This window comes from Onychostruthus taczanowskii, unplaced genomic scaffold (genome assembly GCF_017590055.1).
Source record: "Onychostruthus taczanowskii isolate IOZ18803 unplaced genomic scaffold, ASM1759005v1 scaffold32, whole genome shotgun sequence".
Taxonomy (NCBI): domain Eukaryota; kingdom Metazoa; phylum Chordata; class Aves; order Passeriformes; family Passeridae; genus Onychostruthus; species Onychostruthus taczanowskii.
Genome location: NW_024500572.1, coordinates 7665016 through 7806116, shown reverse-complemented (window position 1 = coordinate 7806116; position 141101 = coordinate 7665016). Strand labels below are relative to the sequence as shown.

The window sequence follows — 141101 nt, the reverse complement described above, 5'->3', positions numbered from 1 at the left end:
ACGCTGCACAACCACTTCCAGATGTCCAGTGAGTGGGGGGCCTGCAGGGGGCGGGGCAAATCCAGACCCGGGGGGGAGAAAAACAGTCTACAAAGAGGAGGGACCGATAAGGATGGGATAGATAACGACATCTTCGTGAAAGCTGGAGAATACGTGTTGGCTCATGTAGTGTGGTAGATGCTGAAATGTCAGGCAAAAACCACGTTTGAACAGACTCGAGCTGTTTGAATAAAACACACAATGTGCTCACTGCCAAATGTCTAGAGTCATGAAATATTGCCTAGGCAAAAGCAAAAATTAAAAATTATAGGGAAAAGACCTGGTGCCAAATTCCAAGATTCAAAAGACAGATATTGGCAAGTATTCCTGAGTAACAAAAGTGTTAATCCAACAACACCATAGCTGATGTTGGAAAGACACAGTATTGTAGAGGGTATAGCAGACTCCAATTTTAAGTTCTTTTGCATGATACCAGAGTGAGGGAAATCAGTCAAAACTGCATAAGTACAAGATGATTTCATGGTGAGCCATACTCACTGCAATATAGGTCACATAGAACAGTCTTGTTTTCCCCAACACCTCAAATCTAAAACAGTAAATACAAAGCATTTTTTTTGTATTTTCACTGGGAATTCCGAGCGCTGCCTCCCGCTGCACAAAGCACAGAGCAGCCAGCCTGGCTCTGAGAGCTGTGTTCTGCCTGCACTGACAGAGTGCACATGTGCACTTCATTTCCAGTCCATGATGTTATCTGGGAAGGCTTTAAATTTAGCACCCTGTATGATGAGACATTTAAGCAGTGAAATCAGCCTATCTTGCACTTGCTTAAAAAAGACACAGGCTTCTTAAACAATATCTATCTATGCATGTTGAACATACACAGAAATACTCTTAGATTTAATAAGTGCCTGCTCTGTTGTGGAGTGAGCACCTACAAATTAGTTTGCTAATATTTAAGCACAAAAAAACCCAATGTCCTTTGCATTTTGTCCAAATAGTTTCTCCTTCTTAAATGTAAGAATATAAATTGGTATACTCAGGCTTATTGTTCTTCAAGAGAAGATACCTGGTATATCTTCTGGTGATATCTGGTATATCTTTCTGTTATTTTCATCCTGTAATGAAATATTTCGTATTTTAGTAATTGAATTGAAAACAGAAGATCGGAGCAAATTTCTGGATGCACTCATTTCTCTCTTGTCTTAAAGGTAAGACACTATAAGGATTACTTTAAAAATTATTACAAATCAAGTAACCTGCCACTATCTGTAGAATATTTTTTAAAAATATGGCAACTTTTAGTGAAAATATAAATCGAAGCTAAGAGTTTCTTACAAAGACAAATATTTTGCTTTGGAGGAGGAACCAGACAATGTGAAAGCTAAATTTTTTCATCCTTAAGAAATTTATTTAAGTTTCATCATCCATGAGCTTCTCTGTCATTTTTCCTAACTTTTTGTGTTTTTTTAACTTACGGTGGAAAAGGAGCATCAGTTTGTGTTGTGAGAGAAATGGCAATGTTAGCTAATTGTAGCTGATCCTCTGTTACTGACATTTAATTCTGATGGCTTGCTTGAGCTCAGGATGGAATTTTGGCCACAGCAGTGCCACTGGCTTTGATGTTAATGTAGAATTTGCATTTTTCTTTCCCAGTGTTAGGGTTGTAGCCTAGGTTGGTGTGTAGTTTCTACCTGGAAGAAGGATGGGGATATAAGAATTTATTTGTAGTTGTCAAGTAGCTGCACACTGGTTCAAAGCTGCTCCTTAGACAGCAGAGACATGCATGGCTCACAGGATTTCTACATCCATTTGTTTCCTTCTTTACCCTTTGACTACTGATTGTTTTGTCTTCTGCTCTTGTTATGCAGTGGTGCCTTTTGGCTCCTTGTGCTGGAAGCTGAGGATGAAACCCTCTGAAATGGTTTTGGATGTTCCAAAGTTCATGGTGCTGCAGTTTTGGTGTATCTTAGCTACTGGTACAGGCCTGGACTGGTGTTTTTATGCCTTTTGGGAGGTCAAAAGGATTTTGATCTCAGCACAGAGATATGGAACACTTCTCTTTCTAAACATCCCACCCTGGTAATGGCAAAAGCTGTCACCTGGTATTTGTACATTGGATTTCTATTTATCAAGCCTGCTTTTATTAGTAGATGTACTCTTGTGATGTTCAGTTGTTGACTGATAACAAAAAATAGGTTTTGAAGTCCCATATTTATATTACTGTTCAATTGTACTTTTAAAATTGTCTTGAATGTTTTTTATTTTTTAAACAAGCTATTTGAAACTCTCTTTGAAGTTCTAGAATGCTGAAAATGTTTTTTAGTATTATCAGAATGAAGTCTTGTAGTTTAACTGAAAGACTTGTTTTGTGAGAGGAGTTTTTAGATTTCAGGGTTTTTAAAATCCAAATACTGAGTAACTGCCAAATAGCAAATGAAAAATCCAGGGAATGCCAGTATCAATAAAGCCTTTTTAACCATGCATTGGGATACTATATTGACTTGACTCTGGGAATAATTTTCCTGGAAGAAGGCTGAAGTGCTATGATAATTCTGTGTAGAGTGTAGCACTGTAAATATTGACAGAGTAGCTTATCCTGTTCCATGGCAGATTTCATTTTACTTTGGTCATATGAAATGGCTCCTTGGCCTTACCCTGCTGAGCTTTGGTGGCTGTGTATATGTGTACATGTGGAATGCTCTTCTACTTGAAGTGTTTGCTTGAATTCACAGTGACTTCAATGTTTTCATGTGTATCATTACATCGTTCTTTGTACATATTTTAATACAGATTAATTTAATATTAAATGTGATTTAAATGTAGCCAACAGAAACCTAATTAAACTATATTTTTATTCAAAAAATAAGTTGGTTTGGGTTTCTAAGGACTTTTTTTTTTTATATGTTTTCACCTTATCTGCATACAATCCCTGTGCCAAGCTGGCGTGGTCAAAAATTTGTGCTTCCTAAAATAAAGCAATGCTGCCTTTTGGTTTTGCATGCTTACTAGGTAGTATTGGCAATAAGTTATATTGCCCCTTGCCAGCACATTTTGGGTTTTACACAGCATGCAGAAATTCTGTCACTTTTCTGAACTATCTTGCTGGACTTTAGGTCTCTGGAAATGGAAAAATAGAAGTTTGTGCTATCTTTTGAACAAATAGTGCCAGGCCAATTAACATGTAAATGGTACAAGTCTCTATGACAGTGAAGTGCACTTTTAAATATTTTCACTTTATCTTTCAGCTGCAAACTGCTGAGTAAATTAAATTAAATCAGATAAATGTAGGAAATGAATTTATCACAAAATAATCACTGCCATTTCCACAGTATTTAATGACTAACTAGTTCAGCCCTATCATATATTTAAGACTTCTTTTACTAGGTCACTGTCATGTTTTGAAAAATGGACAATTTTTCAGGCACAAGCACCCTCTAGCTTCATCACGTTGTGTCACACTGGGAGGATGAGAAGTGGGAGCTAGTTTTTATGCTGGAATGTGTTGGTAATTGTTTCCTGCCAGGTTCTTCAACCAAACGTGTGTAACATAAACTTTCCTTGTCCCTTGTCTCTCCTTTATTGTTTTTCTTTGTTGGTTGGTTGGTTTTGCTGGTTTTTAAGGTTCAGTTTTTCCCAAGATTTGCTAGAAGTGCCCAGAATGCTTTTGCAAATTTTAGAATTGGTCAGCTGTTGAACTGATTCCCAGGTCATCCAAATGTGGCTATAAATCAGTCAGAAGTGTGGAATGCTGTGTAAAAAGAAAGTTATTTAATCTACATGGACACCTGAAGAAGTCTCTGCCAATAGAGAAAAATGTTGCATGTCAGCATTTTACAATGTGGGCAATAGGATCCGAGGCTCCTTACTGTAATTTATTTTAGGCTACAGAATTTGTTGAATTAATGTGTTAATACTACCTGGAGAATAATTGTATGAGGAGATTGTGGAGTGTTTTCATTCAGCAGCAGTAACTTGGTTTGAGTGGCCCATTGAAATTTGTGTAGGTTGGGTAAAATGGTCAGTTGACATCTCTGCCTGAAGAGATAATTATGCTTTTGACTGATTATCCCTAACAGAAATTGTGGCTCTAATGGCTCATCTTAAAATAAATAGAGCACTGAGAAATCAACCTGGCCTCTGAAATATGCAGTCATATTCCACCTAGCCATGTCTGAATGCAAATAGAAACATTCCCTAAGGATTATATTGAAGCTGCAGTAACTCTTCCAGTGTTTGCTTGCTGTAATAGCAGCCTCCTAATCAGTTCTTTAAATATTTCTGCTGCTGCTAATCTGAGAACAATAGCAGTATGAAACAAATCCTTTAAAATGTTTTCATTTTTCTTTAACAAAATAAAATGTTGAAAATCCTTAAATCCAAAGTACTGAAGCAGCTGAACAAGCTGATTTATGCCATTCCTGCTCAGTGATTCATGGCTGGGTTTTTTTTGGGGTCATAAATTTGAACATAATTGAAATTGCACAGTAAGGACCTGATTTGATTGGAATTGAAGTGAATCAATGAAAGAATGATGAAAGAATTGTGGTGACTTAATAGACTTGTACTTACCAGTGTCAAGGTTGCATAGTGGGTAAGAATTAATTCTTTCCTCCTTTCCTATTTCTCTTTAGGGAAAAAAAATATAAAATTAAGGAATGTTACAGCTTCCTTGTATGAAAAACCTGCACAGTCTGTGCTGTTTGACTGTGGCAGTAACAGCCACAGGGGGAGGCCAGTGGGCTTTGGTCAGTTCTTGGCCCCTCTAATGTCAGAAGCAGGTGGGAAGGGTAGAGAAACAAAGCAGCTGCATTTGCTGTTTCCTTCCAGATACAAACAAGTGCTGTCCCAGTCCCTGTGCTCAAGGCCATCCTGAGCCAGGTGTGGTTTCTGTGTGTTTGGTCACTGTCAGTGGTTATCTGGGAGTCTGCATTCACTTCCTCCCAGATCCTTCCAAAATTCTAGCCTGTGCAGTATTTTGTGGTGAGTAGATCTGCAGCACAGCTAGATATTGTGTGAAAAACTACAACCCTATGGAACAGTGTAATAGTGCTGGTTGCTCTTATTAATAGAGGCTAAAATCCCTACAATGATTTCTAAGCAAATTATTTTGCAAATATTTATTGTTTTTACTTGCTCTTGTAAAACCTTTTGTAATAAAGAACAGAAAATATTCCTGGGTTGAATATTGGGAGATATTAGGAGGTTTTGCCTTGATCTACAGGAGTATGTATGTTTAGCATCAGACTTTTATGCTTTGGTACTGAGATGAAAATACAGTTGGTCCTACACCAACAGGAGCTCCAGTTCATGACCCTTATCAAATTTAGCTACAGTATCTGCTCTTCCTTCCCACTCTGCCCTGTGACTACTCTCTTAGAGCCTACTGCTCTTCTTCTATGGCAGAAGCAATAAATCAGAGGTATTTCAGACTGATGGTTTTAGCTGCTCTATCAGCAATTTGAGTTTATATTAGTGCATAGCCATCATCACTTGTAAACCTGGCAGGATCTGAGACAGCCATTGCAGTCTTAAAATGCTGAATAGTTTGCAGGAGAGCTGTTTGATTGTTTGGTTAAATCCCACGTACTCTAGAGAACTCAGGTAGGAAAAGTACCTTAGAATTGTCACATTTAACGGTCTTTAATGCTTTAGTTTCACTTTTTCCACTCCTGTTTTCAGGACAACATTTCCAGTGCTCACTTGTCCAGAAATAGAGGAGAAATAAAACTTTACATCACTCCAATCATTAGTCTGGAGTACCCCAGTTGTAAAGTCCAGAAGAGGAAGTTTTAAAATCAGTCTCTTTTGTACAGGAGCTCTTTGAAGATGGTTTTGTTGTGTTGAATTGGCCTCTCAGGGTGTGCTGACTTGTAAAGAGGGGAGCAGTACAGAGCAGTACTTATTAAAAGGGAAATGTAGTAATCACAAGTGAGGAGGAATCAAAACATAAAACACCAGGACTGTTCTCACAGCAATAAACAGCATCATTTGTTGATTTTATGTGTACGTCTGTCAATCAATGGTTTTGATTCCCTCATAGAAGGAATATTCTTGAAAACATTCCTCTGAAATTTCCTCTGTGAGTAAGTCTGGCTTGAGAGAAAGAAAGCAGTGAAATGTTTGTTTCTTTAAATGGAAAAATTGAAATCCCTCTTGGCACTCATGTACCATTGTTGGCTTCAAGGTGGTACTAAAAGTTCCCTTGGAGCAGATTCAAGAGCTGAAAAATATGCTGCCCAGGGTGGAGCTCAAAAATGCCACCTTTATGTACAAGCATTTGGGTTATAAACACACACTTAGCAGGAAATATTGCAGAACATTCACTAGGGAAAGAAAATCGTGGGAGCTTTTTCTTTCAGGCTGGATGCCATTCTTTTAAAGCATTTGAGTTTTGATTTTTGTCATTCAGAAGGTGGCAGAATTAGAGAAGAAACACAAAGGTCAAACATGTTGAAAATAGGCAAGAGATCCCTAACTTCATGGTACCTGAGCTCATGCCATCCCTGGCTCTGACAGAGCAGGGGATGTGGGTTTCCCAGTCACTGCTGCTGTGTGATAGAATAATTTTGGCTCCCTCTGCCCCCTCAAGGCAGTTGTGGCTGCTGGGTTTTTATCCTGGCATGTGTTACCTTGACTTGCTGTCTGCTCCCGTGGTGTGCATCTGGGCAAGACACTGAGATCTCAACAACCAGAGATAAAGACTTGTCTGGCAATTTGATATCACAGCAAGCATTCAGCAGAGTTGCTGATGCATGCTACTCTCAATGAGCTGAAGGCTCACAAGTCATTCTTAAATCAGAATTAGAACAAATCCCATAAGAATTTATGGGCAAGCCTAATCTTATCTCATGAACTAAACTGAGGTAAAATGTATCCACAAGCTGTATCACAACATAGTTCCTTCCAGTGCTGGATCTGGGTTTATTTTAGTAAGAGAATGGGTGAGTTTTTTTAACCTTGGTTCAACAATATCCTTCTCTGAAGTCTTTGCCACTTGCTTAAGAGCTGTAGATGACTTCTGTGGGTATTCCTTCATGTTTATGACTAGGTTGCCTGTGTTAGGCAAGTACCATGACAGTCTTTTCAAAACCAGTTTTAATTTAGATGATTCCTATCTGGCCCTTACAAAAGAGATGATACTCCCTTACAACAAAAGGGTGCTGTCTTTTATAGCACTTAGAGTCACCTCTTAATGCTGCAGCTTGTCTGTTTCCAGTCCCTTTGGTGTTGGTGTCTCTTTCCACTGTTTAGCTCAGTGGAATTTACTTTCATTTAATCATTCATTTGCAGCATGTCAGTGGAAAATCGGAGGTACCTGCCATTGGATTGGAAAGAATTCACAGGGACAGTCAGCTCTTAGTATGTTTTTATTTGCTGAAAGGAGTCACCAATGGGCTCTCAGAATAAATATGCCATTAATAATGATCTACTGTCTGATCTGAAAGGCTATCTGGATCAGTAGCCTAGAAAGAAGGGGCATGTAAAATGGTGTTTTCTTTAAAAACTGCTGTGGTCAGTGAAGTAATTCAGGAATCAAATAGCAAGAATACAGCATGCCCTGGATCAAGCATGTCTGAGATTACCTTCTTGGGCCCTGGCTAAGTTCCTCACCTGAGACCATGCACTGACCAAAATGTCCCCATCCCTAGGTACAGGATGACATTCATCTTTTAAAAAATTAGCATTATAATTTTTTTTCCCTGAGGCAGCTGTTCTTCCTTCAGGGAAGTCTCTTTTGACTGGAAAGGGCTTTGCTACATCATATGGAAGCTGTTAAAATTAATAAATAAAATTTAAAAAAAAAAGGGTCCTCTCCAAACTGTTCTGGACTTTTCCAGTGGTAACTGTTAAGTTCAAAGAAGCTCAAAAGTCTTTGGCTACATCACTTGTGAGGGGGCAGACTGTCTTGGGAGCTTTTTTTCACAGGATCTCAAATTTGAAAAGCTGTTGCCCTACAATGGAAACAAGATCTCAACAGCTGCAGAACTAGTGCTGTAATATAATTCTGCAACCTGATCCTTTAGCTGAGAACTCTGGTGTTTCATGGTACCATTTGGTATGTGTCACACTGCTCAAATAATTGCTTTCTAAACAGAGCCAGGGCTTGTTTAGTGTTTAATTTTCACTGTCCATGCTTGCCTCAATTACACAGCCACTGCTTACTAACTTAAATCAATATCCAGTTTTCAGTTATATCCAGATTTCTAGAAATCCTATTTTGTCTATAAGTGAGAGTTCAGGTCTATCTAGTATCAGACCAGATTACCACCCAACACTGTTTGTGGTATTTTCCTTGGGAAGTTTAAGATGTTGTCTGTCATCTCAAGCTTTACTTTCTCACTGGCCAAAATCTTCATGGCTGAAAACATTTTCTACTTTAAAAATATAAAAGCTGGTGTGCTCTTCATTATTTATAGCTCTTGTCAGTAACATGCATTACCCTCCAGGGTTAATGGCTCTGCAAGTGTGTGCTATCAGAACAGCACCATTTCTGGACTGTGTAAAAGTTACATTTTGAAGAATTAAGTACAACCCTTTAAAGACCTGTATGCACTCGTGGAATTTCCCAGACACGTCTGTTCTAGGGAGGGAAATACTGTTCCCCTAAAACATTCTAAGGAAAAGCCAAACCACCCTGCAGTTTTTCCTCTCTGTCTGCCTGCTTTCTCCCCTTGTGAGATTTTTCTGCTTCTGTGTAATCTGCCTCTAACGTTAAGCAAAACTGCCTCCCATTCTTCCTACCAAAGGACTGAATCTCCCTCCAGTGTTTAGGTTTCTTTATCCTGTTATTGGGCTGCAGTTTGTTCACACCCACAAAAACAGCATACATGGGTGGTGGATTTGGTTACCTGCTTTGCAAATCCACTGTGTGCTGTTTCATGAACATGAAGAAGGGGAAGAGTATTGTTGTTTCAGCTGGTTCCACTTGCTGTGCAGCCATGTGAGTAGATTAGCTGATATCAGTGTTAAGGACAGAGCAGTTAAAACAATAACTTAATGAACATATCCTTTTTATGAGACTTTTTCCTTGGAAAAGCTACTGAATTCTGACTCATTTTTCTGACTCATACTGAATTGCTGGCTCCTGTTGTAGAATATCCTCTTAGAAAAGTGCCTGAGCAAAGCATGCTGTGTCAAAGGGACAGAGCTTTCCAACTGCTGCATACAAAACTGAGAAGGGGACCTGAAAAGGACTGAAAATGACAGGGTGAAGTACAAAAATAGAAAATAAAGAACTAAGAGGAAAAGAGAGGCTGAGTAACAATAGAGGGTAAGCAGTAAATCCGGTTTGCCTTTCTAGCTCAGGAAGGTGTCTTGGAATCTGTGTTTCAGGGCACCCACTGGGTGGTCACCAGAGCTCTTTGAGTGTGTGAAATGAAATGGAAAACAATAGCTCAGCAGCAATTGCTTTTTTCCCTCTGATGAGGTGTTCCTTGAATTGCCAGCACGACTCCTGCTTGATTTAGCAGTGAATACAGCCAGGCATTTCCTGAAACGACAGCACTACATGGCACTATTAGCAATGCTAAGTGAAAGGTTCTGCTGGGAATAGCAGGGAAAGGGAATAGGATACAGGAGTGTGTCCCACTAAACTGTCTGTGCAACAAAAGGGAGGATGAAATGTAGCACAGCTGCACAGGGGTCATCTAGCCAGTCTGAAAGCCCTCATTTCATTCTACAAATAGGTGATAGGAGCCAACAAGATCTGTTTGAAAGAGATATACCTTTTTGGAATGGTTAGTAGTTAAAGCCAGCTTTGTTGTCTTACTAAGCTGTCTTTATTTAAACTAATATTATCTAATAAACTCTCAACTATCTCAATTCTCATGGGGAATTTTTGCCAAATGTAGATATTGTTTGTGTTCTGGGCCCATATCCCATTCTGACAAGTCTCTGTGTATGTACATATCTGCTTACTCATCTGTTCCATTATCTCCAAATAACCAATAAATTATTCCTTTCAGAAAGGGTATCTTCTCTGAGCCTTTCAAAGATACAAATACAGTGTATGGCTCCAAGAGTACTGCACTGACTTGGCAGAAACTATTCAAGAATCACTGCTGCCCCTCCTCCTCCCTGATTACAGCCCTTAGGAAAGAAATGTGATGACTCCTCATTTTTTTGTTATTCGCCACATATTTGTGATCTTTTCTTTCATTACACTTTGTATTTCCTCTTTGCCTCAGCTTCTTCCTTCATTAGGATGGATGTTAGAGAGCACCTCATGCAAATGGACAGGGAGACCCAAAAAGACATTACTGTGACAGATTAATTAGTTATTAGCTAAGCAGTATTTAGTCTCATCTCATCTCATGCCTTTACATTTAGTCACTTGTGCTGGTTTTTATCCAGTGTCCAATCACTCATTAGTTCTCTCATTTGTTTTTAGAACAAAAAAATCTTGTACATTGCTGAGATCAGTTTCAAACCCTCACACTGTCCAGGACATTCACCTCCTTACCTACACATATGTTCTGTGCATTATTTTCCAGTCTGTTAATAAATCCTTTCTTATTGTAGTTTCAACTTGGGTACAATCTGAAACTAAGTTAATTATAGTTCTACATTTACATTTTAAGTTAACTGAACTCTTTAGTTTTTGCTTCTGCCCTGGATCTGTTCATTTCCAGGCTCTCATTCCTGTTAACTGTTTATCAGTGTGCAGTGTCTGTGCTCTCACTGTCACCTCAGACACCCAGTTTGGTGCCTACAGCAGTGAGGTCTTACCCCACTTTGCTCATCATAAAGCACTAACATTATGTCTTTCCTTTTTCTTCCTCTGAGCTAAGACCCTTGTGTTTGATTCAGACTTCCTTGCAAGGTCACAAAGTGAAGTTTCACAGCAGTTTAAGAGCTCCTGCATCCTGCCTGCCCATGTTACTAGGCCAGGACAAACCTAAGACCTTTTGGTTCAGGAAAATAATTGCAGTTTGCCCTTTCCTTCACAATCTGAATTCCTGTGTAGCAACAGGTGTTAAAACTGAAATTCTCAATTTCTTATTGTGACATGAGTCAGATTTCAGTAACTCTATTAAGGGGAAAAAATTTGGTCTTAAATTTATCTCCCCTTCCCAGCCTGTCTTTGAAGTGGGCTTGTTTTCAACACACCAGCGGAGTTCAGTACTTGCACTGCAGTCTGCCAGAGGCCATTTCTGCAAGTCTGTGAATATATTTTGCAGACAGAAAGAATAAAAAAATCTCCAACCTTGTGAGAGAGGCAGGAGAAAAAGAGATTGCTCTTCCCACCACCCATGATCAGCCTTTAGGACAGATGTCAGTAATGGCTTCAGTGTGAAATGAGCCCATACAGCATCCAGGTATGAAGTCAGGATTGCTGTAATGAACTCAAAGTGCAGGTTCTAAAGAATGTAATCAGCTCTGCAGGAATCTGGGCAGGATGCCATGGATAATAGCTTTTCTTTTAGGAGGGACTCTATAATGATGATATGGATGTCTTAAATAGTTGTGGTCATTAATAACCCCAGGTAGACAAGAAGTCTCTTTTAATATTATCCAAACAACAGCATTTTACCCCTAGAGTCTCAGTCTGATATTGGCTTCAGGAATATCCACTATCTATAGTTGCAGAATAACTGCTTTAATGATGTCTTTGTTTAGTTTCTTCCTAATGGAATTCCCACCCAATGGAACTCTCTCTTTCTCCAAACTGCTGCCCAATCCACATTGTTACAGTAGACAGAGATTATATTTATGAGGAAACTAGTTCCATATGTCTGAAGAGGGACATAATCATGTAATACCTTTCTGAAAAACTGAAACTCTTCTTCCATGACACAAGCTGTAGGAGTAAAATTTTATAAAATTGACAAGTATTTGGGTGCATAGATATTCTCAGCTGTTCAGACAAGAAAATAAGGGGAAAACGGGACAGCCTAAAAATAATTTAAGGGTTCAAGAGCATAATGGAATTCAAGTAGATGTTAAATTTTTAAAACTTGCCTTGCATGTCAACATTTTGAAATGTCAACAGTATAACAAAAATAAAGTAGATGTAAACAGTGAAATGTATTATGTTGCTTAGATCTTGGCAGTCACTTCCAATGAAATAATAGCAGGAAATTATAGAGGAAAAAAATGGTGAAATCATTCTGTAGTCATTGGGTATTCATGTGAGTCTTCTGTGTCGAGATAACACTTGGGTTTATTTGTATTATAGAATGAAAGATTGCTGTTATAATTGGAAACTGTTAAAGGTTTTGTAGCTCAGGCTAAAGGTTATCCAGGCTGCTGCAGCAGATATCCTAATTCTAACAAAAGATATACAATAAGGACAGAACATTATAACTGAAAGAGTAATCTAAAAATACACATAGTGCAAGAATTCTGCCGTGCTAGGCACTTGTTAGAGCTGATAAGAATTGGTGATTGTTGGTTTTTGTCCCAATTCTTCAAATATGTGAAGGTATATTGAAACTGAATCCTACCATTTTGAGATTTCACATATGTTCTTGTCAAGCAGTGCCTGTTTTTCTTTCCTGAGTGATCTTTTGTGCCTGAGTGTAAATTCTCTTAAGGTTTAACCTTCTGTGGAAGTGTTCTGATAACAAACACAGTTAATGCTAATGAGCTATGTATGAGTGTAATAGAGGGGAATCGATTCAGCTCAGGATGTGTTTGAGAGTGGGAACAGAGCCCAGAGGTACCCACATTTGGTTAGATTAATTGTCAGAGTACCTGGCATGGGATCAGGAGGAATGCCACTCAGAGCTCTGTCAGCCAACCTGCTTCACTGAATCTTTAGGAACATACACAGCTGAAATCCAGCATGCATTTAACATTGCAAACTGGTTTTGCTACCAGATTGAAATTGTTGTTGTGGGATCTGGTTTCATGCATCTCCTAGCTTTTAGTGCATTTGTTCAACCCATAAAAATCTTCTGCTTATCTTAAAAAACCCCAAAATGTTCCACAGCTGGCACAACTGGTGCTAAAGACCTAAAATGTGCACATGTGTAACTTACCTCCTGCAGGACATAGCCAGCAATGAGAGATGCAGAGGATGATACAACTGGCACAGAGTTCACAGCTTGCTTACTGGATCAGAGTCATTTTGAGAGGGTTATCTGTTGTTTGCCTGGAAAAATCAGCTATTTTAAACATTTACTTTTGTTCTCTACTGTAAATAAACATGAGCAGGCTTAATCTCATCTGTTTTGTTTGTGTACACCAGAGCACCTCCCTGGGCCATGCAAACTCTTTGCCTGGCTGGTGCAGCCTGCAGGATCCACCAGATCCTCCAGGAACATCCCTGGATTTGAAGCTGAGGTGTAGTAAGGAATGGATCCACTGCTATTGCTGTACATAATAGCACTGAGGCACTTCATCATGCCTGAACTAAAGCTATTTTTTCCAAAAGAAAAGGAGTAATTTGTGTGGATGTGATATCAGCTGGGCTTCAGGAACACCTTGTACCTGCTATGAATACCCTGCCAGCTGTTGCCAGGGCTTTAGTCAATGTGAGTAGCTTTTGCCATTCAAGATGCTCTAAGGATCAGAGTAAAAGATGCAGCTTATTTTATTTTCTGCCTGATTTTCTAGATGGTCAAACTCCTTCTGTACTGGGTATTGGAGGTGGTCTTGTTGTTTACTCTCCATTATTAATGTAATGAGATTTGTGTGTCTTGTTGAAAATGCTGTGGCTTGTGGAGTGAGGTGTTTCCCTTTTTATTTTCCTTTTGTAGCCTGAGTCCAAAACAGCTGGATAGTAGTCTCAAGGCTCATTCTTCTTTTGCCTTAATCAGTGCTGGATGTAGAGTACCCCATGCTGTATGATTCTATTGTTCTCAAGTCAAAAAGCTAAGGCCAGTAGTTCAGTTAATGCACCAGTTAATTCTTGTCAGGATGGCTGACATCCAGACTCATTCATATATTCATTTCCTGTATCACTTTTAAAGCAAACTCTAATGCTGATGAGTATTTTCACATTTTAAGTGGTAAAGTTTATGTGATTTGATCCCCCATTATCCTGAGCTTGATTTGGATACGGTGACCAGCAACCCAAACCACAGGTGGAGTTTCAGAGAGGCAAAGCTCTCCCTCAGGGCAGTAGATGAGTGGCCAGGGTGCAGCTGGGCTCACGCATGAGGAGAAGGCTGGCAGGAGCCTGGGAGATGCCTTCAGCACAACACTTGTATTTCCATGCTGAGTCCTGCTACTCCTTACCTTTCTCTGTCCAGTTTTGGGTTGGATCCACACAGTGAGCTTTGGAAAGAGGGGAAAGCTCAGTGTTGCAAACAAAATCCCAAAATGGCACAGACAAAGCACACTGCTGAATTGATTCATGATGTCTCAATCTGCTTAAGAAGAAGGTGAAGCAAGTCTTGTGTATCCAAGCAACTGTAAAGCCTTCAGTGTTGCCATGGGAGGTTTTATCAGTGATGCAGTGGTTGAAGTTCTCCTTTTCTTCTAATTGAGGGTAGTAGTAGGTAGAAGAAGGAGATTTCTAGACAGAGCCTATTGCTGCAGAGAGTCAGCAAGGAACAGTCTGGAGCAGTGGCACACACACACACAAACAAAGGTCTAATCAAAATAAAAATGGTAGAAGTCAGTCATGTCCAAAATACAAATATAAGAAACTCCTGAGGCTTTGCTTGTGGAATGATTTGTTTTATCACAATCAGGCTACAGGTAAAACAAACGCAGTATTTGACGTGAAAAGAGAATTCACCTGCTCTCACCCAATTAATCTAATACAGCAGGAATATTTGTTATGTCTTACCAAGCAGACTTACAAAAGAAAATCCTCAAACATGTGTGCTTAATTAATGATTTTCTTCTTCAGTGCACACACAAAAAAGGGATGCATTGTGGGTACCATCTGACGCTGAATACTGCCTTAATATATTGTTCAATATATGTATGAATATGGCACTTACATGTGGCATATGGCCCCTGACAGGCAGGACTATTTAACATTACAGATATATAGATGAGTTGGAGGAGAACTGCTTTTGGGGTTTGAAAGATGGCCAAGGAAAAAGAACAAATTCCTTGCATAATATTTGATCAGAGAATAGATTTTAAATAAAAATCTGAAGTTACACTGCTTTCTCACTTCAAGGGTAAACTGTTTTGTATGTTTCAAAGAGCAGATGCCCAACAAACATCTTTGTACAGGAAAAGGAAATATTTCCTTAAACATCCTGCAGCAAACGTGACTGATTGAGCTTCCTTTTCCCTCTGCCTGGTGCATTTCCCTTCTTTGCACAGACAGGATCTAACCAGATTTGCAGGGTATGAACTGCAGGTTACTTTCAAATTCATAACTATGAAATGGTTCGTTTAGCAGGACAAAGGCCAAGCCCAGACACCCTCTTTCCAGCTCAGCATGTGCATAGCAATGGGAGGGTGGCAAGGAGCTTTTGTTAATCTCAACCGAGCTGGCAAGCATGCTGCAAAATGAAGGCTTTGAAGATGTTTTTTCTTCATTTTTAAAGCAACAGTTTGTTAGAACAAAGCTTAAAAATCTTGAAAAAAAATCTACAAAATATTGAATGTCCTCCCTGGCAGTAATATAACTTAAGCAAATTTCTCCACTAGCAATTAGTCTGTGTAGTTTAATTTGCCAGTCTTTGTTGGGCTTGGGTTTTTAGGGGTTTTTTTAGGTTCTGTTCTGCTGCATCTGTGAAAATGTTTTTCCCTAGATTGAATGCACTTTTGAAAAAAAAAGAAATGGTTGGCAGAAACAATTAGGGTATCAGGTCAGGCTGGGGCTGATCCAAGCAGCAGGATTTTTTTTCCTTTTAGTTTAAACGTGTAGAAATTGAAAGCTTTAAAAGCTTCATGCTCAGAGCTGTTCCCAAAATAGCTGGGACTCACACTCCACTTCCTAATGTGCTCACATCACAAGACCAGCTGCTGCTGCTTGCTCTCTTTTGTCTGAGACTTCAGTGGAGAGCTGAGATGCTGCTTGCTCTGCTCTGCAAGGGAGCAGCCCTTCCTTCTTCCACAGAGGTGACCCAGCTCTCCTACCCAAAGGTAGCCCAGGTAATTTCCCTCAGGGCACCAATATCACACCCCACCTTCCTGAGCCCAAAAAATCCAGTGGCTTTCACAAAACACAGTGACCCTGTTCAGGGATTGGTTTACATGTTTTTATTTTTATGCGAAATCATAAATACAAAATAAAAATAGTAAACAAGTGCTATAGATTTATCTCTTCATTGGGATGAGGTTCAGGCCTGATCCTGAGCACTTCCAAGGTTTTAATTTCAGGACTAGGTCTTTGTTCTTAGAAAACAAATCATGGAAGAAACCAACTTAGACTTTTACCCCGAAGCCAGTGACATCAGTAACAGCATTCTCTCAGGTTATCTTTCAAAGCACAGCAACAACTAAGGGTACTGAAGGATGAGAATAAATATATTTTTTAAAATGGGCTCCACTTTCTGCAAGTATTGTTGGGTGCTGCCCCTCTGATCTCAGCCACGAGTTACAGTTTTGGTAGGATGATGCTGTGTTTAGTAGCACATGCACAGTTAGCACTGGCTTCTTCCAAGAGACATTTCTGTGTAATTTTTTCTGATTTTGGTTATAAGAGGATCCAGCCCTGCCTCGATACAAGAAATTTGGCTTGTTGAAATTCCCTTTTAAGGCATGGGTTTCCCCTCCCTCTCCCAAAGACACCAGTTTTGATTTGAAATGCTAGTAATGCATTGTCCAGAAATATTTCATCTTTTGGTCAGACCCCAAATTCTGCAGCACTCTGAAGGCTCTACTTTTCAGAGATGTGCAGACATTTTTGTCAGTGGAGTTTAGTTCTTTAACTTGAGACAAAAGAGAGTGAGGTCCAGGATTTGGGCTAATATCTGTGCACTCGTTTGCTAGACTCCAGAGTGCTGAGTGAGGGTGAGTGACAAATACAGTTAGATGTTACAATTTAAAATAAAGTAGTCATGAAATAAAGTCACCAAACCATATAACAAACCAACTTTGGTAGGTTTCTTGCAAAATATATGCATTTAAATACATTTACAGTTATACAAGGTTACATTGTTTTCAAAAAGTTGCAATAATGAAATACAGAATATTTCACTCTTGTACCAAAACTACATATCACATCATAAAAACAATATTACAGATTTTGTTTAAATGGAGACAGTATTAGAACTGCACCTCTTTATAGAGCACAAGTAGCTGTAGACATATTGCTCTGCTTTTGTATTCTCTGATGAGCTCAGACCCTGCTATTTATGTGTTTAAAAAACAAAAGCTGTTATCTTCAAAAGGTGCTCAATATTCAACATCAAAATTTGTGGGGCTTTAGTCTCTCATTCTAGTTTATGCATTGCTGATACCTCCAGGGTTTTAAGTTTGCTAAGGCAAGAACAGAGTCAATGTAAATCTGTCAGACCCACAGTTATGGTTTGTCAATAAGTTTGGTGTTACCAGAAAGCTGTAAGAGTTAATGCTCAGGTCAGGTGTGCACTGTATTGCTACATGATTGTAAGGACCTATGAGGTTGTAGGGTTGATCTCTGAGGAATATAAACAGCACATTTCCTCCCTAACTCTTGGCAGAAATCTCCTTATGGCAGTGCAGATGCTGCCACAGTCAGTAGCATAATCCTGTGTGGATTTACAAGTAATTAGATTGGAGGAGTATCGCACCATCCCCTTAAGCCCATTCCTTAACAAAGTTTGTCTCTGCAGTGTAAAATGAAAAAGTGTAAGCTAATATTTCAGGCTGTGGTGAAGTTCAGGAGGTGTTGACCTCAGGAAAATTAGTTCTGTTGCCCAAACCATCTTCCTTCCAGTCTGCAGAGTGTTACTAGGGCATTGCAGAGGAGCTGAGAGCTGTGACACTCATGACTTCACAACTTATCGTCTGGCGTAAAGTCTCAGTCAAGATATTTTTGGTAAAATTCTTCTAGCAATTTTTTGCTTGATTTGGTAAATGAAGGAAAGCACATGTTAACAAAACCATGGTGGGGAGCCAACCAAGCTCACGTCCAACTGAGCACACATTTCAAAACTGGCAGCAAGCAGAGCTTGGCAAGAAGGTCACAAAGACATCATTCCCCCCAGCCATCAGTATCTGGGCTGATTTTTATGTTTCCAATCTCCTGTAGTGCAGATGAGAGGCCCTGCTGGAGCCAGGACATACAGTGATCTCCTAGATTTCTTAACCTAGACCTTGAATAATTCTGGCAATGAGTTCATATTCAAGTAAAAACAGAGCATAAGCTGAAGAAGAGATGAAGAACCTCAAGAGACAACCTAGCGTTATCTGATTTGTACTCCACTAAAGGACAGCAACTACCTGCAATCTCTTTCGAGGTTTCAAATACACACAGACCAATACTCTTCACTGAGGGACTGAAACAACTGAAGAAAGTCAAAGAACTTTCTCCAAAGAGTTACTGCTTGTGGGATTAAGGACCAAGGTTAGTGTCACGCTTTGGACAGGATCCCTATTTTAATTGCCCAAATAGATCAAACCCCCCTTGTCAGTCCGAGCGGGAACTGCCCGATGCAGCCTTTCGGGAGAGATGACGAAGACGGGAAGCTGCTCCTCGGCTCTGGTACGCACCTGACGGCCGGTCCCAGCAGCCAGGCGGTGCCCCGAGGCACCGGCAGCGACAGCGGGCGGCAAAGTACTCACAAGTGTCACGGTAACGCCGGGGCACGGACGGGGCCTGCGGCGAGAGCCAGGCGGGCTGGCGGCGGCGCCGAAGCCCGGACGGGGCGAACCCGTAAGGGCCGCCGTGACTCGCCGGAGCTCCTCGGTTCTCCCGGCCGCCCTGGGCCGCGGAGACGCTGGTTCGCCTGCTCGGGGCGGCCGCGGAGGGCTTTGCTCGGCCGGCAGCGCCGTCGGTCAGTACCGGGAGCCGGCGGCGGCGAGCGCGGCGCTGCCCGCAGCGGAGCGGCAGGACCCGCCGGGGAGCCGGGCTGGAGGGCAGCGGGGCGCTGCCCTGCCTAGGGCCGCCGCTTCACGGGGGTCCCCGTTAAGAAAAGCCTCCAGGCAGGGGAGCGCTGGAGCTCCCCGCAGACGCTCCCGGCCCGCAGCCGTCTGTCCGTGCCCCGCGGGGCCGCGGAGCGGGCCAGCCCCGCTCAGACGTAATTCTTCTTGTCGTACTCGCCGTTGGACGTGGGCCGCCGCGGCGCCGAGTACTTGACGGGGAAGGAGGTCTCGTCGCGCTGGGAGCAGGAGCAGCAGCAGATGAGGCAGCCCCCGAAGAGCAGCAGGGCCGTGGCAGCCCAGCCGATGTAGAGCGCGGCCCCCATCTCCCGCTTCTGGGACGACGGCACGGTGGGGTCGTAGAAATCGCTGATGACGATGTTGGCGAACCAGCAGAGCGGGATGAGGACCAGGACCCCACAGAGGATGTAGATGGCCCCGCCGGCGATTACGATGCGAGATTTCATCTTGCCGGGCCGGATGCAGTTGGTGCACTGCGCGCCCACCACGGTCACCATCAGCGCCACCAGCCCCAGCAGTGCCACGATGACGGTGAGCGCCCGGCCCGCCTGCACCTCGGGCGGCAGCGCCAGGATGGAGTCGTACACCTTGCACTGCATCTGCCCCGTGCTCTGCACCACGCAGTTCATCCACAGCCCTTCCCAGATGGTCTGCGCCACCACGATGTTCACGTCGATGAAGGCCGACACCTGCCACATGGGCAACCCGCAGGCCAGGATCACCCCCACCCAGCCCAGGATGCCCAGTCCCAGCCCCAAGATTTCCACCGCCGCCGAAGTCATGCTGCTGCCACCGCTGTCCCACGGGCTCCGCAGGAAGGAAGGCGCGACGGGTCTGCTCCGCTGCCCCGGGCGGCTGCCGAGCCGGCTCTGCGCGCCGCGGCCGCGGGCAGTGCTATATGAGGAGCCGCGGGGCGCCCGCCCTCCGCCCCCGTCCCGCCTGGCCCGGCCCTGCCCTGCCGGGCAGCAGCACCGCCCGCCGCGGGCCGGGGCCGGGGGGGTGTCCGGCCCTCCCTCCTGCTCGGGGGTCCCCACCGGAGCCGGGAAATTTGGCTCTGCTCTCCCCGGCACCCTGCTCCGGGAGGAGCTCGCAGGGACGTTGCCCGTTCCCAGTTAAGCGTGGGGCGGGAGGCATCTCGTCTCGGATTTCGGCTGCTCAAATTCCTTTTAGTGCCGTTATCTGTGAATTTCCTATTTACTGATAAAGTCCGCAGCCAGACCTTCGGAGTGGTCTCGCCAATACAGGCACCCAGCAGTGTGAAAGTCCTGGGTATCGGAGCCTGATTGATAATTTTTCGCAAGACTAAGCACTGATGGACAGGCACAGCTCTCCCCTGCACACTGTGTCAGTCAAATGTTAAAAAAACGGCGTCAAACGTTTAGGAGCCACCCAGAAAATAGAAGAGCCTTGGATATGAGATCTGCATGTCACCTGTCAGTACCAGTAGACAGATTCTTAGATAGGTCCAGGAAAAATAACTGCTCTTAGCTTACAGCAGGCATGAGACTGTTTGCTCTGATTCTAGAGCCAAGAGCAAGGTATACAATTTAAACATGTTTTCACAAAGTTTCCAAACTTGACTTTATTGTTTTAATTGTTCCAGTACTGTTGAATCTTTATGATAGGTTAAGGAGTTAAATGCCCATCAAAATCAAATGTCCATCAAAAGTCAAAATCGCTGCATTTGCAAGGGGTTTTATCATCAGGCTGGGCAAATGTAATTGCTACAGTGTCTTCATGGACCACTGGTGTCCTGGTTTGTTCTTGCAAAGTAGTCTCGGTGCAGCCCCTGCAGCCAGCAGCAGGTCTCAGCCCCCCAAGGCTGGCAGGTACAGGGAATGTTTGTGGTGTGAATGCCGCAGTTACAGCAGCTGGAGAAAGAGGACAGACCTCATCAGCTGCCTCACAGAACTCACAAGGGGCTGTGCCCCAGTGGCTTTGCACTGGATGTCTTGAGAAAGGCTTTTTGATTGCAGTAGGTTTAAATGTTTTAGACAAAATTGAAAGTCATATTCACTGTGACTTTTGAATTGGTCTGACTAGATTTAGTTTCAGTTAGCCCAAAGTGTCCTTCCAGTGTAGAGGAGATTGCAGAGTTGAAAAGAACACATTTCCTGCCCCTGGATAAACGGTTTTCTCTGTTGTACAAAAATGCACAGCACATCTTGTGGCATGCAGATGTTTGTGATCCAAATCTTAAGACTGATATGAATGCAGCATGAATGGAAAAGTGCACATGTGAGGAAAAAGCAGCAGAAGAAAGAATAAGGAAAGGTTAAAGGAATCACATGGATTGACAGCTGAGGATGTGACGGCTGAAGTAACAAGGAGCAATGCCCTGCGCACATCCTGACAGGTGACTTCAGCAGAGGACCCCAGTGTAGTAATAGGAGGATGACAACAAGGTCACAGCACACTGAATAAGGCCTTTCACTTCCTTTTTTTAATAACCAGAAGATGAACTTTAGCCACAAAATACCCAAACAGCCACAAGACACCAAAAAAAAAGAAATACAAGAATATCAGGAGCGTGTGGACCATCATGGAGTTGGACATGTGGACACATGATGACTGCAGCCTTTTGATTATCTCTGCCTGAGGAGCTGTAAACAATTCTAGCATGGAAAATGTCTTCCTAACAAAGACTGCCTGGTAAACTGAGCTCAGAGGATTTATCTCCTCTTCCAGTTGTATATAAAATACATACAGTTTACTTCAATTATTCAAAACTGCAAATTCCAGTGTGCAAGTCCAGGAGGAATGTGTGACTGGGGCTGTGCAGTTTGTCAAACTGGGGCTGCTTACAATCACTCAGAAGAGTCCCTGGTGTCAGGGAGAGGAGAATGTGCAAAAAACCCATCCACAGAGACAGAGATATCTCAGAGGTGAACAGGAAGAAACGCAGATCACAGTCTGAAACTGAATAACATCTGTATTTATGATGATAATAATGATTATATAGAAAACAGCACAGAAGAACAATTAAGAAAGGGGGGAGAAATGCCAGTTATCTTAGCCCATAAGCACAGGAAAGCCCCACCCTTGCCACTTGCCCGGGAGCACGGAACTCTGAGTTTCCTCCGATACACGGCCTGTGTGTGCTCCTGTGCTGGCTGGGAGGCACTCAAGGGGCCAGTGCAGTTGCCTGGCTCTTTGGGCTGAGAAGGCAAACCAGCCCATGACTTGTTTTACCTCTGCAAGCCTCACCCCACCTTCCTTTGCTACCTGTAACCCAGCAACAGATTCCTACAAATCACTTAATCCAAGGCAATTATTTCTCTGGGGAAATTCATGCTTCATAATCACAGGGCAACAGAACCTTTCTGCTTAGAGGCAATTCCATTCCTGGTATTTCACTTTTGTCTGTTTCTTTTCATTACCCCAGATATTAGCTTTTATCCTGGTTACTGGCAACAACCTCCATTTTTAATTACTTTATTCCTTGATCCTAAAAGTTTGTTGCACAGGCTACCTTTAATGAGACCACTGGTGCAAGGTGCTCAGAGGTTTGCTTACTTGACTTACTGCTACCTTGACTGACACAGCTGCTGGGGAGCCTGAGGACACCATCAGCTTCAGCATGGCGTGGCTTCTGATGGTGTTAGTGTCAAAACACTGGAAATGAAACTCCCAGAAATGAAAAGGTTCTACTTTTTTAAAAGGAAATACAAATCAGCATGATGTTTTATTTGGGTTGTTAAGTAAAGAAAATCCCTCCTTGTAAGTTAAACCCTTGTTGGAAAGGTCTGAATTCCTTTTAACTGAAAGGCATGATGCACTTACAGCAAAGTAGCTCTTTAACAAATGACCATTCCTGACATTACATCTATTTCTGCTTCAGCTATGTATTAATTAAATTATTCTAAGGGGATACTTAGGGGGGCTTTACAGCCTGTGAAAATGGGCGGAAGTGGTATTCAGGCTGAGAACAATTGCACAGGAGCCATACTATAGCAAGAGGGGCTCTGGGATTAGAGGTGATTGTGTTTTTGCTCCTTTCCTGACAATCAGGACAAACACCAGACACAGAGTTACTGGGAGGGCTGCTAATGGGGGGTCCAGGCTCTCACCAGCATTGCTTGTCCTGGTGCATGAACCCTGTCCCATGGCACAGACCTGCTGTGCCCAGCCCCTCCAGCCTTGCCAGGGCTTTGCTCAGCCCCAAGGCCTCCCACCAGCAATGTTTGGATAGATTTGCCTTTGGGGACCTGAAATGTAGTGTGCAGAACACACTTTGTTTATAATTTATGGAGTACCCCTTACCTAAGTGCTTCTGCTCTTTCTAATCCCTATAATATTAAGCATCTGGAAGACAGAGGGGAAAATGACATTTGGGATCAATCTTATGCACAAACCTTGTATTGTTTGTGTGAATAAGATGGAGTATGAGTCAAAAGATTAATTAAAAGCTCAATGATCTCGAGACAGCTTACCATAACTTTTGGATCAGACATAAGCAAAGGTGAAGAATTAGGAATCCTATTAGAGATTGATTTTGTGCCATATTTTGTATTCTAATTAGTGCTGAAATAAAGGCAGGGAGATTTACAAACACAGAGGGGTTAGGCAAAGGCTGTTCTTTATTTAGAAAGCCTGAGGTTTCTCAGAGAAGATTATTTCTTTCTGAATTTTCCTTTAAAGTGCCAAAGAATTTCCCAACAGAAGAGATTCCATACTAGGATAGGGTTCCTGGAAGTTCTTGTGTGTCAGCAGTGCCAACATGTCTTCAGTGTAACACATCACAAGACTGGCACATAGGAAATGAGTTCTTGTCAAATGAGCAGGTTATTACAAAATGAAAGTGCTCAATTTCACCACAGGATTTATTTCAGGATCATTTATTTCAGAAACAAACTGAAGTGGTTAACATGAAATTGTCACTTCTTCTCTTAGATCATCTTTTGAGCAAAAACAAAACCAGACCAGAATTTTGCAAGAACAAGTAGTGTTCTCAGTGGCTGGTACTAATGATGTACAATCCAACACTTTTTTTAGTTCAAGTGTTGCTGCTGCCCCTCAGGATTGAGAAATGGATGCCCTGTTCCCTCCCAGTGGTGATGTGACTAGACTCAGGTAAAAGAAAGGAAGGAAATGGTATATGTAGCTGGGAAAACACTGAAAGAAGTTATAAATGGCTTCCAGCCTTCATTATTTGCTGGTGCAGATTCCTTTCCAGACACACTGGCCCTAGCCCTGGATCAGTCTCTACTCTTTACACTCACACTCTGCCCTGGTGCAGCCAGGACTACACACGGTGGGAATGCTGAGACAGTGTTACACGTCCTTTCCTCACTGAATGAGGAAAACAATAGTGGTAAATCGTCATTAGGACTAAGTTCCACATCCCCCATCCTGAATTTCTTTGCACATAAACTTCTGGAGCAGCATTTGAAACTTCCCAGTGTTGGAATTGATTTTCATGTCTCTGTTAAAGCATGCCCTGCAGAGAACATTTCCAGTCAGCACAGTCAGGACCAGCTGGGCTGCACTGGTGAGCTGCTGAGCACCCGACCCTTCAGCACCTTCTTTTCTGGATTTAGCTTTGCAGAGAACACTGTGGTGTCACTAGACAGCCAAAACCCCAAGTTAATGGTGTTCCAGGGCAGTAAATATGGGCAATGAAGGCCCTTTCCCAAAGTTTAAAATGTCATGTAGATGAGTTTGATTATCCCACTCATCAGAAGATCACACTGAATATGTGCTTAGGCCATGCCACTTTAAATAGTTCTCTTTAATGCTATGGACAGACCTTGAGAACATAACATATTAAAGCTTGGATAGGCAGGATGGGGGGGAAGCTATAGGAAATCCACATTGTTTCATGCCTAATGGTCCATTCTACATCATGTTTCCTTCAGGACAACTATAGTTTAATTTTGTCCTTTTCCAGAGTTAGCCTCCTTCCACAGATTGTGGTGTACCAGGATCCTGGTAGATCTCTTTCCCATGTAATTCTTGGGAAATCAGATGAGATGTCACTTTGTAAAGAGCAGCGTCAGCCAGGACAAATGCCATTGTTTTAAATATACATTGCAGATGTTGAAAGTAATTAACAAACACATGACCATGAAGTTACTGAAAACTATTCAGGGTTAGTGATGGGAAATATACTACATTTATCTCGTGTCTGAAGAAATGTGCATTGCTGAGAAGATGTGGGGGGTTTGGGACACCTCTTCTCGGCAGTGCAGCCCCATCACACCTCGGACAAGCTTTGCTTTCGGGAATAACGCACATCTGTTTGGTCAATCCCAAATTCCTTCTTAAAAGGGAACTTTGTTTCCAGTAAGAGGAAAGGATGACTGTTATTGGTGGAAAGATGCAAAATGTCTCCTATACTGGAGAATATTTGTAGGCTTTTCTTATTGCTTCTTCATTGCCATAAGTAGCATCTTGAAAAACAGATCTTGTATGTGCTGGTAAATGCAAAAAAAACATTTCTGTTCCTCTGAGACTACTATAAATCAAATATAATCTTCATTTCCTGTAGTGTGTCACTGAAAATGAGGCTTGGGCATTTTTTGCAGCAAGGGAAAATACTTATCTGTTGCAGATTTTCTTGTAAAGCCGCTTGTGTCTGTAAATCCTGGTGCATGCACAGATAGTGGCTTCCTGTTCCTACCCTGCCCAGCCTCCAGCTCTGAGCTGTAGGTCTCAGAAGGGCTCATCAGTGACACCAGCTTTCCATGGACCTGACAGTTCTGATTCCTGATGCAGCATGTCTTCAAAAATCAGGAAATTTGAGATGTAATGGTTCATCCCATTGGTGACTCCATAGATAAAGCCCTACAAAAAAGAGTATTTTGATCAAATCAATGGGAACTTCACCCTTAAATTTCTGTCTTTCAGCACACCCAAATCCTACAAATTACCCCAGGAAATATCTAAATTACTTGATCTGACATTCCCACTAGCTACATTAAAAGTTTTTTTTTTTCTCTCCTAATCCTTTAAAAGAGGATGTCACCCACAGTGTGCAGCAGATTTACTTCTAAAAGGTTTGGATCTGGAGCCAAGTACTGTAACTTGGGAAAGCAGACACAAATACTTTGAATCAAACACAAACTGAAATCTTATGGAAATTAAACGGATTTATGTATATGATTAAGTTGTTTAATCAGCCCTTGGGCAATTTTATCTGCAGAGAGATTTGGGAGAGATCAAGATGCTCAGTGTCTTACAAGAGTCAATATATCCATGAGTTGATGATTTTATAGTGCAGCCATTAATTATAGCAATCACACTGAATTTTAGGCTCAAACCCAAATGTTCATCTATGCAAGGAAAAGACTTCACTGAAATAAAATTAAGTTAAAAGGGATCTCACAACTGAAAAACAAAAACTGTTTTATGTAGCATATCTTAAGGAAAATAATGCTGAGGAATGTGGAGTGGGTTTATCTATTAAAACTCAATTTAGGTTTCAGTTTATGGCTGTATTTATTTTATTATAATCAGTATCAAAATTTTCTCTGGTAAGAACTGGAACAAAAGACACATGATGTCTTTTGCTGAATGCATGAGGTATTTCTGACTTACTAAGATGTGACTCTACACAAAGTTAAGATTTGAATTCAAGGAAGCACTTTTGTGCTTTTGATAATGTAAACCCTGATGTATCAGGAACTTTAAGAAAAAGCATTGGAACTTCCAAGGGAAAAACTAAACAAAATTCTTTCAAAAATAGTAATTCTGGGAATGAGTGATTCACAGTCAGGCTGCTGTTCACAGCGTGAACATTTCTAGACTATTTTACAAGTGTTCCTCAGTACAAGCACTTCTTCTGTTTGCACCTCTGCTAATATTGGTGTGAGAAATAAAAACCATGCAGCATGTGTTTAGGGGGGCTGCATTTGCTGTAGGTGTCTGCAGTGCAGCATTTCTCAGTCACACACCCCAAACAATTCCACTTCTGTTGCCTGGCATTCCTGGGAACTGCACTTTCATAATGAGTCTCATAACAGGTTTCAAAGGTAACAAAAGTACATTTTCATCAAGTGAGTAATGCCCTGTAGCACTCATTGTCACGGGATGCTCTTTAATGCCAGAAGCTGGGATGGGTTCAAAAAGCAAAAAGAAAAATTCATGGAAGAGAGAACCATCAAGATAAAACTTCTGGCTCAGGAAGCTGCTGAGCTGCAGATGGCTGGGATCTGGGAGGATACACAGGCACAGTGCTGCTTTTATCTTTTCCCAAGCATCTGCTCCTGGGCACTGCAGAGGGAGGGCACTGGCTAGGACTGACCTCTGCCCTTACCCCAGGTGCCCTGCCTTACATCCCTTTCTGGCCTAATGGGACTTCTTTGGAAGGGTTGTGGCTTCCCTGAACATTTTGTGTGACAATTGGTCAGTGGTCCAATTCAGCCATGACTTGGGAAAATTATTGCATCAATAGCAAAGGATTTGAAACTTCTGGAGACTCTTTCACCCCTTGCAGTAAATCCTACCAAAGGAAAGGAGTGACACTCATGGGAAAGCACTAACTTCCACCTGTGTTGATGGCAGTCTGTAGTTTGGCATTGTCTGGGCCAATTTTTTATAATTTCTTCAAATACTAAGCAGTTGTTTGTAATAGCAGTGCATGTGTGCAAAATCTTGTGTCCACCACAGTGTTCTAATTTAGTGAAAGAAAAACTGCCACAGCTGTTTCTCTGGTGATAGTACAAAACATCTATATTGAAATCCATGGAATAATATAAAACAAAACCTTAATGTCTAAGGAAGACTGAAATGCCATCTTTTAACTCCTCCAGGAAGGAAGTGTGAATCAGAACTTTGAGTTATAACATTACATTTTGTCCTAGGAAATGGATCTTGCCTGTGCTTTCACTGGCTTTTATCTTGTTCTTACTCAGATCCCATCAATGCTCAGTTGATAATATGAGCACAATGTGAATTGCAGATAATGCCAGTCTGCCTTCAGCACCATTTGTTTCATTTCCAGATTTTCCTGTTGCAAGCTGCAACCCTGTTTGCTTAATGGATGGCAATACAGACATGACAGAAATGTGTTTCTTGGTATTCAGAATTTTAAGTCAAAAGATTTGTTGCTAGGTCACATACACAAGCTGCCCTCTCAAAATATGTGGCTAGATGTCCAGGAACCTTCCTGAACGGAGTTCTTGCAGCTGGAAGTTGCAAGGAAAAAAAAGCCTTTCCAGTACTTCTGCTAAAATGTATTTTAGTTTTGACAGTGTTGCATTTAGAGTTTGGGCAGTGTAACACTGTTTCCCCATGAGAAAGTGATCTGTGTCTGTAATCTAACAGTAGGTATCGCTGACACTCCTGCTGGAGTCCCTGACACCTCCCGGAGCTCGCAGGGCAATCCCACCCGGGCAATCCCACCTGGGCAATCCCACCCGGGCAGTCCCACCCGGGCAGTCCCACCCGGGCAGTCCCACCAGGGCAGTCCCACCAGGGCAGTCCCACCCGGGCAATCCCACCCGGGCAATCCCACCAGGGCAATCCCACCAGGGCAATCCCACCCTGGTAGTCCCACCCTGGTAGTCCCACCCTGGCAATCCCACCGGGCAATCCCACCCGGCCCTGCCGCGGTCACAGCGACCGAGGCTCGCACGGAACAGGCAGAGGGAAAGCCTGACTGGAGGGAACAGTGTAACTAAACAAATACCGGCGATTTTTTGTACAATGTTCGGGAGAGGAATTTGCTTCTTGTGTGAATGAGCACGTGCAAACCAGCCAGGCTGGTGCTACATACTGCAATACAGTCAAACAGCACAAAGTTTAAGCTGGGTTTCCCCCCGGCTATCACACCAGCCATGTTTACCACTGAGGAGTACCGCTAAAACCCGCTATAAGTGGAGCAGTCCCAAAACTCAACGATGTTTGGGTGGCAAACAGAAACCAAACCATTCCGTGTAGATGTGGCACTTTGGAACACGGTTCGGCGGTGGCCCCGGCCCGCGGGCCGCCATAGCCGCGCCCGGCGGGGCGGGCGGGGGACGCTCTGTGCAGCTGGAAGTTGCAAGGGGAGCCTCCTCTCGCTGCTCCCGGAGCCGCCTCTCGCTGCTGTCTCCGGCAGGGCGCGGACCATAGAGTGGCGCGGGGTAGGCGGGCGCTCCGCCGCGGTGGCTGGTGGGATGCGGGCGGGCTGTGGGGCGGAGCGGCGGATCGCGGCCTGGCGGCGGGAGCGGCCGCGGCCTCAGGTGAGCGCGGGGAAGGGGCCGCGTCCCCCGCGGCGGCGCCTCCGCCGCCACAGCGCTGCAGGGCCTCCCCGTGCAGGGCACAGCCTCGCCCCCCGCCGCCGTTTGCGGGGAGGGGTGTGCAGCCGGTGTGTGGGGACGGGAGAGGTGTAGCCTGGGCAGGAGCCCCGGGACGCCGTGGTGGGGCCGTTTCGCGCACAGCTTGATTTGTTTTTAAATCAAAGCAGGGATTAATTTGAGATGCGGACAGGGCCGCGCTGCTGGGGTAGCCGGCGATGCGAGGAGGGGATGGAGCAGGAAGTGCTGTCCCCACTAGGCATTCCTCGGATGCTTTTGAAATTGCGGCACCCACCGTGGCTGCCGGGAGCCGGGGATGCGGCTGGGGAGCACGGAGCGTCGAGAACACCGAACCCCTGCTTTGCTTTTTTTTGTCGTTAATTACTGTTCTTAGGTCAGAGACTTCATGGTATCGTGAGACTTAAGCATGATTTGGAAGTGGTTTAAATACAAACGTACCAGTTTGCTGTGCGTTGGCAGTATGTACACAATTATACTTGAGTTCTGAGGGTGTGAGGCAGAGCTGCCTATTTCCTGATGAGTGATCGTGGCTAATATGTTTATCTTTTTAATTTAAAGAAGCCCCTGTTTTTCACAATTATAGCTCGGTTTAACAGTGCTTTTTGACACAGTAACTCGGCAAAAATACTGTCAAACGCTGCTTGTATGGAAACATCATCCCTAAAACTGATCATTGACGGAATGGTATCACTGCCTCCTTTGTGCATTTCAAGTAGCTGTTCTCATTGATAAAACACTGTGAAAGGAAGTTGTTTAGAGTCATGTGTTAGCGTTGAAATGGAGCTTTAAATAAAATATTTAAGATTAGAGCTTTAGGTTCATGTGTTGCTTTTTCTTGATCTTTTAAGCATAGTGCTGATACAGGTGGTTGAACTCTTGCTTAGTCCTTGTTCCTTTTGCTGTGCATATGTGTGCTGTTGAGTCACAGGCATGTCTCAAATTTTGATGCATTCCCAGTAGTAATCCCTGTACAGTTTCCTTGATTCAGGTACAATACCAGAAGGAAGTCTGTAGAACTTATGAGCTCTGAACATCAGTTCCAAGCCAGAGCAGTGGCTCACACTTAGCGTGGTCTGTCTGCAAAAGTCACACCTGGGTTGTTGCATTTTCTGTAAATTCCATGTTTGGTGGAAGTGATACAGTCATTTTCCTGAATAAGAGTAAAGCGGAATTCTTAGTGTGTAAAAGAGAATTCCTTCAACTGATAATACCTATTTCTAATGAGGAAAAATGAAGTCACTTGGGATTGTTCATCTGGAGGAGGTTTCTCACAGTAGACGTGAGGACATGCCAGGAACAAAGCATGGCACACAGAACAGGCTGTGCTGGATACATTTGTTAGAACTCAGTGATTCACAGAATCATGCACTTTTTCTATTATTGTTGATGTGACTCAGATTTGATATTTCTTCCTTGGGTTTTGTAGTTCTTTTAGTCAGAAACCACAAATACTGCTGTTTTACTGAGATATCTTGAGATATCTGTCTGCTTTAAGTCTGAAAAGTGACTTCAGAATGCTGATGCTGTTGAGACCATTTCCAGCACTGGGAAACCTGTTTAAGTCTTTACTCCTGTCTGTGGCTATTAAATACTGCCAAAAAGTATCTGAGTTATATAGCCACTGGTGGAAGGAAGAAGCCTCATTTGAGAAGTCAGGAGGGCTGTTCTGCTTGTGGAGATGGCTGTAAGGTCACTCTGAAGTGATTATTTGAAAATGTTGTCTGATATCCTTATATGGACACTCTTTGTACATGTTTGTAGTGCTTTCTTTGTGCTGGTTCCTATTGAGAAGCTCCCAGTCTGCCTGTTCCTCACAGTTTACTTCTTGCATCCTGACAGGAACAAAGGAAATGACCCATTTTCCTTCCTCTCTCTTTCTCTCTCACCGGAATACTGCTCTTAGCACAGGACAGTGGGATGGCACGTTCCAGCTGCAGCTGAACTCAGTGGCACTTTGCTCCTTTACACTGCCAGCATCAAATTGTTCAGGATAGGAATTTGTAGGAATCCAAAATGACACTTTGTTGTGTTATCTGCTGTTCAAAACCAGATTTGAACATTCCTATGGTGTAGCGCAGTGTCCCTTTATTTCTGCTTGGCCTGCTAATTAGAGCCCAGCATTATTTACAGATAAAGTTTCATGGCTTTTTGTAATTTGTTGCAAATGTATCTTATGTAGTCCTTTCTCCTTGAACTGTTTTGTATGTGCTGTTTTGCATATCTCATACTGATTGAAAGAGTACTTTGAAAATCTAAAGAAAACAGAACAGATACACTTCTTCCTCTGGTTTGCCTTAGTTGTGGGGATTTTTTATATATTTTGTTCTGGACAATTGATAAGAAATTAGCTGCTACAATTTCCAGGTGTGTGAACTCCCTAGAGTGTTGTCAGAGACTCAGCTTCACCTTGGTTTGGTGTTGGAGTCAGCTGTGTGCAGACAGAGCTGTGGGTTTCGGGATTGCTCCAGCGCCAAGCTCTCACTTGTGAGCAGTGCTGAGAGTGCTGTGCTTGTTTGGTGCTGTGAGAAGATTTAACGTGTGGCATTTTCTTCATTCTGAGCTTTTGATTTGTACTGCATGGTAGAGCTTTGGGAAGGCAGCACATGGTCATGGGAAGTTTGGTGGAATGATTTTCGAGGAAACCTCATGAGGGCAGTATTAGGAATTGCAAAATGTCAAGGCTGAGCAACTGAGCTCCCAAATGAACCCTGGCACCTTAAGTGTTGTGGAACAGCAGGTGTTTCTGTGGGGTTTTTTGTTGTTGTTGAGGTAACTTTTAGCTAGCACATTTCTATTCCAACAAGAGACATTCGGAAATTACTAACTGGAAGTATGAGCTGCAGTCATGATGTGATCAGAGCAGCTGGGCTGCTGCTTTGGCTACAGCAACTTTTCAGTCAGAGTAAGACACAAGGTGATGTGGTTTGCCTTGTAGGAAACAGGTTTTGTAAGCTGTACTTGTGGAACAGATAATTTTATGAAAAAAGTTCTGTATGTGATAACAGACTAACTTTGAAGCTGAATGTGTCATAATCAGTTGATGGCAATTTTGACTCTTGTGCTTTTTAATCAAGTAACTTGAGTAATGCTCCAATGGATGTGACTATATGGTCAGTTTAAAGTAGAAGAAGGGAATTTGCCATACATACTGAAACCTGAATCATTCCCCTGTGTCTCCTTTATCTATGGACAGAGGGCCTGGGTGGCTTCTCCTCCGTGAGAAATGGGTCAGGTATATCTACACTGGCACTCAGTAACTACGAGCTTTTCTAAACTCTTGAACTATGTTACTAATTTTATTGACAAGGTGACAACAGAGGTTTCCAAACTTAGAAACAAGATGTCAACAGAGCAACCAGTTACTTCTTTCAGTGGGGTTGTGAGTGTCTTTAAGGATCTGTGACAATGATTGGCTGGAGGCTGGAATGAGTATTTGCATACTGGTCACAGGAAAAGAAGTTCTGGTTTTCAAAACCATTCTGAAGGGATGCTTTCCAGGATGTTTTGAGGAATACACAGTTAGAGGCTGACAGATCATTAGAATGAGGACCTCCCTGTTTTCCATGGCAAAGGATGCACTGGGCTTTCGTTAGTAAGCAAATGAGCTGGGTATGGGGGAAAAGTAGTTAAAGGAGAGAAAAAACCAACTTTCCTTGCTTATAAGGTAGGTGGTACCTGCACAGCTGCCAGGATTTTAAATGCCTGCTGCAGGGCAAATGAAATAGCATGGGAGCTGAAGATCTGTTTTCTTTAGAACTCCAAGCAGCAATTATGCTAACTTCAACTTTTCCTTCAGCCCAGAGCCTGGACTCTGCCAGGATTTGACTGTCAAACTGCCAGTGTCAGAAACTGGACTGTATCCTGCTAAAATGACTCCTGCTACCCAACAGGAAGGTCTGAACACACAGGTGCCTGCATAGGTCACTTCCCTACTTTTCCAGGCCAAGAGCTGCATTGTCAACAAACCAAGCTGTGAAGTGCTCCTGCCGCTTCTGTGTTTCCTGTCTCTACTCTGGAGCTGCTCTAAATGAAAGGGCTTTGCTTTTGCCCTGATAACTAATCTATAGCACAGCTAACATCCTTGAGTAAAGAGATAAGGGCTTGCCAAAGTCCAGCTGTTCTGGGTGTCTGAAAGTAGAGAACAAATCTCTTTTGATAGTCCTTCACACTGCCATGAATTTTGTGTCCAAAAATTCATGGGTTAGCCAAGTGTAGTGTCCTATTCAGCAACAGCACTTTGAAGCCACTGAAAATAATGTTATGTTCTGATCCTTACCTGGGAATCATGTAGGTGTCCTGTTCTCATGAGAATCTTTGGATGTGGTAGTAATTCTCAAATGTAATGTTTGGACAACATTTGCGTTACATTTGCTATCTGTGAACCATCCTTCTACAAAGACAGGATGGATGAAAGTTTGTTATGATACTAAATTTTAATATTTTGCATTTTAAAACAATTTTTCTGTTTTGAAATTTTTAAGTATTTAAAGTAAGTACTCCTGTGATTTATTTCAGAAGGAAGGCATTTTGATTATGGCTTGTTTGTTCTGGTAATCCTTGAGTATGTGACATTTCATGCTACTAGAATAGAATGTGATTATTACATGCAGCTGATCAGTTCAAAATTGAAAGTAATGTCATCTTCAAGTCAGCTAACATGGCACTATGGCTTTTTTTCTTCCAGTGTCTGAAACTTGAAGTGAAGAAACATGTCTCAGTCAGGTGAAAAAGTAAAGGTAAAGAGATGGTTGCATAGCCAATATTTTGTCTAGAATCCTTTCAACTTCTGAAAACATTTGTAGTTTTACTGAAATGCTAAAATTGTGAATAAATTATACCTTATTGCTTCAGATGTGTTTCTTAAAAGGAACTGCTTAGTAGAAACAGAGATTGTATGTGATCCTAGTGATAGACTTTCTGGTGTTCACCAGACATTCAGTCTCTGCTTGCAAAGTTAAAATTGTACCTTCACCTAAGGAAATTTCTTGTGACAAACCTTCATTCCTAATGTTTTTACCCAAACCTTCATTCCTAATGTTTTTGCCCACCTGGATGGGCTTTAAAAGGGTTGTTAGCAAATAAGTAATTACCTCCTAAATGATTTCCCTTGTATCCCCCCACACCACTGGAAGTGTATGGCATTGTAAAAAACCTGTTCTCATCATAAGCTCATCTGTGAAGAAGACATCTGGTTCCACGTAGCCCACAGGTCCCTAAATCAGGTGGCTGCAGTTCTTATTTAGGCTCCTATCAGGTTTTCAGTCAGTGGGTAACAGATGTTGGAGCAGACTCCCCTGTTTATAGCCCAAATCTCTTTGATAAGTTTTTCAGACATGTTTCTTTTTCCTGCTTTTGTGTTAGAAGTCAAAGATTGTGAAGATAGGTGAACAACTTAAGCAGCAAAAGATACAATCACACAGAGATGTATCTCAGTAATCCCCCCCTTAGTACAATGTTCTTGTTTTTTACCTGTAAGCATATGCATTATTTTTATAGAAGATAGTAGCAGCAGATACCAAATTTTAACAGAATTTTTTATATTGGGCTGTATTTATTTCTTAAGATTAATAATAGTGTGCAAGCTTGCACTTGCAGATTTTGATTTTGATTTTATCCAAGGGGAGACTTTTGTTTGTGTAGCTCAAGGTACTTATCTGATTTCTATTTATATCAGCCTGCTTGGTAAATGAGCCTTTTTAAGGTCTGCTTTGCTATTGCAGCAAAAATGGTTTCATTCTCTATTCTTCCTTGTGCTTTATGTACCCCTGCACTTTATTGTGTAGAATCAAGTAAACTATTTTTCAACTTTTTAGGGGGAAAGGGATCTCATTTATATTCAACCTTTGTTTTCTTGTCAGTTTTCCGACTCGGCAGGCTATGTGGGATTTGCTAATCTGCCCAACCAGGTTCACAGGAAATCTGTCAAGAAGGGCTTTGAATTCACACTCATGGTGGTTGGTAAGTGAGCACTTTAAGTATTTTTGACTGTTATACAACAACATTTCTTTCACATAGATGTGTACATCTTCCTACTTAGCAATTTACTGTTCTGCAGTAGAAAAAGCTTTGAATCTCTATACACTTTCTAATTCCATCTGTTACTGTTTTGTCATGTTTAGTGGGAGGGAGTATTTATAGTGATTAAAGATGATGACTTGGAGCCAACAGGACATTTTGGCATTCCTGATTCATCGTCAGATGACAGGGGTACTTGTTTAGTCTTTCTTTCACTCATTTCCCCAGTGAAGGCATGAATGCACACAGTGAGTGTCTTGCTGTTGAAATGGTGATGCTGCTGGTGTGTTTTCTGCTGTTTACTGACTCATTCTGGTGTCAGAGATAAACCTGTCATTTGCCTGTTCTGTCAATGAGCACCTCTGAGTCTCTTGGATGGAGAGTCCTTTAGGCATAAAGCTCTTGTTGAATTATGTTTACATTAAATCAGTTTAGTGGTTTGCATGTGCAAAGGGAGTCCACAGTACTGTTACCCTTCTGTAACAGTGCAAAATGAAAATGTGCTCTGTAATACCATTTGGGATTACTTGGTGACAGTATTCAGCAGTGTTTGTGAGATAAACAGGTAATTTGTGATAAATGTAGAGTTCTTGTGTCATGTAGTTTGTGATGAGAAATACAAATAATTTTTTTCATCTCTTAATATCAGGTTAGTAGCCTCTAAAATAATACAGCCAGTTGGTCTAAATGCTGGCTCCTTTGATTCCTTGAGTTAGGAAGCAAGCAATTTTTTGTAGCTCAGATTTAGGAGTTAAATATACATGTTTAACTTCATTACTTAGATGTAGGACAAAATTTATATCATTTGAAGTTACAGAATTATAAAACTTCTCAAGTGAATTTTGAATAATTTGCTTTATTATTTTCAGTTTCATGGAACCTATGTGGGCTTAAGTGTAAGGGTGCAAAACTTGACTGTTAGTTTGGAATTGTTTTACTCATTTGTCTTCCGAGCAGTGTTCCAGGTTCAATTTGTAGCTTAGGAAAACCTTCAAGCTCTCAGAAATTTTCAGCAAGAGTTACAGTTCCTGATTTTTAAGTTTAAATGAAAAAAAGCTGTAATTTCCCTAAAGTAACTGAGCTATCTCTAGATCTATAGTCCAAGTGCTGTATGACCTTTCAGCTTTTATTGTGACATCTGTAACAGTAAACTTACAATTTTCATGTAACATTTATGAAAACACTGGAAGCTTGTTTTTCCGGTGTTTTCAAAGTGCTTAGCTGAACCTTTGATGTTTTTATATCAATAGCTAGGGTGGATCCTGATGAACAAATTATTTTTCCTCCATAATGTGGCTTGGAGAAAGACAAGGTGGTTTAAAAATCTTGGAGTAAAAAGTGTATATGCTTAATAACCTGAATTATTTTGTTTGTAGGTGAGTCTGGCTTAGGAAAATCCACTTTAATTAACAGTCTGTTCCTGACTGATCTTTATCCAGAACGTTATATTCCTGGAGCTGCAGGTAAATGTGGTTTTGCAGTTCCTCCAGCACACTCCACCCTATAAAATTTCATGCTCTTTCAGTTAATATTGCTTCCTTCTTTACCCATTACACCACTTCATCATGCTGTATTTAAATTTTCTAAATTATGTTTTGTTGAGCTGTCATTTTCTTACTTAGATTTCCTTTCAAAGACAGCTTTTGTTTATCAGCTGCTATTAAAAAAAAAACACCTCCCAAACCTTTTAGGTATCAATACACCTAAATGTGGTTTTGCTCTAATCCCCATTTCTTCTTACTGCTTTTTGTCTGTAGTGCCTTAAATCCTGGTTAGAGGTGTAAATAACCTTTTGGCAAAGAATCTATTGTGCTTTTGAGTATTATTATTTTATTTTTGCATATTGTCATAAGTAAACTCATGTTTTACTTCATTGTTTCTTGTTTACTTACAAAAACATGGCGTTAAATTCTGCTTACTACTTTGTGTATTTTGATAAAATATTTTATGTCATGCAGGTTACAACACACTTGAGCTTGCAGTTCCTCCTGTGGGGGTCTCTGCAGGAATTGATAGGCAAATAACAATCCAAATGTTCCTTTATTTTAGAGAAAATAGAGAGGACAGTTCAAATTGAAGCTTCTACAGTAGAGATAGAGGAGCGAGGGGTGAAGCTGCGTTTAACTGTAGTTGACACACCAGGATATGGAGATGCCATTAACAGCCAGGACTGGTATGTGTGTCAATACTGCTTTGTTAATAAAGTGTCTGTCTTACACAAATGCTATTCCAGTGTGTCTGGTATTTTCTACAATTTCCAGTTTAAATTTTCTAACCACTTCTGATGTTTTTAAAAGTTTTGTAGGGTGTGTCTATGATTCTGCCTCAAAATTCACAGCCTCTCCTTCAAAAAGTTTCTCTGAGCACTGCAGTCAGCTTTTTGTCTCTATGGCCATTCCAATAGAACAAAATTCTGGTGGGTGGAAACTTTTTGTCTTTTACGTTCTGTGTCTCTGACCCATCCAGTTTCCATGTTTTTAAGACAGTTCTTTTCATTCTCTGTCCTCTATAGGTACTACCAGCAACTTGGGTAAAACTGGAGGTTTTTTATCAGGAAGTTACCACTTGGCTCTCTCTGGCCTAAATATCAACGACAGTCTTTAATGGATGAAAAAATTGTCAGTAGATACATTTGAAAATATACATAATTGCTTTAGCCTAATGATTATGAAGAAAGAAATCTGTAAAGCAGCTAGAGAGAATGGGGCAATTTGTAACAAACTAAATTCATAAATGTAATTTCCAAATAATCACATTCAGGCAATTCTCTTTAACTGTGGAAAGCTGATGAATTTTTTCAAATAAAGATGAGATATCCTTACAGGGATGCTTCTAATTTCAGTGGATTAAAACTTTGAATTTTCACATTTCACATTTTAAGAAGTGCCAACAATATTTATTTTACTCAGTTGTTAATTTTGTTGACACTTTATTTGTGGTGGTGGTGGTAATCCCAAGGCAAACAAGGATCATTGTGCAGAGAAATGGAACATAAAGTTAATACAGATTGATTTGAGTCCTTCAGTTACAGACCAGGAAATAGATAAATAGCAGATAAAATAAACATATATAATGCTAATAGAATGTTTTGCAATCTTTCAGTGACAGAATGATGTATCTGCAGTGTTCTTATTATCAGATGGCTTTTCTCTTCTTTCTATGGTGCAGATGTAGGAACACAGCAAAAGTGAAGGCAGTGAAGTTCTGTAATACCCTAAATGAAAGTCTGAAAGTGAAGCTCTAGTGAGATTTTTATTTTCCTCCCACTTTTCCTACTTTAGTAAGTTGAAAAAAAAATGGAACTTTTGGAATAACACAAAGGCATCTTTCTGGGCTGCATCATGGCCTTGCTTATTTTGTGCACTGTTGACTAGAGCTTCCTTCCGCTGGAGCTGAGAGCTCTGCAGCCTGTGCATTGTGTTATAGAGAGCTCTTCCTGTTGATTGTGTTCTAATGCCCTTTGTTTATTCTGCTCTGATGTTTCTTAGAGACCTACGTGTTCAGATTTTCCCCTTTCTTTTTGGAAGTTTTCTGAATAGAATCATTCTGTGGTGATTCAGAGCTGAGTAGAACAATTTATATGTAGTTTTATGTGACAAATCTGAAACATCAAATGCACTGCAGGAGCAAATAGTACTTACAAAATAAAAAGATGCAGTTAGTGGTATCTCTTTAGTTTACTTATGTCACATGAAAAGCCTTTCAGCCACGGCAAGTGTCATTTTGACAAAGTCTGTTAATCTTTACAGGATGTCTCAGGGACTTGGATGGGCAGACTCTTTGTTTTGAGCTGTAGTGAAGACTAAGCCAGTGCAACCACCTTCCTTCCTTGCTAGTTCAGAGGAAGGAGCAAGTTCATGTTCTTGAACTTATGTTTCTGTTCAGGAGCGTTTACTGCAGTTGTGGTTCACTGGTAGATAGTGCTGATCATGACCCAAGATTTATAAAGCCCTTTTTTTGGGAAGGCTGCAATTCGTGCAGACTGTTTGTTTTTTGAGGTGACAAATTTTCCTAAGGGTATTTTTGAACACAGGTAAATCAAACTGGCACAGTGTCTCCAGGAGACAGCAATCACTGGGAGAGTTTCAAATATCTTTCTCCTGAGTAGGTTCCCTAATGGCTTTTAGTCTCTGTGCATTGATGAAAGGGCTAAATTTTAGAGTCTGACTTTCAGGGATGGGAGCTGTGGTAAATTTTTATGTATTTTGTGTCAAAGAAAAAATACTGATAAGGATTTTGTGCTATGAAGAGTGTGTCCAGGAGGTCTATTGGATTGGAAAAAAAATAGTGTTGGATTGGGAAATGATTTGTTATAGATTTGATAGAGCGTACTTTCTGAATTAGAGCTTGTTTTCTGGATGCTACTGTGCTTAAAACAATATGAAAGGTAAGGTGGAGGTGAACCACAGTTAACCATGGTGATTTTTTCAAGATTGTGTGAAGCTTTAGTGCTGGCTGGAGTTCTGTATTCTAGCATCAGACCCACACCTCGGATTGCTCATGGCATCAGTTTAGGGGTGTGTTTGGAGAACAGCAAAATTCTTTGTGGTGGGAGGTTTGACGCATTCAGCATCTTTCCATGCATAAGTACATTGGGATCATGAGAAAAGTGTGTCCTTAAAATAACATGTTCCATGAGAACAGAGGGGATCTAATCAAGGGAGGAAAAAAATTGCTTTTTGCTTATATTTACTTTGATATCTGGCCTCAAAAAAGTGGTTGACAAAAACAGACTACAGGTGAACTTGTTAGATATTGCTGATCACACTATTTCATCTTGCTTGCAGTGTCACAGATCATTCTTTGATAGCTGCTCTCAGCTCTTTGGCTGCTGCTAAATTTTTTTCTTTCTTATTTTGCTTTTTTTTTTAAAACTGACTAAGGTTATATTTTATGGGTTTTGGCAGCTTGATAATATTGTTCATTTTCCCCCAGTGGGCTTAGATGCAGCGTTTGTGTTGTTTGCTGTTACATACAGGATGTGCTATCTCCCAAGTACTGACAGCACTGTGGTGTAAGCCAGGTGTTTCCCGGAAGCCAGGAGGTACAGGACACTGACACCGTATTTATGGGGAAAATTGTAGCTGTTAGCCCTAGAAAACTGCACGTCAACTAATTACATTGCCAGAGAAATGTGTGATAGTTCTTTCCCATTGTTAGTGTTTGGTTTCTGTCCTAATATTTGTATGTCTTCAGTCTCGTTACCTTTTACCAGCTATGAGAAGTACTGAAGATTAACAGGAACAAAAACCATATTCTTGTGTTTCAGCACATTTAGGTATTAAAATGCTCTTTTCTAATGAGTAGCACTAAGGTCAAAACCCAATGAATTCCATCTTTTGCTTTGGTGTCTTCTGTGATATGACTTAGAATAGCCAAATCTTGCAATGATGTAAATGTGTGTGTGTGTGTATATTCTACTGTGGATTTATTCCTTCTTAACCCAAAAGCTTACTTAGCTTTGGAGAATCAAATTCCCTCCAGGATCTCTTCCATCATTCTTGTTACTTTCTTTTATTCTTCCCTTTGCAGCCGTGCAGCCCTGGGTCAAACGTTGCTGCCTATCGCAGTGTTTGCCAGCATTCTGTGTTCATTTTCCAAATTATTAAGTTTCTGTTATCTGCTCTGTTTCCTCCTTAAACGTATCACATCAAGTTTGTGTTTTCTCAGTAACAGAAATATGGATGTTCCTATTTTTCAAGCTTTCTGCTTAGCTTTTTCTCAAGTAGTTTAAAACATGTTCATGATACACAATCATCAGCTGACATATCTACGTCAGCTGTTCACTTCCCTTCCCCTGCAGTACCTAATATCAAGTGTCCTTTTATATAAATGGTGTTTGCAGGTGTCTGCATGCTCTGGAATGGCTTAAAATGATCTTAGTTATGTGCTGTTTTCTTTTCTCTCTAGTTACTGCTCTCTGGGTCTGGTTTATCTGTGATCAGATTTTATGCTCATTTACTTCTTTGTAGGGAATATTTTAAATTGCCTTGAACTAAGTAGGAGTTTTTTTTCTTTGCCAACAGAAAGGAAGGTAACAAAAATAGCTTAATAAATCATGTGATGCTTAAGTGCATGACTTGCAAATGTATTTGTACTTAATTCTAACAGAATACCAGAATTTTCATAGGTAACTATAGAAACCTGGCTCTAGGGTCAGGGTTGTAAATCAAGAGGCTATCCAGGATATGTCATTCATCAGCCAGTTTAAAAACAAATATTCAGCCCCTACCCCAGAAAAAAAGGCAGAAAAATCCTCGGTCTTCTGTCCCTGTGTTGTCTCAGCACTGAGTGCTTTTTTTCTGAGCTTGCACTTGAACTTTTTATCCAGTGAACAAAGTAACACTTGAAATTGGCTCTAGGCATAAGTTGACACTTGGTGGTTGTTATGAAAACACCCTTTTGCATTATCAAAATATTTTTCCTCAGTACTAGATAAAATGCTAGGAAGTTGAATTTTCTGTAACAGCAATGTTTTTAATAAAGTGTGTTTCTCATTATGTTCTTATCTTTTAATGATTCTTTCCTTATTATTTGAAGCTGATGTAAGATGCCTGTCTTTCTTCCCCCTCCCATACCACAGCTTCAAAACAATTATCCACTACATTGACAACCAGTTTGAGCGATACCTACATGATGAGAGTGGTCTGAACAGGCGCCACATCATAGACAACAGAGTGCACTGCTGCTTCTACTTCATCTCTCCCTTTGGGCATGGGTAAGAAAAAGCTTGAGCTTTTCTACTTTAGGGTATTGTACCTTCATAACAGATCATAAGTCTGTTCATTACTTGAAATGGTAGCTTAGCAGTAATGTTAATTGAGTTACCAACCTGTCAGTTAGCCAGTGCAATTAAAACAGTCCATGGAGATTAGTGCTCTCCCTTACTTCATCCCCTTTTGCATTTAATGTTGTTTCAAGGCAGTACTGTATAGTTTGTCACCCAGAAACATAAATGCTTTTAATACCCACTTCATTATATAAAGACAGTTTTAATTACAACTTAAACTTTGCGCAACCAAGTTGATAAGCAAGGGCATTAAGTTTAATGGCTTAAGCTTAATTTATTATGAAAATACTCTTTATGTGGACACTTGAAAGAAATAATTTTTAGTACATTTGGTCTGATATAAAACAAACAATACAAGACTCCATGCCTATTTTAAATCTTTTTTTTTTCCCTGCTTGTTGGCAGACTGAAGCCATTAGATGTGGAGTTCATGAAGGCTCTTCATGGAAAAGTCAACATTGTCCCTGTGATTGCCAAGGCTGACACCCTGACACTGAAGGAGAGGGAGAGGCTGAAGAGAAGAGTAGGTCTAACACTTGATCATGAGAACAGACCAACCCATACAATATTAAAGCCAAATATAAAGTAATTTCAGACTGAAGAGGGGTAAATTATATTGACCAGGGACTTAATCTTGGGGAAGTGTGAGGTGGGAAATCTTCACTGAAGTCTGATGTGCTTTGCCAGTTAGACTTGCTAAGAATGTGGCTGTTCTTGGCTTCATGTATCTTAGCAAAGCAGTGCACCCAGTAGCAACACAGTTTGTAACAAGGGTTCAGACAATCCTGAAAGGGGAGGTGGAGATGTTTCAGACTGGTTTTCTGAGAGCACTGGCCTGAGTGCCCCTTAGTGCTGGGAGTGCATTAGGTATGTTCTGAGGGCATATCTTCAGTTTCATCCAGGAGGTATTTGGGTTGTGCACTCTGCTGCATGGTTTGTAGCAAAATGTGGTTGGAAACTTTTAAAATAAGTGGTACATGGTTCATGGTACAAACTGAAACACTAATGCAGAGAGAGGACAGTTGGGTTAATGTATGAGAAGGGTGCTTTTGTGGCTCCACTGTTAAGGGAAAATGCATGTCATTGTGTGAACATTTTGTGTGCTGGGTTATGTGTTCACCTGAAACACCAGCACATACTCGGGGTTGTAGTGGAGACAGTCTGTCTTTCCAGACAGTAGTACTAAAATAATTTGCTTTGCAAGATTTACTCAGCATCTTGAAATTTTGTTTTTTGACAAACCTTTCCAAGACAGCCCAGCTTTTGCCAGATATGACCTTGTAGCGAATTAAATGGAGTAATGTCAATATTTGTGGTTGTACAAGTCTTTAACCTTACATTGAATTTCCATTTTATTGCATCATCTGAGCAATGAATGTAAATATTTAATCTGTTCTGGTTTATTCTGTTTGATTGAGAATGGCCTCATGCCCCTTGTTAAAGGAATGTGTAGGTGGTGCAATTGTATTATGTAGGCTTAGAGGTGCCCAGTAACATTTGTTGAGATCACAAGCTTTGCCACGTTCAATTGACTCAAAACCAGTACAATAATTTGTAAAGTCTAGTGGGTTTGAACCCTATAAAGCCTATGAGTTTTTACAAATTTAATGACTTATTCCTTAGGTAGTGTAGGGATAATTAGTACTTCTAAATTGCAGTCTGTATTTTACACCAGAGTAAACCTTTTATAAGGTAAGATATCTTTTATATTATATTTTCATACAGGGCATAACAGTTTTGATTGTGACCCTGTGGCTTCCTGTAGGCCTTTAGAATGATTATTAGATCTTTATTCCAAGGGTGTTTGTGTTGGGAGTATTCTTCTATTTTCTTGAGTTTTATTTATTGGGAAAATAGTATAGATAAAATCATGCTGCAAAGCAGCACATTAGCTGAACTCCACCTAAATTCAGAGGATTTGTTTGGAGCGTTTTTGAGTGAACCAGTGCCACAGTGGCAGGTGTGGCCATGGTTTGTGTGGGCACTCCATTTGTGTGAAGAACTACATTTTGACAATGTGAGGTACTGCTGGCATTGCTGCTGTGTTTTCTAAAGCTCAGTGATGTAAGAAAACTTGCCCAAGAGATGGAATGGATCCTTCGTAGCTGAGAAAGTTAAAAGTGGGGATAGTGTGACTGTATGAACCTTGTCTGCAATGCAGGCAAAGACACTGAAGAGAGGAGGAGATACTTATACAGAAATGAGCAGCTTTATGATGAACCAGGTGAAAGGAGGAAGGAAATTTTAAAAAGTCCATTCATTGAGACAAGAAGAACCTTTGGATCTTGCTGGGAGAAATTCTGTCCGGGCTCTTGAACTTTAATTTTGTTCCTCCACAAATACTATAAGGTAACAACAGGTGCACTGCATTCAAATTGAAGGAACTCATAGGGAAATCATAAAGCAAAAATGTGTTTGATTGTGCAGGTTTTATTGCTTTTCCTTTTCTGTTGCTGTACTGACTTTGTGAAAGATGTTTATCGCACATTGTTTGTGGAGCTGCCACTTTTTTTGTAAAAGCTCTGTAATTTACCCTTTCAGCAGTGTACTTCAGGCTCAGTGTTCATAGTTGCTTACTTTTTGGTTCAGCATTTGGGAGCAGAATGATGTTGAAAGATTTGAAGGAGGCATTTAAGTGGAACATTAATTATTTTAAAATATAATTCACTGGGAATTTAACTAACTTTTAATTAACTAATCTTTAAAACAGTCTGGACTTAGACATATGGACACCACATTTATGCACTGCTAAGTACAGCAATTTGAAGGGCATCTGTAGTCTAAGGGAGTGGTTAGGGAGCAGGTAAACAAGTTTTCATTATTTTTATACTGCTGGCAAAGGTCACTCTGCAAACTGAGTTTATATTAAGTCAAATGTATAATGTGCTTCCAAAGCTTTGAAAATCAAAGCTACTGTATATTGTTCTAACTCAAAGCATCTTGGCCAACAGAGTCTCTAATCAAGAATAGGAATCAAAGTCCTGCTTTGCTGACGCAGCTTGAAGCCTTACTTTTTTTAGATGCTTCTGCCATTTGGCCATCAATCTGAAGTAAAATGTTTTTGTTTTGCCGCTATGGACTAAGCAGCAAGATTAGCTTGTGGTGCTTGCAAAGGAAACCCAGCTTGGAGTAATTCCTGTTTGGGCTTTCTGGAATTCAAAGTTATTTTTTCAAACTCTTGAGTGGGAAGAAATGCACGACCGTTTCACAAGCTGTGCCATGCAAGGGTGCTAAGGAAACATGCTCAAAAGAATGACTTCATGAGAGGGGAACTAATATTTTGACTTTTTTTTTAATTTCCCATGGGAAGGCTAATCTTTAGGAACACAGAATCCTCTGAGACCAATAAAATTCAGATTTGAAGAAGCAAAATGCTGTTTCATTGTTAGGAGCATAAAATACAGTTTGTTTTTATTGCAATTCTTTTTCCTTTCAGGAAAGCACTAGGTTTAACAGCTGTAATATATTATTCTAGCACCCCTTGCTGTTGGCTTTCCCGTTATTGTTCCACTTGCATTTTATCTCAAAGATCTCAGCCAGATTAAATGTGCTTTCTTGTTTTATGCAACTACTTAAAGGCATCGAACTGCAGTGCTGCCCCACCCATCCCAGCTGTGCATCTTTTATTGTCATTTGGTGACAGTTCATGTCTCTTTCATTTTGCAAAACAGTAACAAAATCCATTGATTTAAATGTCATTGTGTGAATGTCTTAATTGCTTATTGGCAACACTTACTCCCAGATTTCTTTTCTCTCTATAAAATATTGCTCTCTGTGCAGGTGGGGGCTCGTGGTACTTCGCTCAGTGCGCGCGTGTGTGAGTGCGGGGGATGTTTACATACCTGGCAGGAAAACATTGTCAGGGAACAGCTGTGCCTCATACATGGTCTTTCCTCTGCTAATGGTCTGGAGAATTGTTTTCTTTTAAACACCTGTTAAATAACCAAGTTCTGGTTGGACAGTTTTCATTTATGCTGTAGCTGTCGGTTGCCATCATGACAGAGGATGGAGGGACCCAACAATGCTTGGAGAAGGCTCATTAAGACCTCTCCATTTGAAGTCTGTTTGTTTTCATGCTACCAATTTCCAGTTGTATACACAGTAATGGCATCACAAGTCCTTACATAGGCTCTTCTGAATATTTTTACCATTGCTTCAAAACTCTCTCTGATTTTGCCCAAACTTGGTCTATGCTGAGAGTTCATTGAGCAGGGCAGCTGCTTGGTTCAGGTGCTGTTGGTGGGGTTACAGTTGCTGCTCTAGGCAGTTTGCACAGTTCCCCTGTTCTGCTGAAACATCCAAGATCCCTTTGGAGAGTCATTGTGGAATCTCAGCATTCTTCATGCTCTCCTTATACCACCACACTTCCTTTACTGAAGTAGCTCTTCAGTAAACTCTTGTCAGTGCATTTGATACAGTGACAAGAGCTGACCTAAGTATATTCAGTAGTGTGGAGCAGAAACATTCTCTTTGGTTTTGAAAAAGGAATTGACTTGTGCCACCTTTTGAAACCGCAAAAGGCCTGGAGTTATGCTGGCTGCTCACCCCTGCAGTGATTTCATTAGGAAAAGAATGTGCCCGGGAATACAGATACTGTATTTTTTATGTTACCCTCAGACATTAATGACAAAGAAAACTGTTTAAGAACAGGGTCTTTTTCTTAGTGGATTTTTAATGAATTTCTTCACTTTAAGTGGATAAGAAGCTTTTATCTTTTTTGATTCAAGAGGCACTAGGCACTATCCTCTGCATTTTTGAATGTATCAAATGCACCAAAATATACTTTGACATGGGGTGAATGGTTTTGATTCTGTCACTGATGAATTCTTTCTTGTTACTTTTACTCTTTTTTCATATTAACCTCACTTTGCTTCTGTATTTGCCTTGTAAATCTTCTGGCATTTTAAAATTATTTACTTGCTGTGTTTTCCAAAAATACATTTATCTATTGTGCCTTTTAAAAAACCTTCAAGCCTGTGCTATTTTGCAGTTTGGACACTGAGTCAGGTGAACATTTGTGACAGACTAGTTAATCAATTTCATATATTTTAAAGTGAATATCTCTCCAATTAAATAAGAGTATTATTCTTTCTTTTTTGCAAACTTTCAGGTTCTGGATGAGATTTCTGAACATGGCATTAGGATTTATCAGCTCCCTGATGCGGATTCTGATGAAGATGAGGAGTTTAAAGAGCAAACTAGAGTTTTAAAGGCAAGTTTCACTCCTAGTTTATCATTTTGCTGCTGTAGTTCTTCAATCTACAACATGCCTAAAGGTACTTTATTCCTTTCACAATGTGTTGAAAATTTCAGTTTCCTTTGTGTGTTGACTTGGAATTATAATCCCTTTTATTCCAGTCTCTGCTTCATCAGAATTCCAAGTGTAGTGTGTCATGACTTTCTCTTCTTTTCTCTTTTAACTGTAAACCACTATTCACCTTGAACTAGTATTTGCAATCTGTTTTCTGACTCAAACGTTTTAACATGTGAGCAAGGAGAGAGATTGTGGGTGTTATGGTTGCTGTACTAATTAACAACTTGCCTTGTGTTAAAGCAGATAATCAAGGTTTTACTGAAGTAATTTCCTCTTTGTGCTTGCAAAGGTGTTTGAAGAATGTCTGAAATTCTCTCTAGCTACTTCACTCTGCATCTGAAGTATGTTTCTGTTGGCTGTTCTCCACGCATGATGTTATGTCAGATGACACATTATGCCCAAACTGTACTTTAACAACAGTCGAGTGTTCCTAAAGCGAAGCGTCATTTCCTTCTGGGCCTCTGTTAAAACAAATAGGTCCTAACACAGCTGCAGGTGCTCATAAGGAGAGGTTCCATTGCCTAGAGTGGGATTTGTTGGTTTTTTGATGTGAGAGGGTTTTAGTAGAGAGTTTGTCAACATTTCTTTTCCCCCTCTCTTGTCTGTTACTTGAATCGCTGTGCTTTCTTTGAAAGAAAGGCAAAGCAAAATACAAAAACTAACCAGCCAAAAATCAAAACAGTAACTTGTTTTTTCTGTCTCAACTAGGCTAGCATTCCCTTTGCTGTTATTGGATCCAATCAACTTATTGAGGTGAAGGGAAAAAAAATCAGAGGCCGCCTGTATCCCTGGGGAGTTGTTGAGGTTGAAAATCCAGAGCACAATGATTTCCTCAAGCTGCGCACAATGCTGGTGTGAGTAATGGTACAATGATCCCATCTCCTGTGGTGACGTAACTGCCACGATGACTGAAAACCTATAGCAACGTTCATTCCTTAATTTAAAACTAGCCCTGATGCCAGCTAAAGGTAGAGCTACATTTTAGTCCCCTGCAGCTTGTTTTCCTGCTGTACCCTCCGATCTCTCAATTCAGACAATATTTTCTATATTTTATGTTGCCAGATGTATGTGATGGTTTTATACCTTATGTGAACTGATCTGATGGCTATACATACCAGCTGAAGTTTATTATAGTGCAGTTGGTGGTGAAGAGAGGCTTTTAAGATACACTCCAAAGTGATGAATATTCCAAAAGCAAAGTGCAATTTTCTTGGCAGTAGGGGAAATCCTTTGTTAAATATGATACCCCACCCCGTTATGATTTTAGCCAATACGGATATTCTGCCTGCGTAAATGCTTTTAAGTGATTTTTTTTTTTTTTAAAACTGTGTTTGGCTATTGTTGGAAATGAGTTCTGTTGTGTCATTCCAAATTGGGTCTGTACTGGGCAGGGATTGCCCTCTGCTGGGCACTGGGAGCAAACGGGTTTTCTTTTTTTTTCTTGGCGATTGGAAATTGTCAAGCAATGGCAGCTGTTGCGCAAGCCAAGCAGCTCCACCTAGTTCCCAGTTACTAATGATGTTTGACAGCACTTAAGAGTAATAAAATACTTTTGGAATTAAAGTATCTTTCTGAATTTCTGTCTTTGAAAGTTCTTAACACTGCAAAAACTGGTATAAACAACTCATCCGAAATAATTAATGTCCAAGAGGAGGGCAGCATATTTTGGGGTCTTTGATATTGGTGGGGCACTTATGAATGAATTAAATGTCAATGAACTTGAAAGCAGAATTCTGGCTGGTTTGGTCTGTAAGGATTTACTTTTCTGGTAAATATATCAATTAGACAAAAGAGAAACAGAAGATGAAAGGGTGTTTTCCTTTGCTTTGCTGAGTGTTCAGTAGCCCTTTGCATGTTCTAGGACACACATGCAGGACCTGCAGGAGGTGACCCAAGACTTGCACTATGAGAACTTCCGTTCCGAGAGGCTAAAACGCACTGGCAAGTAAGTGTGTGCTGCCCTGGGCTCTGCTGCTCCTCACTGCCCACTGACAGGGGTCTTGCTCTTCCTCCTAACTAATCCTACCTGTAAACGATCACTTCTGATGAGATTTCAATCTGTGGATTCTGAAATTTGTATGAAATGCTCTTCTTGAAGAGGAATAATATATAGGAAACTGCTGTGCTTATAAACAGCTTAAATCCCCTTTTCTCTATGCTTTTAATTGGAATGTGCAGGAAGAAGGTGCCTGCAAGCAGGGTAGGTTTTTTGTAATGATGTCTGCTTGAAGAAAATGAATGCTAGTGGGCAAATTTAAATAGGCCCCAGTCTATCTCCTTAGGGAGGTATTGCTTCTCTTGCTCCTTCATATGTAGCCAAAGAGAGAAGTTTAGACTAAACAATCTTTTCTGATAATTTATGTGTTTTATGGAGTTTATTATATCTTTTTTAATTCTTGGCAAGGTTGTCCTTGACAACTTAATGCAAAAAATCCACAACTACCTTTGCTGCATCTTTTTGGATAGTAACTTGCTCTTGTTCACATTCCACTTGTTCTTCAAGTATTCAGCAAAGCATTTTGATGCTAAATAAGAATTTAAATAGCCTACACAGCATTTTAGTTGTTGATTTTTGTACCATGGATAGATAGTGAAGGAACTCTCTTCGTTAAAGTAAATTGCAAAAAAAAAATCCATATAGCAATAAAGAAATCAAATATTAAGTAGTGGAGAGTGGATAGCAGGAGTCTCTGAGGTAAAGATGGCCTTTTACAAAAGGGCAGCATGATTTTTAAAATGTCCTAATTTGTCCTGTGTGGAAGAATGTAGACTTTGATGATATATTAATTGAAATATGATTCTTGCATCTCTTCTTGGAGACTTTTACTTTTGTATTTTATGCTGTCAATGCATTCTTTTCTTCAATAGGCCTGTTGAAGAGGAAGTGGTAGACAAGGATAGAATCCTCCAGCAGAAAGAGGCTGAGGTAAGAGGAGCTTTCTAAAACTTGTTATTTAATATAACATGCTAGGTTCCAATTTCAGTTTTCTGCATCAGCTACTGCCTGTGGCAGGTAGGATTGGAGTTGTGCAAAATGACAGGCATAACCTGACCACACAAGTGGCCCTTACAGTGTTTTGTTTATAGTCACTTGCACTGTGGATGGGAGGTGGTGTGCACTCTTGGTTGCAGGCAGAATTTTTATCATTTCCTGTTTGGTGCTAATTTGTCATAAGGATATTTGCTATTTTAGGTATTGAAATCAATTTATGTTTGTCAGCTGCACATGCTGGGTGCTGTGGTGGGACAGACTGGCAGTCTCATGTCATTTCAGATGTGCAGGTGCTTACTGCAAGCACATTACCAGTAAATTTATTCTTATGTCTTGTGGCTATGGAGTAGAAATAGTCTCTTGAGTCGTAAAAATCCCATAACATAATTAATATATGTGTTTTTTCATCTTAACCTTGACTTACATCATAGTATTTTTGTTGTGTCTGTCAGTTTATGAAATTGGCTGTTTTCAAACTCTGATTTCTCACTCTGTTTCCAAGTTATTGCTAGGCCTTTTAACTTAGTATTTTTATGTTGAAGTTACAGAGACAGAAATTTTTAGCATGGTATTAAAATTCTAGCAGTACGCTGCCAATGCTTATACTACTTGCAGTGTGAAAACTGAAGACTTGCTGCCAATTGTAAGATAGTGGGTTTTTTTCTCTTTATCCTTCTTTTATCCAATTCAGCTTGGACCCACATCCATAACTGCAGGAAAGATCATTGCACATGTGCAGTGATTTGGAATAAAAAAAACCCTACAGTTTTGTGCGTTTCTGAGGTGGAAAATTGATTCCCATATATGGAATTTTTTGAAATTTGCTTTGGTCTGTACATTTCCTTTTTCCCTTATAGCATCCATATTTAAAAATATCTGACTCTGGTTAGCTATTGGCTAACCCTGGCATGTTGAAATAGGAAAAAAATTTCCTATAAGGAAATACAGAAGCAGCTGATTATCACCATAATTAGTAGTTAATAATATGCATTACTGGAAATTGAGTGAGCTGCATATTTATCACTATATAACTGTATTTCAGCAGCATAAGCACACTTGATGACTGTGCATGTACAAGAGTGGAACTTCTGCAAGTGTTCTGTACACAAATTAACTGCCTCCCATTTACTGCAAAGCACAGGAGCCCATCAGCTGATAGCCAGCAGTACTGAATGCTCTGAAAAAGTCAAGAGCATTTTTTGAAAATAATGTTTGTTTTTCTATTTTTCCTTAATGATTCCAAGTAGACAAGTAGACTTAAAGAATTTAAGTCAGAACTGTTTCTCCTGTTATTTGAACTATGTAAATTGTACGTGCTTAGTAGTTAAGTAGAATTTTGGGTATCCTTGTAGAACTATTTGTTTTAAGACTTATGTCTGAAGAAAGTCCCCTATAAATATTTTTCCCTGGAAACTGTTGATATGGCAGGTACTATATATATATATATATATATATATGTATGTATTCTATTTATGCATTGACACAGAGGGTCAAAATAGACCAGTATATAAATATGTAATGTGCCTTTTATATAACATGGCTTAAAGGGATGAAATTTTGAATTTCTCAGGGGACAGTCTTTGAAAGTTTCCTCTAGGGCTAATCGTCTCTGAATAACTGCTGCTGAAGTTGCAGGGGATTAGGTTAGAACTTGAAAAAACAAATACATTTTTAACTTCTGCATTCTATTGTTCCAAAGAGATCAAGAGGCTTTGCTGAATCTTCTGTGGATAAGCTGGTATGAAGTCCCTTCATCTCCAAATCATCCCTAAGGTTCAGACTGGGAAAAATCTGTAGAGGAAAGAGGCACAGAGGAAATGGGCTTGCATTCCATGGCCTTCACAGAGAAAACAAATATCCATTTCCCCTCCTGTTCTGCATTCCCATCAGTAACGGTGCTTGATGTTCTATTTACAGTTTTGTGAGGTTTATATAACCTTGGAAGGAATGAATGCTTGAACTAATGCCAGGATCATCTTTATCAAGGCATCACTTTTGCTAAATGGTCTTTTATTATGCCAAAGGATGTGGTCCCCAGTTCAGCCAATTTGTGATTGCTAATCTGTCATTTTGGATTTATTGCTTAGTCTGGTTGTGCTTTTGCTCATTTGCAAGTGAAGACCTGTTTTTTTGGAGCTGGAAAATGAAAATAGGCATAAAGATATTCTTGTTCCTTACTGTAAATATGATGCAGAACAGATTATTTTGATGTTGTGGTGTAAGTGGGCACAAACTTAAAGTTTGTAGTTTTGTGCCATGTTTTTCCTACTCTGAAGATATCTTGTTAATAAAAACCTTTGAAGGTTTTGACAGGTAGTACTTCCAGAAAAATGTTAGGGCTGTGATTACATGAAAACAGCAAGGAGTAAACTTCTCTGGGTTTCTCTAGTGAGCTACCCTGAGACTTTGGGCAAATCTTTCCACGCTTCTGTTTTCAGTGGAGTTGGTCAGCAGTGGGCTGTATATAGCAGAATGAACACAATGTTGAACTTGTTTTCTCTCTTTTCTTCCACTTTCTGAATGTGTGTAACCCTTTGGCAGATGAGATAAAGAGCCCTGGGTCAGTGTGGGAGTCAGGAGGGGGAGCAGCAGTGGGGCTGCCAGGCTGGGGACCAGCAGTGGCCCTGTGGGGAGTGAGGATGGGACTGATGTGTGCAGGTACCTGCCTGCTGCTGCTGGGGTTGAGGGAAGCATTGTCTTGAGAAACAAGGGCCAGACTTCAGTGGGAGGAGATAGCATGACTTCTGATGAAGACCTGCAGACCTGAGGGAAATAAAAACAGGTATAAAGTTTAATTTTTTTAATAGGGTGTTACTGCCCAGTGCAGGGGGCAGAATGCTTCAGCCTTGCCCTGTGTACATGTCCTATGGAAGACATTTATCTTAATGGTAGCCCCATTTCCAAATCATCAGGAATATTTGTTCCTGTCTTCAGTTAACAAAATTACTTGTGTTCTTGGTATTGGAAGTATTTTTAATCAAAAGAGCCCTTACAGGAACATTCACTAGAAAATCCACTGTCTGCAGTTTTCCATCTTCCCTATTCTTGCAGCATCTTCACTTATGCCTTTCTTATGTAAAGGCATGGGCAGAAATAATCAGAATTGGTAGAGAGAAAACATATCAGTGGAAAGTAAATACTGTTACTTTCTTAATATTTCTCCTGTGATACCTGCATGTTGGTTGAGAAGCTGTTCATGTTGTTTAAACAGGAATAGTGTCTGTTGGTATTGAGATGAAATTCTGTAGGTACAGCAGAGCTGTGTCTGTGGTTTCTGTTAAGGATGTGGAGGCCGTTTACCAGATGTATGGTTCACTTTTAACTCTGTAACCTTAGCTCTCATTTTAAATGCTTGTTTCCTTTCTGCTTTGCTGCAGTAGTTACATGATTGTTTGAACTGAATTGTAGACCTGACATAAGTAAACTAAGGGGCATTTATACCAAGGTTCTGTTTATTCTTTTGCCTTTTGTTATCTGAGAATGAACAGGAATTATTTGTCTTAACAGATTTCCAAACACTGTTTCCTAGCTTCCTTCCACTCATGATGTGCACTGGCTCTATGCTGTCATGTTGTAGCATCCGTTCTTTAGGGGATGAACACAAATATATCAATGCTGCTCTTGCAAGTGGGAGGCTGGGCAAGATCCAAGTCACTTTCTGCCCTTGATGCTTGTAGTCCCCAACAGCAAAGGGAGTGCAGATGTTGACATGACATCGATTTCAGTCCTTGGTGTGATTCTTTTACATGCTCCTTTATTAAGAGCAGAGGTTTTTCTGTTTATTCAGTAGGTCCAGTAAGGTGAACATGAGCTGGTTTTGTTTGTAATGTAATGTGGAGGAGCAGCTCTTGTGTCCTGTCCTCTACTCAAAGAGGAATTGTTGGAGAGACTGGCATGGTTACTCCTTGAGCACAATAGAGCTTGATTCCCTTTTTTTAATTTGACAACAATGTGCCTTGTTTTTTTCACAGGCCTTGTGCCTGAAAGGTTTTCTACTGGATTATTCTAAAATAGCTTCAGAAATTTGCCATTCCTTGACTAATGGAAAAGACTGAGACTTCACCAGTAGGTCTCAAAAACACCACATGAGGAGGTTTCCTGGGGCTTTTGTGCTACCTTATATTTGTGTCATATGCAGCATCTGCTTTATTTTGTGCTATGGGCATATTTTTATCAGTTAAAGTTAAGAAAATGCAATTCTCAGTGCTGTATTTAAGTCTTAATATATAATGTTGGCTATTAGCAGAATTCTGCATTTGAGCAATCACCATAATATGTGTGCAGCAGTATCTCCCCCTGTGATTACTGAATGGTTTCTATTTTGGGAATGTTTCATGGCTCAGCTTGGAGTGCTCTTGGGAAAGCTCAAGTAGGAGAGCTTACAAAAAGCTACTTTTATTCTGATGGTAAATCTGCAAAGAGGCAGTTCAAAAGACCAGGTGTCTTACATATTTACGAGTTGATCTTCGAAGCTTTTCTTTTTCTTGTATCATGAAATCAATGCAGCACTCATTTTGGGAATTTTCTACTTTTTTTTCCTCCTTCTTGCAGTGTTATGCCATCTTCTTGATCAGAAGCTTTTTGTTTTAAGTACTTGGCAGAAAGATGTAGATGGGTTTATAATAATCCCCACAGACTTAGCTGAATTTCATGCTGTTCTGTGCGAATCTCCTTTTGTCAGAGGGCATCTCTGCAGCAGTCACAGGAACCTGAATTAGCCTCTCCTGAGCCCTGTGCTGCTGCAGCAAGAGGATAAGTACATAAGCCAGTGAGTTTTAGGCAAGCTCTGCTACTGCTGGCTGTGTTGCAATCTTTTTTACTCTTTAGTTGATCTTCTGTTCCTTACTCTTTCCTAAATCTGTATCTGAGAGCAGGCAAGAAAAAGTGATATGGGCACTTGGAGCTAGTTTTTCTTGTTCTGTGATGTTTCTTTCAGTTTGTTAGATTTTTTTTAAACAACAGCTCAACACCACATGCATATAATCAAGCATTTGTCTCAGATTTTTTTGTATTGAACCTGGTGGAGTAACAAGCATCACAACAGTTAATGTGGTTGACTTGATGAAAATAGAATAAAATTGTTTAGACAGAGTGCTTTTTCAGTTAGTTTCCCCCCTGAAAATAAATGAAAGTGTTTCTCTACATAAATAAAGAGAAATTGCTGTACAAGCCTCAGATTTTTACATGATATCTAGTTTGAGATGGACTCATAGGTTACACAATGTGTATGGAAATAGCAGCCCATTTCCTTCTCACTTTGTAAAATGGGGCTCTTGTAGTTCTGCATGTGGGGCTTCCCCACCTGCATTTGGAAGGAAGTACCCAGTCATTTGTAAAGCAAATTAGAGGCTTTTGCATATATACTTTGAAAATCCACATTAGTGTTCTTTCTTCTGTCTGAGGAACATTTGTTCTGATTAATATTTTCTTTTTTTTGGAAAAAACAACCAGCGACAAAGCATTATATATAAGTGGCCTTTTATGAAATGGAAACTAATTTTTAAGTGTTATAAGAAAATTCCTTAAGAAAACATTTTTTTCCAGGAAAAGTAATTATTTAGATGTAAAAAATATTGGTGCTTAATATGTTTAGTCTGGCGTTCCAAATTTTATAAACATCTTTCTATTTCTCTTTTGAAATAGCTTTTAAATCTTGTTTTCTTGTTTCGCTGTTACTGCTGCTAAAAATTTACAGAGTTCTCTGATAGTCACAGGATGAGTGTTTGTACATCTTATGCTTTGAGCACCTGTATCAGAACAAAGCTGCTACACTCAGGTGTAGCTCTGTGCACACCTAAAGGACATGCTTTCCTTGTTATGGGTTAAATGTTGATTCACAGGTCTGCAAGCATAGCTGGCTTCAAAAGATTTGGATTCTATTGCTTAATTTTCTTTATAAGTATTCTTACAAATCTTTTGTGAAGGTTAGATGTACTGAACTGAAGAATAAGAGACGGAGAAAACGAAGTAATCAGTTTTGTGAGTTATTGAACATTTTCAGTTTGTGAAGAGGAAAATAGGATCTGTGTTCTACCATGGAAAAAGAAGTTTTAAGGTTTCTTGGATTTTTTGGGCTTCCCATGAAATTGTTGTGAACACTTGGGTGTCTTTCTCTTCCAGCTGCGCCGCATGCAGGAGATGATTGCCCAGATGCAAGCCCAGATGAGGATGAAGCCTGGTGATGACTAAGGTGCTTAGCATCTGCATGCATCAGGTAGTGCTTTTCTGACTTGTTTTTACCTCTTACATAAGATTTTTGGCAATGATTATTGTTAATTTTGAGCTTTGGCCTTGCATTTATTGTACTTAATAGGAAAAAGTGATGTCATGAATAGACTAGAAAAGATATATACCAGTGTTATCTTCCAGATGCTTTTAAGACCTGTAAATCCTTCTCTTCAGTGCCTTACTTTTGGATCATCAGGCTTTGCTTCTGTTAGCACAAGCTGGTCAGAAAGTTAATTTGATATGTAAACAAAAGATAGAGTGTTTTGGGGTATGTAGGCTGCTGAGTTTTTAACAGTTTTCTCAAAAAGCCAGACTGAATTTTTGTCAGGTGTACTGAATACAGATTACCTTGATTGCATGTGTGATGTATTAGGGGAGATCAGAGTGAGTGAAGAAAAAAATTCCTGTAGCACATACTCATTTTCTTCTGGTAGAATTTTTCTTTTAAATGCAAGAAAAAAAAATGGAAGGATATGAGAAGTCTTGTTGCTTAATACTTCAGTTTAATACTCTAGTTGTGATTGCTGGTCTTGTGGAATGTAAAGCTTGAATAAAATGGATTATATTATCCCTTATGACCTTGTGTCAGCTGCCAACATTCCAAGCCTAAAATAAGGAGATTTTTTGTTGCCTTCATGTGAACCTTCAGTCTTCCTGTTTACATTAAAAAAAACAAGAAAAAAATCATTAAGAAATAAACTTATTCACTGGATTCTCACTTAAGCAGAAGTTGATAGTTTTACTGGTATGGGCACTGTTATCTCTGAGTGAAGTACTTAAGGGGAAATCAGTATTTCAGTCTCAGGTTTCTTACAGTCACAGAGTCAACTGTTGCAGATGGAGGAGTCTTCACATCATGTCTTCCAACTTCCACACTAAGATATGTTTTCCCAGAGTTGGAAATCTAAACACTGAGGATAATTTTGTGGCTGACCACATGGTGTATGTGAAAGCAGTGTCTGACAGAAAGCTCTCATTGTCCAGCCAGGAGCTGGTCATTTTGCAGCCTGTTCAATATTGTTAAATACTATAGTCTGAATTGAAGGTTCCAAGTTTTCACTGTGACTTTGTTGTCATGTGGCCAAATTCTTACCACTTGTAGAAATGGTTATTTAGTGTAGGAAAGCTTTTTTTAGTGTAAATTATTGTTATTGCTTTTTGCTAAGTTCTTCGTAAGAGTTAGAAATCATGTTTAATCAAATGGCACCTTCAGACTGATACTCAGTAAGAAAAACACACCATAAATCCACCCTTGTCCACAGTTGTTGTTGGCAGGGCAGAGGATAGCAAGGGGTACAGATACATTCAGAGTTCTTTGCTCAGTTCCTAGATGCTGCCTTTGCTGTGAAATCAATATCTGAGGGCTGATGTGATGTAGTATTCCCACTAATGGTTAGCCAGAAATGGCCCCAGATCCCCTGTGTTTCACAGCTTCTGGCAATACTGGATATGGTCTTTATAAAAAGGAACTGGAGCATGGTTTGTCCCAGGCTGAATTTGCAGCCATGGCTACTTAAGTAAACAGAGTTCTGAGCATACTCATGTCTGTCTAAGGGAAATGTTCTTCTGCAGATACCTCACTCTGCTAATCTGGACTGCAGCTTGGACCACTCTGTATGTTAAGCAGGAGATTTAGCAGTGTTCCCATGATCTTGTTGTGATTTGAACTAAATCTTGAGGTGAAGTTAATTGGGCTGAAATACTTGAGTACGGATGATTTTGAGAAGGATTTGAATGAGATCCTCATACATGGAGGTCCTGCTGTTACTTTGGAATTTGCTAAGCTGCTGTGGAAATTGTGACAGGTTTGACAGATTGCTTTCAGGAAAGACTTTGGAACTTCTGGTTTTGTTACCCTTGAGAGAGAGAGTGAAAGATAGATTGATTTCTTTTAGAGTAATATGTTGGCCAGTATGCAGTCAGAACTGCAGATGCAGTCCTGCTAAACCTGGATGTTGCTGTATGATCCTGGAAGCATGTGGAAGGGAATTCTCATCCAGAGCTTAGACTTCAGGAAGTTTCTCTCATGCATGTTAACTGACTTGGCAACTTAGGAGGTGTGATGAATTCAACCTCCACCATTCCTATCAGATTTATTTGCTGTATTTTATTGAAATCACTATTTCTAGAGAAGCCAGGAAGCTTGTAATTAACACAGTGGTTAACAGAGCCAAGCTGCCAACAAATTTAAATGTAGTTGGTATTAATCTTTTTGTTCTATCGCAGTTTATCGTGAACATCTCTCAGGTTCTAGTTTTACAAGAATTTTAAAGGATCACCTGTGCTACTGAAAGCACAGTCTCTCTTCCCATTGCTCTTTTGCACCCTTACTTTGTGCTGAGAAAAATATGTGACATTATAAACAGAGTTTATGTGAAAACTCATCTTTTCACTCTTTTTATTTTGGATACATACCTAATTTTTGTGTTTTCTTCAAAAGTCCCTTAAAATATTTTCCACTACATAAAGCACAATTTTCAGGTATTTTGGGAAAAGTGGGGTGTATGAAGACCTTCATAGGTAAGAGCTGGAGAATAAACAGTAGGGTAATGAAATGTGTTAATATCAAATATGTGAAATACCCACTTCTGATTTCAGATGTATTTTGGAGTGGGGAGGAGTTTGCTGAATGCTTTGGGGTTTTCTAGGAGGAGCACTGCATAATGATTAAAAAGTGCTAAACTCAAATTCTTGCCAAAAAGGCTGACAGGTCTGTGTTACCCAAAAGTGCTACACAGATGGGATGACTGGAAGATCTGGTTTGCCTGATCCCTTTTGAATAGGGCCATCTTTAAAGGTTTTATGGAAAGAGCAAAGGGAGAATTCACTTCAAACAGTTTCCTTTACTTTCAAGGCTGGAGTAAGAGAATAAGGGGAGTGAAAAAGGCAAAGATTAGATGCAGGGAATACATTCAAAGTTTCCAAAGAGGGCAGACAGATTTCTTGCTGTGGAGAAGTAGAATCCTGAAAGGGAATGAAGATGAATGCTGGTGGAGACTGGGTTAGAGGTAGGAAAGGAAGATGATTTTGGCACACTGGTCATTCCTGTTTCCAATTGCAGTTTCTGACAAAAGCCTGTGAGAACAGATTGTGGTGATTAAGATCTTTTGAGTGCAGCCCTGACAAAGGTGTGTTGACCTACACTTTTGTCTCTTTTCTCTAAACATTTAATAGCTTTTGTGTGCAACTAGTGCAGGTGGAGCAGGTAATGAGAGCACAGCTAGACACTAGAATATTCTTAGAATAAGCAGTAACAATTTTTTTACCCTGACTTTTGATATACTCTCCTTGCTAATATTTCTTGGATTTGTTTTTTCCTGTAAAACACAAGATACTGTTGTGAAGTGTAGGAGCTTATTGGTTCTTATATTTGACAGTTCACATGAAGGATTGAAGAGAAAGATGGAAGGATGGAATAAGATAGCAAAAGCTAAAACACATTTAGTTTTATTTGGGTGTTCAAATATGAAATGCTTTTGAAATAAACTTGCAGTAACTCCAATAGAATATTTACTAGTTTCTGAACTTGTCCCTCTCAGATAACCAATTATTATGAAAAGCTGGAATTATTGTGCCAAGTGAAATGGTTATTGGTACATGTTTCTTCCCTTTCCTTCTCTGCTTCTCAAAGTGTATCTCTTTGCAATCTGTTTTCCTCTTGTTATTCTTACAAATCTGATTTGTGTCTTCACTCAGTTTCAAGATCATACTGGGACAAATCAGTAACAGAAGTCAGGCTGTGGAATGCTAATACAGCCATCTGGAAATGTAGTTATAGTTAGGAAAATATGTTCAGACAAAAAAGAAACCCAAGCATCTTGCACTTAAAATATCTGTAGGATGCTGAAAATTCTTTTAGTATAGCTTGTGATTTCCACAAGTATTTTAAAGCCTCCTGAGCACATTAACACTGTTCTGGTTCTTGATAAGAACAGAACTAAAGACACCAAACTGCTCCTTCTTTCTACCAATGAATTGACATCATTTAACAGAACAACACAAAGCACTGTCATAGCAACCAGCCTTCTAAAACGATGCTGCTGAATGCTGAATTGATCTGATGAGAAATGTCATTTGAGGCAGTAGAGATGATGTTGTAGTTTTTTGGCAGCTGAAATTGAGAGCCTAGAGATTGCGAAGCTTGGGCAAATTTGTAGTATTTGTAACAACTGCCTGGCACTGCCAGTGGATGTTTCTCTGGCTAGAAACTAGACCAGGAGAGTGCTGTTTGTGTCCAGCTCTCCTCAGCTCTTCTGACTGTGGAGTTGTTCAGCAAGCTGGCACAAGTTTTTTCACCTTTAGAGAACAGACTTCTGTTGGAAATTGTAAGGTAACGTGGGGAGCCTGAAAATGTGTCAGGGCCACTTTTCCCTAAAGAAACAGAGGAACATTTCTGATAGTTTTGAAGCTTGGATCCTGATACGTAGATGTGACTCTGTGGTCATCACCCCATTGACATATTTAACTGATGAGCACTGGTAATCAGTTTAAGGGCCAATTTTGTAATTTACTGTGAACTCAGCTGATGATGTTTGCTGTGGGGAAGTCTGAGGTCTTGCTACAGAGTAGCAAAGGAAAGGGAACAAACTTGAAGCAGTGGGTGGTGAATGAGGGTGAATGAAACACCAGAAGACCAAAATGTTTGGGGTGTGGTGACAAAATGAGTCAAAACCTACAGTGTCATCCAGCACTCCTGCCTTTTGGAAAGATGCCATTTCTCAAAGTTCTTGCTGATGATGGGACGCTCAAAGGGCGGTAGTTATCATAAAATGGGTGATATTTGAAGAAAAACAATTGAGGTGAGTGAGAAAATGTAGCAGCTTGTCAAGCAAATTTCTCTCATTTGGAGTTCAGAAGTGAACACAGAGGTGCCAAGTCTCCCTGTGTTGTAGTGGTGTTCTTGCAAGAGCTGAGGGGGAGACAAACCCATTTCCTTTACAAGGCATTCAAAATCTTCACAAATACAAGATTCTGAGCTATGTGACCACTGGATCAGGGTGCAGGTGTGTGTAGTACTTGCTAGTTATGCTACCTACTGAGAGAGTTTTGTTTTAATGGCACACTGCAGAAATATCCCCTTTGTTCAATGGTGGTATGAACTCACGTTACAGATGGAGGCATTTGTTAACTCTGTGTTGGTGAAATGAGCATGGGGGACTGTAAGGTTGGTCTAGTAAAGCTGGGGTCAAACTTGTCAAGAATGGTATCAACCTAATTGTATCATAAAATATTGCCTTACAAGGAGATGAGGAAGAAAGAACAGTGAAATGAATCCATGTTAAAAGTACACAAACGTACTTTGTTCAAGTGTGTTCTATGAGCTTATAAAATGTAGGTATTGTGTAGCTAATGCTGCTAACATCAATGCACAGCTGTGCTTAGAACCCAAGCCTTCATGTTTATTGGAAATTCCAGTCTTTTTGTGAGTCTGAAACATGAGTTACAGTTTCTTCTTGAGGTAGGTATCTTCTGTAACAGATTAGAGTTGGGCAGGTAGTGGTAGAAACCAAGTTTCTCTTTCAAACTCAAAGTAGCAGGGTAGCACAACAGGTTGAGTTTGAATTTGAGTGTTGAATTTGTTTAGGAATTTATGGACTCTGGCTTTAAAGCCTTGCTGCTAGCTTGCTTGCTTTAGTTGTTATTAGAAGTGATGAGCTCCTTAAAATGAGAAGGAATTGTGTATTGAGCAGAACTCCAGAGTGAGAAGGGCAAAGAGCAAAGCACATTGCTCTTTATCCCCACTGTAGTCGGGATGAGTGTTACAGTGTGTTTTACAAGTTGGCACAATAGTGTTTTCTAGGATATTTCTATTTTCTCCATCCAGATGAACATTTAGATTAACTTTTTCTGTCAGGAATGAGTATATTTTTGGGACTGGAGGATTTGAGGCATTTCCCCCAGTTCCAAATGTGACACAACTCCTTAACCAGGATCCAACCTTCAGAGAAAGCTGGGATTCTGCTTTCTTTGTAGCAGCCTTTTTGATTGGCAAGTGACTGTAGAAATATCCAAAACTGATAGTTATTTTTGAAATTACAGACCAGTATCCTTTTTTTTTCTTTTTTTTTTTTTTTTTTTTTTTTTTTTTCCAGCCACAGGAATACTGCTGTATGAATGCTTGAAAAAAAATAAAATCTTCTTTCCTGCTTTACCTTAGCAGTGTTGGTGCATGATGTTGAGCTTGCTGCCTGCTGCTGTTAAATATTAAACCAATGTTTTTTTTTTTTTTTTTTTTTTTTTTTTTTTTTTTTTTTTTTTAGACACAGGAACACTGCTGTATGAATGCTTGAAAAAAAATAAAATCTTCTTTCCTGCTTTACCTTAGCAGTGTTGGTGCATGATGTTGAGCTTGCTGCCTGCTGCTGCCCTGTTTAGCTGAGTGGTATAAAATCTTCTTTCCTGCTTTACCTTAGCAGTGTTGGTGCATGATGTTGAGCTTGCTGCCTGCTGAGTGGATTGTTTCCCTCAGCAGCAATAATGCTTCTCAGAGCAGGCCAAGGTCCATGTGTTGTGCGCAGGACTGTTGAGAGGAGCTGTAACGCTCTTCTTGTGTTCCTGCAGGCTGAGGGGGGGTGTGGGTGCCTAAGAAAGTATGTAGCTAAAAATAAGTTCTCATTTAGAAGCTCTTATTGGACATTGGTGATAAATATTTGGGACCAAACTGCTCAGCTGATCTAGCTGTGATGCAGGTGCCTGTGCTGCAGGAACTGAACCTCCCCATTCCCTGGATTACGGTGCTTTGCTCGGAGGGGCTCCGACAGCCTCCAGTGCTCTGACAGTGCCAAGTTTGTCCTTTCTAATGCTCTGTTTTCCACTTTTGTTCCAGCAGCATACGGTTCTCTAAGTGGATGGGTGCTCTCTTTTCTTTGCCCGAGTGGTAACGTTCAAATGCAAAAGCTGGATGCCACAGACCAAGACCTGCGTTAAAACAAACACAAAGTCTGAAGATCGTGTTGTAAAACTGCTTGTTTTATATAATCATTGTTATTCAACTTATAGTGTATCTTTTCTAATTCCTTAACACTCTCTTCATACTTACCACTGTGGTTTTATTATCCTTCCTGTACCTTTTTATTCAGAAACTGCCAAGAGTACACTGTTTGGAGTAGTCATTGTGGTGGGTTTAATGAAATGATCATTTATCTGCTAGGTTGTTCTGAACAGTTTTGTGGTTAATACTAAGACTTTGTGGCCTGTTTACGGTAAATGTACGTGTGTTTGCACAGTATTATAACTTTCACCTGCCATTTTAGGTTATTATGTATCGTATCAGTTTTTCAGAACTTCCTCTGTGCTTTTGTTGCTTTTGAAGTTTCATCTCTGGTGATTTGCATTTGTATGAGAAAATGTACGAAACGCTGATGATTCACCAGTGATTGGAAAAAGCTGACTTTTCTAAATCTCTGTGCCTTAACACACCATAAACACTCCACACACCAACAACTTGTGTGGATGCCTCTGGAGCTTTGGCTTCAGGTTTCAAGAATTGATGGCAAAAATTTGTCACAGGCATTTCTATCTGTCAGCTGAGCGATGGCATGTCCTGATTTTTTATATATACCATAGCACTACTTTGAAGTTTTGTAATAAATTGTATGAATGTGGAAAACATTGATTTTCTTTTTGGGGTGTTTTTTCTTGTTTTATTTTGCCTTTTCAAGCTAATGTATGAAATGCTGTAATGGCATTGTGCACAGTGCATATTCAAAGGAGCTGTGATGTTTACCCTGGGGTATGAAGGTGTTTTCTAAAATTTGTAAACCTGCAAACTGCATTGATTTCATTTCAAAACAACTTTAAAAGTGTTTTACCTATAAGTTAGGTAGCAAAGCTTCACATCTATTTTTTTCCAAAGTTCATTAAGCACCTACTGATGTCTTTGGGTGGGTGAATATCTTGGAAAATCTGATCACACACCTTACTTTATAAGTTCATGAATGTTGTTATTTCCTTTATGTCATTGCTGAGTTATAGCTCACTTCTGCATGCTTTTGTAGTCTTGTGTGTTTTATATGTGCACAAGTGTAAATTACTTTCCAAATATGGGATTGAGACACTTTGTCTTCTGCACTAAATTGGGGTGTCTTTCATGTAATGATTACCCCTAATTTTGCTGTCTAGCAATGAGTGTTTAATCAGGATAGGATTCATAAATGATTGGCATTACTGAGATGCATATTTGGCTTGCTTGGAGTTGAACTGCATAAAATGGATGTTACATTGTTACTTCAGTGGCTGCTATAATGAAGTTGAAAGAAGAACTGGAGTGACAGATTTGCATTTACACAAATGTTCTACCATTTTTATGAAGATTTGAATTTAACCCTGTCTGTCTAGAGGGCCAAGGTGAGAGATTTAATGGCAAACTTTTTCTCCTAATTTGTTTGCTGTTATTTGCGCATTTCTTGTTGTTTTTCTTCCAGGATTTTGCATCATGTTTTGCAACCCTCTTAATTATGTGCTGTCCGTTTGTTCTTGTGAAAGTCAGGACAGCCACACCCCTCCTGAGAAACCCAGACTTCAGCTGGAGACCTTAGTTACAAGCTAGATTAGCTCTCTGAGCAAAGGTGGCATGAAAGCTTTGCCTTTCAAAGCCAGCTAGGACAATGGGGAAGCAGACTATCAAAAGCATCTAGTCTTTAATTTTATTAAAAACAGAGGAGTTTTTCCTCTGTCTTTAAAGCAAGTCACGTAAAGTCACTGTCACAGGTCTTGTGTAGGAAGCCTCAGTGAAAAGGTTTTTACTTGGTGATACTGAGTACTGATTGATTGTGCTTTCTTTGGGTTTGTGGATTCCAGATGGAGAATTTTGGCTCAAAGTTTGAGATCTATTTTAATAATTGTCCAAGAAGGGCTTGTAGAGCTGCTGATTCCATATGTGAGTACTTTCCTTTCAAGGTAGTTTTATTTTTTTATGCTTTCTACCACTTCTTTGATGTTGACTGATGTTAGTTTTCAGTTACATTTGAACTTGGTTTTGTTAAAATATTTAACAGCTTACTGGGGGAATATCTAGTTGTTAAGCCAAGTCTTTGTACTGTGGAGCTCTCTGGACAGGGAACACTGGCTAAAGCCTGCTTTCTGACTTTGCATTTCAACTCCATTAGGTGTTGGCAGTACCAGGGCCTTGCAAGACAAGTCCCTTTCTCTGAATTTCATCCTGGTCTTCTCTAGACAGACGTTCTCCAGCACTGGGACAAAGTGCCCACATGTAACTTTTTTAATGACTGTTCAGCAAGATCAAAGAGTATTTGACTGCAGTCCTTTCAGTCTTCATTAGTTTTAAAACACTGTGGCAGACTATAAAACAACTCATGAAAGGCTGATTGGCTCGTTGGTGTCTTTAATTGTGGTGCAGAGTCTCTGATGGTCTGAGCTTTCTAGCATTTAAAAACAAGGAAATTTGCTGACAATTACCTGATTCATTTTTTTCTGATGCTTTGAATCAATGGCTAAAAGTGAGTTCAGGGTGAGCTAATGTGGTTTTAAAATGTATGTGCCTCAGATTGCCAGGCCTTAGAAGTGTCTCCTTGTATGGTTATGAGGGATGTTTTGAATGAGAAGGTGGAAGAAATACCAAGATAAATGCTGTGATGACTACAATGAACAGTTGGTATTGTGGCATCAGTGTCACATTTGTTCCCAGGCAGGGTAGTGCCCTTCAGTTATGCCATCACCCTTCCAGGTTGATCCTGTCCTGTATTCTGAAGAGTTTCAGGTCTGATAATTTGCCTGTCCTTGAAATGGGGAAGACATGACCCCTCCCTGCAGCCATGGAAGTCAGGGGAAGGATCTGGGTATCTTTAGTCTTCCCATCCCATTCTCCTTTCTTCTCTGTTGTTTTCTGTTAGTTGTTCTCATGTCATGTGCAACTGCTGCTTTTTGTTTAAATTCTCTCTTGCCTCGTCTTAAAGAGTTATGCTGACAGCTTTTACCTAAAATAACTTCTCATATAACCTCTAAAATTTTTTAATGGAAACAGAGCACACATTCCTACTTCACACAGCATGGTTGCAGTATGATTCAGGACTTCCCACTGTATTTTGAGATGCTAAATCTGGAAACACGTTTCCTATTTATTCCATTTGTGTTTGGGTTTTGTAATTTTTTTTAATACTGTATTCCTCCTTCTCGGTGCTGTGTTTCTGTTCCAGAGCAGGGAGTGCTGCCTTTTATAGCGTTTAAACCTTCAGGGAGGTGTAGCCTGCCCGTGTCCGGGTGGCTGCGGGGGTTATTCCTGCACATCGGCCCGGGGCTGTGCTCGGCAGCCGCTGGCTCGGGGCGGGGCTGGAGGGAGGTACCGCTCCGGTGCTCCGGCCGGCGGGTCCCGCTGCCCTGCCCGGCTCGGCAGCCCCCGGCCGCCCCGGCCCCTCGGCGGCGGCGCGGGGCGGCCCCGCCGCTCGCGCTCCCTCAGTCCCCCACCCACCCTCGCACGCACGGGCACGGCTGTCGCTGCAGGGAGGCACCATGAGCACGGGCATGCGGTACAAGAGCAAGCTGGTCAACCCAGGTGAGGCGGCGGGGACGCGCGGCCGCTCCGCCCCGCGGCCCGGCGCGTCCCCCTCGCCTCACTCTCTCTCCTTTTCTCTCCCCGCTGCCGGTCCCCCCCGCGGGCATCCCGCCCTGGCCGCGCCGCCCCGCAGAGGAGAAGCAGGTAGGTGGGCTCCCGCCGGGCGCGGCTCTCCGCGGGGATGCGGCAGCTACCTGGGCACAGCGGCGGCTTGGCCGCATTCATCCGGGAAATAGGCGCTTTGCCTGCCGCATCCCTCCGGGTTTTGGCTTGGGTTTCTTTTTTGTCGCTGCCTTTGGGTGTGTCGAGCGGGTTCGGATGGAGAAAGGCAGCGCGGGGCCGGCAGAGGCGTTTGGGTATTGGGAGCACGTCTCGCATCCCTGTGCCCTCCGCAGCACAGATGCGCAGACACAGCCCCGGTCCTGCCGCCCCTTGGTGCTGCAGCCGATCGGCACCTCGCAGGCGGCCAGGATTTGGGTGTTAGGAAACATCTGTTTTGCTTTGCAAAGCTAATAGCTATTTGGAGACATGCGTTTGAGTCCTGGAGAGAGAGGAGGGGTGATGCAATCAGATGACATCGACAGGTTTTTTTGTTGTCTATTTGGTATTTGGAGGGATTTGGGATGTTTGAAAAGAAGAGGAATCTTCCTCTGCAGAGCTTGAATGCTTAGGTAAGGGGTTATCAGGGTCCTGTGTGTTCCTCAGTACCCATCATAATGATATAGAGAAGTCTGCTGTAAATGAAAGAGCCTTTCTGTCTCACAAGGGTGGGGATGGAGATGATGGTTAACACGGCAGAGCAGTGCATGGGAAGAATCTCACCCATTCCCAGCCTGGTTTACAGTTGCCTTTGAGTCCAGTCTTTCTCTGAGCCTCCAATTCTGTATGAAGCAAACACCTTGCCTGCTAAGACCCTAGTACTGCACAGCCTTTTTGGGCCACAAAGAAGCAAACCAGCTTTGTAGCAGTTGGGTGTTCACCTGGCCATGGCAAGAGATGGTGTTTCCCTATATAATGCAGACTTGGCACTGTGCATTTTTTTGTGCTGCTGATCACAGTGATGAGAAGAACAAAGTAAACCTAGGGGTAATAGGATGATGGGATCACCAGATGGCTTTTTCCCAAGGTACATGAAATTTTGCTAGTATTTTGTAGTTATTTGTGAATGTTGCAGTTAATTCTTGTTTTGTTTCTGGATGAATGCAATTCAGAATGTGTTCTGACACTGTGGAACATCTAGTGTAAGCTGTGAAGTGGGGAGAAGCTTTGTGACATCCCCCTCCAAACCACGCTGTTCTACAGTTCATGTTTTTAAATTAAGAGGGAAGCGGGTTATGTATAAGGCTCCTTTCTGTGCATTCCCTAGGGGAAGAAGGTAGAGATCAGAGGAGTCTGTTGTAGATATTATCATAACTCCTGAAGGCTCTTGTCACACTGCATAGGCAAAAGTGGGCTGGAGTCTGTACCCCAGGAGCCCGAGTGTGCAGGCCAGTGCAGCTCCTGCTGGGCAGAGGAGATCTCTCCTCCAGTGTGGAGGAGGTGTGTGTGCATCCGTGTGCCTTACGCTGAGTGCAGAGTGGGTCTTGCATGACAGAGCACAGTTCATTATGGATTTGGGCCAGGCCTGATACTTGTGGATGGAAAGGGGAAACCAAGCTGTGAACACAAAGCAATCTGTTGAAATTAAACTGAATACACAAAAGCATACATTATTTTTATTTAGCATTTTTTAAGAGAAGGATTTTTCTGCCTTTGCCATTTTTTTCAATCTTTTTGCATCTGACAGCAGATAATGAAATGATTTACTAAAGCTATAGTTCTTGTCTGAATTGATTTTAAAAAATTATTATAAAAGCTGGTTTTTAATGAATATTTAGGAAATGAAGTGAGCTTCTTAGAGGGCAGTACAATAGATTGCATGTAAGTAGGGTTGCCTTTGGTAAAGTCTTAATAATATTCATGACTTACTGAGTCCATAGAGTGGAACAACGTGGTGTCAAAAAATATGTGTTCATCCTCCCTTACAGCATGGTCTAGGCTAATGCACTGTGTGGGTTCAGGGTACTCTGATTTGCAGATTGGGCTCCTAATTACTAACATTCATCAGGAAAAAATAACAGTAGATTCACTACCTCTCTGATTTCTAAGGAATTACCTCCTAATTATTGAAGTCAGTGGAGGTTTCATCCTGGTCTCTGTGTGCAGAGCATCCAGCATTCCCAGGGGAAGGGTTGTGGTTTAAGAGCATGGGCTGGTGTGGAGCTCTATGGCAGGTTGCCTGGTGACACCAAGCTCCTCAGTTTTATTATACCTCAGTTCAGCACCTCTTGGAGGGGGATGGTTTCTTTCCTAGCAATTTATTTACCACTGGAACAGTAAGAGAGATTCTCATGGTGAAGCTGAGTAGGAAATGAAGCAATAACTAATGTCACATGTGCAGAGGAGTAGGCCCCATGTAAGGAAACCCAGCAATTTGTCAAGAATTTGACAGGGCAAGTACAGCAGATGGATGCTCTGCCAAAGCCAGAGGTGTTGCTGTGGGAGGAGTAAAGGTGAAACCTTCCAAGTACCTGGTTAAACTGGAGTCTCCTGGCACACTCCTCCAGAACATGCCTCCTAACTCGTGTTCTTGGCGTGTGTGTGTGTTTGGGGTGTTACCTTGCTGTGTCTCTGAAGCTGGCTCCTGCCCATTCAGGTTCATGTCTCTCATGTTCTTTGAAGTCATTGTTTCTTTTTAAATCAGGAGGATGGGAACCTCTCCTTCCCAAGTTGATCTCTCCCCACCCCATCAACTTGCAAAGCTGTTTGGGTGTGGGAGCAGAGACTATCTGGTGAATCCAGTTCTTTCAGTGGGTTTGAAATTACAGGGCTGTGCCTTTTGCATTTAGTTTAGTCTTTTTTTTCTACTTGAACTTATTTTCAAGTGGTCTGCTTGTCAGTAAAAATATATATGGGGGTCTGTGTATAGAGAAGATGCTGTGCAAAAAGTAGTTTGATTGGAGTGGTTTCAGTGCAAGTCATTTAAAACTGAATTCATTGTCTTTGTGTTTCAGTTTTTGAGAATCTGGGTTTTATATGTTAAAATCTTACATTCAGATTCCTTTGGTTTTTTCTTATTAAAAATGGAGCAGAGATTTCTATCATTCCTGTAACAGCAGATATTGCAACAGCAGAGAGGTCTTCTATCTAAAATAGCAACTGTGCCAACACAGAGCATAATTTTTAAGGTCAACTTTCAACCCCAGCCTTGCCTACCAGAGAACACTGGCTGGTGGAAATCCCCCAGTTCCCTGCTCATGTGTTCTGAACTGCCTTCTCCTTTTCTCTACTGTACTTATGGAGAAATAAGCCCAGATGGGCTACAGGTAAGTTTATCTCCTGAAAGACTTCACTCTGCATAGAGCTGAGACACCCGGGGTAGTTGTAGATACTGCCCATCACACTGAGGACAACTCAGTGCAGACAGAGAAGGGAAAAGTGCTGATTCCTTGTGCTTGCCTTGAGCTGGTTGAATACGACCTAATGTGACCCTCAGTTTCTATGCAGATACCTATGTGGGGAAAATTGATTAGCTGAGTTTTGTGAAACCTGAGATGAGAAGTATCATGAGAGTGGTAGGTTCTCTTGTACAGCAACTGTACAACAAAGACCATAAGCACAGCTTAGTCTTTACAGAATCTCCCCAAAGTCTCTGCTGGAGTAGCTTGGAGGACTTGCTCCTGCACTGTACCTTTGTGGCATTGCCATCTTTCACCTAAATGTTTTTCTGACAATAACAGTTCTTGTAGTCTTGTGGCTAGAGGAACTTTCTTGCTTGTGCAGAAAAGTTTGGAATCTGGAAGGAGAACAGACTACCACGGACTCTTTAATTTTCTCAGAATTAAACCAATTATTTTATAATTGTGATTCTTTGAGTCATTGTGAGCAGCAGTATGGATCTGTGTTTCTGTTCTGTGTCAACTCAGGGTGGTTGTGGTGGGGTGGCTTTTTTTTTTTCCCCTCGGAGAAAGCAAAATTATGTTTGCAGCTGTCTAATGTGATATTTCACCACAGCTGGATAGTCTCTCACTGTGTCATAGCTTGCCCTGGGTGAGGCTGTTTCTCTTTGACTCCCCACATTAATGTCTCTTCCAACCTCTGTGTTTTCCAACCCTGGTCATGCATCCTGGCTACCAAGATGCGCCTGCCAGAAAGGGAGTAGCAAATTAGTCACAGAATCTGGAGGTAAATACTGGAAACACTCTTAAAGCAGCACATCCCTGCGTGTTTTTCTGATGTCCCAGTGTATCTTGGCCAGATGCAACATAGGAGTGGAAGCTTTTACTTCTCTATGAAAAACCTTGTGTGTTTCATTCATTTTTTTTGGCCCATTTCAAAAGACAACGTTGGTCCCTTGCCCTCCGAGCTGGGCAGAGGCTCAGTGCTCAGAACAGTGTTGGGAGTGGCTGGGACTGCAGCAGGTCAGGAGGTTCAGCCCTGCCTGTCTTTCTGCTGTGCATCTGTCTAAACAGCCTGGCTGCAGGAGGCCCTGTGTCACAGATGGGCTGTTCTGGGCTGGGAAGGGAAGTTCATCCTGGGCACTTGGACTTTTTTTTTTCTCCATTCTTTGTCTGCTTGGCTACTTAGAAAAGGGCTGTAAAAAGAGGTGAGTGCCTGGACTTTGTGGTGAAACAGAAGTGCTGGAGAGTTGGGCACAGATTCTGTTTCCTGCTGCTGTCTCTCTTCAATTATTTATGCTCCAAATGGATGAAACAGTTGTGAGTGCAGGGCAGGGGAGATGTTCAGCCCTCTCAGTGCAAGTACCAATCTGCAGTTTATGGAAAGGAGAAGTAAGTGCTTCCTGCACAGGATTTCTGTCACTTCAGTTTCCCTGCTCAGCTACTTGTGTGCAAGTCCAAAATTCTGCTGCACGTGAGAGTTGTACAGGGCTGTTCCAGTGTTCCAGGCATATTAACCAAATGTGTAAGTTCAACAGATGTTAGGGCTGGATCCTTGCTGATACTGTGGGAGTAGGAAAAACCTTCATTTAACCCCAAGAGATGCTGGTGGCACTTGTTCAGCTGCTGGGTTCCAGACTGCTGGGGCTTTGCAAAAGCTTGCAATTGCAGAGGGGAACACGTTGCTGCCATTTGAACAAAGGAGAAACACAGTCCCTGGGTTTTAGTCTCCAAAGTCTCTTACAACCACTTATGCTCTCAAAAAATGTTACTGGCTTCATACTGATGCTGTTCTTCATCTGATGGTTCTAGCAGTAAATGTAAGGGGCTTCTGTTATGACTGTTCCCTGGAAAAGCTGAGGAATGGCAAGTCAAGAGAGAGAACTGGTGGAGTTCAGTGTCTTCTAGAACCCATATTGCCCAGTTTCAGTCTGAGGTGCTGTTCATTAAATACCCAGTGAAATGGACATCTTGGAAATGCAGGGGAGATTCCATCTCAGCCAGCTGGTTGGTCACTGTGCCAGGCCAGGCTGGGTATCTCAAGAGCTTTGCCAAATTAGTTTTAAATGTTCAGCTCAAGGGGTTTCTCCAGCTGTTTTGGGACACCCCACAGTGGTGGCTCCTATAACCATGCTGCAGTTACTGCTCATATGTGCTGGAACCAAGCCTGGGGAGCTCAGCTCAGTCCTTTGTACTTCTGGTACTTCTTGCTGAGATACCTCTTGGCTAAGCTGAGAGGATTGCTCTCCCATTCCCATTTCTCTTCCAGTTCAAGTGGCCTCTGTGTTGCCTTTTTTCTTGGATAACAGAGCATGAACTGGAGGGCGCATTCTTTGCTTACCTGTAGAGTTTTCTTTCCTGACCAACATTAAGTGTTTGTCCCCTTCTTGCCCAAGGCAGAGGTTTCCCTGTGACTGTGAAACCAGACAGTGTAATGCTCTACTCATAAGAGAAACGTGAGGCACCTCTAATACTTGTGTGACTTTAGATGTTTGTGAAGTGTATGCAAGTTGTTTCATAGCATACTGGAATAATTCCCATAAGGGCTGGATTTTGTGTGTGTGTGTGTGCATGTCTACAGTGTGGTTAGCCTTGAAGCATAGGCAAAAATGTTTGTCTGCTGTTACACATTCCTTTCTCCCAGAGATTTGTCCCTGGAGCTGTGAAGAGGTTTGCAGTCATCTTGTTCCCACAAAAGTGTTCAGGAGCTGGCTTTGTGTGTGGTGGTGGGATCAGATGCCAGAACATATGCTCCTCATCAGTATGTATGTGTGCTGCTGTTCATCCATGACTTGGCTTTCCAGAAACACTGTTCAACATGAACAGGGGAAGGCAGCACTGCACACTGAGAGGGAAGATTTGGATGTACAGTGCTGACCACAGGGGCTGGGCTGCAGGAAGCAGAAGAGATCTGCTGCTTAAGTAAGAGCTGTCTTTGTGTTAGGACTGAGTGGGGTGATATTCTGCATTCCTTCACTTTTGCATTTCCAGTGCATTAACTGATATCTGCTATGACCTGCTAACATTCAGCTCTAGGCTGCTATCCCTTCCCTTAGTCCTCACTCCCTGCCTGCAAGGCTGGTACCCAGCAGCATCACAGCAGCCAAGTACCGGGGGTGGCTGGAAGGGAGACTGCTGAGAAGATGCAGGGACTGTTTTGCTAATGAGCTAAGCTTGGCTAACTGTTGGCCAAAAGCTGAAGAGGAAGTGAAACCCTGCACAAGCATCTGCAAGGGTGTAACGCCAAGAGGGGGAGAAGAATTGTTTAGTTTCTGGCTTGAGTACAGCTGTCCACTCCTGAAGTTGAAAGAAATAAGAGAAGTTGAGGCTGAAGTTGAGTGCTGGAAGAGGGATGTAGCTGTGCTGGGCTGGGCAGGACAGTGCAGGGATGCTCAGGATGGCAGAGACCTCTCTGGATACAGCTGTGGAGCCCTTGGCCTGCCCCAGCCTGGTGCTGTGCCATGGCAGCCAGGGCCGAGGGAGGCTCCGGGGTAATGCTTGGAAATGTAGCACTGGAGGATCTTGGGCTCTGGTTCATGCAAGTCTGGGGCTCTGTGGGGTGGGAGCCAGAATAGTTGTAAGTCAGTCAGAGGTGAGAAGCCCTTACTACAAGTTAACTCCAGTTGTTCACTCAGCTCTTAAATCCGGGCTGTTTCTGTGCGCAGCGGCAGTGGCTGGTGGCAGGAACAGCCGTGCTCGCCCTGCCCTGACTCCTGCTGGGGAGAGGGGCAGCGGCTGCCCGGCCCTGCCTGTGCTGTGTGACCACTCGGTGCCAAGGAGAGGGAGACCTGAGCTTTGTGCAGCTCAGCCCTTTGCTCTTCCGGGGATCTTTGGGAGTGCCCTGTTTGTCTTGCAGCTTGTTATTCAATGTGTCCTGGGTGTGTGTATGGAGCTGGGATGGCCCATCTCTGCCTGACCCCACCCGAGGCAGTTGGTGCCATTCTCTCAGAATGACTCCTGGCAGGGAAACTGGAGCTGAGAGTGCAGGCTGAGCAAATAATCCACAGGATCATGAGTGCTAGCTCTTGGAGGCTGGCCATGAGGAGTGAGCCCGTCCCACTGACCTCTGGACGTTCTCAGTGCAGAAGCAAGGGAGGGGAAAGAGATCCACTCAGCTTCTGGGAAAAGAGGCTCCAAGGGCTTAACATCTTCCTTCTGCATTCTGTGAGTCAAAGCCCATGGCAGTACAGATGTGGCTTCAGTGATTACATTTCATTTTCCCTTGTAGACCTCTGGTGCGTGAAGCCGTGTGAACACACATGGGAGCACAAGCCAGGCCTTTTACTGCTATAGTTTGTATTGCAATTGCTTTTAAGGTTACTTCCTAGGCAAGTCACTTTGCTTTCAGCTTTTTGTAATGTCTCCTCACTGTTTCCTCAGCGTGGGAACTATTTTAATCCTTCCTGACGCACTGAGCTCATTCTTGCTGTGATACGTACACACACGTAGTCTCTTTAGATCCTGCAGTCTTACATCCACTTTTATTTTCAAATGAATTACATACTACGTTAATCATATATTCAGGTGGAATTGAGTCACAAAGGCATCTGCCTGCCCTATGCACGGTCCCTTAGCTGTGCTTTCTGTTTGGTTTGAAGCTCTCCTGAGTCTCTGCCAGTGATATGAAGTCCTGGAAATGCCCATCTGGACCAATAGTAATTTCTCTCTGCCCAAGGCCTGATGTAAAAAATGTCAGGGAGATTTATGGCTTTTAAGATTCTATAGATTCTCAGAGGTTCCCTGCTGCTTAGGGAGTCTCGTGCCAGCTGGGATCAGACAGTAATGGAAGAAGCATCAGAGCACTCAGAAGCTGGTATTTGCCCTGTTTTGTAGGCAGTGGGCTGAATCAAGGCAGCAGGAGTTAATTCAAGAGATTCAGCAGGTCTGCAGCAAAGCCTTGCCATGATTGCACAGGACCAAGATGAGCAGGAGTGTGTCATTGGAACAGTGAGAGATGCTGTCAGGGATGATCTCTTGTCTCCTGGCTGTTGTTCTTGCAGTTCTGACTCTCAGACATGGTTTCTGTGGTGCAGCTGGAGCAGTGCACTGGAGCTGTAGCAAGCAGAAGAGAAACTGCTTGTGTCCCATCCCAAGGTTTATACCTGTGCTGTTCAGCTGCTTTAAAAAGCTCCCCTCCCCTTGAAAGGAGCCCTTGGCAGCATATGTATTTATGAGGGAAGTGGGTATTGGGGAGGACAGTCATTTAGCAGAAGCTGATGCTTTTACTGAGCAGTTAATCCAGGCACACGCTTGGGAAGCACTCCAGGTTCACTGAGCAGCTGGGACCCTCTGGATCAGCTCTGGTCTGCCAACAGCCCTGGGGCTGACACTTCAGAGGCTCAGAGCAGGCCCATGGAGGTCAGTGAGTTAGAGACCTGTTTGCTGCATATGCCCCAGTAGTGCCCCATGGACCTGCTTGGGACCCTGATGGCCATCACTGTGCAGCAGGAGTGTCCTCTTGCCTGGATATGATGTTATCTTACCTGGATAAGCCTCATCTGCCCTGCTCCACCATGCTTGGCTCCCACCAGGCTCACAGCATTGGATCTCACATCAATTTGAGTAAACCAGAAGCAAGTGGATGGAGCCCAGCGTTCCTGTTCCTCAGTGCCAGCTCTGTTCAGCTGCCAGTGCCCAAATGCACTTGCATGCCATCTCAGAGCTGTGGGATGGCATTATTTGCAGCAGCTCTCATGAATGTCAGTGAAAGCCTTTCTGTTTGAGGTGGTGGGGCTGGTCCTCAGCAGCTGCTCAGAGGTTCCAGCCAGTGCCAGGCATTTTGCTGCCTCATTTCAATGCCCAGTGTCATCTGAACATCTCCCTGCTCCTCCCGTGGTCTCACTGTCATGGGCAGGTGTCAGGCAATAGCAGAATTGTTCTCTTGGTAAACAAGTGATGGTGTTATTGGAGCTGCCCCTCATGTGGCAGCAGTGCAGTGTGTGCATGGGGTTGCTAATGAGGGATGTCATGGGGCTTGTTAGTTTGAAAGTTTAATGAGCCATCTTCTGCTTCTTTGCCAAGTGGGTGGATGCTTCCTCCTGTCAGCTGTTCCTGTGCTGCGTCTTGCACTTGGGTGTGTTTGGTACTTAAGTGTGTCCTTGCATGTTAGAGCTCACAGCACATATTGGGCATTTTGGAGAACTCAGATCCCATTTATCATGACATTCATGGCAGTGGACATCCAGGAAATGTCTGCTGCTCTTGTTTCCTCAGATACCCTGTGTGTGCCTGAGCTTCCGTGTGGCTCCAGTGAATCCATGTGTACTGGGTACCTAGAGTTTGTCCCTTAGCTGATTAGGGATTTTCCTTCATGACAAATAACTATTTTTCTTCATTATTTTTCAAAAAATAAAATAATTAGGGCATCCACCCACCTCTTGGCTGGCATCCTACAGTAATAGGCCAGCATGTGTTTTCTTCAGAAGAGGAAGCAGATCTTGCTTTGTATTTTCAAGGCAATGGTTTATAAATGAGCCTGAAAAGCCTGTGAGGGGCAGTGAGGTGAGAACCCACACAAAGAATACATCTCAGAAAATAAATCCCAGAAAATACATCCCAAGAGATCATTGTTTGGCCTGGCAAGTCAGAGCCCAGGCTAGAAGCCCAAGAGAACCCCTCCTCATTTTGCATGTGATGGTGGTTCCAGGCTTTGCTTGAAGATAGTTATCTTTGGATTCCTAAAACACATAAAGGTTTGACTTCACACTGTGCTGCACGTCCTAAGAGCTATTCGTGGGTATCTAATTTGATTTTGCACCCAGTTCTCGTTAAAGAGCTGTGAGTGACAAATTACTCTTGGCCTGTTGTGGCTGTCACTTGAGCTGACATTGCATGGGGGTGCTGGCTCTCTGCTAACCCATGGACTGAGCAGAGCATTCCCCACCCTGCCTCACTGCTCTGCCTTACCTACACGACTGTTTCCATTTCCTTTGGGTTGCCTCGTAGGAAAACACAGTCTAGCAAATGCAATTTTTTCCACTCCATTGCTTCCAAGTTCTTTCTAACATTGCGTGTTGGTGCCCCTTGTGTGTCCAACAGCCACAGCATTTACAGTCAAATGACTTTGTCTTCTCTAATACCTTTTTAATCTGGTTTCATTCTGACTTCTAGAAATCCAATGCAATCATCTCAAAGGTGACATCTTCATGAACTCTGCTATTCCAGTGCCTGCTGTGTTAGCATCTCTCATCTTACATCTCATGCACTTCACCATTTTTGTTATTTTCAGATGAGCCCAGAAAAAGATTCATGAAATCAGCAATACTACAGAAAAATTCTCAGGAGGGAGGATCCCACAATTATCTGTTCCTTACAATCAGGACTCTGTTAGTGAGTTGCTGATAACGGTTTTTCTACAGGGCAAGTAGAGAGTATATTGGTGACTCTGACTGGATACAGTGGAAATCAAGACTGAAATAGCAGCAAAGACCAGTGTCACAGGGATATTATCAGCAAAGAACAGATGTTATGGAGAACCCTACTTGTTCAATGGTTGGGCTGTGGTCCTGATGCAAGGACAGTAGTTATTCAGCTTGGGACACTAACCTTTTTTAATTGTTTTCTCTTTCAGTTTATAGGGGAAAAAATTGTTATCTTAAGGTGGAAAGGATTTTCGGTGGTGTAGAGAATGTACTTTTGAATGTCTGTCTTAATAATGCTCTGCAAGATGTACAGCTTTAGTGTCTGTCTCCTGCAGTCCAGCTGGGTGATAAGGTTTTTTCCTAAGGCTGTAATTTTTGATGAGGAGAGAGGCAAAATGGCAGTCTTGAATTCAGTAGAAGATACCATCCCTGAGACCTTGTCAAGACAATACTCCACATCTGTCCTGGTCAAATTGGGTTGCCTGGTCTGGCTGCAGTATTTTATAGTGAATTATCAGTGGTGAGATTTGCCAAAATTGCAGAGTTACGTTGTAAACCCAGTGCCTTTTTTTTGTAAGATCAGAGCAGCTCTGATCTTCTTGTTCCAGTATGAAGCTCAATGGGGCCTTGTGGCAAGATGGCAGTTATTGAGTGTTTGCATGGCAGTGGTGTCTGTGGAGCCACTCCTGGGCCACAGCTTTGCAGTTTCCCACTGTGCCAGTCCAGGAATGTGGGCTGTTCCCACCACAAATGAAGTGATCCTGCTTGCAATGCCTGTGAAATTGTTGGCACATTTTGGATTAACCAAGGAGCTGACACATTCCTCTGGTCTGGGTCGGTGGTGTGGAGATGAAAGGCAATAGGCTGAAACATGAGCATTCCCACAAAGGCCATTGTACAATGTAGTTATTTAAAAGGCAAATTTTTCAGGCAATTTGCAATAATAGGAACCAAGGGGCAGCCTTCTTTTAATACAGATGAAAGTACCTAACTCCTTTGAAACTGAGGAGCTAGATACCTCCTGTATTTTTATAAAATTGGCTCTGGTGAGCAGCCTTGTCACTGCTGTTCCCCCACCATCCCTCTCTGATCTAAGCTGCTGTGTAGCAGGAGCTCTCACCATCTCCCATGAGGAGGCTGCTGCTGCCTCGGCATTTACACACCTGGTGCCAGGCTTACAGCTGCCTTTCATGTGCTGTGGTCCAGGGATTAGGTCCAGGAAAGGGGTTGCTGAAGGAAAATACTGCAAGAGGTGTGTTCCAGGCTGCTCTGAATGGCTCTTTCATCTTTGCCTCAAAAAAATCAGTGAGAGTTGTAGCTCTGTGAAAGGATCATGGCTGTGCTCAGGAGTGACAGACCCATTTAACATTTTGGTTTCTGTATTGGAACTGAAACTTTTACAATGTTGCTTCTATTTTAGGAATCTGTTCAGCAGAGATGTACCATTGCAGATTAATCTCTTAAGCTCATCTCACCTTCTTTTGAAAGTTGTCCTCTTTATTTTCCTTTAGACTTCTCCTTAAACCCCTCCCGTGTCTCCGTGGCAGGAGCTGGCTAGTGGATAGTCACAGTGGCTGTGCTGCTTTCTGACTGCTCTGTGTGCCTGGCACTTGTCTTGTGTGCTGAGCACGGGCCCTCTGCAGCTGGGACCACCCCTGTGCTCCAGCTCTGCACCCTGACACAGGGATGTGCTCCCTGGGAGTGTGGAGCTGACTGCAGTCTGCTCTCTGGATGACAAATCCAGGGCTGAGGAGCCAGGCAGTGCACTGCCCTGAGGCCTTATGTGCCTGTCTCTGCTGCACCCAGACTCATCACAGCATGGAAAACTCACACAGGCTTTGCAGATCTTTTCTTATCTTTTGCAGTGTTGATGTCTTTTCAGGGGTCAGAGGACATGGTTAGGAGCTCTCCAGGGTGTCTGGGTGCAGGGTGAAGAGTATGACTCTTCTTCAGTGCTTGGCAGCACTAGATTCTTGAGGGCTCAGCAGACAGCACTGGCCCAGCTAGGGCAGGTGTGGGTGTTTGCAGTGAAATTCTCTATGCTCACAGGTGGTGAAACTGAAGCCCAGGATATAACAGCTCTGTCTAGAGGCATTTCTGTCTGGAGGCCATGATTTTTAGGGATACACAGAATACTTTGATGAAGGAGTGACTCTGCTCCCCTGTGAGTCAATCACACCACAACTAAAGCTTCCCAGAGGCACTTGAGCCTCAGGATTCCCCTTAGCCCAAATGTTCATCTTCAGACCTGTTCCTTCCATGTCGTGGTTGGTGTTTCTCAAGGTGTGAAGCAAACCCCTCTCCATTCATTGCTGTTGGAGCTCTCCCACTGGGAGCTCACGGGCACTGCTGTGTGGAAGCTCTGTGGTTCCTCATCCCCCCACCAAGGCAGCCTGACTGTTGGACAGTCACTTCTCCACCAGGTCCTCACTGTGTTGATGACTTCTGCTGGCATCTTACTGAGTTACAGGTGGGAAGCCAGAACTGGCAGAAAGAAGCTGGTGGGAATGCAGCCAGGTGGGAACAGCCTGCTGCTTCATCTGCTGAAACCCCTTTGTCCTGCAGTGTGTTTACTCCTAGTCTATGCTGAAGAGGAGCTATGTGAACAGCCCAGGTCCATGCCTGGTACCAGGGGCTGAAAGAGATTCCTTTATCAGATTCCCACTGCTTCTAGAAGGTCTGAAGGCCACAAGGAAAAAAGGTCTCACTTTCATTGCAGTTTTGGCTAGTTGTTGTCCAGGGCTGGCCTGGAAAGAAGCTGAGGAACAAGTGCTCTCTGGGAGATGCAGTCATGCTGTACTTCTGCTGTTCAGCCCCAAGGTTGTTGTGTGATCCAAAGAAACTATCACAGGATTGACAGCACACACAACCCAGTCTTCCATCTGCTTGAAGGAAGTCTAAAATTATGCAGCATGTGATCGATAGCTGCACTCAAGCATGCTCTGCCCCTTGTTCCTCTATCCACTGCATTTGCAATAGCTCTTACCACCCTGTGGAGTTGTGCCCCGTGGCTGCTGTGTCACCAGTGAGGCCAAGGCCATGTGCATGTGTGAGCTGGATTGGATTCCAAACAGGGTATGGATCACAGCAGCTGTATTTGCTGACAAAATGGCCCCATCCAATGGCTGCCATTGTGGTGAGACTGGGAATTCTGGAAGGGACCAACAAAAGCTGGGTGCCTTCCTGTGCTGAGCAAAGTCTGGGGTGAGGGGAAATACCCATGACTGTGTAGGAGTGTGTGTATGACAGTGATTGTGTGGTGGCTGTTACTGCCTGAGGCACTGCAGGGTACTGCAGTCGGGTTAGAGCTTCCAACAACGAGGCACTGATTCATGTCTGGTCAATGTGTTTGTAAAAGAATGCCACTGAACTGTCAGTCTGGTTTCTCCTGGCCAAGTGTGACCACTGCAGGGCTCTTTTGCTTAGGACTCCCCCATGCTGGTGACCTTAATTTTCATTTTCCTTTCTCAGTCTGGTTCCTCAGGCATTTGTGCTGTCTGGTCCAGGTGGGAGAATCCTGCTCCCACCTCGGCCACTGTGGCCACTTGTACAGTGGAGAATGGGGCTGTGCTGGAGAAACCACAGAGTTGTGGGGCTGGTGCTCAGTGCTGCATTGCCAGTACAAACCATTTCCAGTGCTGTGTGTGGGGAGATAGAATTGGGCTGCTACAGCTGGAGCTGGCACAAGGCACAGCAGTGTGGCTGAGCTCATCTGAGAACACCAAGCTGTGATTCTTCCCCACTGCTCTGCTTGGGTTTGGATTTGGGGATTTGGGGGTTGAGTGTAGTCCTGTGCAGCTTGTGCCATACCCTGCTGTTAATTCAAAGCAGTTTCTGCCAGATTTGTTCTTGCAGGGGAAGGAGGGAGGGTGGAGGGTTCGGATGGCAGTCGACTGGGAGGCAGAGATAAATTAAGTGTTGAGCTCTTAATGGGGAACATGCTCCATTGGTTTGGGTTTCCCTCCCCACCCATCCCACTCTTTTTAATCTGTGGCACAGTCTTGGGAGCAGTTTGAGAACGGAAGTGATTTCAGACTGGAGGTGACCTCATCTGTCTCCAGCTCTGAGGTGGAGCAGTGTTTGGAGGCCCAACCAGAGCTTATGGTACTCTTTGAAAGATGCAGGCGAGGGGCTGAGGCTCAAGGAGAGCCCTGTGCCTCCTGCCCAGTGGTGTACAGCTGTGTAAGGGGGTGGTAAGTGGGTGATGGCTGTGGGGGTTTTATCTTTCTGTTCTCATCTTTCTCCATGCTAGAGGGGGGGGAAGTAGGAAGGAGAAGCAGAGTCTGAAAAACACAGCTGGACATGTCACAGAGCAGTTAGTTCCTGATGAGAGGTCCAGCCCTGTCCTGCAGGGTGCTGAGCTGTGCCCAGCTGGAATACACACTAGGTCTGGTCACGTGCTGTGTGGAAAGGTGCTGAAAGTATGTGCATGGATAGAAGAGTCCCTGCTGGGTTCTTTGAATTTGAAGATCCTGTGGATCAGCAGAAAAGGGGATCGGAGCCTTCCTGGAGGTTTTGCTTTTTGGGACTCAAGATGTCAGTGAGAAGTCTGGGAGATTTGAGGATCTGGAGCATGGGGTGGGAGCCAGCTGGGGTGTCAGCTGCTGGTCCAGATAGTGATGAGGAGCACATTGGACCACAGATGCCACTTGCAGAAACTACCAGATAATTCTGCTTCCTGACATGGAAAAGGGCCCCTCCTTCTGCCTTGATGTTTGCTGTTTTGAGGTGGCCAAGATTTTCTGTTGCACAGCTGAAGCCTGGAGTCCTTGGACTCTGCTGGTGTCCAGCAAGCCCAGCTGTATCCTGGATGCTGGAGCTGGTCTGCCAGGTGCAGCTCTGGACTCCAGTAAATGTCCATGTTTTTCAGTAAGGACAGCTTCCAAGTGCTGTCTCACAAGCTGTGTGGGGGTGTCCAGCCACTTCCCCTTAAGCTTAGTTGTCTTCTGGCTCCAGCTCAAGCTGAAGGGATGCTGGGCTGTGGTAGGCTATGGCTGGGAAAATAAAAGCAGTCTTTTCTCATGTCTCTGTGGCTGTGTGGCTGCAGAAACTCCCTGTAGCTGGGTAGGCAGTATTGGAAAGGAATAAATTGACTGGAAGAATTTGCTTTTCTCTTGGCCTTGTCCCAGGTGGCATCAAGACTCTTGCTTGGAGATAAGTTCCCCTCCCACCACTGCTAAATAGGGAGAGTTTAACCATTCATGGGATCTAGCAAGAGACTTTCTCCAGCCTTTCTGCCCCTGTTCCCCGTTGCACTGGGAGCAGGGACTGAAAATGAATCTTGTTGTGGCCATGTCACAGTGAGGACAAGAGTGCATAGACAAACAGGCATTTTGTATAAAAAATGCCCCTTTTTTCTTCTCTGCTTAGCATCCCACAGCTGTGCCCATGACACTGAAGTGCAATCACAGGAGACTGGTGCTGGCTGGGTTACAGAGGAGTTCTGCCATGTCTTTGAGGAGGAGTTTGGGCCAGTGGAGCCTCAGGAGAGGTTTGTGCTGCTGTCAGTGGTGATGGATGCACGGTGCCAGAGCTGGCTGCCTGGCAGGGCTCAGGACCTTGGCAGCTCCCTGCATCTGCAGCCTCTGTGTGTGAGCCCCAGCAGCATCCCAGAAAGGGACCATTATCCCCAAGCTTTGCCTGTTGCTGAAGTCAGGAGGGCACAATAAAGATGTGTCCCAGCGGCAGCCGGGAGCGGGCTCGTGTGTCAGGAACAAAAGAGGCTTTGTACCAGGCACGGCCTCTGGTGGGAGGTTTGTCAGCTCTGGAGCTGGGATGGTAACTCAGGGCTCAGTGCCCAGCCCTGCTGTGCTGCTCAGGGCCTCCCCTGATTCAGGGCAGGGTCACTGGCTCTTCCTTCACTGGGGGAGGTCTTGGCAGCAGATCCTGCTTGCCTGAGCACAGCTTTGCCCGGTGGGCTGGGAACTGCAGGAGGCAGGGCTCCCCTGGTCTCTCAGGTACAGCAGCCCTGTGCTCTGTGGCCTGAAGCTGTCTGTGCTCTCTGCAATATATCAAGTCCCTGAGAGCAACCTCAGGGTGACTGGGACAGGGCTGTAATGGACCAGGATGGCAATGTCACTCTATCTGGAGCTTTGAGGAGAAATGTCTCCTGGGAAGATTTTAGCAGAGCAGGGCTGAGTGGGACAGCTTGACAATATGTGACAGCAAAGCAAAGCAGATTGGAGAAGCAAGGGAAGCTCCTGTGCTCAGGCTGTTAGACCAGACACATGAGCTACAGGAGGGTACACTTTAGAGAATGCTCTTTTCCAGCTATTGAGAATGGACCTGAGGTGTGGCTGCTCTCCCACCTCTGTCTCCAGCATCAGTGCCATGTTGTTATGGGACTGAGCATGGTGGTGTCTGCCAGGTGATCCAGAATTGCCCTCTGCAGAGGGGTGTGGTTGGAGGTGAGATAACCAAAACCACAATGGGACAGAAAAGTTGGTGATGGGAGTGGGGCAGGAAGACAAGATCATGTTGGGAAGGATCTCTCTACGAATCTGTGTAGGATGTTTTAGGATTTTGGTTTTGTGGCAGTTTTGTCCAGCCAGTTGCTGCTACTGCAATATCACAGGGTGTTGCTGTGTTTTGTTCATGCTATGTCCTGATATTCCATCCTTTCTCACCTAAGAGCAATGTTCTCCAGGAACACTCAGTTCTGCTCTCTCTAGTCAAGACTAGGAAGGTTTTATTGTGAAGGAAAGGAGAATTTAGGATATGTTCTGCTGCTCTCTGCTGTTTTTGTGAGTCCACCACAGGCACCAGATCTTCCAAACTGAAGGAATCTCTGAAGGGAATTGCAGGGCCCATGGGCAGGCTGAGAGGAGCATAATGTCTCTTCTGGCTCTGAAAAAATGTCTGCTCAGAGAGAAGTAGCAAATACAGGAAAAGGGTAGTTTCCGAACACAAACTGTCAAGAATTAAGCAATCTGTTTTATAGTATGAAACCTCCTGTTGAGCAAGAAGACTATTTTTCCTCCAAGCAGGTGTGACTGGTAAAGCAAGGTGGCAAAGTCCTCCCAAAGTTCAGCTGCCAGACAGGACTAATACTTCTGTAGCCCTCTCCACACAGGGTGTCCCCAGTTTTTATCCCTTTCTTCCTGCTACTTTTTTTGGAAGCTGCCTAGACTCTCCCATGGTACCTGCTGCCTATTTCATCCCCACTCTGTGCTTTTGTGCTGCACAGGCATCACTAGCACATTTTGCTCTTTTGTGGGGCTGGGTAGGTGGTTGGCCCAAGCAGCAAGTACATAAAAAGGAATGCATGGAAAAGGTGTCTGGGTAAAGATTTCTTTGCATAACGTGATTTCTGCAGGACCCTGATATAGAAAAAAACAGGGCCTGGTAGCTGTTAATTTAGGGATCCTGGTTTATCAGTGGCAGATTCCTTCTGGCTTTAAGAGGATAGGCCAAGAGATGTGAGAACAACTTTATCAACCCCTCCTCTGCTGTGGTGCCATGCAGAGCAATAATTTGGTATAAGTTGCTCTTGGGATCAAATCCTCTGTGCCTTCAGGGACGTGGCCTGTAGGTGGATTAATGATGGAGCTTGGTCACAAAGGGGAGGGCTGCAGTGCCTCCCACGTGTTCACTTTGCAGAAGGGAGGTATTAGGTCACTGAGGAGGGTGAATTCAGCCTCTGTCCCAGCTGGCTGGCTGTTCACTCCTGTGTGCCCAGGAAAGCAAACCCTCTCTAGAGTCCTTTGCTGTGTAGCTGCTCCTGTGAGCCAGCACATAAATGGAAACAGATGGCTCCATCTCAGCGGTTAGTAGGAATCTCACTGCTGCAAAACTGCTAATGAAGTGTGGGGCTGGGCTGGAGCAGACAAGGCTGCTGTGCTGCTGGGCTGTGCTGGGCTCCAGCTCTGTGCTGGGGTGCCTGTTACTGCCCCCCTGTCACAACACTACCAAGATTGCTGAGCTGACCCCCTAGCCTGGCAAACTGTGCTGTGTCCTGTAGCTGCCTCAGGCAGGGTGTTCATCTGGGTACTGCACAGCCATCAGGAGCTGTCAGTCTTGGTAAATGATCTGTGTGGTCCACCCTTACTGTAGGTTCCAGACCTTCCAATTCACACCTGTATTATGGAAGGACATGGGGAGCCCTCTAGTATCTGCTGAGACTCTGAGCCCGATACTTCTTCATCTAAGGTTCTTTGCTCTGTTTCACTACAAACTCAGACTAACTAGTCTTCTTTTTGCCCTACTGGTCAACGTCTTCCTGGTAAGGAGAAGCAACATTCAGCAGTTACTGACTATTGCTCTTAAGCTTGGAAGAAACTTCATTTAAATTCCCTTTGACAGCACAGTTTGATTTAGATGTTCAGTGACTTGAAGTTTTCTCCCATCATCACATAAAATGTGACTCTCCAGTCACACTGCAGGGCACAGGGAAGCGGTGAGTTGTGCAGCAAAGGTGTAACCAGGCTTGGTGTTTGCTGGAGCAAGCAGGTGATTGAGAAGGGGAGAGAAAGGTGTTGGAAAGCATTTCTTGATTCCATTTTTGATTATTCTGACAGCTGCCCCCCAGGCACAGCCTCAGTGTCTGCGATGGCAGGGTACAAGGAGCTGATGTCAGGGCTGAATGGCTGCAAAACCACAGGCAAGTGGGGAACCATCCTGGTCCCCAGCTGCCTTGCTGCCCTTACCTTTTCTTCATTCATGCAGCAAACTGCCAGGCTCTGTGTCTGCCTAGCTGGTCCCACAGCTGTTCTGGGGACCTCCTCGGGCAGCCAGGGCTGTGATGCCCGTTGGGAACACCGCGCTTCGCTGCCACCCTGATCCGGTGTGGGCCCCGGTGTGTGCCCCGGTGTGTGCCAGGCCCTGGCAAGCCCGGCCAGGCTGCAAATGGTGCAAGAGGCACTGACTGTTCCATGGCTGCAGTGCCTCAGCCTCGTGGCCTGCGAGCCTGGCACAGCTGGGTAATGCTGCACCCAGCTCTTGGTGGGCAGCCAGCAGTGGGCTGGCATGGATCACAGGGGAGGGAGTCAGCTGCAAGCTCCTGGAATCTTCTGAAAGGCATTTCAAAGCTCCTTGCATGGAGCAGGCAGCAGTTTGGTTTTTACAGCCATGTGCAGAATAGAAGCTACCAAACCCAGGCAGTGATGTGGAGCTGCTGGGAGTCTTGATGGTTTGCACTGGAGGACTGTAAGCTCTGCATGGATTCAGGACATTGCCCATGGAGAACACAGGATGTCACAGGGTACAAGAGGACAGAATTGACAGATTGTCTCTGAAAGCTTCAGTCTGTACATCTCCTGTGAGGGGGAAACTGTGGGAAAGTTGTGGATCCCAGCAGGATAAGTTCTCTCTGTCAGGAGGAACTTGTGTCTGTGCATCTCTGCAGGTCCTGGGGATGCTTGTGCAACCATCAGGGCTTCAGGTGTCAGTACTGCTTCCCAGAAAGCCACTTCTTAGTGGCAGGGGAGGACAGACAATCTTGTATGCTCAGTGAGGATCTCTTTGGATACTTCATCTGGGCACACAGTCCTCTCCTCTGGGAGCTCTGACATACAGCTCTGTGTTAAATTACCCCAATTTCAACATTGCTCCATCTCTTCCTCAGGTTTCCTGCAGGAGGGTGTTATGATCTTTTTCTGAGAGCATCTCACACCATGGCTGAGAATCAGGTACGCTTCTTTAGGCCCTGCCCAAAAGGAGTGTTTGGCACCCCTGCTCATAAATGGAGGTGTGCTGCAGCCCCAGTCCAGCTGATTGCATATTCCTGCTGATTAGCTAATTGCTTCCACTTGCCAACAAATCACACTCATTGAATTCACACTGTGATTCTGTGTCACCTGGGGAAAAGGGGCAGGGTGCAGCTATGGGAGGGAAGTTTGTATTTGCCAGGCTGAAAAGGACAAATGCTACTGCAATGAAGCACTCAAATCATCATGCAGTTCATTCTGCTGTTCATATTGAACCAAGAACAACATCCTGGGGAGGAAGGGAGCAAAATTTCCCTCTGACTAATGCTGCTGGATTGTGCAGGGCTGTGGGGAAACTGCCAGCCAGAAAAACCATCAGGAGGGGAAAGGAAATGGTAAGGGAATCTAATTATCCATCTGCAAAGACAGATGCTAGTCCCGACACAGGGCCCAGCCCTGGGCAGACTGATGTGGGCAGTGACGTTTGCAGACTTTTTATGATGGGGCTGGGAAATGGGCTCCTGGGGGGCCCCTGTGGGAGAGCAGATGGTCCAGCACACATCACAGTGAGTTGGGGCAGACTGGAAGGCACACAGCTGCTTTCTCCAGGAGCACTGGCCTGTGCTGGGCTCCGAGGGACGGCACTTCACAGCCAGGTACAGCTGTGGGGTGTGGAGATGGAGGTGGAGCTGTGCTGGTGCAAAGGGAGGAGGGTGAGTGCGTGGCTCCCTCTCAGCAGGCTCATCTTGGTCAAGTGGGCTGGGGCTGCAAGCCCAGGGGTGAGGGTGGGAAGGAAGGTGAAGGTCCCTGTGTGCCTCTGCTGTCTCAAGGTGCACAAGGACTCTGCTTCATGTTACTGAGTGTGCAGAGGCAGCTTGACAGCAGGGAGGGAGGGTGTGTGGCTGGAGTGTGGGGGTCTGAGTCCTTCATGGGGGACCTGCAGGAGACCCCCTAGGAAGGAGAAGGTGCCTTTACCTCCTTATTCTGCACAGCTTTTTGGGGTTATTGCTCACACAGTCTGAGGCCAGTTTTTCTCTCCTTGGGTGCCTCCCAGAACTGAAAGTTGCTGTAGAGAGCTGCCTTTTCCCCCTTCATTAATGGAATTAAAAATTATTTGGTGAGCTGAATGGGCTTATTTTCCTCTCTTGTGGGCATCAGCTACTCCTGAAGTTATGTTAATTGTAGGTGGAAGATAGAGGTTGGGAATTCTCCCAAGACAGTTAGCTTTCAATTCTTCCAATAAGGTTTTTGGAAGCCTGCTGGGAGGACAGCAGGGTTAAGAAAGATATCCTTGCAGACCTGGGAGTATCCATGAGATGGATGAACTGGGAATGAATCAGGAGAATTTCTGCTTGAGTGGAGCACTTTTGTTGTGCACTACTTTGCTCTCCATGGCCTGTGCTCAGTGTGCTGTTTGCAGGTGTGGTGCCCCAGCCTGGACTGTCTTCCCCTGTGATGCCCTTGGATTAGCTCCTGCTGGACCAGGTGTAGGTGTCTCGCAATGCTCCTCTCCGGTTCGGGATTCAGCCTCTTTGGTAGACAGGCCTGATCCTGCATCCCTTACTCACGTGAGCAGTCGTCTCTATTTCAAAGGGACTACTCGGTGAGTAAGGATGGCAGGATTGGGACCACTACCTGTAACTTAAACTGCACCTTCTGTAGGGTCTTGTCCCCAACCTTTTCCTATTCATGTATGTTAACATGCACCAAGAACTTCCAGAACTGATGTTCTTGTCATTTGGATGGAGAACCTGAGAGCTAGAAGCAGTGCCTTTCCATTGCAGAGGATAAATCACCATTATTTTCCATCCTCTTTCACCAAACCGCTCTCAGCCCAGCCAGCTTCTGTGCCCCAGAGGAATGTGTACCTGTTTGTCTCCCAAACACTGTTCCTGGCTTCCTAGGCTGGCAGGCTCTGCTCTGCCTCTCCCTGGTTTTCCCAGCTGTAGCTTTGAGATGAGAGGCCAGGTATCTATTTAAGACTGATCTGTGCTGCAGCACTGGAGCATAAATCGGAAGGAGAGATGAGCAGCAGTAGTGCCGAGACTGCCGCAGACCTTCTTGCACCACCTGGTTTCTCCTTCTGTCCTGACAGGCTAAATTTGGAAACCTCTGTCCTGTCCTTTCGAATATGTTCGAAATCGGAGGACGCGGCGAGGGTGGCAGGTTTGATGTCCGTGTGGCCCTGGCCAGGGAAGCCGCCGGGGCTCTCCCCGCTCGGACACGGCCCTTGCGTGCGCCGGCTTCTCCCTCGCGCGGAGCGCTCCGGTACCGCACGGCGGCTCCTCCCGCTCCAGCAGCGGCCGAGGGCGGCTGGAAGAGACCCGGGCAGCGACCGGGGGCTGCTGGAAGAGACCCGGGCAGCGACCGAGGGCGGCTGGAACAGACCTGGGCAGCGACCGGGGGGCTGCTGGAAGAGAACCAGCCAGCTCCACGTCTGCCCAGTTTGTTTTATCTTGCAGATTATCCTAAATGAGGAGCTGGGTGTGAGAAGCTCTGTGAACTCGCTCCAGAGCAAGTCACGAGTTTAAACAAGCAGGAGGCAAATTACGGTCGTCGCTCCTTTTTAAGAGCTGGAAGTGGAGGCATGGCATGAGTCACACAGTGCTTCTTGGGAAGCACGAGGCACTTCAAGAGGAAGCAGGGAGCATAAATACCTTTGAAATAGAATTTGATACATTTCTGGAGGGATTATGTGCCAAAGCAGCAGTGATCCTTGAGCGGAAATTAAAAGTTTGACCTGTGGAATAGGTAAAAGATGAGATCTGGCTGCTGTGCAGATTGTGCTTGTGGCACTGAACATACAGAGGATTAATCCTGTGCTTTGGGATTTCTGCATTTCTTGTCTGTTATCTTGCTTTTTCCCGAGCATTACAGGATGAAGAGTCAGGGCTCTGATGCTCCCAGAAGCCACTTAGATAGTGCCTTGCTTGCAAGTTTGAGGTTAAATTATTCATCAGAGTTTAGATCAGCAAGGCTTTTTCCCTTGGATCAGGTCAGCAGGAGCCTCAGGGTGAGTGTGCAGCTCTGCTGGTGATGGAGCACCAGAGTTCAGACCTTGTGATACCCGTGAGATTCATCTGTCTGAAGTCAGCACTGATGTTCATTATAGTGGGAGAGGAGACAGCAGGAGAAGGTGGTAACTGAGCCCTGGAGGTTCCCAGCTATGCACCTGCATGGAGGGATATTGGCTGTTCCTCATCCTCCGTTGCCCTGGTCCAAGCTGAGAATGGGTTTGCTGCCTGCTGCTGCTCCTGTTCAGCTTGAGCAAACAGCTTCTCTGGAACTGCCCTTCCCTTTGTCCTAGGAAACAGCCAGAAAGAAAATTTCCCTTCTGTGGGGAATACTGAAAATAGCTTAGTTGCTTCAGAGGAAGAAACACAAATGCTGTTATTACGTGACTGTGCTGACCCTGCCAAGCCATGGATATGCAGTTTCACCACTCTTCCATGCAGCCAGGCTGGCTGGGTGCATCCCTGGTGGGACCCTGTTGCCTGGCTCTGTGCTGCTCAGGAGCGTTTGTCTGGATCAGGCTGAAGATTTTTCCTTCCATGACACGCTCCTGGTTGTTCACCAAGGATGGAGCCTGAGCACTGCAGTCCCTAAGCCACAGCATCTCTGCCAGGAAACAGCTCCCCTGCAGGTGGAGGACTTCTCTGCTGTCACAGTTTGACAAAGAGCTGGTCTGTGAGGTGGGAAGGATTCGGTGCACCCCAGGTCTGCGTTGCCCTTGCTGACTGCTTGGCACTGCTTGACACTCAGAAACCTGGATCGTGCAGCCAGTTTGACTCCCGAGCTGCTGCTGCAAGCAGCACCTGCCTGGAGAGGAGCTTAGAGGTGCCATTGGAAGAAAACACTTTGGATTTGCTCTAGGTCTTGGAAATGCCAAGTATTTCCCTTTTGAGCTCTGCTGCAGGCTTCACCAGATGTTCTCTGTTTTTCTTCTTTTAAGGATGGTGTACATCAGATTTCTTGTTGGAGGAGCAGGCCAGGAATTACACTGGGCATTTCTAAGGGCTGTATGGAAAGAGAGTTGTGATCAGAAAAGACAGGGGCAAAACAAGATTGGCTTGGCTTGTCTTTGGAAGTTTGGACACAGATCAGCCTGAGCCAACAGCTCTGGGTGTGTCATGCAGCACATCTGAGGGACACAAACGAGTCTGTCATTTATGGTTTGGTGACTCTGAGGATGCCAGATGAGCATCTCTCCTGTCTCTAGGAGGAACAGGAGAGGCTGAGGCCAGCTGACTATGCTTCAGCATTTCGGGAGCCACAGTGTTGGCCATTCAGTCTTAAGATGATCTCTGTAGCCAAGACCTACTGTTCTGTTTCTTTTCCTGATCTGTTCTCTGAGTTGTCAAGCATGGCCTTCTGACGGGAATTCCTCCCTGGCTGCCAGTCCTGAGGGTATGTGTGATGTGTGAGAGCTCAAGGCACTCTGAGACAGTCGTTCCTTGTTTCTCTCTGCACTGTCAGCACAGCTCCTGGGCCATGAACAACACTGTGGTTTTGTCGCAACCAAATAGTTGTCAACTTCATCTGTGATCCCAGCCCAAAAGAATGTTTTGATTTGGTGCAGTGGGCTCGTGGGGACATAGCATGTCTCCATGTGCCTTTGGAAGATGCTTGTGGTTGGTGGCCATGTGGCCTGTGGTACTCAGACAAGAGTTTTCCAAGCCATGAGAATTCATCGGAGTTGGAGAGTGTTTGCTTGCAGCTATTGTGGTTTATGATGTGGGAGGACTGGTGAAACATCCTGTTATCTTAAGAAGGTTTGGATGCATCTTGGGTGTGCCACAAGCCATTGCTCCTTTTGCCCAGTGCAGGCAGCATGGTGCTGTCACGACTGCTCCTCAGTCGTGCACCAGTTGCAGACCCTGGTGGGAGAGGGCCCCAGACCTGGAAAGCAAGGATTAGGTGAATCTAGGAGGAAGAAGAGATGTCATGAGCATGGCCTGACCTATCACTGAGCAGGGAGACCAATGCTGGGCTGTCAGCTCCCTGGGGACTGGAGCAATGCAGCAGAGGGAGGGCAGAGCTGCCAAACAGGCACGTGTTCTGAGCAGTGGCAGTTCCTGCCACACCTGTGTCTCAGTCTAGGCCTTCTGCTTGACTGCTACACGCAGAAACAACTGGGAACAAAACTCAGTGGGTGTAATTAAGGATGCTGCTGGCAGAGTAGGGAGGTTTGGAGAAGGGTTTCACGCATGTGGTATGACAGCTGTTGTATGGCAGGGGTTTTCCTGCTCTGAGTGTTTCCCAGTTCTCCTCCACTTATTTTTATCAGCCTTTAGGACCTTGTGCCTTTGACTTCTGACATCACCCTCCGTGAGCTTATAGGGCAGCACGCAGGTAAAACATTGGGGGTTTTTCCTCTCTTCTTTTATTTGCACACACACAGCTGCTCCCAGACTTCACGCCACTAGACCTTATAGTGACTAAGTGCCTTGTAAAAGAACCTGGTGTCAGCCAGACTTGGGGTACATGGTGGAGGCCCTGGGTTGTGGCCCAAGGTGACCAGGGCAGGCCTTGCTGGTCTGGCACTCTGTGGAGTCACTGCTGGAGTCCCGCAGATCCCAGAGAAGCAGCAGGAGCTATGGCTGAGAGCGAGGCAGTATGGCTGCAGCCTGTGTCCTTCCCACTGGTGAGCAGAGAGCTGCTCAGGAACCCGTGAGGCAAGGGACAGGTTCCTCCAGCACCACCAGTGCTGTCATCTCCTGTCACTTCATTATACATGCTGTGGTATTGTCACTTTATTATACATGCTGTGGTATTAACCCCCCCCCAGTTTCCAGAATGGTGTGATTATATGAAATTAGGAGCTTTTGTCTGTTTAAAATATATTCCTGTTCAGTTTCTATGGCTGCACAGAAAAGCTGGAAGGCATATTTTATAGAAAGGTTCAGAACCCAGAGTTGAGATTTGAATAACTTTTTTAGTGTGCTGGACTGTTGGGTTGGGTTCATCTCCTTAATGAACACATAGATGCTTCCTTATTCTGAAACATCTTCAGAGCTTGAATGGTTGCTGTAGGATCCAGAATGAATCTGCTGCTATTCCAGTTGGATTCAGAGATGAGGCTGCAATAGAGCCTGGACTACGTGGGGACAGAGCCACGTCAACCAGGACTGCGATCTGGGGGTTATATTTGAACCCTGCTTTTTAGGGGCTTTGTGGACCCTTGAGACCGTCACCCACACAGCCACAAGCAGCACTTTTTTGCTGAGAGCAAGTTTCCTCCAGCAAACCTTTGTCTCGGCTGCATCAGGCAGGGTATGTAAGAAATCCTCCAGTGAATAGGCCCATCTGTCACGCGGAGTCACACTGATGGCAGGGACAGCATCCGGTACGTGCACAGCCTCTCCGCGGGACACTGGCGGGCGAGAGACATCGCCTCTGGCCTGCGGCCGCGGTGGCCTTTGTCCTGTCCTCGCTGGCAGGCTCCTCCCGCGGCACAGGCGGAGGCAGGAAATCCCGGGCAGCTGCCTGGGAGCCTCCTCGCCTCTCCTCGGCTCTCCTCCTCGCCTCGCCTCGGCACCGAGGCGAGCCGAGCCAGCCCTGCGTGTGTGTGCACGCGTAGGCGGGGGGGCTGCCGCATGGATTTAGCGAAGGCTGGGAGGGAACACATGGGTTGGGGTTTTTTCCCTTGGCCCGCCGTGGCTGTCCGTCCGTCCTGCCAGCCGCGGTTATGGATTCGATCATTATTCAGGAGCGGTTAGTGGAGCGGCTGCTGTCTCCCCGGACGCAGGCACAGCGAAGCCACCCGGGCAAGCTGAAGGTACAGGGTGTATTTATAGCGCTGCGCGAGCCGGGGAGCAGCGGGGACAGGAGGGGGGAGGATGGTGCCCGAGAAGACGCGCGCAGCGCAGGATGAGACCTCTGAGGAGCAGAGGAGCGGGAAGACGCCGGTAAGGGAGGGACGGCGGGCGCAGAGAGGAGGGGAGCAGCCCCGCGGGCGCGGTGGGCAGCTGGGAGATGCGCGGCGCTTTTGTGCGGTTATTGGATGCGGTGATTCCTGTCTGAATGGCGTGTGCGTGCGTGGGGGGGGCCCAGGGCAGGAGTCAGCGCTATGTATGCCCACACGCAGTCCGATTTGTGGTAATTAACGCTGTGCTAATGCTGTGCTTTGCTGGCCGAGTTCCTTCTCTTCAGCAAATGCTGGTGGCCGAGTGGTTTTGCCGATTCTCCTGTGCTCAGCCCCAGGCCCGAGGAGCAGATGTCCGTGGCAGATGCCTCGGGGGCTGTTTGTGTTACGAATTTATGCAGCTTTCTGCAATGAAAGGAAGCAAATGGTCTGCCTCTCCTCCAGGGCTGGGCTGTGCTGGTCGGTGCAGACGCGGATGTGGCAGCCGTGCCTGGCCGGAGGGAAGGGCTGGAGGAAGGGCTGCCTGGGGGGGAGCTGGGTGGCTTGTGCTGAAGGCTGTGACACCGACCGGGCCCCTTCCCCCTGAAGAGGCACAGGCACCAGGGTCCTAGCACAGCTCCGTCATTTCTGGGGCTTGCTGCAGACCCTGACACGGATTATTCTTCAAATTTGCTGTGGTCCCATAATGTTTAATTTTAGCCCTTTTGAATATACCCAGCAAGGCCCCTTTTATCCCCAGGCTGAATGAAGTCACGTGAGATCTGGGTTGGTTTAAACAGCACATCCACCAGAGATGAGAGGAGGGAATTGGGAAGGACAGGAGTGATGGAGGCTGTGCTCTGCCTTGGAGATGCAGACAACCCTGTGAACATCTCAGTACAAGATAGCTTTTCTGTGCAACACATCCTGCGTGTTTGTACACCCCCAACACGAACAGGGCTTGAGCCCACCCAGGGCTTTGTTGCTTGGCTTGAATTCCCAGGGAGAGCACTGGCTGCCAGGGGAGCCCTGGCCACCTCAGCTGGGTATTGGAAGATTGGAGGATGTGAGGATGTGACATGTTGCTGTAATGTCTGGTGAACCAGCAAGTGTGTGCCAAGGGAGAGTACGGGTGTGTTTTTCTTGGCCTGGGGCGCTTTGGTTTGTGACAGGGTCCCAAAGATTGGCCACAGCTCTTAGTGGCCTCTGTGGTGGTGTGTGGGGCACGTTCCCAGGCACGTGGTTGTGGGATGCCAGGGGGAACAAAGGCAGCAGCATGGAGCAGACAGTGGGAGAGGGGCTTCTTGTCCCAGAGTGCTGCTGCCTTGGCTGGCTGAGGCCCTTTCCTGACAGCTGGAGCTGGAAGGGAAGCGCAGTGCAGGAACCAGCTGTCCTGGCTTTTGTCAGCTTGATGGGACCTGGCTTGTGAGGGTCAAGAGCATGAGGAGGGGGCTGTGATGTATTTAGGAACTCCCACCATCCAAGCCTCTTGTCTAATTAATGATTTTAGCTTTTCATAACCCAGAAAGCCCCCTGTCTCTGTCAGTAGCCCTCTCAGGCCTCTCTACCCCATGCATAGTTGCTCTGCAGGCAGTACCTGGAGGTGGTGAGTGGTGTAGAGCTTTGAGCAAGCCACACAACAGGCTCAGGAGGCTATTTGGGCTCCTTAAGTGCCATGTTGATGTTGTCATGCTGGCAGAGGTGGTGGTACCTGCCTGTCATAATGCCTGAATATGACTGGGATAGGAGCACACACTGAGTGTGTCAAAGTGAAGGTGAAGAACCACAAGTCAAGGCAGGTGTAGAGACCACACTGCTGTTCCTGACAGAGGGCTGTTATAAGAAGGGGATCTTTCCTCACAACTCGCCTTGCATCTCTTGCCTTCACCCTTGACACGGCTCTGCAGTGTGTCCAGGGCTGGTCAGAGGGAGACATGGCTGGGGACAGGGTTTTCCCCTCACAGATCTGGCTTCCTCCCATAGTGAGAGAAGCTCTTCTGTTGGTATTGCACCCAGCACTGACCTTCCTTTCTATAAGGGAAATGACTGCATGAGTCATGGGTAAAGGGCACCAGCTGGGATTTGCTCATTTTGAATATTGTGATTCCACAGAGCTATGGGGAGGCAACCAGAGCTACAGCAAATCCATGCTCTCTTGGTTGGGCTGAACAGAAATGAGAGATCAGGTTCAGCCAGTTACACCTGGCAGAAGTGGAGTTGCACCAGAGCACAGCTCCCCAGTGTCTCCATTGTCAGCCCTTAGTCATCTAGGTTAAAAACCAAGCAAAACAAGAGAAACACACCCCAAGCCTCAGCCATGGTTTCATTAGCACATTGCTAATACTGTTTCACATGTCAGGTCAGTGAAGAGGGCAGTGATCATTGTCTTTCCAAAGTCTGGTAAAGATCAGGGCAGCAGAAGTACAAAAGGGAAGCATGCTGTATATTTGTGGTGCTTGCTGGGAAACACTGGACCTTTTACTGTGAGGAGCTGGCTGTTACGTGTCCACTTTGGCTGTGCTCATGGATGTGTTTTACCAGGAAGTGAAGCAGCTGGGAGACAGCTTTGGTACTGAGACAGAGGCTGGAAGCAGCCTTTTCTTCCTTGTTTTTGTGACCTTGCCATTATCACGTTTCTCACTCTGCTTTGCACACCTCATTTGCCCTTTACTGAGCCCTCTGGGTGGCAGTTTGTGGTGTCCCCCAGGCAGGCATTGCTTTGCTGCATGCAGCTCGTCAGAGCTGCCATCACTCATCACCCGGGGTCTCGCTGCTGCTCGCTGCACTGCTGCTCAGGATGTCACTGCCTTTTAGATCAGTCATTACAGCTGCCAGGGGAGCACTTTGGGCACTCTCTAATTCTCCCCATTTCTCTAATTTCGTTTTCTCTGTCTTTTCCTGCCTTTTTGGACTGTGGGGTGGTGAAACAACATTGCTTCAGCTATGGAAGGTGAGCGAGATCAGAACCCACAATCACTCAGGGCTAAAATGACCAATTTTCAGACCCAAACCAAACCTCAAAGGCTGGAAGGTACTGACAGTGCTAAATGACAGAGTCCTTGGACCACAATAGCCATCAGCCACATCTGTTCCATCTCAGTCGGCAGCTCCAGAGCAGCCATAAATTGGGAGGAGGAGACTCTGTCTTCCCTGCTCAGTGTCCCCAGTGGAACTTTGCAGTCTGTCAGACTGAGGATGCCCAGGGATTCTCTCACATGGACATGCAGCTGTAGAGAGCTGCTTGGGAGTGACATTGCCCATCTGCACTGTGGAAATAGGTGCAAGTTAGCATTGCCCTGAGCTCAGCACCCTGGATCATATTTTGTATTTCTTTGAGTGTGTGGCCCAGGAATGGAGATAGTTAAACTTATGATCTGAGGTGTTCCCTGCTGTGCCTGGAGATTGGGTAAGGACAGTCATGTGCTTGAAGGCATCCACAGAATAGGAGCTAGGGCCAGTTTTGAGGAACTCCTAGCTCTGTGGATGTGTCTGTGGTGTGAATCCCAGTGGTATGATTATATTCAGTGAGTTGAAATGCAGAGTCTATCATGTCTCTAGCTCAGGCATTTGTGAATGGCTTAGTATGCTTGTGCAGAGTATGTGCCATGCTTGTGAGGTGCCTGTGGATTTTGTGCTGTGAGGGAGCACTCAGTGACAAGGGGCTCTGTCTGGAGTGGTTGGGTCATGGGTGACACTCCAGTAATATTAAAAGTAATACCATCACCAAAATTATCTTAGTTCTGTTATCAATATTTCCACATCCTTCCACTTCCCATGCTCCTTGAACTTTGGTCTCTTCAGAAATAACACAAGAGATTACTCAGGATTTCCTCTTATTCAGCCAGGAGTGGCTGTGACACAGCAAGAAATAATCCCCTCTCAGGTCAAGCAGAAGCTGAGCCACTGTACCTTCCTCTAGACATGGCTCAGGACTGTGCAAGCCTGGGGGTGCTAACTACAGAGCTCTCCATCATGTAGCACACGTGCCTCTGGAGGGAGGGATGTAAAAATGACCTGGGGAGAGGTGGCATTTGGTGACACTGCTGTGAAGGGAGCCTGTGACTGTGCAGATGAAGCAGAGTTAGGAAGGCTGTCTATCAGCAGCCTGGTTGTGCTCTCTGGTGGGAATGGTGGGATGTGCTTTTTCCCTTGTGCTCTCTGTGCTGGGAAGCTGCTGGGAGAGCAGCCAAGCAGGCTGTGGCTGGGACATGTCCCTTTGTGCTCACCTGTGGGAAGGGCCAAGTCCCTGAGCCCAGAGGAGGTGTGTGCCTTGCCCTGCACTGCTGCCAGGACAGGGACCCGCCTCTCCTCCAGCCCTTGGCTCTGCCCCAGGGGCTTTTTGAGTCCCACTCCCTGTCACTGTGTGAGGCTCAGGCAGAAGGGGTGGCACACTCTGACCTGCTGCCATGCACCTCTGCCCCGCAGGACCATGAGAAGCAGTACGTGGGCTTTGCCACTCTGCCCAACCAGGTGCACCGGAAATCCGTGAAGAAGGGCTTCGACTTCACCCTGATGGTTGCAGGTGAGACTGCCTGTGGATGGAGGTGGCTGGGCCTCACGGTGGGTATGTGGAGGGAACCAGATCTCCTCACTTTCCTTAGGTGCTCCCATAGAGCCTGGATCCTCCCCTCACTCTGTTCTGGTCCTTGTCTCAGGCCTTGCTTTGCTCCCCAGCCTGTGGCAGTTACCCCAGGAGGAACAGGCCCCTCCTGACCCCCCATAACCCACTCGAGCAAGCTTTCTCCAACAGTGACTGCTCTGGGTGGTGAAGGCAGGGCTGAAGAGGGAGCGAGGGAAAGGAAGGAGAGGAAGAATGGGGGAGCTGGGAGATCACATTTTTACAAGGATTGAGACATCTTGCAGCAAAAGTCTTTCCACTGCTGGAAAAATGTAGTGCAAATAAACAGCTCCTGACAGCTTGTCTCTCTTGCTTCCTCTGGCTCAGGATTCAAAGCCTTGTTCAAAGTTTCATTTGTAAGTCAATTAGTGGGTCATGTTGCTTCCTTATTCATCCTCCCCTTTGCGCTCTGTCAATTAGGAGAGTCGGGTCTGGGCAAATCCACGCTGGTGAATAGCCTGTTCCTGACAGACCTCTACAAAGACAGAAAGCTCCTCAATGCAGAGGGTAAGTTGAGGCAAAGTGGGATGAATGGGGCTGTCCTAAGGACTAGCAATTTGGTTCCTTGCTTCAGCAGCAGCTACAAGCTTGGCTGGATCCCAGCCCTGTTGTTTGGCTCTGCTCTCCTTTGTATCTGCTAAGGCACTAGAACTGAGCAAAAACGGTTTGGCTGTAGGGCTCTTCTGTCCTTTGAAGGGAAGATGAAGCTGCAGAGCAGCACTAGTCCTTTGGAATGAGATACTGAGATTTGTCTTTTGTTCTTGGATGCTGGAGTATGGTAGGGATTCCCCTTCCGCAGTGACTGGACAAAATGTTCAGAACAGCTGGGCTACAGGCACTTCAGAGGTCTGTGTATCTTGGAGTCTGTCTGCCTGCTGCTGGCCCCTGCAGTACCACCCCCTTGAGGCTCCCTAGAGCATGATCTGGGGTTTTTGAAACCTGTGTTACTCCCCTGTGTTCAGTGGTAAAAGGGAGCTGGCTTGTCATGGGTGTAATGGGGATCCCCAGTGTTACTGCCTGGCTTTAACTCTCATGCTCCTGTTCAAAGAGAGGATCAACCAGACAGTGGAGATCATCAAGCACACAGTGGACATTGAAGAGAAGGGTGTCAAGCTGAAGCTGACCATAGTGGACACACCAGGCTTTGGAGATGCTGTTAACAACACTGAGTGGTGAGCAGGGCACAGCTGCCTCCCTTTTAGTCCTTGACCTCACAGTCATTGGGAGACAGGAGACACTACTGATGATTTCGTTTTGATTGAATTGCCCTTCCCAGCTGGAAGCCCATCACTGACTACATTGACCAGCAGTTTGAGCAGTATTTCCGTGATGAGAGTGGCCTGAACCGGAAGAACATCCAGGACAACCGAGTGCATTGCTGCCTCTACTTCATCTCTCCCTTTGGGCACGGGTGAGAGCCCAGACTCCAGGCCTGGAGGGTGACTCAGTCCAGAGGGAAGACCCCTGTGCCTCAGGATTGCCCTGTAGCAGTTTGTACATTGCCAGGGCTGATTGCACAGGAGAGGAGCTGTCTGGATGTTCTCCCTCTGCTAAGCATCACAGCACTCCCTTCCCCTCGCTGGCAGGACAGACTGCCTGAACAGACACAGCAGATCTCCCTCAGGCCTTACAGCCTGATTTAAAAATCAGGAGAAATAATGCCATGCAGACTTGTATGTTCCTATCTAGCTAAGTTGGACTGATATGTAGGAAAGGGAGTTTTAAGCTGCCTTCAGTCCCTGCCCTTGCTGGCTCATGTGTCAGCCTAGCCTGGAGCAGCTGAAGGGGCTGTGTTGGCTGCCTGTGGTACAGGACAGCTGGAGGGAGACCCCAGGCTGTGACTTGGGCAGTATTTGGCCTGCAAGGGAGCAAATACCCAGCCAGTGTCTGTATGAGACACTGAGCAGCTAAAATTGGAGGGAGCTTTCCTGGAGGTGCAGCCCTGGCTGAGGGCTCTCCCAGTGCTGCTGCAGGCTCTTGTGACAGTGCTGTCCTTTTCCCTTAGTGCTGGGTGGGTGAGAGAGGCTGGAGGGGGAGCTGCCCAGTGTGTCTTTGCTAACAGTGTCCCTCACCCCTGCTGCAGGCTGAGGCCTGTGGATGTTGAGTTCATGAAGGCTCTGCATGAGAAGGTCAACATTGTGCCCTTGATTGCCAAAGCCGACTGCCTGATCCCCTCTGAGATCCGGAAGCTGAAAGAGAGGGTGAGATGCTCCTTCTGTACAGGGTTATACCTGAAGTAGTGGCAGGGATGAGCTGAGGAGGGAGGGCAGATAGACATATATGTATTTATGTGTCTGTACAGCATGTTTGTGTGTGTATATATACACACAGTATCTGCACATACAGCTGCAGCCGTGCTCTGCTCTCAGCAGAGAGGCTGACTGTAGAAGAAACATCAAATCCTTTTGCCATCTTTAGGCTATAGCAAACCATGGTAGCACAAATAGAATAAACCCAGCATTTCTGTATTGTTCACTTTTACATCTTTTTGTCTTGCATGGACATAGATCCGGGAAGAGATAGACAAATTTGGCATTAAAGTGTATCAGTTTCCAGAGTGTGACTCTGATGAAGATGAGGAGTTCAAGCAGCAAGACAGAGAGCTGAAGGTAAGGAATCTGCTCAGCAGGGTGGGGGGAATCAGGCTCATGGGTATGTGGTCAGTCCAGAAGGAGCCAGAGCTGCCCTACTTGTGCTGAAGGCCTGTGCTACTGCTACCCAGGGTACAGCTCATGTGGCAGGTGGCCTGGAGAAGGTGCTGATGTTTTTGCTGGTGCCATGAAGTCAAGTGTGGCATGAACTCATGGCCCTTCTGCTCTCCCTCCAGGCAGTGTCAGTCTTTCCTCCATCTGTCCCAGCCTGTGTGTTTAAGAGGAAAGCTGGGTTGTACAGCAGTTCTGAGCACCTATTTCTGGGTGATGCCATCAGCAAGGCAGAGAGATTTGTGAGTGATTAGGCACCACTGTGACACATTAGTTCCATTGGGGGGACACAACATGATCATACAGGCATATCTGGAGGCCCCAGCAGCCCAGTCCTCACTGCCTCCCAAGCCTGTGTGTACACGCAGTACGGCCTTGTTTCCCCTGTCACATGGGGCAATGGGCTTTGACTCCCTTCTGAGCAGAGAGGAGCACAGTCTGTGCATTCCTGCTGTTGGCATACATTGTCCCACTTGCTTGGTGTCCCAGCCTCTTTGCTCTGGCTTTCTTGTAGATCTTCCCCTTAATGAAGGGATGCAGGCACCTGCAGAGACACAGCTTCCCTCAGGACAGCTGAGCTTAGGCTGGGAATGAGGCTGCCTGTAAATCCCAGTGTTTTAGGCTTTTCTCTGCAGCTGGGTTGTGCACCCTACTCTGTGGCACCTGTGGATGTCCCTGTGCATTTCCTACCAGCACCTTCCTCCTGCTGTTCTGCTGTGCCTGAGCTTGGCCCCTGGAGAAGGGATCCATGGGCAGCCGGGGCTGAGCTGGGCTCAGCGGTGCCTCTCGTTCCAGGAGAGCGCCCCCTTTGCCGTCATCGGCAGCAACACCGTGGTGGAGGCGAAAGGCCAGCGGGTCCGGGGACGGCTCTACCCCTGGGGCATTGTGGAAGGTAAGCATGGAGCCTGGGAGCACTGGGAGGAGGGGCAGGCAGGGACGGGGCAAGGACAGACAGGCATTTCCAACAGGGATGGCAGGGGAGAGCTGGGATTGTCTGTGTCACCTTTGGGACATGGTAGGGGACAAGGTAGGGCAGAGACAGAGGCACTGGGACTGGCTCGGGAGGTCTGTGTTACTGGGAGTATATCAATAACCCTCCCATTGCAGACTGAGGAAGAGAGGCTCCAGTGTGAATGGATGAGTGCCTAAGCTTTAATGTGCACCAGGACATGGCTTCTTATTAAGCAGGGCAGGCTGGGCATTGCCTGTTTATTTTCTGGGGAGAAGCTGTTGCTTTCAGCCAAACAATGGGAAACCCTCATGCACTCCCTTCTCTGCTGCTGCTCCTGTAAGTGCAGTGGGCTGGGCTGAAGGCTGTGCTGATGCAGTGTTTGTCTCCAACTTTCTTCCCTTCTAAAGGGAGAAATTTCATAAAGCCCTTAGGCAGAATAACCCTGGAATGGGTTTTGCTGCTGTTGCTGATTTGCCCTTGCTGGTTTGTTGCTTTAAGACCTTGCAGCTTTAGATCCCGAAAGCTTCATGGGCTGGTGCTGGCTGCTTGAGCTGCTCAGCTGTTGGCTCTGCTCCCTCAATGGCTCCAGAGGGGGATGTGCCTGTTAGGATGCTGGCATTTGGCAGTAGGATCAACTTTGTGAACGCCTGTGCCTAATACAGCTGGTTTTCCCCAGCCCTGAAGAGGCAAATGGAGATCATCACAGCAGCACACAGTGCTTCCCACAGCGTTGTCTGGAGTCAGGCTCCCCATGGCAACAGCAGCTCTTTCAGCTCTCCATTGCCTGCTCTTGGCTTTGGCCCTCAGGGGCTGATTTTGTCTACAGGGGCCTTTTGATAAGTCCTAAATTCTGATCAGACAAGCAATTTACCTCCAGCACCAGCTGTGCTCACTGTGGTTATAACAGTGACATCCCATTACGTGGGATCCCCTCTCAGGCCTCTGCTGTATGTGCTTAATAAATCCTTTTACACAGAAAAGGGCCTGGGAACACAGTGCCTTCAGCAGGCTGGCCTCCGGGTGAGAAGTGCAGAGCACCATTGGAAGGAGCCCTGGGGTGGGCCTTTAGTCCAGTCTGTGTGTCCAGGAGCTGAGAAGGGGCTCTCTGGAGAGGCCTGGTGAGATGTGATATCCAAGCACTCTCCCGTTGTTGCTTCCACAGTGGAAAACCAGGCACACTGTGACTTCGTGAAGCTGCGGAACATGCTGATCCGGACACACATGCACGACCTGAAGGACGTCACTTGCGACGTCCACTACGAGAACTACCGAGCTCAGTGCATCCAGCAAATGACCAGGTGGGTCCCCACCTCTCTTGGGAAGGGTCTGTCACCCTCTGTAGAGCTGGGGTTGCTCTCACCAACAGCTCATTGGTCAGGAGGCTGTGGATCTGCTGGGGATTTGCTGGGCTGCAGCCTCCAGGAATGGCACAGGGAACTAAAATAGGAAATCCAAGCACGTTTCCCACAGCCTGAACTCAAGGCAGGAATGCTTCTGAAAATCCACATTCCTGTCTGAGGATTCCCCATGCAGATATAAAGAAATAGGCTTGAAGATTCTTTTGAAGAGCAGTGGATTAAATACATCCAGCCAAATAAAATGGGACAAACCATCTCTCTGGTGAGGGATAGCTGTGTGCATTGCTGAACAGGAATGCATTCTGTGGTCTGTAGTTATGTCTAAATAATAGCATGACCCTTGGGATGCTGCTGTTTCTCAGACAACAGGGCCCAGGCAATTAGTAAGACAACACAGTTTCAGAGATTTCTCTGCATTGTCTTCCCTTTGCATTTGATGCTCTGTGGTTTTAGTCAGAATGATCAGAAAACAGAAGAGAGAACACTCACAGGCTTCTCATTGAGACCTCTACTTTTCCTTCTCCCTTCCATGACTGATATACTGGTGAAAAAATTTGTGTTTAAGTAGGTCTTGGCTCCTCTGTTGTGAACCATTCCCTGCACTTCCTGCCAGCCCTGGCTGGGGAGCTCTGTGCTGCCACGTTGCAGAGCAGAATGGCTGTGCTTCAGCAAGGAGCAGTCCTGCATGTGTGCCAGCGTGCAGGTTGGCACATTCTCCTGACACGCAGTGTATCCCTGTACTTTTGCATAGCAGACAAGCCTGTTTTTTTCAGCAGCAAGTATATGGAGTCCCAAAATAACTATGCTAAATGCTAGAGCTGGGTGAACAGTGTCACAGCTGCTATTTAGTTAGGCTGTGTGTCTATTAAAAGTAGAGCACAGTGAAAAAGTGGTTGCTACGCCTAGAGGAAGCTTCAGTTTGGTACCGTTTTCATGCCATGATTAGTTCCTTGCCAGTGAACAAGTTTCATAAAAGCAGCATAGGGCCAGTTCTAGGGAGTGGTTTTGGTAGGAGATCCTAAGCTCCAAGGCTGGAATTGTCTCAATAATGAGCTAATGGTGACTCCAAGTGGTGAACACGTGCAAGTGGCATCGTGAAGTTCCAATTTCAGCCCAGACTTCTTTGGCTACTACCATTCCCTCCTCATGTACTGAGAGCTCCTGTCTTTTGAAATAAAATAATCTCCTTCCTGTGTCCCCTACCTGCAGTCATGGGCACCCCAGCCCTAAGAGCAGTGCTGCTGTGCTGTGCCTGTCTCATGCCTCCCACCTGCTGAACAGGAGGTCTCATTCTCCATCCAAGTGCATGCCACAGCTCTGGACTGGATTGCCCTATGACCCCTGCACTTGGTTGGGTGTGTGATGCTGCATTGCTGGTGGCTCTACCATGGGGAGTGACAGTCATTATGTAGTGACACCAAAGCCAGCCATCCTGGACCATGAGTGACTGCTCTTCCCCCTTCTCTCCATCTCTCTAGCAAGCTGACTCAGGACAACAGGATAGAAAGCCCCATTCCTATCCTGCCTCTCCCAACACCAGACACTGAGACAGAGAAGCTGATTAAGATGAAGGATGAGGAGGTGAGTACCATTTCTGCCTGTGCCTCCTGGACGTTGGAGTTGGAATCCCAGGATTTTCTCCAGGGTTGCCCCATAGAGGGTCCTGAGGCTTCCCACTCCTGTGGGCTCCTGGGGCGGAGGACAGAGTTGAAAGCTGTGGCTTCCTCTGTCAGGGAAACACAGCTCCCTTCCACCCCAGACACAGGTGCCTCTGTGCTCAGGCAGGAGTTAATACTCCCTGAGGGATCCCCTTGTCAGCCCCGGGGGGCTGCCAAGCATGGATCCACCGCTCCCTTTCTGACTCTCTCTTCTGTGTCTCCTGCAGTTACGGCGGATGCAAGAGATGCTGCAGAAGATGCAGCAGCAGATGCAGGATCAGTGAGAGGCAGGTACCTGGAGGGCAGAGGGGATCCCCCAGTGACCATCTGAGACCTGGCAAGAGCTGTGAACATTTAGAAAAGGTTTCCTATTGTATAGAGACTTGTGGGCAAGAGCTGCACCCGCACCCTCTAATTTATTAGCAGCAGTGCTGGCTTTTCGACCAGCTGGATTGTGGAGGAGGCTGTTCACTTAACAGTTTACTGATGTGTATTTCTTTTTTAATAATTATTCTTCTTTTCCTTTTTTTTTTCTTTTTTTTTTTTTTTTTTTTTTTTTAAGAAACTAGCCTGGGACATCTCTAAGGCATCCTAAAAAAATAAGAAAAGAAAAAGATCCCCTTTCCTATGTATACTAATCTCTTGTTTGGGAATGCTCTGGTATTTAAAGTCCTGGTTTCTCTGGTGTACAAACTTAGAGTATCTGTGTCAATGCACGTAAGTGTTTACTCCCAACTAAGGTGCTGTGCCCCTGTCCCTGTTCCCCTTGTCTGGGGTCAGCACAAGGATTGTAAAGGCAGCCATACCCTCCTGTGAGTTTGACCTGCACTGCTTGGGCTTCTCAGCCTGAGGACAGTGCTGGCTCAGAGAACTGGGGCGTGGGGTTCCTCTGTGCACTGACCTGCTCAGGAGTCCTGATGATTGCCTGGTATCTTGTCCAGGTTTTTATGGATTTTTTGTTTAGTTGGTTGGTTTTGTTCTTCCTGTCAAGAAAACTCCAGGATGTTTGCACTGAACAGCAAGAGACTGAGTGCCTGAGGCTGGTTACAAGAAAACTCTTCTCAGTTACATCTTTCTGGCAGAGAGGTTGAGTTGTTGACTGTTGCCTGCAAGGAGGTGATGGGAGTGAGCACTTTCCCTGCCATGGTTTCCTCCCACAGCAGGCTGGAGGCATTGGTAGAGGAACCCTAAGGCCTGCAGTAGCTGGGTGAGGGTGTTTCATGGTTTAGCTCTGGTCATCACCTGCAGTGTGTCTTCAGTGTCTGCCCTGAAAAGCACTTTGGCATCCAGAGCACTTGCCAAGACTGCTTTGGAGGGGGTAGAAACCCTAGGGCTGAAATCCAACCCAAAATGCAGACCTGCCCCCTGCCCCCAGGCTTTGCAGTCCCATGAGCACATTGCTGGCTCCAAGCTTCTCCTGGGGGAAGAGGCAGTTTTTGTAGGCTTGTATCAGAGATCTGCAGGCAGTCTGTGTGGGCAGGTGTTGGGTCAGCCTGGCAGGTGCAGGACTGCCATTGAGTGGGGCTGAGCACAGCCCAGCAGGCTTGGCTCTTGCTCCCCTGCCTTTCTCCCGGGCACTCAGCCCTTCTCCCCCTCCTTATTCCTTGGCTCTTCCTGCCCTAGTGCTGGGAAGGCTGGTGGGTCTGCTGGTCAGAGATAAAAGCACTCTTTGGGCAGCAGCTCCTGTCCTGTTCTTGCTTCCTGCAGTATTTTTAACTTGAGTCCAGCCAGAGCAGAGCCCTGGAGTGTGATGTGCCTGACAGGGCAGGGCTCGCCAGCAACACTGCCATGCTCACAGGAGTCTGGGCTGTTGGAGGGAGAGACACTTGGCTCTTCCCTCTGACTCCAGGGAGTGCAGACATGGGCTGGGCCCTTCTGCTCCTTGGCTGACTCCTCTGCCCCCTTTCCCTTTTTGTATCTGTTCCTCCATCTCTGGATCTCCCCAGTAGATCTCCCTGGGTAGGAAGCACAGTGTTGGCCAGGAATAGCCAGGCCCTAGATTCTGTTACTAGGCACTGCATTTGTCTGATTCCTCCCTGGGACATTAGAGTCCCTGTCAGGGTTTGTCCAGGTGGTGAGTAGGTTGGCTGGTTCCAGTTATTCACTGTACAGAGCCTCTGCTTAGCCAGTGCATGGGCTGTAGGGGCAGGGGAGAGACCCTGGCACCGTGTGGAAGGATGGAAGCCCTTGGACAAAACTGTGCAAGCTGGGCAAGAGCAGTGTTCAACAATATTCAGGGGTTTTTTTCTTTTTCATGCTCCCCTATTTTGGGTTCATAAGTGACAGTGCCATCCTAGGCGAGCAGAAGGATTCAGCTTGACTTCAGTAACATGAAGGACCAAGGCACCTGAGAGGAAGTGTAACCTTTCTTTGCATGATGTGCTTACTTGAGCAGTGGAGTAGCCTGAAACAGGAGCTTCCTCCAGGTTTTCCAAAAAGGTGGACAGCTGAGTTCTCAGCTTTGTCTGTGCTAACATAAAAGGAAACATCTTGAAGTACCTGTCCCCTCTTTTCTTACCCTAATCTTGGTGAGGAGATGTTCTGTTGCAAATGAGCCTTGTCCACTGGAGATTTTCCTCTTTCAAATGGATTCATTCCTAGAAGACAAAGGAGACCTTTTCCCTTTAGCATGGACATAGAGCAGCTGACACCTTTCATGCTGGGCTGTGCACCTTTCATGGGGTGCTGTGTGCTGGTGAAAGCACAGGGCACACTGGTCCCAGGCAGGGCTGCTGAGGGTGGATCTGCCCATCCCTCCACCTGGGGAAGTCTCCATCAGCTCAGTGCACATGCCTCCTCCATCAAGTCAAGGGTCACAGGCCTGTCCTCTACAGAGAGCTGAAGATGGCAAAGATGGTTCAAGCTGCCTTTAGGAAAAACCATGCAGGAGTGAGGCACCAGAGATGGCTTCCACAGGGGAGTGGTGGTACCACTGAAATCATGTCTCTGTAGGATGTTCCTGGCCTGAGTGCCAGAATTTAGGGACTGCTTGGAAGGGATTAGAGACTGATTTTGGGGGACATCAGGGGTTCAGATTCTGACCTGGAAGGTAGAATCTGTTTATTTAAGGAGTGTGTTGTACTGTGGCATCAATTCTCACAGTAAGTGGAGAAGAGACTCCTGAACACAAGGAGCTTAGCCATGTGGCTCTGGCAGTGAGAAGTGTGGATAGGAAAGTAATTTAACACCTCCCCTCACACAACCCTCCACAGGCTCACATACAATCCCTGCACCCCCTGGCACATTCCCATGCCTCTGCCAAGCTTTGCCCTGCTGAGTGAGTGGCTGCAGGGATGGTGTCCCACTCCACAGCTATCCCAGGCTGCAGCTGGGGCTGTTGGTACATCTTGGCCCCTGTGCCTGACAGGATGGATCCATGGCATGAACTCCTTGTGTGCCACTGCTGTGCTGGTCCTGCCTGTGCAGTCCTTGCTGCCTCCTTGCATGCCTCCCCTCAAAGGAGGGGCTCCCACTCGTCGTGCTCTGCAATGGCATTCCCTGCTCTTCCTCACAAACTCTGCTGTGCTTTAATGCTGGCTTGCTCCTGCCATGCACCTTTCTCACCCCCTGCTCCATTCCTAGGCTCTGTGTTTCCTGTCCATCTGTTGGGTTATTATAATTATATATTTTTTTGTAAATTTCTGTTTGAACATTTTGTCATTGTGAACAAAGAAAATGAAACCTTTTAAACATATCCATTTTATTAAATGATTATTGTTATTATTATTATTAATGTTTACTACCTGAATTGATCAGTGAAATAAATACATTCAAAAATCCAACCTCTTTCTGTTTAATTTTCAGCCCCCTTGAGCAGCATTGGTGATACATTATTTGTAGGAGAGAGCAAAACTGATTTTGTTTCTCCTTTTATCTAATTCAGTCAGAGCAGGTTTCAGGCAGGTTTCCTGCATGGGGTTTCTGGCTTGTTTATTCCAGAAGCTAGCAGGATGATCTCGAAGGTTCTTCTACATCCAAGCTTCCCCTAGGAGTGGTATCTAAATCATCAGTGGTCAGCTGGGCTGGATCCAGTCCCAGGAAATCCAGTTTGTAAGTAGCCAGGAGAGCACTGCCAAGCCTATGCTGCATGCAGAGCCTCAGTGGATCTGGCTCTAGATCAGCTCCATGCTACACCTGGCCTGAACACCTGCCTGTGAATAAACATTGCACTGGACACATGAGATGAGGTAAAGTTTGCTGAACAAACTTACCCTGCTGTAGTTGAGCTGCTCCCAAGTGGAAAGCAGGCCCTGCAGGAAAAACTGGGTTAGTTTGTTAGCCTATCTTTCCCACTCTGCCTGGCCACCACTGTGAAACAACTGGAATTATCTGCTCCAATTTTGTAGAAATTTAAAGTTTACTTGCTTTCTTCAGAGCATAAAAAATTTCCCTTGGTTAGGGCCACATTCAGCAATTTTTTGTCCCCTGAGTTCTCTCACCATGAGCACATTCAGGACATTCATAATTTCTGGTCTCTAGGATGTCCACAGTACAATGTAACAGAGTTGAGTTCAATGGGGTGACAGTTCCATAATGTGATTCTGGTGGCCTTAGGCTAAGGAGTGTAGTGTATGCCTGGCCAGGCTGATGCAGAGAAGTGTCTGTGAAGATGTGATGGCCATGAGAAGTTGTGATTCTGCCTGAATGTAGTTTTGATCTTTGGACTTACCTGTTGAAGTATTTGTGTAATGCAGCTTCTAAAAAAAGCATGTGGTCAGTCTTTCTCAGGAACTGCACTTGTCAAGGGCTGTTGGCCATTTGAAGAATATTTCTCTGGAAAGACGGATGGACTGGAAGATCATGTCTATCAGCAGATCTTTCACTAATAAGTAGTAGATTTGTGTCACTGCTTCAAGGGAAACCTGAGGGTCAGCACCCAGAAAGTGCTAGGTGTCACCACTCTGCCAGGTTTTCCTGATGAGATGGGAAACCAAAGGTCACAGTGCTGAGGGAGTATGGTACCAACCAGTAACATCACCTTCCAGTCTGAAGTGCATTTTGAGTTACTGTGCCATGGAGACTTTGTAACATTCCTGTTGAGCTGAGCCTGTGGGCCCAGAATCACAATTCTCAGTACTGGCAGCATCTTGCAGCAAACGTGTTCTTGTGAGCAGTGTCAGCTCCCAATTCTTGGAAGACTTTGCTCAATGAAGCCTCAGCTTCCGGTGACATGCAGCACACTTGCAGGAAGGCCTCAAGTGGGAGGTGTCCCTGGGATGAGCCTGACCCTTATCTTGGCAGCCAGCTGCAAGGGGATTATCCGGGAGCAGAGCTATGCACACACTCTTGCACTGGCTGGACTGCCTCGAGACCTTTCTCTTGGGGTGTAAAGCCAGCAAGAAAACAAGGATTGAACTACTCTGGTAAGTCAATAATGCTACCTTCTACTCTTTTTTAAATTTTTATTTAATTGATTGACAATTACAATTTGTCAAGCACAGAAAAATGCTGCCTTGTTTGCAGGTATGTGTAGTTGTTCTCCTGGAGAACTTACAGCTGCTGCTGTTCAACAGTGGCGTGAATGAGCCTGTAACATAAAAAAAGCTCCTTGACCCATGTTGCCCAGCACAGGTGATTTATTCACCTGCTGGAGCAATGTATGGCATGAAAAACTCCACTGGCCTCCATCCTCAGTGGTCAGCATCCTCTCTGCAGCCAAATACTATTAATTATTTCTTTTCAAGTCTGGAAAGGCTATTTTTTACTCGTGGTAACAGTAAATTTATTTCTGAATCTCCTGTTGCAGTTGGCATGAACGAAGCTTTGCTTACAGATGTTATCCAGAACTATGATAAGACATGAGGAAGTTCATATTCTAGTTTTTGATTCCTTGACAGAAATTTTCTTGGCTACCCTGATAATGCATCTCCAGTAATGCTGAAAACACAAGCAGCTCTTGTGCACTTCTGAGGACTAGTGAAAATGTATATGATGGCTGCAGCTAAGCCTTCCAGTAGCCATGTATTCCTATCTCTCCTCAAATCCAGTGTTGCAAGACCATGACAATTCCTTCACCTCTAATGAGAGACCAGAATTTGCTCTCTTTTAACTCTTGTTCTTCTCACAGGTCTTGCGTTGTCAGTGGAGGACACCAAATTCACCCAACTTTAGAAGCTCATCCTCAGAACAAAACAACAAAAGACCTTGGCTGTGGTGTCAGTCCTGGAGTGTGTGGTGTCTGGTCTCCGCCTTATCCAATCTCACCAGGGAAGTGTTTGCAGGTGAAAATGAACAGTGGAATTCTCTTGTCTCTCCTTGGCTTCCTCCCACTTGTGGCACCCATATGCCCTGTGCCATGCAAGTGCACCACCACCATTACTGACTGCTCACTGCAAAACCTGACTGTAGAAAACCTGCCCACCGCGTTCCGTCCCTCGGCTGAAGTCATCCACCTCGGTTCCAACAGGCTCACCTCTATTCCCAATGGGCTCTTTGACAACCTGAGGAGCCTCCAGGTGGTCTACCTGCAGGGCAACCCTTGGGAATGCACCTGTGACATCCTCTACTTGCGCTCCTGGCTGCAGTGGCAGCAGAACCGGAGCCTGTACCGGGATGTGAGGTGCAGCTCCCCGGAGCACCTGCAGGGCCGCATCATCGCCTACCTGACAGAAGATGAGATCGTCTCCACATGCCAGCACTGGTACTGCAGCCTGGCTCTCCTCTCTCAGCTCTCTCTCTTCATCCTCCTTTTCCTCCAGGGCATCTTGGTTATCCTCATCATTGTGTACCTGCAGAAATTTCGGAGAATGACAGCTGAAGCCCGGAGCACCACCCGAGAACTAGACCAGCAGGTAGACCCTTGGGTATCTTCTTCAATAAACCCCTCCAACAATAATTAACATCACGAGACAGAAGACCCTCCTCCCTTTGGGGGACGCTGTGCCAAAGTCCTGTAGTTTGTGATACGCAGAGGGGACAATTTAGTACAGCATCTAATCCTGACTGCAGTCTGAAGCAGGACTTGAACTGATCAGACTTTTGCTGTGTTTCTAAATAATCAATCTTGGGTTTTTTCAATGCTTTAATTTCTTTAGCATGATCTTAACTGCTTGTCTGAGCTGGAAGTGGTTCTGTAGACTAAGGAAGTCATAAACTACAGTGACCAGAACTGACTCAAACAGCTCATAGGGGCTCCAGTGCTCGATCCCTGCCCTCCTACAGTATTCCAGCCATATCCCCCAGGATGCTTCTGGTTGTGCTGGGTCAGGTGAGGACAGAGGTGGGCAGCAGACTGTTTGAGTACTGAGCTAGGACAATGGAGAAATACAGTTTCCTTCTGCTACCACAGACAGCATCAAGAGCTTTGGACTGGGGATTTAGTCTTCTCCTGTCTTGGTTTCCCAAGTAAAAGGGAAAGGAAATATCTTCTTGCTTGATGCATCTTTTCCAATGTTCTTCTAGGGGAGGGAGGGCATGTCTAGAAGCCCACCCATTTTACCTTATCTGCATTCCTTTAAGTCTACTTTAGTTTTAATACTGACTTAAGTGAGCGAGACTGGGGCCCTGAATCTTTATGACAAATTCATCCTGAAGGCAAGAATTGTTTGACTGTGCCTGTATGGCACCTGGCACAAGAGATCTGATCTTGAGAGACTCAAAACTACAAACCCCACTGATGTGTCTACTGCTGTTTATGGTGTCCCTTAATTATTTTTGAAATAAAGCAAAATTTAAATAAAATTATGCACAATTATATAAATGTCTTATTTTTCTATTCTGCACTGTGTATTTTGCATGCTGTTGTGCTCCCTGAGACTGTTCCTCACCCTCAGACTTTGTGCTAAGTAAAACAAATCCTGAGGGCAGGTGGAGAAATTGCTGGAGTGCACCGTAGGGTTAAACTTTGGCAGCTGCTGGCTTCTACCATGGGCCAGGAGAAACTGGGAGTTTCTTCCTAAGCCACTTCGTGGCTGCTTGTTTTGTGATGCAGCTGGAATGGGGAGGGCATTTGGTGGGGCCAGCAGGCTGTGGGGGGACCAGCAGTGAACAACCTGCGCCCTTCAGCCCCCAGCCCAAGTCACGGGGTCCCTTCCCCACTCAGCTCACACACGAATGCAGCTCGGCCACCAAAGAGCTCTGCCCAGGGGCTGCTGGCAGCGGTGGGGACGGGGCAGCTGGTGGCAGGGGATGGGGCAGGCGGGGACAGTGACCAGACAGGCGGGGGAAGGTGATGGGACATGGGACAGGTGAGGGCAGTAACAGAGCAGTGACGGGACACGGGAGGGCAGTGAGCAAACAGGGACAGTGGTGGGACACAGGACAGGTAAGGACGGTGGTGGGACACGGGGCAGGGAGGGCAGTGAGCGAACAGGGACAGCGGTGGGACACGGGACAGGTAAGGACAGCAGTGGGACGCGGGGCAGGGAGGGCAGTGAGCGAACAGGGACAGCGGTGGGACCCGGGGCAGTGACAGAGCACCGCCAGGCGACGCTGCCCCGCGGCCGCCGAGCGCCCCCTAGCGGCCCGCTGACCGCCGCCCCAGGCCGCTGAGGGAGCCCGTGAGGGGGGAAGGAGCTGAAGGAGCCGGTCCGGGCACTCCGGGGCCACCTGAGGGGAAGAAGAGAGTCCTGGGGCTTCTCTGCCTCAGGCTGCTTCACCTCGGCTCAGCTCAGCCCAGGGGGCCGCGCTAGCTCCAAACGCACCAGGTGTTGCAAGGAAAAGCCCCAGGTGCTCGGGGCGGCGGTGCCGATGGAGCTGAGGCGGGAAGATGGAGGCCTGTGGGTCCCCTCACGGGCAGCGCGCAGGTGGGGTCGATGGCTGAGAAGGACGTGCCCCATGCTGTGTGTGCCGGAGCCAGCCTGACTGAGGTGAGTAACATGGGGCTCTGCCTTGGGGTCTCCTTCTGCCATTTCCTTGCTGTGCCCCGTGTCCCTCCAGCACTAGCCCCTGTGGCATTGGCCTGACTGGATGTGGCAGCAAGGCGCCCAAGGAAATGCGGTCCGGTTCAGATTTATTTTTTCTTCTGGGGACTGCACCTCTTGCACCAATATCCTCTGCAATATCACTATGAGTATGACCTCCAAGGAGGCACACAGGACTATTAAGGAGCCTTCTCTGTGGAGAGGTCCAAATTGGTGTGCCATGAGGCCCTGTGAGGGGACCCACAGGCCTCCATCTTCCTGCCTCAGCTCCATCGGCACCGCTGCCCCTGGGGCTTCACTGCAACACCTGGTGCTTTTGGGATTGCGGATTTTTAGCTGAATTTACCCGGGTTAGAAGGTGCTGCTGGTGCATGTGGGCAGTTCAACAGGTTCAGTTGCTGGGAGAGGCTGAACTGGGAGCAGGCACAGTCCCAGCCCTGTGACAGCTTGCTCTGTTTACGCTGCCATGGGGTGCTGAAAATCCTTCATGGCTCAGTGTGTCCAGAGAGACAGAACAACTGCCGACTTTGGTTTTGCTTCCCTGAGCAGGCAGGAGGGCTCCTGACTCTGCATCACTAAGTCTTGGCACACAGAAGTTTAAAAGCCTTTTTGGCATTATTTGCACCTGTGAAAAATGTGACCAGCCATGGCACTGTGATAATGAATTGCACTGAGTGCAGAGTGATTTGTGTGCCATGGCAGCATGTCTAATCCATAAATCCAGAGCCTGCATATCTTGCCTTCTCCTGGCTCAGGAATCTGCATATCACAGATGCTTTCTTGCTCTGCTACCCAGTGGAGGATCTGCTGGGATGTCGTTGAAAGGAGAACTGGCTTTCATTCTGAAGGGACACTGTCCAAGAATGCACAGATGCTTTGAAGGGGAACCAGTGGTGAAATATGGCAAACATAATAAGCGCAAATTATTAAGCTGCTTTGCAAATAATTTTCTAGTATCAAGGCCAGTCCAAGTCCATGCCATGCAGGGTTGGGCTGCCAGGCCTGCTGGACAGTCTGCTGCCTTGCCAGAGGTTCAGATGCTTCCAAGCAGCTCCTTTCTCTGAAAGTTACCAGGTTAAAGAAGCCTGGGAGACCAGACCAAGGTGTTTCCAGCCTCCATGATGCAGAGCTCCAAACCCGAGGTGTCTAAAAAGCAGGTCAGCACTTCCTAAGTGAAGGACCAAATTGTTGGTAGATGACATTGGGGAAGGCATGCTGCTTTTTCCTTCCTCCAAATGCCTTGTTTCTCAGTTATCTTTATGGTGACTTCTGCATGTTTAATAGAGAAAAAGAAGGCTTGAAAGCAAAGCAAGCTGATTTTGGAGCCTAGAGAATTTTAACCCATAATCCCACAGTCCCTGTACCATATGGACAGTGGTTCTGTTTTGCTTCAAGATTGCTGCAGGCCCTTGTTTACAGATTGTCTGTGTCCATGTGACCCTTGGGAACCTGCCCCTGTTCTACTTACACTTCCATGGGTCTGCACCCTCAGGCGTGCGATGGAAATATCACATCTGTACACACAGGCAGCACCCCATCATCACCCACTGCAGGGCTTGGTCGCTGGGACAGGCCAGTTCCATGTAGTGCTTGGAGATTCAGCAGTGCTTGGAGATAGTATGGAGCATGGCACATCCCTCTCATGCAGTCAGAGCTGGGCACTGTGTGTGCCCAAGTGAGAACTGTCAGTGGATGCCTTGGTGGCAGCCTGATCTGGCATTGCTGCATTGTTTACAAATAGTAAGAGGCATTTTTCTTGGTCATGAATATGAGGCTGCCTGGCCTTCTAAACCCCTCATTTCCCTCAGGATTGAAGCATGAAGGGCATCCCAAAGAGAGTGCCAAGAAAACAGTGTTGATTCCACATCGTGGGACATCTTATCTGTCCTAGAGTACATGGAAAAACAAAGATTGGAGAAATGTTTAGAAGTGACTTTTACTTTTTTATGTCTATATTTGCATATGAAAACAAAGGTTCCCTCAAGTTCACAGGCCTTATTTTGGAGGGCTTTAATGGAGAGCACAATTTAATTTGACACGTTTCTGCAAAAGATTAGTTATCATGGGGAAGTGCATTGAAAGCAGCAGGTTGCAGTGTTTTGTTCTGAAGATAGTGTGTGTGTACATACTGTATGTCTAGGTAAAGTTACATGCACCCTGGAAGGACAGGATAGAGCACTACTGGAGGACATAAAAGATTTAAGTGGGTTTAGTCCAAAAAAACCTCCTCAATTTACCCTACAAATTAAATCTACAAGTAATTTTTTTTTTCTATTTCTTTATATATCTCATGGTCTGCTTCTGGTCTGAAATATTTGTGACAACTGAGAACAGAATATGCTGGGAGGTATTTCTTTGCATTTCCACAGAGGAAAATTAACCTGAGAGTTACAAAACCAAAACGCCAGGAATGCCCTCTGTGGATACCAAATGGTTCAGGCTGTGTAGCTGATCTGCCACCCTCATCTGTCACAGCTGATGATCACTTCTAACATGCCCTGTCACAGCTGTTTGTTCTACACCAACACCATTCCCTTTGCATGCAGCTGTGCTCGCTGAAGGAAAGTCTGTCTCCTGAGCCACTGCAGTACTGGCAGTCACTGGGGCTCGCTCAGGAGAGGGCAGCAAATCGCTTTCAAACTCCTGTCTGCTTTGACTAGTAAAATACACATGAGATTTGGGCCTGGGAGAGGGTGAAGGCAACTGATGTCAGCCAGAGGATGGCAGGGATGCTCCAGACTTAGTTGCCCAAGCAGCAGGTACTGCTTCTTGAACCAGTAACTACTAGGTAAAAAGCTTCTTTTCTTCTTGTTGTTTCAAAGCATCAGACTGAAACAGAGAGGGGGAGGAGGTGGTCATTATGATGTTGTGACCATGATGTAAATGGGGTTGGTTCTCTCTGATGAGCTTTGAAGGGTGGAAATCCATCCTTTGGCAGGTGGTAGAAAAAGCTCTTGCCATCATCACTGAGTGGTGAGAGCAGTGGGTTTTCACTGACATACCTGTTGGAGATGGGAAGGTGCCTGGTCTGTTTTGTACCTCTCACAGGTGAGTCTTCATGTTGGGTCAGGAGGATGAGTGAGAGGTTAGTGCTCTCAGAATGCCCCAGGGTTATGTAGGACAGAGGACTCAAAATTGCTGGGGTTGGCTCTGTGCATCTGTGGGATCAAAATGCAGAGGCTTGAACAGGCAGCTGTGTAAGCACCCATGGAATTCAAATGCCCCTGCACTGGGAGGAGCTGTGGGGAACTAAAATCTGGATCAAAGGACTGTGAAATACCAAGTCCTGTTAGGACCCCTAGCCCTTGACTTGGTTGTCTCTCATAGGGTATGATGAGGGGTGTGCCTGTGTTTGGGGAGCTTTTACCTCCAGCATTCTCAAGCTCACCAAAGGATTATGTGGGTGCCCACACTTGCTCTGTATCTCCATTACCTGATCTTTCAACACAGTGTTAGCAAGCTGATTTTTTTTCCCAGGATGAGACTTTAATTCCCTCCCATTGATCATGGCCAAAGAAGAGAGCTCAAATGGAGATTTTATTCCAGAAACAATGGCCCCCTTATATGCTGTGTTGTGATCTCTCTGAATGAACCTGCTGGTGAAATGAAGGCTTTTCTCCGGGCTCTTTTGTACCTCTCACAGGTGAATCTTCATATTGGGTCAGCTGCCTTGATTCCTGCAGAGAGAGAGAAGGGAAGTAAAACATGAAATCTTTGTTCTGTGGGGACAGAGACAAAATTAGAGTTAGTGGGACTTGGGCTTTATATTTAGATTCCATAAATCCCCATGTGCTGCAGGGACTTTGTACCCATTAACACCTACAAAGTGGAGGGCAGGTTCCCTGTGCAGTTGTATGTGTTTTTCTGCCTTAAGACACTTCTCTCCAGGTGCAGCCCAAAGCCTCTTGCCTGGGCTGGCTGCTCACTTCCAGCCAAACTCCTGTTGTCCTTCTTGCCTCATCCTTAGCTCTGCTGTGAGCTGCTGCCTATTCTGTCTGTACCTGCTCTTCCACACCCTTCCCCCTGCTGTTGGCGTTTCCCAAGTTGCATAAAATACAGCTTGCTGCTTTCCCCTGTTTGGCTCTCTGATGGCCGAGCTGCAGCAAACTCACCAAACTTATTAATTTGATCATCCAGTGCAGGAGGCTTTGAAAGCAAGACCTTGGTGTTCTTGATTACTTCCTCTCCTGTCATCCCCTCTTGCCACTATCCATCAAGAACGGCATTTTAATGATCCCTTTGCTTCTTTTCCTTTTTTCCTGAGACTTCAAAGAGCACAAGAAGCAGCATTGTCATTTCTGTGCTGCCCAAATGAAGGGAAACTCTCTCCAAGTGCTGCGTGTGAATTTCAGTGTGCAAATTCCCATGCAGTTTCCTACAGCACATCAGGTAATGTTTGGTATTCCGTCCATTGCTGGATTTGAGCAAAAAAAATAAAAATACTGTATTGGTTTCTGTTTCTGTGTTGAGAGGAATAAAGAGATATACCTACATCAGGTAGAGATGGAGAGAGGGCATTGTATTGTCTGTAATTTAAAATATATCATGAGATGTATTTTCCTGTGTGTATATCTGAAAGGAAGCTCCTCATAAGTGCAGAACTCTGTGGTGGTGTTCACTCTCTGGAAGAAGTCAGCTGTGGGTAAGTTGCTCTGTGTTGCAATAATCCAGTGCCCTACTTTGTGTTCCAGATGTGCTGGAAAAAAATAATTTGGAGATGCATCTGCTGAAAGCATGTGAAACTTGAAGGCAGTGGAGTGAAATCCTAGCCCTGTCTACTGTGCCATTGACTGCAGTAAAGCTCAGGGTTCAGCCTTTGGAGCATGTGCACACAAACTGCATTGGATCTTCTCTTTAAGAAGGGAGGCCCAGCTCTGGGGCAAGAGCACTGGATTATGCATGTCTTGGTAGTGTAACATCAGTTATGTACAGTAAAGCAAGTATTTCTAAAACCACAGAAAGCATCTGAGTCCTGTCAAAATGAAAGGAAATTGGGATGAAGGTTGGGCACTGTATTCCCTAAACTTGTTCCAGTGATTAATTAGCTGTGGAAAAATTAGCATGTAATTTCAATCCCTGTTTGTCTGTGAGTTTCCAGCATTCCTACCTTGCCTTGCCTTTATCTGTAGAAGTCTGTAGGGCCCCATGTACTAGGTACTTTATGTTCCCAGGGCTGGGAAATTGTGAAATCCATGTGGGATGGGAAATTATCTCGGATGTTTCCCATCTGAGAGGAAAAAAAAAAATCTATCTTGGAAGCAATTCAGCTGAAACCCAGAGCATACAACTGGTGCATTCATCTTCATGCTCACTCGCCTGCTAACAACACACTTGACTCTCTTAAGTGAAAAATAATCCAAAAATTGGAGCCTCAGTACTTGTTAACTGGAAAACAGACAGCTAAACAAGTAAATTGATTTATATATTTTTTAATCTGTGTCTTAAAAATAAAAGTGACCATTCCTTGGTTGTGCCAAGCTGAGGGTTTCATATTAAAAAGGAAATAGTTCACAGAATGGTTTCCACCAGCTTTTTATCTTGCACAGCCAGGGGGCTCTGTCTGGGGTAAATGCAACTTGGTAGTGCAACCACCAGTGACCTCATGGCCTGCTGCTGAGGGGAGGTGGCTTATGCCATGGGGCACTGTCTTCTCAAGAGCAATTCCCCAGCATGCTTGGGCCAAGAGTGGATTCCCCATGATCCTCATATGGGATGAAATGGGCTGCTCTCTACCTGGCCGTTTCCCCTTGGCTTTCCTGAGCCGGGAAGGTCTGACCTGAGCTCTGCAAAGATGAAGAGGTCCCTGGCAGGTGTATGGAAGCATTCCCTGCTGGCTGTTCATTTGCTGCTGTGAGCTGCCTGGAAAAGGTTTCCTCACTCAGCTAAGGAAGAACCTCACTGCAGAGGTGACAGCAAACAGCCCTCAAGATGAAGTCTGTGCACACAACCAGGGGTGAGCAGAATAAAGGAGTAGACCTGATGGGCAGTTTCCCAGCAAAAAGAGCTTGATCTGGGCTGGTTACTGAGTATTTACAAATGCTGAATCAGTGCCTACTGAGCTGGCCTGGTTGTCTTCTCAGCAATTCCTACAGATCGAGAATGAGTGGCAAGAATAACAGAGGAGGGAGGATCTGGTTACAGGCTCAGAGAGGAATGCCAGGATTCCTTTGCCTGTCTTGGTGCTCACTTTCTCTCCTCTTGCCCTGCACTCCTACCTTTCTGGCTAATCCAGCCCTATTTCAGAGCACAGGAGAGGAAGGCTCTTTTGTTGGAATCACTGTACCTAAGTCAGTCTATGCCAAGTTGTGCATAAAACACACTTGAGCTGCTGCACTTGCAATGGAGAGGAAAACAGTAGAACTTGGGGGCTGCCATGAATACCTCGTAGCAAAGCAGCATTTGCAGGACCTTTCTGAGCAGAAGGAAAAAGCTGAAGTCTATTTCATGGAGTAGAGTTATCAAGAAACTTAATCTAGAAAGTTAATCTTGGAAGTATGCTAAGTTTGAACATCTGTAAGTGCTTTGAAATTTGTGAGTGAAAAATGCTGGGCAGAAGGAGAGGATATGTCTGGTTCAAAGCAGGGGCAAGAGAATACCTCCTGTCTACAGCTGGGCTATGCAGTAACTTCTGAAAAACTATTTCTTTGCCTTTGAAATATATTTGACTGCACTAAGTGGCATGGTGTTCTCAAAATGTTTTCCTTGGCTTGTCCAATGCCTCCTGGCCTGTCTTCCTTCTCTTTTTCTTCCCTATTCTTTGCAAACAATTCCATTTGAACCTTACTTTCCTTTGTTTAGGTGTAGTATTTCCCTCAAATATTTATGGCTGTGATACTCATCTTGAGTAGCAAGCCAAGGAATCACAGAAATTCTGTGTTAATTTCTCACTCTCCTTTTGCTACACAGCACCTTTCCCAGGCAGATAGGTAAGCTCCCAACTTGCTTCTTCTTCTATCCTAACACAGCACAAAGGATTTGGTCTTTTATCTTTTGGATGGTGGGACACTTTAAAATAGCTCCAGGCACTGTTCCTCCTTTTCCCTACCTTGTGATGAACCTGCTGTTTTAGGAAGTGTGAGGAACATAATTAGTAAAATAATACCAGCTGTCTCATAGGTCCTTTTTATCAATGGATCTTGGAGAGCTTTGCCAAGCTGGATACCAGTTGTTGCACCTATTGCAAAGATGGAGAAACTGAAGCAGGGGAAGCTTGCAAAGCTGGGACTGAGCACCCCTGCATTTTGCACCACCTTCCTCAGAAGTGAGAGGGAAGAATGTGCAGCCCAAGGTGCATTTTTTGCACATATGTCTTCCTTGCTTCCTTCTCAATAACTGACACACTGGAGAAGAGGCAGCATGCTCTCCTGTTCTTCATGGTTAAGCTAATTGCCAATCTCCTGTTAGGTTTCAGTAAGTCAGAGGATGGAAGAGTTGGTGTTACTGGCTGACATCAGGGTCTGGGAAGCAGTGTCTGTCTCCAGACCCTGGGCTACATGGGCAGCTGCTGCCACCTTGCAGAAGTCTTGTAAAACGCTGCCAGGAGTCTTCTCAAAGTACTCAGATGCTAGGTGCTAGAGGAATAATAGGGAACAAGGGCATTTTTTCATGTGTGATGCAGTTGGGAGCTGCTGCACTGGGAAAAAAATCTCTCTGACTTTGCTCTTGTTGACCATGAAATGTATCCTGCAGTCTGGCAATGTGCAAAACTAGCAATGGGAACAGAGGTCTCCTGTCTTGAACACACTTCACTCAAGCGTGCACAGAGATACGGGACAGTGTCCTCTTTCAGTGTGCAAGGGAAGCCAAATCCTGCTTTCATCAGGTCTGCATGGCCTTGGAGTGACTTCATTTCCATTTCTTTGTTATGCCGCAGTGAGGCACTTGGCTTCCCCACTTGTGAACCCCAGTACCCACTGAGGAATGTTTCTCTAAGCCCCATCAGACCCCTAGCCATGTTTAATGGAGGCTGAGGTACAATGACACTTGTGATGCCTAGAGAAGGGAGGGCAGAGTGCACGCCTGCCTCCTATGATAATGTGTCTCCACCTACGCCCGGCATGGCTGTGTTTTTCTAGCTCTTTTGTGGTTTTGTTGTTCTCCCTTTGCACCCACAAGACCCTGCACTGGCTATAGCAATTGGCTAAATCTTTCTTGTGTTCCTCCCGCAGGACCCAGGCACAAGCCCAGCCAAGCTTTTTATACGTGTCTGCAGATGGATCTTTGCCCCTATGGTTTGCCTGGCCCTCTCTTCACCCGTGGCCAGGCACTCCAGTGCATGAAGTGGACGATTTCCAGCCCTGAGCTGCCAGAGTTAATTAACCCTCTGCTAAGGCCAGGCCAGTCTTTCTGGGAAACTAGATCCATTGGACTGTGCATTCCACAAGCCTCTCTTTGCCTGACGTCTAGTGTATCTGTACAGGAAAAATCTGTTTCTTCCTCCATATACTTGTGTTTTGGGATTGGAGGTGGCAGAAGCCTGAGGAAGAGAGAAGGGATCAAGGTCCCTAAGTTTCCTTGCTGTCATCAGCTGCCAGGAACTTGCCATGGGAGAAAACCAACCCAAAGCTCCTGGAGATGCCTTGGTTTTTGCTGGGCAAAGAATATGAGAATACAGTTTCCCCCATCTCCTTTGTGGCAGAGTTGTCTTTGTATAAGGCAGCTGCTATAGGTTCCCACAAACTGCCTGGCGTGACTGGTCATAATGTTGCTGTCCTGCTTAGTCCTTACCCTCTGTCTTCCACAAGGTTTGCCCCACTTTCAGAGGAAAGCACAAGGTTTTCCTCTGAGGATTGTTTAATTTATGTGGTTCTACTGGCTGAGCCCCTACAGAATAATGTTGTTAATGCCATCACCCTTTGGGATCATGGGGCCCAATTCCCTTCTGTGCCTTGAGATTTCAGAGGTCCTTGAGGTACGATCCTGCAACAGCCTGAAGAGACTGAAGTCAGGGAGGGACTGGACTCTCACTGAGACATGCAGAGCTTCAGTGGCTGTGTTCTTGAGGCAAACTGTAGAGCTGAGGGTTGAATTCTTCCCTGGCTGATCTCTGTCTTAAAACAAAGTACCCCTTTTGCACTGTGCCCAGTGCATCTCTGTGTTTTCAGGCTCACACCACCTGTGTCCCTGTGCTTCGTCTCGTGATGAGTTAATGCCGGTGCCAGAGGGAACAAACACGGGGTTGTTCAGGCTCCCAACACTTACATGCCTGACTCCTGTCCGTGTTGTGCTGTTAGGGTCATTTATCTCCTCCCCAAAAGGCCCTGCAGAACTCTGGCCAGACCTGTTTCCATTAACTGTGCCTGTCTTTCCTTGTAAGAAAAAGGAGTGTAATTGTGCAGTCTTCCAAAAATAATAATTAAAAAGTATAAGCTTGCATGAAAGCGTGTTATGCTCTGGAGAAAGAAAGATAGGGACCTTTTTGACTGGTGCTGAGGGCAGGATACAGAGAGTTGTTTGCTTAAAGTGAAAAAAGCCAGAATTTACCTGCATGGTCCAGTCCTGTTTGGATAGAGGCTGCAAATCCCCCCTTTCCCACCTAGTTCTGTGAGTGAGTTGCAGTAAATCAGAACAAGCTGAGGGTTTTTTTTTTTTGTTGGGTGGTTGGTTGGTTGTGTTTTTTTTTGAAAGAGCCTTGATTGTCCAGCTATTTTTTTCCCTTGGTGCTGCTTCACGCCACTTCTGACTTTGATTAATAGGTCTCTGAATAAAATGTTAATCTAACTAGGGGTCCTTGGCCCAGCCCCCCTGCCCTCCATGCCTTGCTCCAGAAATATCAGAGAAAACACACAGAGGTTTTGTCTCCCTGCAGAGCACTTGTAGCTTTTGATTAATGGGTGGAAGGGCCCAGCTCCAGGTTTGTGGCATCTCTCCCGACAGCTGAAAAATAAGCAAAAAGTCACCAAACATGACACAGAGAAGGCAAGTCCCAGGAGCTGCAACAGGGAGAAAGGAAGGAGAGAGACCGGCCTATAATTTGAGATATACCCTGCTCTAAGCCCTGGTACTTGTGAGTCCAAGTTCAGACTCTCATCTCCATTTTAATCTTTCTTTACAATGAGCTCAGACCACATTGTTGAATTCATCAGTTTCCAAACTCTGGGATGTCTTAACTTCTAATATGTGCATCATGAACTACTCTACACGTTGCCCTGGGTTGGCACTTCACATGCATGTGTTAAGAGTGGCTAAGATGGCTTAATAATAAAATGAGACCTTACAATTCAAACAGGACATGTGTTTCCCCTATTCCCCTTCGAACTCTTGCCCATTCTCTGAACCAGACTTCTTTTGGAGCTTCTGAAATGATCAGAAACATGTGTTTCATTCTTGTCTTCTGGCCAGTACTGACTCTTCTTGTATCACTTCCATGTGGAAGCCAGACCTGCTGGAAATTTTCTTGTTCCCTCAAGGTGGATCATTTGGTGGAACTACAGATATACCAAGGTACTTGTGCAAGGGCTTGTCCATATGGGGCAATTAGACATGAGTGGGTTTGGGAAGTCAAACAGAGCTGCTTTGCCAGTCTGAAATAAAAGTAATCATTGAAGGGGCTTATCAGATAAACTGTTCCTCAGGCAAGCCCTAAGTAATGGTGTGGGATATGCATGAAGTGTGAAGGAGATATGTATACCATCTTACAGCTCCCTTCTCTTGCAACCTTTCTGTGGAGCCATCAGTGCTCTCCAATGTTCCTCTATTTTATGATGGGGTAACTGGAGCAAACTTGTATCAGAGCTGTAGGCATGTGGTGATTCTTGTTTGGGTACTCAGAGACTGTAGGGAAAGGTTCACACCATTCAGAAAAGAGGAAAAAAGAATCCCTGAATACTTTGAGCCTGGATTTGTTGGTCAGAAATTATGAAGGGCCTTAATTTGTGCAGTGACAATACTCCCTTCTGCCAAGGAAAAGTGCTGCATCCTCAGCTACTGTAGAAATACTTCAGTTAAGAAAAATCAAACCTGATACCAAGAGATTTATGCTTTCTTCACCTGGAAGGAATCTGTGAAGCAGTGTGGCCTTTCCTGGCACTGGTGCAGAGTAGTGACAATCAGTGTATGGTCTTTCTTCTTTTCCTGGCATCTCCCTGGAGGCCTTCTCTGTCCTTGACGTGCCTGTCATCCAACTCAATCGACAACTGACATGCCTGGAGGATGCAGCCACCCCTGCTGACAACAGTTTTGTTTCCCAGGTGATGGATGGCTTTGTGGTCCAAGCCCGGCCATTGTCCCCTGCCTGTGGCCTTATTTCAGTGATTCTTATCTTGGTCCTGGGCATCCACTCCCTGCAGGGAAGGTGAGCAGTTGCCAGTGCTGCACCTTCTCCCTAGGTGTCTCTCCAGGATGGGTGGGGGGAAGGATAACGGGCATCCCATCCAGACTGAGTGAAGCCAAGGTGTTGTTTACCTGGGCCTGTGAGGCATTCGGCTCTTATCACCAGGGGAAGGCAGCCAGTTCCTTAGTCAAACACTCTGTCATTTAGGCAGTGTGGAAGTGCTCGTGTAATTGCCATTCTCTGCTCTCACACTCCTATCTTGTAAATCACCAATCCATCACAGCCCAGGTCCTCCTATTGTTCTATAATTAACTGGACAAACTACAGGAGCATTGTCATAGTTCCCCATTTATAGAGGAGGGACAAAGACTTGAATGAAGATTTCAGTCCCCTTCAGCTTTTTCTTCCTCTCTTGAGCTCTTTTTTTCTGTATCTTCTGATCCATCTCCTGACTCTAAAGGTGTCTCACCTGCTTCTTTGAATGAGCCCTTCTTTTCCAACCAACAATAAAGGAGAAAGAGTGGCCACAAAAGGATAGACCTAAGGATTTTAACCCTTCTCATTCCACTGTGGGTATGTGCACATATGGTCACTCACTCCCTAATGAAGGAGCAGCTCAGTTCTGAACAGGTTTTGGACCCTCTGCTAATGAAAACAGGCTACAGTTGCCTCATCCATTTCCTAACGATAACATGCAGAGGATTTAGCTCCAAGCAAACAGTCTCGTTATGAGTTAGACACTCCCTGGGCCTGGATTATGAGCTACAAGGGAGATGGATGATTTCCAAAGGGTGTGGTAGTGCATAGATTTGGGGAGTTACAGTTACTGTTTGCTGTTTTTGACCCAGGAAGGCAGATAATGTATTTCAAGGTTCTATATGGCTTTTAAGGCTATAAAAATGTTTGATGCAGGCTCTGGAGCATGGAGAGAACTGGCAGTGATTTGGAGTAATAAAGCTGGTTTCTTTTCTGTAGACCAGATGAGTGAGGCTGCTGTGCTGCTGGACAATGTGGAGAGTTGGTTGAAAGGCAGAACTTTCCCTAAATTGGGTCATCTTACTTTAAAAGATTGTTCCCAACAGGCTTTGAAAGGGGGTAATCCTGCTGTATAGCCCAGTAAGGGTATACAGGGCCTTGGGTCCATCAGGAGAACCAAAGTTCTGTTCTCCTTGCTTTATCTTCTTACCCCCTCATGCCTACAGGGACTCCACTACTTCAAAGCAGGGTGTTTCTCTCACTTTGGCTCACAGCACCTGGCATGCAGTGGCCCTGTTTTCAACGGGAAGCTTTAGACACCGGAGCACTACAAATAACAATAGTTTATATATCCTCTGATCCCTTCCTTTGCAAATTATTAGAAAATGTCACAGTTCTCATGGCTGCTGCTTTGACAGCAGAATTTAGTCCTTTGTGTTTACAGTGTCATGCAGCCAACTTTACTGACCTCCTGGGCATCCCTTGGAGCAGATTTTGGCTCCGGTGCTGAAGATCTACTTTTCTTCCTTATTTGAGGTGTCAGGTAGGTCTGCTGGATGAAATGTATGCTTTTATGTTCTGGTAGGCCAGGCCTTTTAATAAAACCCAACACTGCTTATTTAACCTCCCTCTCCTTTAAAATATTTTCCAGTTCTTGTGAGCTGTAAATTAGAACTGTCCACCCCATGGAAATTGTGAATAAGCGACCTGAGGCTGACCTCCAAGCCACGGGGCACTTCCTAGCACTGCCTGTGACCAGGTCACCTCTATTAATGTATGAGCACATTGGATTCCCTCTTGTGAAGCCAGTGAAGTACAGGGTGTCTAAGCTCTGCTTGGAAAAAGGCTTTGCCACTTCACTACATTTGAATGGAAAGGGGAAGATCTGTTCATGTTTATTTTACAGCCCCTTTTCTTGACTTGATTTATAGCCTGAGGCTGTGAGTTAATTGAGGTCCAGTCCAGGAGAGGGCACCTGGGAAGGGGAGGTGCTGCAGTGCCACCAAAGGGAAAACAGGCAGGAAAGTGCTTTTATAAAGAACAGTTTATTGCAAGTTCTGGCTCTTGCTCTGAGCCAAGCTTTTGCCACCAGAACTGGTTCCTCTACCTCCAGGAACACCCTTAGCTCACTGTGGGTGGCAAGGACCAGGAGGGCAGTGGTTAAGCCAAGAGAAGGTGCATTTCTTTGGTGTGCCCTTTTTTAAAGCATCCTTCTGCCTGTCTCTTATGGGTGAAACCTAGTCACCTGTATAAGTGCAACTGTCATCACCTTCTCTAATGGAGACCTGAGAGGGCTGTTCCCACAGCCTGAAAGCAGGTGTCTTTCAGTGCATACCTCCTGGGCCTGCAGAGCAGATGCCAAGGCCAGTGCTCTTATTTGGCACCTAAAGTGTGGCATGCACGCTTACATGCACTGAGGCAGGTGAGGAAGCAGGGCTCTTACTGAGGTTGGCTGGCTTCAAGACAGGTCAGGGAAAAGGCTCCTTCAGCCCAGTGACACCCTAACAAACAAAGTGGATATAAAATTGCTGTGGGTGGCCAAGGGCTGAATCTGTCGTAAGCTGGAAGGCGGCAGATCAGTCTGGAAGGGCTGATTCACCCTTTTCTGTGTGGCAAACAGCAATGTGGCTTTGGGGTTTTTCACAGCCATCTAGTGCAGGTGCTCTGAGCCTGCTCCAGCTGCTCCTGAGCTGCTGGGTACAGGGACAGGCTGGAGCTGAAGGGTTGCCAGCAAGTGCTTGTTCTTCAGAACGGGTGGGGTGTGAAACCCATGTGCTGCCCCTCCTGAAGCTGTGCTGAGGGCAATGTTCTGTCCTGTAAAAAACCCTGATAGGCCAGGGGAAAATTTTCAGCAACTCCTCTTGCTTGGCTGACCCTGCCACAAGAGGCTTGTACACTTTAGCAAAGAGCTCCTCTTCCTCTCTCCTTCAGCCCCTTGATCAGCCTTGGGAGGGAAGCTGTTCTGCCAGTCACAGCAGCAGTCCCCAGGCAGCTCCGGCCTCTTCACCCACCCTGCAGTCAAACTCCAAGCCCACAGACAGCTGGGCATGTGTGACAAGGCAGCCATGGGGTCCCTGCAGACCTGAACCCCCCAAATTCTCAGCCTGCTGATTGGCCTATGGGAGATCTTTGCCAGGGTTCTTCTTCTCTTCCTAATTCATCACCAGCTGACATGAGCAGGAAATAAAAAGACCAATTTACCTTCCATTTCTTCTGTGCAATGAGCCCTTTTCTTTAAGCCATCAGCCCTTTTATCTTTTGCCATCAGAGTGGCTGCAGTACAGCTTGTTTTCAGCTGTCTCTGGACATCGCTTGAATCTTCAGGGCACTTGTCTAGCCCCACTCAGATAATCCCTTCTTTCACTCAGAACAAACAAAGTGCTGCTGGGCCACACTGCCTTCCCCTGCCCCATTGTGGTGCAGGACTGCAGGGGCTGATGCACTTCAGTGTGTGCTGAGGGGGCTGTTCACTGTTTGACAACAAACCCGCAGATGGTGGTGATTTTTTTAAATACCTTTGCTGGTTGGAGGGCTGAGGTTCAGAAGGAACCTCAGCCATCTCATGCACGTGATTTTACAGTGACCATGTCGTCCCTTGGCAGACGTGTTGCTGCGTGGGGTACCCAGTCAGACTGGGGAGAGGGGAGTAGCTTCTTACGCCAGAGTATGGTCTGTGCGTTGTGTTTGAGGCCTTTCTACGCAGACTGGCAAAGGCCTGGGATCGTTTTCCCCTCGCTATCTCATCAGGCTCTTCCTCCTCCCGCTGGTCGGCAGAGGGCACCAGTAACCTGGAGACGGTCCTTGGGATGCGCTTGCTCTGCCAAGCGCAGGCCAGCGGACGAGAAAAAGGGACGTCCTGCTCTGGGGCAGATTCTGCGACATTTGGGTAGAAATGTCCCCAGCCGGAACATCCACTCGGTTGCTCATTCCAGCCAGCCAGACTGGGGGAATGGGTTAAGGGGCTGCCTCACCAAAGGATTCTCTGAATCCTATTTGCTGCCCACAGGGCTCATACACACAGACCTGTGCCCACTCATCTCTGCTGCTGCAGCTGAAACAAATGTTTTTGGCAGGGTCAGTGGCTGGATTAGATATTTCTGCCTTTCCTTTGCTTCATGTTACCGGTGATCTTAGAGATGTTTTGCACAGAGAACACATATCTGGATCAGGGTACAGCATTTCCCAGTGTGAATTTCTATTAGGTCAAGAGACAAGCTATTTAGGAGTTAGTACTGGCTCTGTGAGCACTCCCTACTTAGCCTGCACTTGGCTTTTTCTAACTCTATCCCAAATCTGACCAAAACACAGCTCTGCTAGAACTGTTTGCTGCTATATGTGTTTTGAAAAAACACATATAGTGTCACGAGGGCAGCTTTGAAGCCAGACGTGTTGCAGTGGCTGGCACTAATGGCATTCATTACAGGTTTGTGTCGTGGTTTTGAAAGCATGGGATATCTAAAAAGACATTCCTTTTTCCTTGTTTTCATTAGAACTCAAATTCTTATTTCCCTCATGGCCTGCTTGTAGTATGGCCTTTTTAATGTAGGATCAGACTCCACATTGCACAGAGTTAAGTTGCTTCTCCAAAGACAGCCCTATTTCCCTGTTCCCTGGTCCCTCCTTTGCACTAGATTTGAGCCATGTGTAATTGCAGGGGAAGTTGACAGAAAGTGAAGAAAAATTTTTTTCTTTTTTTTTTTTCCTGGAAATTCTATTCCCAGCAGATGAACAGTGGAGAGTGAAGCCAGATTCCTGTTCATTTCAGACTGCTTAGCAGGCAGTGTTAGACAAGCCTGCCGTCCCTCACTGTGCAACCTATAAGAAGCAGTTCAATCTTTGGAGTCCAAACAGTTCTGACTGTCAGGCTTCAACTGTTTATAGCATTCCCCTGCCAGAGGCATGCATTGCAGTACACCAGCTGCAGTGAAACTAGTGATGCTACTGCACATCTTCTGATTTATTGTCAGAACTGCCTCCTAATCTCTGTATGTAAGTCTGGAAGAATAGCACTAATTTTAGCAGACGTATTCCAAGTTCACATGCTGTAACTGAGGTTGGGGTTAGGCTGACTGATGACTCAGCTTTTGTTCCTTCATGGTTTTCTGTCCCATTTTAATTCACCCTGTTGTTTTCCTAATTGTAGTTGACCAAGGATGAGCAATGAGTCATACAGGAAAGTCTCACACATCTGCTTATACACATCACTTAAATCCTAAACCAAGTACGTCAGGTGCTTGATTTCTTTTTCATGCATTTCTGTGGACTGTGGAAATTTTTTAACTTGAACTAGAAAAGCAACAGAAGCTGGAAGGCTGCAGTAGAGACATACTTTGGGGTTTCTTTTTCCATGTGGAAATCTGGGAAAGGATCTCTAGTAGAAGCTTTTTCTTTCCACTCTTCTGGAGTGTTTTTCCTCAAACAGTACAAGCATAATTTTACTGACTTTGAGTTATGTTCCCTGTCTAAAACAAGGAAGATTTGGTTCATTGGTGGAAGTGATGATTTTGTTACTGTACTTAATTGCTATTAATACTGGCACACTGTTTAGTTTGTATAAGTAAGGAATCTTTGTACCAGCCAGTACAGAAATGTTTGTCTCAAATTTGTTGATTGCATATAAATTCTAGGCAAGCTCTAGATGTGTGTTTCCAGAATTGAATTCAAGATGCTTTGTAAACTCCAGAAGACAACAGTGCTTCTGGAAATATATAGAGCCAGTGGGTTGGGAGAAGTGAGCTGTGTAATGTGTAGATCTACTGGAAATGATCAAACCTCGTTTGCAGATGGAGGGATGGGGCACAGAGAACCAATTACAGAAGATTTAGGTTTAAGATAAGTTTATCTGGCCATGATTTAATGTTATATAAGTTCCTCAGAACAGCTTTATTTGATCAACAGAGGAGGTCTTAGGTGTTCATATCTCCAGTACATCACCAGCAAAGTCTCTCTACATATCTCTTCATCTTCAAAAGCCCGGTGCTTTTGTTTCTGGAGTTGATTGACCAAGAACAGTGTAGTTCTTCATTAGTGCCCTGATTTCTCTCATCTCCACACCATTGTTACTGACTAGATCACTTTTACTCTGGGAAGTGAAATAATAACCTTGCTGCATGCTTTGGACTTGGCTGGTGAAGAGCATGTGAGCTCAGAGCTGATGTTTTCTGTTGGCACCTGCTGTTCATCAACATCTGGCTATTGCTAAAACTCTGACACAGGAAAATGGTTTCAGTCTTCTGAGCTGCAGTCAATGTTTAGATTGCACTGTTTGTTCTTCATGGAAAATCTTGGTGCAGGAAAATATTTCTAGGAAACTGTATTATTTCTAGTGCAACCTAGCAAGAAACACAAATAAATCACCTTTGAAAAAGTGAAAAGAAAATGCTCTTTTGATGTTCTTATGCTATCGTATTTGCACAAATGGCTGTGCCAGGGGTTGGATTTGTTAACCAAGAATGAGAGCAAGAGCTAAGATATTACAAGTTCTGCAGAAAGAAGAAAGTGAATAGGATGAATTCCCATCTCCCTTGCATTTGATAGTGTTTCATTGAAGTAATCCCTATTTTTATATGTAGTCCATTCTTAGAGTAGTTATTGCAAAACAGGAGTCAAAACCATGTAAAGATTATGCTTTTTCTCCTGGCTCCATGGCTCCCTGGAGCTGTCATGTGCCATGCTTCACAGCCCTTGGGTTTCAGAGAGGTTTTGAATAAAATGCTATGAACTCTGTGGCTTTTGGGAGAAATGTCTTCTCTGGTGTCCTGGGGTTGATGGGTTTGGGGATTGTTTAATGTCCAAGACAATTCCATGTTCAGCTTTGCCCAGCTTAAAATAAGCCATGTTTTTGTAAAATGGTGTGCTGATCTAAGAGACAGTAGGGAATACAGAATTCTGGTACAAAGAGAAACCCTGCAATGAGGGCACTGCCCCAGAGGGACTTTGGGGAGAGAGAGCAGGAGAGGGAAGGGGCCCACACAGCGCTAATTGAAAGCGCATCTTCCCGTCAGTCATGGTGCTTGCCCATCAATCATTCTGGCACCAACAGGATCTGACATCAGTAGGGAATTAAATAAACTCCTCTCTCTTTAGGGATTGCTGATGGAAACCCGTAGGGGGGAAGTGAGCAGAGAAGAGCAGGAAGTGTGTTCGTGGGGGAGAAGCAGTCTCAGTGGTCCCCTGGGATGGTGCAAAGCTGTGTCCTCCCTTTTTCTCACACCAGCATGTACAGCTGAAGGGATTTTTCAATGAATCCCCAAAAAGGTGCATTTAAAGCTGGTAATAGGCCAAGCTCACCTCAGTTTAAATAAACAAACTGCAATAACAGTATCCTATGGTGAGTGCCCTGAAAGCTGAGTGATGCACTGTGCAGCTGAAAAGTAGTTTTCACCCTTGGGTGAACTTTGTGTTATTGGACTGCAGTAACTGAGGTGAATCTTGACCAAAGTGTCAGAGCAAAATACTGGGAAGGGAAAGTGGATTAGAGCAGAGGGTTAGAAAATAAGCCCCTGTTTCCTATCCTGCTGTGAAACTGTCTCCACGGTGAATTAGGATGTGATGTGAATTAGGGTGTGATGTGGATTAGGATATTACAGATTAGACCTGCCTGAAATCAGGGGTTCAGTGCAGATAAAGGGACTGGTATCTCCTTTGTCAGGGCTATCAGCAGTCCCTCGGGGTAAGTGGCAGTGTGTGTGCACCGTGCTCCTGAGGAGAGCCCCAGAGCAGCTGGAAACCATTCGGTCACTGACAAGTCCCCTGATGGACCTCTACTGACATGGAGCGGCTTTGGTTTCAGGAAAGCCAAAGGGAACCTGTCACTAATTAGACACACAGCTAATTAACGAGAAGCAAACAAAGAGCAGCAGCTTGTGTTTTGGGAAAGCTCAGCTTTGGTAGCCAAGGACGTCTGCTCCTCCCTTTCAAGCCATTTCAAAAACAAACAAAGCAGGGAGACTTGCATTTCAAAGCAGTGCAAACACTACCAACCTCAGAAAGCCTTCCAGAAAGGATGTCCAAGAGTGGGATTTAGCAGTGAAAGGAAAAAGGGCTCTCCAGGTATAACGAGACCTTCCCTGTTCCTAGATCAGGGCACTCTGAATCCCCAGTGTGCATTTCTTACCTATTAGCTTTTAATTTTCCTTTCTCCAAATAAACACTTCTGTTAAAATTTTGGGTGAATGGATGGGAAAGAAAGGCAGGTGTGGAAACAAGAGCTGCCATTTTGTGCTTTTTTACTTCCCAGATCTTACAGAGAGGTGTGTGGTATTTCAACTTAAAAACCTCTTTTGTGCTTTGTTTTTATTGATGTTGTATACTGCTTTAATATTGTGGGGTTGGCTAGAGGTGTATATCAGTAAAAAAATTAAGCAAAAATTACCTAGACTGTATAAAGAGATGCTCAGGAGTGGATGAGGCTCTGTTTGAGTGCTAAAATCTTAAATAAGAGAAGTGTGCTTTCGGGACAGGAGGAATCCAAAACTGTAATCCCAGTTATGAGTTCTCCAATGACCCTGAGAAATCTTGCTTAGGGCCTGATCCTCCAAAGAGCCTTGTCAGGGTCCCAAGTCCTGCTCAGAGCAATCGTTTTGCACTAACTCCAAATACAGCAGTGCTAGCAGGACCCATTAACTGAATTTTGCTAAGTGCTTTGAACATGAAACATGGTAAGAATGCCAAGTTATGTGATATTTGGTGTATTTCCTAGAGCCATGCATTTAATTAATGGGGAATCTCAGCTTTCAAAAACCAAGGCAGTTTCTAACCTCCTTGTCATAGGAAAAAAGTAATAGCTGGAAAACAAGACTGAAGGCTCAGAAATAGGAGGCAAATTTAAAAGAAACAACAACCCAACAAGTTATGATATCTTAATATTAATGTCATGGGTTTGGAGACAAAATCATAAAATTGAGTGCTCAGGTGTGACACTATTTGACTATGCTTTAAATATTTACTAAAATAAATGCATTATTAATATTTTTGTGCATTCAATAGAGAATTATTATTGTTATCACTGTCGAATGTGGAGATTCAGCACAGCATCTGTCATCAGATTAGCCTGTCAACCTAACTTTGTCTATTTTCTTCCTTCATCTTGGAGGAAGGACTGTATTTCTGGTTAGGAAAAAGGCTGGAATTTGCAGGCTTAGTCCCAGTGCTGTCAGTGGCTTCCTGGATGAGCACTGTCTGGTCCTTCTGGGATCAGAGTTGCCAGCCCCACAGGGGAGGGAGCAGACATCAGCTCTCTACCAGATTACAGTGAAGGATACCTCCCTGTTTCCATGGGATGTTGCAGTGGTTAGCTCATGAAAGTTTTTAAGGCACTGCAGCCTCCTTGACAAGGAGTTCCAGAGCACCTGGGGTTACACTGCAGTAGTAGACCGCCACGTGCCCTTACATTAGGATTTTCTTTTTCAGCAGTCACCTGTTTTTCCTGCTTTATGGCCTGATTTGAAATGATTTTATACTCTGCTATCAGCATGGGTGTTTATTGCCATCAAAGGACCCGTTCAAGTAATCACCAAAGCCACAGCAGGATTCCTTCTTATATCATTTTGGCTTAGGTCTCAAATATGTACCAGTAATTAAAAAGAAAAAAAAAAAAAAAGAAAAAAAAAGGGAAAAAAAAAAGGCAATGGCTTCAGGTTACAACAAGTAAGGAGCATATCAACTTTTCCAGACACAGATTGGTTTCGCTATGCCTCTCCCCATGAATATCCTTAGCTTCTATGAAAAAGCTACTGGAGGCAAATACATGAAGCATTTCATAAAGAAAACATGGGGTGGCACTTTAGTTTTTCTGTCTGGGATGTTACTTTGCTGTTTTATTATTGAGACCACAAAAACCTAGCAAGGACAAAGCAGGATACTAAGATAATAAGAATTTTCTATCCAGCCAGCACACACTGGCTGAGGGGTGTTTCAGATGGCATCGAGTTTCTTTAGCCTACTCAGTGCTTGAAAATGTGCCCTTGATTTCAGCCCACAGGAACGTGGGCTTGTGCTGCTTTATTGTCTAATGGATCTTTCACTTGATCTCCTCATACAAACACGTTGAGCATGTGCTTGGGTCACTTAGAGAAAACTGAACCCCACTCATGTTCTTAGAGCGTAATCCCTTAATATTGATTACTGTGTTGCACAGGGGCAACAGGTAACAAAATCCATGTGGATTCAGACTGACAGCTGATCGTCCCACACACGCACGCTTCAGCTGGTGAGCACTTTGCAGCGTCGGGACTGCCTTCCCTAATTGCTTCCCACTGGTGTATGAAACACATAAATATCTCGGAACAGAAATACCAGATTGCAGCAGTTGTTCGTGTGAAGGGAACAGATGCAATGGAGGATTTTACTATGGAGTGTGTTCCTCTCTAGATTTATCTGGTAGGCAGCTCGTGTTTATCTTTTGCCAGCTCACATTGGGCCGGAGTAGGGTAACCTTGAAGGCAGTGTGTGAGAAAAGTATTTTGTTAAATAAAAACAAGCAACTAATTATAAAATATATGGAGTAGGGAAAAGACCAAAGTATTTGTGAGAACAACTTTCCAATGACCAGAACAACTCAGATTGGATTTTTTGTATGGTTAGGGCCATGTTTTCCTGACATTTGTGAGGTTTTTGGCTCAGTGGAAGCCTCATTCTTCTCTGTGGCTTTTGGGGACTATACAGTGCTAATTTGAAATTAAAGTGATTCATAGGGTGTACATTATAAACTTGGGTCTAAAGGGAGGTAGGAATCTCAGGAACTGTTGTAGCCTGAGGCTGATTTCTAAATATAAAGTATCCTGAGATGATCTGTCATGTTTGAATGTCTCCTTGGTTCAGTTTAATGGGAGCTCAAATACTGGTGGTGTGAAACAGAGGAAAATGGGCTAATGGGAAACTTTACAAACATTTGAGTCAAGATGAGCGACTGGTTAAAGATAAAGCCTAGTGCATAGTGATTGCTGGGCTATAAAGGGGCATCCTGTGAGGGCAAGGAGGGGAGATGGCCAACTGGCTTTCTACTCAGCTTCCAAATATAGCAAGTGCAGATTTTGCACCCAGATGGGAAGAAGTGAGCATACAATACTGCTCATCAATAACCATACACTGGAGTGTAAAGGTGCAACCAGGACACTCATGGGAAATGTGTCCATTAATATCACTGTATCGTAGTACTCCCAACAACAACAAAAAGTGGAGATAAGCTTAAGTTCATCCTACTTGAAACATTTATTAGTTCTTTACTGTTTGGTAGTCAGAGTGTTTCTGTACAGTGTCCCACATACACCCTTAAATAGGCCTGCAATTTCTAAAAGCTGTGTTTCCAGACAAGATAAGTGGTTTTGGCACTCTTGTTTCCCAACCAGACACCTTGACACTGGATTTTTTTCGCAGCATTTTTATTTGTGGTTGTTTTGGCATGAATCTCAAACCTGAATGCATCAGTATCCCCAGGCTATCTTGAGGATCTGATCTAAGAGGCATCTTCACACTTACCCTAAAAGGTTGGAGACGGTATGTGCTGTTAGCTCATTTAAGACCTACAGGTTTGTAATAGACTTGCACTTGTAGGTCACTAATGATCCCTTACTAGCTGGTGAATAAATGACCTTGGCTCTAATGCCAAATGCTGCTGAGAATCATTGTAGCCATGGGGATATTCATAGCTTGCACTTTAAAGTTGTGGTTTCCTTTGGGATGAGGTAGTTTCAGGGGACACTGTATTTGAATGTGACTAAGAGAAAAAATCAAAATCCGACATGCAGAAGGGTCTTGTACATACGGCATTTTAAACTGAGGCTGCAGGCAGATGATGCGTTGTTGCTTAGGGTACGACAGATTTGTTATTAATGTTTACTTCATTATTAGCTTTGTCTAGTTCTCACTCTGTTGTATTACACTCCATGTAATAATATCTGGATCTTATCCAAGACTTAAACTTCCTCTCTATTCTCACTCCCCTCCCATTTGGAGAGGTATCAATTGAGACAAGGTTTCCTGATTTATTATCACAGTATCATGGAAGGTTTGGGTTGGACTGGGCCTGAAAGACCATCTGGTTCTAACCCCCCTACCATGGGCAGGGACACCTTTCACTAGACCAGGTTGCTCCAAGCCCCATCCTACCTAACTTTGACCACTTCCAGGGATGAGACAGCCACAACCTCCTGGGTAGCCTGTGCCAGTGCCTCATCACGCTCCTGGGGAAGAATTTCTTTCTAATATCTCATGTACACATGCCCTCTCAGTTTAGAGCCATTCCCTCTTCTTCTATCACTGTGTACTCTTGTAGAAAATCCCCCTCCAGAGGGACTAGAGCTGTTTAAACACCCATTTGTCAAGATGCTTAGGTAGGGGAGAGTTAAGGTACTAGCCAGCTGGCCCTCGGCTGCACCTGAGAAGGCAGAAAAGAAGGCATCAGATTTCACCAAATAATTCTTCAATCATCTTTTTAGCTGACCAATTGCTATCAGAAACAAGCATTTACATAGCAGGGAATCCTCCATTTTCTTGGGACAAAAAACCCTAGTAGTCTATATTGATAGAGAGAAATTTTGCCACTTTTTATTATGTCCTGAGCCAAGCAGACACAGGAGGTTATTTTTTTTTATTTTCTCCTGTTGGAGACATATTCAAGATAAATGTATGCTGGCAGTTGTTGCAAATGGAGGCTTTATGTAGCTCCACATATTCCCCTTCTCCCTGCTTCTTACAAGCTCCAACACATGTGATCAGATCAGGAGATCTGATGTCTAAGTGACCTGGTTTACATGAGAGCAGCCCAATCTCTGGGCATTTGCAAACTCTTTCTGAAGCTGCAGCCATATTTAGAGACTGCACTTTCACAGTTTGGCTCTCCTATTCCCAAATATTGTTTTTGATACTGTATGCTAATAGCCATAGTTGGGGCCACGAATTACAGGAATTTAAGCTGACACCTTATAAAATGTTAGAAGAATCCAGTGGGACATTTAGAACATGAGTGAATTGGAGCCAGCTGGAAACAGAATACAGGAGGTGGATTTTCTCCTGGAGGGGTGCTAATAATTCCTGGTAAAGATCAAAATGAAGGACAGTTGGGTTGGTTTTGGATATCACATGGCCTTGCATAAAGAGAATTTCACTTCAGTCACAGCTTATTATCAGGAGGTTTTTTGTTTTCTAGTGGAGATCTACTTTCCTGTTCTGTTTGCCTCCTGGAGGAGTGTATTTGCAGGTGTGTGCTCTCCTAGGGCATACCACGCCAAAACACGGAGAGAATTGTGTGCTGTGCCCAGGGATGTCAGCTTCTTAGTGCCACAGGGCAAGCAGAGCTCTGGAGGGGATCCCAGGAGTGGTTGGCAGCACAGCACAAGTGATCATCTTCTGCCCCCAGGAGTCCAACACTGCCTCCAAATTGTGCTCCTTTGTGCCACATCAGCTTGTCTGTGTGGCAGCAGGACAGCTGGATGTGAGGGGTTAGAAGCAGTCGGGGCTGGTTGTTCCCTGCTCCACTCGGGTTTTCCTTCTGAGCTCAGGGATCACAGACCTGAGAGAAGGAGAGCAAGCCACCAGCACTTTCTTTTCTCACTTTCTCAGAATCACAGAATTATTTGGGTTGGAAGGGACCATAGTGGATCCTCTGGTCCAATTATCTTGATACTGAGGAGGCTTTAAAACATTTCCTGTTAGCTGTGATGTCTCTTGCTACCTACATTTCATCCTGTGATTTGAATCTTTAAGTGTTTCCTTCCTAGCTTTAATGCTATTCTTTTATGCTCACCAGCACTACTTTGCCCTAGTGTTGCTTGCTGTTTGCTGCCCATGCCCTGAGACCGGGGTACACCAGCAAGATGCTCATTCAAAGCCTGACAGCTAAAAATCTTGATTCACTGGTACAGCCAGGCCAGCAGTGTCCTTGGGCATTTGCTTACCTTTGGTGTTGTACTCAGAGGACCTTAATCGTATGCTGAAACACTTTTCTGAATTGATGCTGCAGGGCAGTGCAAATGGTTATGCCACACCCACCAGTGAATTAGACAAATGGTTTTAGTAGATGGGGAGGGTGGGAGGTCTGTGAAGTTCATTACAACTTTTAATCAGTAGCAGAATGGGGAAAGGAAGAACACTTGACTAATTTTTACATTAGAATTTATTGTATTCCTTAGAACGATAGCTGAGTTTGCTGCTGTATCTCTGATGTTTGCCAAGCAATCTTTATGGCAGGAAATACAGCAGAACTGCTGTCAGGTGTGAGCATGCACACGGCCTGGGTAAGGAAATTCAGGTATGCAGGATTTGTTACGCAAATATTCACCGTGAACAATGACAAGGAGATTGGAATGCTGAGGATTCCTCTGCTTTTCTTAGAAAATTGTAGAAACCCTTTTCTTACAGGGAGGAGAAATACCAAGTACTTAGGTGTCTACTGCTGCCCACTGTGCTTTAAACATGGAAAACACCTCCAGTTGTAGCTCATTTATCTTCATGGCATAGACTGTGCTTTTTCTGATGAAATAAGTAACCCAGGCTCACTGGAGTACTTGTGAATAAAGGAAGGAAGAGACTTTGTTTATCCTCACATGAGGTGCAAGGACAAGGAAGCCATTCCTCAGTGACTTCATTGCTTTGAGTTCAGTAGGTTTTCTTCCTTGTTACCCCTATCCCTAGTGCACATTGTACCTGTCTATGGGATAGATGAACCCCCTCCTCTTGGCAAGCAGGGTGCCTCTGGGAGCCTGCAAACTGTCGAGGCTTTGTCTGTGTTTCCTGTGTAGGCTTTGAGTACACGATGCAAAGGGAGTCAGTTCACTGTGCTGCTTTTTCTTTTCCTGCAGTGAGCCCGCTCTGTGTCAGGGATGCCTCAGGATGGTAATAACTGCAGGGTCTTTTGTTTGATACACTGCAATTAATTTTCTTCCTCCTCCTGCTGCTGGCTAGCTCTGAGCTACTGTGACAGGCACTGCCAAAGAGACCCACAGCATGTCCTTGTACCCATTGCTATTCCATAGAGCCTCTGTATATTGCTCAACAGCCATTATGGTCTTTTCTACAGCAAAAGAGTGATTTTAAAAAGAACTTCATGTAACTCACGTTTTTTCTTCTGAAGTCTGATGAATTTCAGGCTACCACCTAGTGTTTCCATCCACAATATTGGCATGTGGGGTGCTAGGGATGTGTTTCTTCTTCCTCAGTATCTTCTGTGTGGCAGATACTGCTCTAAAGAGGTTCACAGAAGAAGTAAGCCTCTTTTCTTATACTTCAGCCAGTTTCCTTAGAAGAATTTAAAGCTCTAGCCAGACATGATGCAAAGTAGCTCTTCATTTTGACCAGGTCCCCTGAGTTTTCTGTACATGCAGGTTTATTCAGATGACTTATTAAGTCAGATAATGTGAGGCAAATGCCAAACACTTGGGTGTTCATTG

General features: G+C 44.8%; 5 protein-coding genes and 1 long non-coding RNA gene across 9 annotated transcripts in view; 4 read left to right on the top strand and 2 right to left on the bottom strand.

The window, feature by feature from the left end:
• The window catches only part of CDC45 (cell division cycle 45), a 13080-nt gene extending 10214 nt beyond the window's left edge, over nucleotides 1–2866 (top strand). The window contains exons 17-19 of the mRNA XM_041410209.1: nucleotides 1–28; nucleotides 1142–1208; nucleotides 1869–2866. The exon at nucleotides 1–28 is cut by the window's left edge and continues 49 nt beyond it. Of these exons, the coding sequence (XP_041266143.1) occupies nucleotides 1–28; nucleotides 1142–1206 (93 nt within the window). The 3' untranslated portion in view covers nucleotides 1207–1208; nucleotides 1869–2866. The remainder of the gene's footprint in view (nucleotides 29–1141; nucleotides 1209–1868) is intronic.
• Nucleotides 2867–16101: 13235 nt separating this feature from the next.
• Nucleotides 16102–19807, bottom strand: CLDN5 (claudin 5). The gene has a single exon (XM_041410248.1). It carries the CDS (start codon nucleotides 19722–19724, stop codon nucleotides 19074–19076), a length of 651 nt encoding a protein of 216 aa, XP_041266182.1. The 5' UTR covers nucleotides 19725–19807; the 3' UTR covers nucleotides 16102–19073.
• Nucleotides 19808–23764: 3957 nt separating this feature from the next.
• On the bottom strand, nucleotides 23765–28907 carry LOC121338999. Its single transcript, XR_005953101.1, has 2 exons — nucleotides 28456–28907; nucleotides 23765–25728 (listed from the first exon to the last, which is right to left on the bottom strand). It is a non-coding gene; the product is annotated as an uncharacterized LOC121338999 (long non-coding RNA).
• A 140-nt stretch (nucleotides 28908–29047) lies between these two features.
• On the top strand, nucleotides 29048–64131 carry LOC121339009 (septin-2). 2 transcript variants are annotated; one of them, XM_041410433.1, is made up of 13 exons: nucleotides 29048–29108; nucleotides 33868–33919; nucleotides 35042–35141; nucleotides 36575–36661; nucleotides 37248–37371; nucleotides 41782–41916; nucleotides 42394–42511; nucleotides 47099–47200; nucleotides 48011–48156; nucleotides 49164–49247; nucleotides 50171–50228; nucleotides 56415–56508; nucleotides 63352–64131. In XM_041410433.1, exons 2-12 carry the CDS (start codon nucleotides 33893–33895, stop codon nucleotides 56481–56483), a joined length of 1050 nt encoding a protein of 349 aa, XP_041266367.1. In that variant the 5' UTR covers nucleotides 29048–29108; nucleotides 33868–33892; the 3' UTR covers nucleotides 56484–56508; nucleotides 63352–64131. The 2 variants fall into 2 exon arrangements, with proteins under 2 accessions (XP_041266367.1, XP_041266368.1); XM_041410434.1 differs by having other exon boundaries at nucleotides 63349–64131.
• A 23298-nt stretch (nucleotides 64132–87429) lies between these two features.
• SEPTIN5 (septin 5) lies at nucleotides 87430–109388 on the top strand. 3 transcript variants are annotated; one of them, XM_041410432.1, is made up of 11 exons: nucleotides 87430–87456; nucleotides 98744–98840; nucleotides 99357–99443; nucleotides 99985–100108; nucleotides 100213–100347; nucleotides 101020–101137; nucleotides 101444–101545; nucleotides 102434–102530; nucleotides 103753–103888; nucleotides 105427–105529; nucleotides 105834–109388. In XM_041410432.1, the coding sequence occupies exons 1-11, from the start codon at nucleotides 87442–87444 to the stop codon at nucleotides 105888–105890; spliced, it is 1071 nt and encodes a 356-aa protein (XP_041266366.1). In that variant the 5' UTR covers nucleotides 87430–87441; the 3' UTR covers nucleotides 105891–109388. The 3 variants fall into 3 exon arrangements, with proteins under 3 accessions (XP_041266366.1, XP_041266364.1, XP_041266365.1); XM_041410430.1 differs by lacking the exon at nucleotides 87430–87456 and adding an exon at nucleotides 93751–94252; XM_041410431.1 differs by lacking the exon at nucleotides 87430–87456 and adding an exon at nucleotides 94246–94382.
• Nucleotides 109389–109530: 142 nt separating this feature from the next.
• GP1BB (glycoprotein Ib platelet subunit beta) lies at nucleotides 109531–113286 on the top strand. The gene is made up of 2 exons (XM_041410438.1): nucleotides 109531–110969; nucleotides 111674–113286. The coding sequence occupies exons 1-2, from the start codon at nucleotides 110881–110883 to the stop codon at nucleotides 112443–112445; spliced, it is 861 nt and encodes a 286-aa protein (XP_041266372.1). The 5' UTR covers nucleotides 109531–110880; the 3' UTR covers nucleotides 112446–113286.
• Nucleotides 113287–141101: the final 27815 nt, after the last annotated feature.

Excerpts from the sequence above, each read along its gene's own strand:
- CLDN5 (XM_041410248.1), bottom strand. The coding sequence starts at position 19,724 with ATGACTTCGGCGGCGGTGGAAATCTTGGGGCTGGGACTGGGCATCCTG.
- LOC121339009 (XM_041410433.1), top strand. The coding sequence starts at position 33,893 with ATGTCTCAGTCAGGTGAAAAAGTAAAG. Across the intron at positions 42,512-47,098 it reads GGGAGAGGCTGAAGAGAAGA|GTTCTGGATGAGATTTCTGA; the intron begins GTAGGTCTAACA and ends GCAAACTTTCAG. Across the intron at positions 50,229-56,414 it reads TCCAGCAGAAAGAGGCTGAG|CTGCGCCGCATGCAGGAGAT; the intron begins GTAAGAGGAGCT and ends TTTCTCTTCCAG.
- SEPTIN5 (XM_041410430.1), top strand. The coding sequence starts at position 94,163 with ATGGATTCGATCATTATTCAGGAGCGGTTAGTGGAGCGGCTGCTGTCT. Across the intron at positions 99,444-99,984 it reads AAAGCTCCTCAATGCAGAGG|AGAGGATCAACCAGACAGTG; the intron begins GTAAGTTGAGGC and ends TCCTGTTCAAAG. Across the intron at positions 100,109-100,212 it reads GCTGTTAACAACACTGAGTG|CTGGAAGCCCATCACTGACT; the intron begins GTGAGCAGGGCA and ends TGCCCTTCCCAG.
- GP1BB (XM_041410438.1), top strand. The coding sequence starts at position 110,881 with ATGCACACACTCTTGCACTGGCTGGACTGCCTCGAGACCTTTCTCTTG. Across the intron at positions 110,970-111,673 it reads ACAAGGATTGAACTACTCTG|GTCTTGCGTTGTCAGTGGAG; the intron begins GTAAGTCAATAA and ends TTCTTCTCACAG.